The 116942-nt window shown below is 42.4% G+C and overlaps 4 protein-coding genes across 6 annotated transcripts; 2 read left to right on the plus strand and 2 right to left on the minus strand.

Moving 5' to 3' along the window:
* Window positions 1–1229: 1229 nt before the first annotated feature.
* slc15a4 (solute carrier family 15 member 4) lies at window positions 1230–22879 on the minus strand. Its single transcript, XM_070904703.1, has 8 exons — window positions 22301–22879; window positions 19740–20032; window positions 18877–19018; window positions 18615–18683; window positions 16469–16649; window positions 12675–12833; window positions 8452–8610; window positions 1230–1733 (listed from the first exon to the last, which is right to left on the minus strand). The coding sequence occupies exons 1-8, from the start codon at window positions 22877–22879 to the stop codon at window positions 1582–1584; spliced, it is 1734 nt and encodes a 577-aa protein (XP_070760804.1). The 3' UTR covers window positions 1230–1581.
* Window positions 22880–23707: 828 nt separating this feature from the next.
* On the plus strand, window positions 23708–38943 carry glt1d1 (glycosyltransferase 1 domain containing 1). Of its 3 annotated transcripts, none has more exons than XM_070904473.1 (13): window positions 23708–23904; window positions 24248–24399; window positions 24546–24651; window positions 25764–25815; window positions 26737–26773; window positions 28010–28066; window positions 32564–32662; window positions 33349–33409; window positions 34042–34048; window positions 35392–35435; window positions 35915–36035; window positions 36653–36751; window positions 38418–38943. In XM_070904473.1, the coding sequence occupies exons 1-13, from the start codon at window positions 23837–23839 to the stop codon at window positions 38562–38564; spliced, it is 1050 nt and encodes a 349-aa protein (XP_070760574.1). In that variant the 5' UTR covers window positions 23708–23836; the 3' UTR covers window positions 38565–38943. The 3 variants fall into 3 exon arrangements, with proteins under 3 accessions (XP_070760574.1, XP_070760572.1, XP_070760573.1); XM_070904471.1 differs by lacking the exon at window positions 34042–34048 and adding an exon at window positions 34487–34549 and having other exon boundaries at window positions 33349–33398; window positions 35852–36035; XM_070904472.1 differs by lacking the exon at window positions 34042–34048 and having other exon boundaries at window positions 33349–33398.
* A 1072-nt stretch (window positions 38944–40015) lies between these two features.
* Window positions 40016–68611, minus strand: LOC139284120 (transmembrane protein 132D). The gene is made up of 9 exons (XM_070904295.1): window positions 68515–68611; window positions 61063–61939; window positions 53539–53676; window positions 47931–48123; window positions 45606–45749; window positions 42385–42590; window positions 41853–42117; window positions 41427–41618; window positions 40016–41332 (listed from the first exon to the last, which is right to left on the minus strand). Exons 1-9 carry the CDS (start codon window positions 68585–68587, stop codon window positions 40016–40018), a joined length of 3405 nt encoding a protein of 1134 aa, XP_070760396.1. The 5' UTR covers window positions 68588–68611.
* Window positions 68612–100557: 31946 nt separating this feature from the next.
* fzd10 (frizzled class receptor 10) lies at window positions 100558–102327 on the plus strand. Its single transcript, XM_070904048.1, has one exon. The coding sequence runs from the start codon at window positions 100576–100578 to the stop codon at window positions 102325–102327; it is 1752 nt and encodes a 583-aa protein (XP_070760149.1). The 5' UTR covers window positions 100558–100575.
* The last annotated feature ends 14615 nt before the right edge of the window (window positions 102328–116942 follow it).

Here is a 116942-nt window from a genome sequence, read left to right on the forward strand (position 1 = left end):
TAACAGGCGTCACATGCTGTCAGTGCGGTTACACTGGCTGTGTGCTGTTACAAAGGTAACTTTATTTACACCACAGGGTAAACACTGTTCTGAGCTCCCAAAGGCAGTTTTACATTTCCTGGAGAGTTATGTCACTCGACACTACCCTGAGAGTTTTCTTGTTTTAATATAGTTCAGTAACTTGTGCTATATCTATTCTGTGAATTGAAGAAACACACACACACACACACACACACACACACACACACACACACACACACACACACACACACACACACACACACACACACACACACACACACACACACACACACACACAGAAGCATATTTCTTAGCAATATAAAGCTAAAAACAAATGCATCACAGTCAAATAAATACAACAACAGAAGCTTCTTTTTCATGATTTTCTGGCAAAGCTGCAAAGCCATGATAACACTGTAAAAAGTTCCTGACAACAACTACTGTCAAAGTTGTGACTTATTTTGTACTGAAATTCTAAATATAAATATGATGTCAATGTGAATGGGTTACATTTTTAATTTATAGCATTAAGTCCAGTGCGCCTTTCATCATGATCCAAGCGTTAATGGAGTGGATATTTTCAGAGCTACACTCAAGGTTGCCTGTTAAGCTTAAGGTTAGTTTCTCATTAGTTGTTTGTCATGCGGACATGTCGTTTTGCAGCTTGACCAGAAAATAAAAACTGCTGTGAAGCTTCATAAGGGTCATTTTAAAATGAGGAGTTATCATTATTCACGTATGGTGCTGTTGGAGGATCTATAGTGGATTTACAGTGTGTCATCACAGGCAGTGGAAACCGATAATAAACTAGATTAGTTTATTTAGTTTATTTGAAATCTCCTCAAACAAAAGCCCTATTCTGTCTCAACATTAACTGCAATTATTTCTGGGAATCTGCGGCAACATTTAAACATGAAATCACTCATTAAAACAAATTTCCCATTCATTGTCACCACAACTATGTGGTAACAGGGGTAATTGTAATCAAGACAATTCAAGTACATTTAATGCTCAGATAGCCCAATTTCAGATTGCGGTTGTAAGTCTAACACTGATGTGCCACACCAGGGTCAGTAGAAGGGTTAGTCCAAAAATAAACCTTTGTTTGAAAACAGAAAGTAAAAATCTAACTATAAAAACAACTGAGCATCCTTCATGATTAGAAAATATCTCAATATTGGATTTGTTTGTTTTTATGGCACCACTCCTCAAGTCAAGTGCAAATGATCAAAGAAAGGCAACAAGAGTAAAACACACAGGAGTGAGGGAGCACAGGAGAAACGATTCAAACATGGCTCCTGCATTAACCTCTATACTTTCAGTGGTATCTGTGCATTCATCCAGTGATGTAAAAGCATTATTGTTATAAAAAAGGATAAAGAGTCCCCACTTGAAAGCTAAAATAAACATAAATACGAAACATATATTGACTGATAGAGGTAAACCTAACTTTTGTAGGATTTGATTAGTAAGTACCTATTGGACAGGGTCTTTGGGCACTGAGCGATATGACTGGAAAAGGCAGGTATGGTGAAGGGGGTACGGGGATGTGTGTGGGGGTCAAGAGGAGATGTGTCTCTGCCTTTGGCTTCCTGCTCTGCCCCTCTGCTTGTCATACTTGACAGAGACAATAAGGAAGACCAGCAAGGTGACGCCCTGGATCCCTGCCAGGAGGAAGAAGTAGTAGTGCAGAGAGCAGTCGTTGATATTGCCTGGAAAGAGAGAAAAAACAAGGACATTATTAGAATGTAAGAGTATGACACACCTTGGCTGAGCCTCCAAACAGCTGAGAAGCAAGACTGGCGTTCAGATAACGCTTAAAAACTGTGAGCCGCACGGCAAAATGACAAATATGGAAATTTGGAGAACAAAAGAGTCCATTGTGACATATTCAGGGGCGGCAGCAGGAGGGGTTCTTTCATCACAAAATACTACTCCATGTTAAAAGAATGCCAAAGGCAAAGGTAAACGGCCACAAGCTCGCAAGTGTGGCAGGTTGCTGTGTTTTTACTAGACATAAAAGGCAGGCTTGAAGTGAGCATGGCAGAGGAACATGATTCTGTCAGGAATTAGGATTCAGCGCAGGGGCTTGTTACTTCTCATCGCACCACCGTGTGAAAACCTTCTGAAAGTGAAGACGGTTGACCCCGCTCTTCGGCGCTGATGCGGAGAGGCGGTACTGATGATGTGGGAAGTATCAGAAATAACAGAGCAATACGGGCCCTCGGCTGTGATACGAGCCGGGGAGTCTTTCATCGGTATTAAAGGACCGTTTGTTTCCTCATGGGAATGGGATGCAAAAAAAAAAGAAAGAAACTGATGCTTCCCCTGTGATTCGCTGTGTGACTTGTGTACAGGAGGGAGGGGAAGACAAACAGGACGTGCCGAGACTGACAGAACCAAGAACGTACACTAAATTTCAAGCATTAAAAAAAATGGAGTAATGATATTTGTTGATATTCCCCACCCGTTTGTTCCTGCTGGGTCCGGAGAATTCAACCAGCAGCCTTTAAACTCGACATTTGCTGCACTGTTGATTGAAGTGGTCGTCCTCGAGAGGAAAGCTCTAAACAAATCCTGTTTTCCCCTTGTAAGGGTTTTACATGAAGGGCAAAGCTGACGACAGTACAATTGTCTCCACTGTTCAAGTATGGAGACAATTGGATTGGCATTAGAGCAGCTTTTGTCCTCTTGACCATGTCAGGCAGACCAATTGACATTGTAGCCAACAGCGTGAGATGAGGCTGTTTACTACTTTGCTGGACAAGGGGACATTTCGGGAAGAGCTGGTTGTTGAAGGGTGCGTTGTACTGAGCAAAGTACAACGCACCCCCCACTCCCACCCCCCAGCTACAGCATATTTAAAAAACATGTCTTTGGTTTATGTAACAGGCACCATGAAAGACACAGTTTCACCAGTGGAGAGATATACCTATAGCTTACATCCTACATTATCGTCAAATGAATAAATGTGAAGCCCCGGAGCAATCTGCCGTCTTCCTCAGAAAGCGCCTATTAGCTTCTCCATGTGGAGCTGTCACACCAAATAAAGAGCCAGAGAAAGAGAAGCAGGCGTGATTTTAATTAGATATGGGGGCATTTGTCAATTCAAGTTCTGCCTATTCACATGGCAGGGAGTGCAGTCTCGTCACACCTGTCAATTTAAAGTTAACAGCCCCCTGGGCCAAGATGGTGCTCGTAGACTAAAACAGGATTCCTAAAGATTTTTTCATTCATTTCACACTTTACTTTTGGGCTATTTTATAGAATCATTTTGGAATGTGTTCAATGTGACACAGATATACAAGCACAGCCAAAACAAAACACTCTTTAAACTAGACTGTATAATGGAAACAGCTGTAATGAAAACATGCCAGTGTTTCACACCAAAGGCCTGTATAACATCCACCTCGCTGCATTAGAGGCAGCTGCGTCCCAACGGATCCTCAGCTAATACAGAAACCTTCATGTTCTTGTACATGATTTAACAGGGCGTCCTTTGCTACCGATCAAAGGGCAGGATTAACTAATTTGAAACAAGTGATCCCCGTGCTTTGCATGATCACTTGCGATCAGTAGAGCAGATCACACTCTGTAATGTCACCACCGTGCATATAAATAATTCTTTTTCCAGCCTCTCTTTTGTGTGCGTGCTCTTGTGGATAATTAGAAATCGAGGGGAATAAAGAAACACCGTGACGATAGGATGCATCACACGGGAGTGATTCTCTGTCAATGCTCTATGCACCATCTTTACAGCTCGAAACCTTTGATCTAGCAACAGAGAGCTGACTGATCACTGTGAAGTTCTGCCAGAGCATTAATGAAAAGGGGAAGACCTGACACTTTGACCCCTGTCTCAGTTTCAACTTATTTTATTGTCATCGGAATCTGGTCAAAAGTTTAAATCGTGAGAAATATATAAAAAAACAAAAAACAAAGCAGTGTTTGAATAATTCATGAAGTGCAAAACAATGTGCTTGACAGGAGAGCACGGGAGGAAAAAGGGAAGTGCATTTGCAGCAGGGTCGCTTGTATTTTCAATCGATAATTCACCTTAAGAATCCGGATCAGCAGTCTTAATTAACAGAGCAGGATCGCTGACAAAAAGCAAGGAATATAGCATACAAATTATGTTGAGGGAAGACATTTGTATACTGGCCCAAAAACAGCAATATGTAAGAGTATTTAGAAAAAAAGGATCCATTTAAAGTGTGGACAGCATGAAAAAAGCGCAGGATTTACAGCAACATATTCAACACTCTGAGTTTGCTCCGAAGCAGGCTCTGAATGTCAGCACGAGACATGTAACAAATCCGGATTCTAGGACATTTTTACTCCTTTGCTTGCTCTTTTACCGCTGCCTTAAGATTATTCTGACAGATGACTGGATCTCAACCTTTGTTCCAGATTTTCAAAACGTCTCTCCTAACTAGGACCTTAGGAGTGAAAAGGCAAAAAAAAAACAAACATCTACTTTTTTGGAACAGTCCTGAAAATAAATTGTGCAAGGTTTCAGTTTTGTAATGGTTCTTGCTCTAATTTCATTACACATTAAGTTGGGCTCTGCCTCCTCCTTTCAGCCTCTGCCCCCCAGGGCCCACTTGGCTGCAAAGCATTTTCAAAAATATGGAAGGCTAATTACAGCAGCAAAAGACTAAACAAGGACTTGCTGTAAAACACATTAATGAAGCCCATAAATATTTGACAGTTATTTTAAAGGCAAATTCTTAGCGAGGGAGGGAATACTGCAAACCAGTCGGAGTGGAGTATTTTGGAACAAGCTTTGTTATCTCTTGAGACATCCAAGTGCTCAGATGAACTGTTTTACACCTCTGACTTAGTAAATGACAAGCTTGTGATTACACTGAATGCCCTGACAGAAGGGGTCAGCAGTCTCATATCTGAGTGATATCAACATGTGGGACGACTCACCTGCCAGTGGCTTTGAGCAGATGAAACGGGTCAATATCAATTTAACGTGTGAAAATGGATCAATTGATCCAGACCTTCAGTGCAATGACCCAACATTTCAATGCTTCAGTGCGTTCAACGCCATCCTCTGCCTCAGAGTGAAATCAGAGAGGGAATCAATGCATGTTTGTTTCAGCTATAAATATAGTTATTTTCTGCAGCTCTCCTCTTCTCTTCTCATAAAAACTTTATGATTGATGCTGGAGTTTTGTAAATGGCCACAACATGCTAACTATTTGTATGTGCCCTCTGTTGCCTCTGACACGTCTAATACACGCAGCAAAAATTACATTTTCAAATGGAGCCCTTTCATACAGAATAAAAGTTCATGTTAAATTTGCCAGATGTGACATTAAAGGCTTCCATTAAAACACTGACATTTCACTGAGTGTGATCCAACACTTCATGAGGAGGATGTGCGAATGTCAGCTCACTCTGAATGTCTGAACACGTCCCAGACATCTGATATAAGATCAGTCAGGGCTCGGAACACTGGCCAAAGAAAAAGGCCATTTCCTGTCATGTGACCATAGAGGTCCACAAAGGGAATGATGCTCCCACAAAGGCAGAACAATTAAATGCAGCAATAGACATTTTCTAGAAACACAAACCTCCTTGTGTGTAAAGAATAATGCTGGTGAAGAAAGTAAAGGCCGATCTTTGATTGACTTGGCTTACGAGGTTAAAACGGCTCGACCAATGCGGTCTATGACGGGAAAGGATGAGATAGTGATATACCGGGCCTGTAAAAATACCAAATAAAATAGTGATGGATGACTACTCGACCAGATGTAACCACAGGGGGAAACGATGTACTGCGGGAGTCGAAGGATCAATAATTTCAACACATAAGCTCACTCTGTTTTAAGTTTGAGAACAGATGTGGATGAAATACTGTAAAATCATTTTCATCACAGCGTTGCAGACTGATGCCACAGGCTTCCACCTTCCACACATGTGGTCATTCACTTATGGAGACTCGAAACTCCAAGGACAAGAGGGCTGGCATGAGAGGACTTTAAAGAAGCAACTTGTTGTTAATGTTCTTACTATGAGTTTGTGAAACACATACACACAAATTTATACCTGACACAACTGGGATTACGCTACGTTTGTACACTTTTCATTGTTGTTTTTTTTAACAGATGTTTTCATATTGTTGTTATAATGTTGGCCCATTTGGAACCTCAGTTGTCTGTTGATGAATGCCTGTAATAGGGCTGCAAATATAAGATGAATTAATCTGTTTTATTGGTTAATCAATTAATCATCGTGTCCATAAAATGGCAATCACCATTTCCCAAAGCTCGGGACATAAACATATTGCTTGTTTTGTCCAACCACTAAAACCCACAGATAATTAGTTTAATATCACCGACAACTAATTAAAGCAGCAGGTTTTCACATTTGAGAAGCTGAAACCAGTGAAACCATCGTGTCTCATTATGTCCAAATTGATGACACATAATAGTTGAGCAAATAGGCTACCACATAACTGCAATGGGACTGGACAGTTTCCTTCTTATTAGGACCACTGCCCCCTTACCCCTTTGTCTTTCCTCCATTAGTTGCCATGTTTAACTGAGAGAGGGACAAATTAATGTTTGTATGCTTTTGCCTGTGCAATATACCGCTTTCCAGAATTTATTTTCACATGGGGTATCAGTTGCAGGCATTACCACGATCTTTCCTGCTGTCTCTACCAAACTTTTAAGACTTTCAAAATTTAAGACTTGAAGTTCTGGTTCTTTCCAAACCAGCTGGTCGTACCGTAATGAAAGACAGACTCCACGGACTCACCATGCAACACTTTACCTATGCTGACTAAAATTAGTTTGTACAAAGCAGGGAGAGATGGAGCTACAGCACGACAGGAGAGCTGAGCATCCACCAGTGTGATGCCAGACTAGCAGTGCCATCCCCATGTAACGCTCCAGGGACAGCTTTACTTAAGAGAAGCAGGGCTATGTAATCAGACCCCCAGCCTGTGATTAATGTTGCTCATCTGTCTTCAGGCCCGCACAGCTCAGTACAACTTAGCACAGCTCACCCAAGATGCTGTTTACTGCACACCCATTTTGCCCGCAGCCATGGAAATAAGTTGACTCCATTCCACCTAGAGAGCCATGAGATGTGGAAGAAGCCAGCATCCAACAAACTGCATGATTCCTGACTGTACTTAATGCCTAAGCTTTGTGCCATGTGTCTTTTATCAAGGGCCAGGAGGATGTTTTGTTCCATTTCTGCAGCTCACCTTTTAAATGACTTGTTTTGGAAAGCAAAAAGAAGTCTTACAGGCAATCCGGCTCCAGTTTAACTGCCCCTCAAGTGAAGCAAGACTGAGCGAAGGATGGATTTATGATGTATGCCAAGTATCTTCCAGTGCTAACATCATCAAAAGTACCCCCCTACCTGTCGGCACACTATATTAATGAGCTATTAGGCGTTTGTGGGTAAACAATTTACAACGTTGGCTTATTTACCGCATGCTCAGGGAAAAGTGCATCTGTGTTGGGAGCCTCCTCTCGCCAGGGAGCCCATCCATCTGCTGCCACCACCACACTATTCATTCTGCCGCTTGGACAGATTTACACAAACCTTTTGTCGTTAGTCTGACATGTCTATTTATTATGGGAAACTCTTAAAACAAGAGAACCACCCCCCCCATCTAATCTACAAACTCTTTAAGTGGGTTTTAAATCAGCACAAGCTATGAAAGTTCTTAAGGTGTGTCCCTGGAAAATAAATTTCTGTATTCTGAATCGATACCAACAATTCCATTTCTACGAGTCCATACATACAGTCGATGTGCTAAGTCAATAGTGCACTGGGCACCTAACAGCAGGCTTGACAACTGTAATGCTCAATTCAGGAGGATTATGGACAGCCCGAAGAAAACTGTGTGGGTAAAGATCAATCACCTCTGTGCTGAAGATATTTTGAGGAGAGCAGCATCATTCTTTAAGTTCACATACAGACAAAGTCATCTCATGAGGAAGTCTGGAGTATGTATGTATGTCAAATGGCTACTGAGTCACACACACGCACGCACACACACACACACACACACACACAGGAATCTCTCAACAATTAGGTCAATTGCTTGTTTCTGCACAACGTCAGGACTCTTATTGTGTGGAGCTTGATGAACAACTGCACATCTTCATTAATACTTATTCAAAGCTCCTTATTCAGGATAAAGTCAGTATTATAATACTATACTATGTTCATCAGTTAGTCGCTAGCCTTGTCTGTTTGGCGCTGAGCATGTAGTGGGTTTTTAGAGCTTTTTCGCTGAAAACAGCAGAGGCCGAAAATGGCGCTATGAGAGCAGTGAGACTGAACCAAAACAGGTGAGCAGACAGGAACTGCAGAGGCAGGTGGTAATTCTCTGCGATGGCGATGGTTTGCAACAATGAGTGCACATGTTATATTATAAGCTACTGTATCTCTTACCAAAGTCTTTGTGGGATGACATCCAGCCAATCTCCTTGAGAGAGACAATAGCCAATAAGCCAGAGCCCACGAAGGAGCCAATCCCAGAGAAGAAGAAGAAGAGCCCCATGATGGCACTCTGCATGGACTTGGGGGCTGCAGAATAGGCAAACTCCAGACCTGCGACAAAGAGAGTAAAAGACAGATATTTGTTGAATAGGTAGGATATAAAACATTGAAAATAGGTTATATGCCGTGACCTGTGGCAAATTAAAGAGAAGGCCTCACATGCTAGGTCATGTCTGTGACAATGGCGCAACCACGGTAACACTATATACTTGGGTATAACATTTGCCGTTATGCATCCGTGTAACATGATGGGTTTTGTTAACAGTGACTGTTTTCATTTTAGTATATTGTACTTGAGACCAAAAGGCTTCCTCAGCAGCTGCTTGACAGCTAATTTTCCAAGGTGGCACTGGTCTGTGGTGCCATTGTGCCATCTACTCTGCTTGGTACTGGTCTCCAAAAAAAACAGTTATTTCTGGAAAACACATCACTCAGTATTTACTGTGTCTTGAAAGAAATAAAAGGACTGAGAAAGAGAGTTGAGGAGAGGAAAAAAAGCATCGAATATGTGTCTTTTTTTGCCCAGAGATCTTTCTGCCTGCAAGCTGACATTGATAATTTCATGGCACCTCAAACATGTGATTTTTCAAATGAGCCCCTATAGCTACATCTGTCGGGTGAGATTAGGGAGCTGCGGTTAAATACGTTTGCCGTTTAAGACCTTCCTTGGAGGGGGACATTGCACAAATTAATCTGACGAACAGTTTCCTTACAGATACCTGCGTTAGTCGTGCAAAAAAAAAAAAAAAGCTTCATAAGAAAAGGAATGAGATAAGAGCATGGCAAACATTAGGTTATTACTCAGCGGAAAACGGAATGACCTTTCCAGAAGTTCACAACGATACGTTTGTTTATATCCTAAGCTAACCTTTTGATAGCAACAAAGACTAGTCAATAGCTGTGCCTATCACAGGGGATTGCAGTGGTTGATGAAGATTCTCAGATACAGCTCTGCACAGTCAAGGGAACAATACAGACAAACATTGCAACATTATATTCAATCCAGCTCTTGTCTGTGACGACAATACTTCAAGAAACAATCAAGGTGATGCCCATGGCTTTCACCACACACACAAAAACAGCTTGACCTTTCTCGACCAAAAGGCAGAATTACTTGAGAAACATTTTTTAAAAAAGAAAGGGATGGAATTTAAACTGAACATAGATTTTTTTTTTTGTAGGGGTGATTTTTCTTTCTTAATAACATTAGCCTTTAACATTTTTATAAAGTGCAACCCGTAATTAAAAATACTGTAGGGAATCGTTTTAGTTTTGTATATTCTTATTGCCTGAAAGCAGACGTGTGGTGTACGAACAAAGAATTACCCATCGTCCTACAAGACTGGGGATAGCAGTGAGGAAGTTTGATGGCACCGGAGGTTTTAAACAGATTTATTCAAACCGAAGAAGACTAAGGGGAAATATTCCTCTTAACTAGACATATGTCACAATTCTGTCAGCCAATTTTCCTTGAGGTAAGCCCTGTGGGATGGTATGGAGGGAGAGAAGAGAATATGTTTATTTTAAGGATCCCTATAGCTTTGTTATGTCTGGATTTTACTTCATAGGGACCCTGATAGTTTTGTGGGAATTCCAGTGTTTTATAGAAGCCTTATGGAGTTCTGTTCAAGGGCTTTATAATACCTAAGCTTATTAAACAAAGTTCAGTATCCATGGATTTTAAACTTAAAGATGACGAATGTGAATGTTCACTCCTACAAAAACCCTGCTGTGACTGCGTCGGCTAGATAATCCCTCCACTGTGGTGAGAAAAAAAAAAAAAGTCTTAAATATTAATGATTCAATCTTCACTCTTGATATAGAAATAAAGTGAGTGCTATATGGTAGAGCCTACAACGGCACGACAACCGTAGTAATAGGAGAATGACTCAATCATGGCTATAGGCCTTCACAAACTCAAATCACTAAGATAATTGAGGCCTGAAGCCATGATCATGACCGCAGAGAAAAAGACCAAATACTACAGACAGATAAAAAGATACACAACAGACACATAAACACAATACAAGGCAGATTTCTGTTGTGCATTGCAGAGTATGGTGTAGGATAATGGGCCACAGCCATTTTCTATATCACATTCAGTGCATTTCTCACAAACTCCCCTCTTTTAATAAAAGGAGAATATTGTTGCTGTTGTTTCCATTCTAGTCTCAGATTTTTGCAGCAGCAATTTGATAACATTAGAGCAATTTCTCACTTTGTCACATTATTGTATTACTGGGGCAATGTGACCTTACTTTCATAGCTTTTAATGAAAAGACATTTCCTGTTTAGGTCGGGGCTCAAAAAGAAAAAAAAGAAGAAGAAAAACCCGGCTTGCGGAGCAGTTTTCAGCCGATACCCTGAAAGTATCAAAAAGAAGTTTGCAGCTGTCAGTTCCAGCATGAACTATTCTGACCTGCTTTGATTTAACGCTTTTCTTTTTAATCAGTCCCCAGAAAGAAAATAGGGAATCTATTTCTCCGGGGTAAGCAAACATTTCTAAATTTCCAGTGAAGGATTATGGGTGGGCCCATACTGATGAGCATGTGTCTTGTCTTGAATTGTCTGAACAACAACGGTAATACAACTTTGAAATCAAATCAGGCCTGGGGCCATATTCACAAGCCTCCTAGTGTGAAAAGTTGGTCCAAGTGCTGCAATTCTAAAACACAGAGTTGTGATGTTTTCATAGAAACTCATCTTTTTCTGTTAGCAGAAAGAGGATTCAAAGTTATTCACACAAGATCTCAGCCATTAAGACAGCTTCTAAGGTGACAATATAGTGAAAAGGGAGGACTTTCAGGAAGAGTTAATTAACCTAAGTCACACTCCAGGTGGTATCTAGTCATGCAGATAGTTTTGGTTTATTGTGCCAAAGTTTTGAGATATCTGCCTTTGGAACTATGGCTGCCAAACCTTTAATACCCCGCTGGAGATTAATCAAATTTTGTTTGTGCTCTACGGTGAGAGATTTGTCAACCTGCAGAAATTTTTAATACCCTTTACACCATGGAAGCAATATCTCTGCTTGTATTATGCCATAGTGGGCAATGTTGCAAACCAATGAGCCAGACCCTGTAACACACTGCTTTACAGTAAGCCAAGGACATCTCTTTTGTTCCTGCAGTCATTAGAGTCTACAGTATAATGCCTCTAAAAGTGGGAGATGATGCGTAGCGTTCTTATAAGGATGTTTAAGACTCATTCTCTGCCTCTTTGGTCTACTCACAAATATAACTGCCAGCAGTGCTGGACTGATAATTAAACATACCATCATTTTCTGTGTAGTCAAGTGGCATATGTCCCTATGAACAGCATGTCAGCTGGGGAAGCATGCTAATTGGATAATTAAGAGTTGAACTTGAAATACAGTGTCAGTATTATCTCTCGAGTGTGATTGTGTGTGGTGGAGGGGGCAGGGCGTACACTGTGATTACTATTTCATATGCTGGTATATCTTTAAGTTAATTTTGGTAAACGGCAACACAACAGGTGACTGAACATGGAGGTGAAAAGTTTGATGAAGTTATGATGGTGATCTGCCACTGAGACTATGCCCTTAGGGATACATGGTACAGTATAAAATATCATATCATATCTGTGTATTAATCCATCTTATTATCTACTGTATCTGTTTGGACAACAAGCAAAGGAACAGCGCTAATATGAGGCGGGTCACTGGCTGGGGCGAAGGCACAGCTTTCATCATCATTTCAGTTTTAAAAGGTTACTTTCCACACTTAATGTATAAAATCCCATTACCGAACATTGTCTTGTAGTGGTGTGAGAAAATCAGGTTAATCAATTATCAATCCACTTCATGGGCTATTTACTCTTGGCTATAACCCGCAGTCACATTAAGCTGGTGCAGTTTGGCAATGAATCAAACAAACTGTTCAAAAAGGGTTTACACATTAGTCTTCATTGCATTCTGCTTAGGAGGATGGACACAATGGTTTTCAGCTCACAATCCATTCGGAGTGGCTCAGTGTGAAGGTGAATCAGACCAGCTCAAACCATGAGGCTCATCACTGGGGGATGCTGTGTTTTACTGTTAGTCTGAACCATCACACACTGCTAAATGAGACACAGGAGATGTCAAACAACTGTACCTGCAATGCTGGCAAAGATTTCGCTGATTCCTATCAGCACATATTGAGGCACTTGCCACCATATGGGTAAATCTGCCGCGTAGTAGATAACGTTGCCAAGCACCTGGTCAATGGTACCGTTTGATTTGATGATCTCCAAGCGTTTTGTCTCCAAAATACCTGAGTGGAAAAACAGAAAACATGTACATCAGCCCAGTTAGCTGAAGGTAAATGTAAGGCAAAAAGGACAAAGCATTCTTCTAAAACATTACACAAGCTGTAATTCTGCAACATACACACTAAACTAAAGAAAAAATACAAACAGGGCATTGGGTGAATCTAAAAACTTGTATATTGCAGTCAGGATGAAGAAGCACTCGTTTAAGTATCACCCTGAAGTCCATGACACCAACAAATAGTCAAACACTGCAGTTAGAGGATTCAGTGACAGTCCATTAAGCATTTAGCTAGTTTTAAGGCTACCCTTCCACTTAATTAAGATCACATCTGCACGCTTCTATACTATGGCAGTTAGTAATGGATCAGTGCAGACGGTTCAATAATCAGAGCCAAGCAGTCGCCATCAACCGCTGCCGTCTCCTAAAGCTTTATTCGATAGCTATTATCATGTAACCAGCGGCTATTTCCAGATAACTCCCAGAGACAGCCTCCTATCATAACTACACTTAATGCTGTATTTGAGACGAGTTGTAGCCTTGTAATCCGGCTATCCTATAATACCAGCCGTCCATCTCAGGCAGTGTGGCCACATGGCTGCCCAAGTCCCACACTACAAAACACACATCCCTGCCCCCCCCACCCTTACTAAACATCACGCATCAGATGACCCAGTGTGATCCCTGGCAACTCTGCTCCAGCTTTTATTTTTAAAAAAGAGATGCTTTTGGACACCTAAAAGCCATTGAGCTTTAACCAAAGCAGATTAGTACATAAAGTTAAGAGAATGTGATAAAACATGCAAGTGTCTTCAAAAGCAATGTCAGCACAGCTTTTCTGAGCCGGCCCCAGTATGTGGTTGAAGTCTGGGTCTGTTGTACACAAATGAAAAGGGGATCAGAAACAGCCCACAGTCCGCTTGACAGCATGTCTTCAGCTGTCCCTTTGCACTGCATGGGAGGTCCAGCTGTCCTTGAGCCAATGCGTGTCAGTGAGCACGATGAAACCCTGTGAAATACCGCTGCACCAATGTCATCATGACAAAGTCCTGCACATTTCTTGCACATGGTGATGAAAGTGATTCTAACTCTGAACAGCAGTGGTGTGGCCAATGTTGTGGACACAGAGTGGCAGGCTGACAACGCAATGTGTTGGACTGGCTATTCTCTGGGCATGAGATGCCACATTTGGTCATTCACAACTATCCATCTGTCAGTCTCTGAACACAACATGATTTCAGCTAGTGGACAGATGCAGATAAGCACCGAGGACACACAGAAAGCCAGCTGTGGGGAATGCAGTTCAAAATGTAACAACAGCGTAAGGCAGTTCCCAGGAGTCAGTGTGTGTCACTGAATTAATGTGAAGCAAGGCAATGTTGGGGATAAACAGCACGGGCTCAGCAAATTATGCTCGGATGAATGACTGTTAAACTACAGATACAATACCATTAATACTGTGTCTCATTAACTCATTTCACAAAGTACAATACTGTGCAGATTTGATCCAGACATCTGATATGACTCCTAAAATCCAGGTCAGAACTGCATAGCACACTAGTTGTGTATTCACCTACTGTTCTGTGACCAATGGCCACACCACTGCACCATCGTAAACCCTTTCTCTCCACTGCCAGGACTCAAAATTGCTTTCTGCAATATTCAGAATTTATTTAGCTTGAATTCAAATGCAAGGATTGCACTTTCTTTCAAGAAGCCAAATGGAAAAGTAAATACCTGAATTGCTTTTGAGCATCAGAAATGAACATGTGAGAGCACCTTCCCCTCTAGGAATTCTCATATCCTCTGAAAAGGAAATATTACTTTTCCGAACACATTAGACATATTAGATTTGGTTAATAGACCTTTTACCACATCTCGCTGATTGAAAAGGATGTTTTTGATGGGCTAAGCCAGGCTTGAATAACTCTCAGGCTAGAACATCCGAAGACTCTCCCTCATCAAACTTTCTCAATTCTTCTTCACCGTGTCCATATAAAGTAAGGCACAAAGATGAGAGATGAAAACACACACAGACACCACACAGATGTTTAGATGGGTACTATTCCCTTTAATCTGTGGATCACATGTTCAGTCTGTAGATCACCACTAGTAATATGTGAACCTGGACTCGAACTGATTAAAAAAAGGCTCTCAATGTGATTGAGTTTTTATCATATATGGAAAAATGGAATGCTCATTTTTAGATTGATATTGAACCACATTTAAATCCTGTGTTTTATATGCATTGGTCTGTTGATCATGTGACATTTTACACATTCTGCAGTCAGATCACTTTAAAGAGACAAGAATGAATAACGCTATTATGCAGATAAGGATTAAGATAATTACCAGTGTGAATATGACCTGACACATACAGTAATGATCTTATTTGACGGCTCCAGTAGTCTTGTTGCGAAGTGCATTCATGGGGCTGCTCATGCAGCATACACATACAAAAGTGCTATTTGGCGACAGGTAAATTATATGTGATATTGTTGTTGTGCTCGAATGGCATCTATGGAAATATTTGTTGGAACTTTTTGATGACTACTACCAACTCATTTGAAACAATGAAAAGGGATGCCCAGACCTGTAATAGGTACTTTAAGAGTTAAATCTAATAATGAAAAGGTTTATATTAGATTATATTATTTGTTGTATTTAATATGTTGAAACTCTGTAGATTTGTTAATCCCTAATTTATCTTCATCTTTATTTGTATGAACAAAATGTTTAATGAACTCTCAGAAAATATAATTATCCCTCACAATTGTTGTCAAATTTGATTCAGTGCTTATTTAACAGTCAATTGGCAATCTGGCTGGAGCACACCAGTCAATATCTAAAAGGTCACAAATGACAGAATATGTTCATATTCTACGTGGCGGATGTATTGTGCATCTGAGAAAGGAGAAAGGGCAGTGGTTCTGAAAAATATAATGTGTAGTGATTCTCAGGAGTGTTAGTGATTTGCTTTCTTCTTGCCTCCAGGCTTGTCTCTCAAAACATTTGAGCCTGAATGTATCAATGCAGCAGCACCCGCTGACAGGCCTGGCTAAGACTTTATTTCCAAAATAATCCACAGGCTGGAAGTGAATAGGACTGAGCAGCACTGACGCATGCGGGTGCAGTCACTCAGGTCCAAAAAGTGAGATGCCACAGCTCCCCCTGTGTTCTACAGGGCAAGGATAAAAAGGCAAAACTCTGGGCTGTATTTGCCTTTGCCAGGTGGAAAGTGATGTTTTGATTCAGGGACAATTAATACACCTGTGACAGACCATCTGCTAAGTCCCATAAAAAGCAACACAGTAAAGGCAACCATTTGTTAAAAAAAATACTCAAATCATACTTGGAGGAGATCAAAAGCTGCCTCAGCAACAACATTCTGCATTGAGCATGCCACATTTATGAGGAACTAACATATTAGAACCATGTTTCAAAAGTCCTCCAAAAAAAGTATTTAGAGTTCAAATTAATAAATGATGTAAATGATGCACTACAGCTGCAGTGCTCGTTGCCTTGGAGGAGCTGATTGCATGTGGCATTTACCAGAAGCGCTAACTTTGTTGTTTCATTAGTGTTTGTCTGGCCTACTTATGTGACAGCATACAGAGACACGTCTGTTAGTGCACTCACCCGCCGCTACGGCCGACCACATAACAAAGAACATCCCTACTGCAATCCTCTTCAGAGAGGAAGGCAGCAGGCCGCGGCGTTTCAGGATGGGGTCCACCACTTTGTCCTTAAGGGGAATCAGCATAAGGATGAGCACTGCATCGAACATGGTGAGCCAGGCGGTCGGGAAGCGGAACATCATCTGCAGGATTCAGAGGAGGAAGATGAGGTAAAACTGTGCAAAAAGCAACTCAGCATGCACACCACAGAGAAAGTCAGTGCATTCCAACACAGTTCAGCAAGTGTTTGTGTGCGTATGAGTGTGCAGGCGTGTGTGATAGTGCGTGTACTTGGGGCTTGATATTGCTTTGGCACCCCCAGGTGGCCAAAACCAAACATAATGAAATATTTATTAAATTTGACAGTAAAGAAAGCACATAGTGAAATCAACACATTATTAGTAAGTCAATTGTAGGATTAGTATCATTATATTATTGTTGTTTTTATTATTATTAGCATAAGTAGTAGTATTGTTATTTTATACATACTTTTCTATTAAATGTGTAAGTGTCATGCAAGACAATGTGTACTTGACTGAATTCATAATAAAAGTTTTCAGCATGAATCTAAATCTTTTACCATAACATGTAATATATGAAAGGAATAATTACACCGTGCAAACAGACTGGATGACATATCAATCAGAGAGAAAATCCATTGTGAGCACACAAAGTATCTACAAGTTAAGGCAATATCTCACTGAGTGAGCAATGAAAGACTGCAAACTGCAGGAGATGTTTTTTGCAATTCAAATTCCAAGTGCCATCTGAGCTCCTGATGTGTCTCTGGCTTAACACTTCTGATAGCATCATTTATTCTCAAATTGAATTTCCATTTCTTGGAGTAACTGCTGGCAATCTATAAGCAGCTCCTTAGAGAGTGTTTTCCTCCCTTGTTTGCGCATTATCATATTCAAAATGATAGGAAGTGCTAAGTGAGACTTTTCCTTCGCCAAGGCATGAATGACAGAGGTGTCACAGCAGGCCCAGGTCTGTGGTGGGCATGACGTTCTGCTTTTTCTGCATCCCCAAATAGACAACATGCACACAGTATGTACTGTCACAAGCCAAAAAGGCTGGCAACCACTTCTCTAAACGGATCACAGGGTACCATATCAGATACATTAAAAGAAAGCTCTCCGTTTAAAAAGTCAAGTAAAAGTACAAATACCCTACACAATGTAATTCAAACCACTACTAATGCAAATAGTCAAAAAAGCATTTACAACCAATTACAACACACTCCCTCATGCCTCCCATTCTCCCAGTTAATATTATTAGTATGGGCTCAGTTTCCTTGAAAAGACAGTATTTGTTCAGCTTGGCCACTGAAATGTGTCAGGTGAGGTGAGGGAGCAAATCACAGAGGCATCTAATCTCACTTCCCTTTTGATGTTGAGAAGTGTCAAAGCTGGTAGCAGAAAAAGGCTTAGTTCCGTTTCTTTAAGATACCAGATAAATAGTATGTGAAGGGAAGAAAAAAAAAACTCCAATGTAGTTCTTAAACACAGTTTAACACAGTGGAATATGAGTAAATACAACTATGTCACACAGTTTCACGGCGTCACAAGACTTGTGTCATGTGAAATGTAAGCATATACAGTACATATGTCATTTATACAACACTAGGTTAGACTGTGTGGTTTACAGGCAAGTGTTTCACTTCACATTTCCATGGAGTCAGTGCACTTCACTATCACCAAGCGCGCCCGTTGAAGAAAAGGCAGAGATGCGGAGTAACTGGGGGGAGTTCATTCATCAAAGCCCTCCAAAACATAACATACAATCAGTCAGAGGGAGGCACAGGGACACCAGCACCAGTCAGGAAGAATCAGTTGGAGGTGATGTTGTGGAGAGATACAATCACAGCCAGGTTGCTAATCTGTGAGGTATTAGTCCGTGAAGTAAAGTTATGACTTAATCCCCAAGGCATTACCAGCCTTTGCTGCTGCCTCCAGCTGTTGCCTACCATTGTGTGTCAGTGACCTACTGACTCCTTTAGTTTCAGCAGTGAACAATCTAGTTAAAACCTACTTATGTCAAGCCACACTGATACATTTTTTTAAATTAAACAAGAAGCAGGTACTTGGATTGACAGTTTGGGTTACCTGGTCAGCAGTGCTGTTCGAGGCAGGAATCCTCAGATGGAGGCTCTGCAGGACGTACGTTGTCTGCATCTGCAACACAATAAGGAGATTAGAGTCTCAGCATGAAGTAATTCTCCACTTTATGATCACCAGGATGTCTGGTGCAAAACCATTCTTCTCCTATATTGAAAGGGAGAATAATCTTCCCTGATGTTAACATTTTTCATTTTATGTGGAACATGGCTCATACTTTTTGATTCAACTTAAAATTGGTTTATCTTACCTGGAAGTACACAGTCCAGTATGGGATAAGGGCGAAGAAAACCGGGAGGATTTTCACCAGAGCTTTCACTTCCTCTACTTTCTCTTCTGGAAATCTTCCCCCATAGGTCACTTTGGCACTGTCAAGTAGTGTTGGTTTGTTGCTTCATGGGAATAACAAAAAGAAAAATAACCTTTAAAATACAATTTAAAACTACAGGGTGATTGATGAAATATACACATAAATAAATATAGAATGGACTAGAATTATTCTAAACTCTTGAAGTGTGAGACTTAAGCAGCCTTTTTTGTGAACATCTTACCCTTAAATAACAGCACATCTAGACATGGGAAAAAAAAAAACTTTATTCTAAAGCCTATAATCCCCATCTCTGGAGAAAATGTCTTAATAAGAAATTCTTGAAAGGCTGCAGGATTGGCCAACTTAAAATATTCAATGTCAAGTTTTTGAACCAATTGTGCTACTTTGGTTCAAAGTCAAGTAAGAGCACTTCAGAATAACTTTTCACCACAGGGAATGAAGACGAATGCCTGGACCAAGCAGGAAAAAAAATTATACAGGGGGATCACAGGAGGCTTTAACATAAAGGTCTACCAACAACACCTAGCTGTATTATTCCCTTGGATCAGAGTCACCATCTGACTAAACTTTGCCATGAACAAAATACTTGCTTCACTGTTGGAAAGAGCCTTCCCATTGAGATTGATGAATGCTTTGCTACACCACAGTTATTGTGAGCGTGCTGTTTGTCATTGAGGGAATGAATTTACCACTTTTATTGCCTGACAATACAGTTTTATGGAAGCTTCTTTTTTTTTCCCCATCACTGCATAAAATGCTCGAAAACAACATGCAGCTCTCACCGGAGCAGGTTGGGCTCCTTTGGTTTCTGGGAACAGCAGGCGAAGCACAGGATCTTGAACATGTCTGTGAAGGCGCTGCCATCAGCAGGCTTGGTGATGAAGACAGTACGTCCCAGGAGAAAGACCAGGAAGGAGACCCCGAGGCACACAGTGGGAATGATGTAGCCGAGCTCAAAGCTGAAGTTTTGCTGGATGTAGGCCACACCTCCCAGAGACAGGATGGCTCCTAAGTTGATGCACCAGTAGAACCAGTTGAAGAATCTGCGCGTTGCTTCTGGTCCTCTGTCTTTGACCTAAGATCACACATGGTGCAGGATGACAGCAACCAGTCATGTCAATGTAAGTCACACAAACAGGGAGGATGTCAAACATGTCTCATAGAAAAAAAAAACCTTGAACTGTGAACATTGCTACAGCTGTGTGTCATGCCAGTTTGATTGTCAACTAGCAGCAGTTGTCAGCTATAAAAGAAGTGAGTTCACCAGCACTTGCAAGTTTACAAAGCCAAATGAGGAAAACAACTCCAGAAAAAAATAAATCTTGTGCATTTAAACAGCAGCTGCAGTGGTCAACAACACGACAAAATGTATTATGTAGACCAGCAAAATGACATGACAGAAAAGACAAACTGCACTAACAAAGAGGAACAGTGGTCACAAACTGAAACTGACAGGGGGCATCATATCTCATTCCACACACAAAATGGTAAAAATGTCATTAATAGTGGAACCTTTTCGCAGCTCTATGATTGCATGGAACGTCTATAGCCACATGAAATCGGTAGACAGATTTGTTTTTTCTTTACGTAGGGGAGGGATAACCATACAAAACAGCCACTTTCGTTTTATTCTTTATCTGCTTACTGTGGCTTTGAGCATTCTTACAGAATTTGCTATGATAGCCTACACCTTTAGCTTACCAAAACTCAGGTAAATGTTGTTGCAAGCAAATATAATTATTTGCATAATGGCACTGATTATTCTACATGCAGTTATACCTGTGATGAAGTGGATATGTCTTTTGTATATGAGCACAAAAGATGCAGCAGTACAACTACAATTAACTACTGGGGAGATAATGTCACGGCATTCACAAGCCGCTGTTGAGCATAAATCTTTCTGGGGTCCCTCTCTGCAGTTGTGCAGTGTAGTTACAAAATGAATCAAGCTCAAACTGACCACCTGATTGCCATGTGTTCCCAAGAACTGTATTATAACACACTATAACACAAATAATACATACATAGAACGGGGTACTTTTGTAGCTCCTACTGTACATTTTGTTTTGACACAAGATCAATCAGAGTAAGTCATTGTGTTCCCTCCAGCCTTTAGTCACGTCAGGAGACAAAAAACATTTCATTTACTATCTTGTTTCAGCGTTGACCCTCCTTATAATACAGAATATGATCAGTAAATATTACAACAATGTATCTGCAGTAACTCATAAAAGGACTAAAATACAGATTCCTTCCTTGTTTCCTGTCTACACAGACACATTAGCAGCCCCAGTAAAACTGTACCTTTGAGATTACTAAACTCAACTTGCATAGTAATAAAAAAATAAAAAAGAAACTCACATTGACTACGGCAATTTTCACGCTGCAATAGGGTGCAATTATTTCTTAAGACAGAATACAAGCCCTATGTAACAGGAAATATTCAGTTTTACTCAAACCGATCAAATTTTAAGTATTAACATATCCCTCTGCCACTTAATTAGAACTTTCAGCTGGAGGAAAATTAGAGGGAAAATTGTAGTTCATATTACATCTTCAGTGCTCATAAAAAAATAACATGTTTTGTCAAGTTTTATAATGATTTTTTCATTCGCTAGCTGATTTATTCCACATATTGCTGTTTTTTTCCTGTTGTGTGCTGCTCTAGGATGTACCCGTTACTGTGTTTCTCTTTTGTTTCCCTCAGATGTATGTATTTAGCTTGATGTTGTGTATTATGTGTGTTTGAACATGATGAAAAGGAGCATTGACAGAAATGTGAAAGTGCTGTAATGAGTGTCGTGGGCTCAAGTATTAATCATATTCTCCCCACTAGTCCCCTTTGAAAAGGTTTTACCCACTCCTGGTTAGATTATTTTGAAAAACAATGACCCCATTGATGAACTTTTCCATTTCTATGACTGCTTCTTGTAGAGGGTCTTCTGGATAATCTGACATAACTCACAGATGTGTTTCACTTCCTATTATTCAAGGCATTGCTCTTGGGTGTTTGTGTATTAATGTGAGTGAGAGAAAGACAGAGGGTGTGTCCCTGAATCTACATTATGCACCAAAGTGTCAACTTTATAATGGACATACTTATAAGTGACCATGATGATCAAGGGCATGCATGTCTGAGTGAAATGTTATGGTGCAACAGAAATCCCATCACATGTCTGACCTCCATAATGTTACACTGCATACCCAATCTTACACAGGCCTAGGCCAGAAAACAAATCGTATTCAAAGACCTTCTATCCCATAATTAACTCTGTGTCTCCTTTCAGCATTCTTTAATTTTTACAGACTTTGAGATCTGAAAGTAATATTGTTCATACTCTACCTGATCTGCTCCAAAGGGAGTGATGTTGGACTTCACAGTACCCACACCTAATGCAATTAAAAAAAGTCCACTGTAGACTACAGGGCCACAATATGGGGCACGAATGGGGCAGGTCACATTGCTTGGAGGGGTACTGTTTGTGCTCAGACACTCCGCAGGTTGCACAGGAAATGCCACCTCTTCTCCACACAGGTGTATCCTGGTGTCTTCATTTGAAATGAAAGGGAAAAATAGCATGCCAATAATATAAAGGATCAAACTTGAAGCAATTGTCCAGAATTTCCCAAGGTATGCATCTGCCAGCCAGCCTCCAAATGGTGAAATCAGGTAAGTAACTCCCATGAACATGAGAGGTGCCTGGCTTGCCTGAGTGCCCTCCCAATAAAAGGGGCTGCCATTGAGAAAAAGGACAAGATTGGATGTGATGCCATAGAATGCAATCCTTTCTAATGATTCAGCCAGCAGGATGGCAGCACATGCCAGTCTTCTTCCCTGGAAAACTGATGGTGGTAAAGGTCTGCTCCCAGAACCTGAGTCCAAAAGAGGGGTGCTCTCACTGGCATCCTTGTTGTTAGCCATTCTCAACAAACTTAATGGCTTAGGTTCTTCTTGATTGAGTTCAGACCTGCAAAGAAAATAAGAGAGGAGGTTGAACAGGTTAGTGAAACGTTGTCATCACTGTTTACACAGAAAAAAAACAGCTAACATTAGCTGTGCCGAATTGAATTGTCCAAGGAGAGCCCCCTTCCTCATCATATGTAGCACAGCCACTTAGTACAAACCTTAAGTAAGCTAGCTTTAGCATAACGTTAGTTTGGTAAGAGTTTGGTTTTTACATTACCTTTATTGAAACACGTCCCAGTGGTCTTCAATTATCCCCATTAACCTAGATAATATTTACCGCTCAAATGTTTGCGTTGTTTCGTCTTAAATCCCACTTTGTCAAAAGAGAACTGGAAGTCAACAAAAAACACTGTCACAGTACTATCGCGTGACACACAGCTCCGTCAACAAACTGTCGCACTTGCGTTGCTCCGGAGACGATCGTAAAGTGAAACGTACCCGACGTGCTGTTTAAAGCAAGCGAGCGACAACCTATCCATGTGATTTGGAAGTTTGTTCCGTTTACGCAGACGTTGTACCATCGAGAGAAGGAAGTGGTCGTGCGGTATTTTGTTGATGCTGACTCTGGCATTGACAAACACGTCAGAAGAGGAGGAATATGCTCTGAGTCGGTGTTTTTTTTTTTTTATGACAAAAATTGTGGGAAACTTTGAAATGTGCTAATAGTGTCTATACAGTACGTGCTATCGTCATGTGTGTGTTTCCAGGGGATCATATTGGAGACGGACTTGTAAACATGTTAAGCGTGGGTGCTCTGCCAAGTAATGAGCTAGCAGGCATGGGTTCAGGAAATGTGATAGGAGTCCTGTTAAGCGAGGCTACTAAAACAGTACATAGAGGCCCTGCGTGTGTGTCTGGGTTCCACCAATGTTTACATGTTAACTAGTTAGCTCTTCAGCCTTTAGTGAAGATATGAAATTACTCTTTCTTGCCTGCCTCAGCCCAAAAACTGGGAACCACACTACAGCTGAGAGAATAAGGTAATTTACGTTGTTGCTAAGTGTATTAGCTACAACAGCTGTTGCTAATTATTATTTACCTGGTGAGGCTTCATTAGGTAATAGTAGTGTGGCTAGTTAACTGTTCAGCGGAGCTACCTCAAAATAAAGCTGTTGTTGTGAAACCGCCTACCTAACTGTTCAATGACTGTATTAAATAAGTTATAAGTTGATTTAGGAAGATGAAGCAGGAAGCAGTGTAGAGTAGAACAAAAGGCGTTTGAGATAAAGTTGGTTTTAAGGTTTGTAACTTGGCTTAACTACCCTGTCCTCCTACTCGCCATCCATATTCTATATATTATTCAACCACATTCTTTTACTTTAGGTCCCACATTGAATCAGCAGGACACACTTGTGAGCTCAGAGATGCAGCAGAATTTCAGTCTCCTGCTGAGGTGGCAAACGTGGTATCTGGAAATCCTCCATTTGAGGGTGCACTGGCCATTCATCTGTTCAGAGCAGGCAGACTGTTCTTAGGTAAACAACCTTGCTGTTATGTGATCTAATTACTTATCTCCGTACCATCAGTCATTTGTTTTGTCAACATAATAGTAGACCTACAAGTATACTGCTACCTGTCAAATGTCAGGACCTTTCTGTTTTATGTCTAACCTTTACACCAGACATCCAAGTACCCTTTGGCGTTATCTTTGGCGGTACAGACATAAATGAAGATGTGAAAGTTGAGCAGAAGCGTGTGGTTATGGAGCAGGTGCTACTGAAAGCCAGGTGATGTTGCTGCAAACTACTATTTTTACCCATTTAATTCCAAATAGCTCAGAATTGAGTACATCATTTTTACTCCTTGATTCAACACATCACACGAGACGGTACGCCTTTTCTAAAACGTCTTTGAAAAAGTTTGTGAAAATATGTGCTGTGTTCTTCGCGACTGTCGTTATAATTTAGTCACAATTTGTATTTGCAAATCTTTTATAGTTTTACAAACTCAGAACGAAACTGTTTGGGACCCGTGGGAATAAATGGGATATTACCATAAATTACTGCATAGTTGGCCCATTTAAATGTACTGTAGGGATAGTATCCATCCTTTTGGTGTTGTTACATGACAATTCAAAATATTAAATTGTTGCAAAGCATTTGACTCGGGTATCAATTATTTTATGAGAAAAAAAAAAAGGACTGGATCCCTTCAAGAGCTTCCATGCAGAGTACTGGCGTGAAAGAATAAGGCTGAGCACATGCAAGTCCAGGTTGTGTGTTCCCTCCTCCCCTAGTTTAACGTTGAAAAGTTAAGGTGCACACAGGCTTATCAATATCTTGTCCCATGCCCTGATGCTTGGCCCTGGTGACTCTGTTATCATTATGATGAAAATAGATGGCAGTGCATCCATCAAGTAAATCTAAGGAGATTATTGCCTGCTGGGAGAACTGGGGAGATCCAGGTCTCATGACTTCAGATATCTGAATCCATGCACCTCCCGCTGTTAGTGCCTTCTTTCACAGACCTTGATCCTGAAATTCAGTCACCACTCTGAGCCTGTTGGCCCATTTAATAATGCACGCTCACACACACGCAAATTAATATCTCCCCACTGTTTTTTGCGCTACATTCCCTTTGTTTTCCTCTTTTGTATTCGTGGTGTATTCATCCTTAAATCCTTTGCCTTCAAACCACAAGTGTTTTTTCTGCTCTCACGTACTCAGTCTCAGCCAGGAGACTTTTGTGTTTTACTGTTGTTACCACTGCTTTTTCCAATATTGTTGTCAGAATTGTCATTGCATGTAAAAGGCTAAAACTTACTGTCAGCAATGAAAATTCTTGTTTTACTGAAATGGCGTTCACAGGACTGATAATGAAGTGGTTTCTTTTTTATCAGGTTCGCAGTTGCATTTACTGACAAACTGAAAGAAGAGGCAGAGTTATTTTTGGTATGATTGTATTCTTTTGTATTTGAATAAACCAACTGCAGTAGTTTATATCAAATAAGAATGGATGCTTGATGGTTGCATGTGCAAGTCTGTGTCCAATGTGCCATATGTTTTCTACCAGTCCTACTCTACATTTAAGTTTTGCTAGAAAATATCTGCATGAGTCTAATTGCTGGTTAGTCAGTATGCTTATGACTGCCTGCTAGGCTACACCCCCCACATTAGCAACTAACAAGACTGTGATAAGTGATAAACAAAATATTGGCCCATGTATTACACAACTACCATGAAAAATCAAGTAGTGAGAGCAAAAGTTTTGTGTTTGCATTTTATGGCACATCAACAGACAGCAGGAGCCTGACAGCTTCAATAAATAGAACACAAGGGCTTTTACTATACAAACACAATATCCTGCCCTGTCCCGTAATAGTTTGGCATTAAAACAATATTACCGTGTTTTATTTTCAGATTAGATTCCAGCCGTAGAGCCGTAGATTGAGGCGAGTGGCATGCTTTATCTCTGCCATTTAGTGCTGACAGCAGGCAGACAGGACAGGCACTGAGAGGCATCACCACGCTTTTTATTGTGACAGAAAACACACATAGGGGATGGATCTTGTGTGATAACATCCAGTCAATTTCCTTTCTATTCCCTCTGATTTATTTTGTAGCACCCCATTATCTTAGGAACTGCTTTTCTGACTCTCTTTTAAAGTTTGGATTTTGATTAAATGTGTTTGGAGCACAAAGAGTGTTAATTGGCTGTTTCTATTGTCTGATATAAAGAGAAAGAAGAAGTTAGTAATCAAATATAATTTGTATAAACAAACACTACCGATAATTACTGATTGATTTAAAACACTTTTCTTTGTGTTTTGGTACTTGTTTTAACCAGAATTCTCCAATGTCTTTTCTCTGAAGCTGTCCCAGAGCAGTAAAATCTATGTCCAGCCTCAAGGTAAGGTTGAGTTGAGGATGAGTATCCTCGCCTGATGATGTGCATCCCTGACTCGCCATTGAAGTGTTGCATTAATCAGCTTTGACATTTTTCCCTCCATTATCATGCTGTCTGCAGTACAGAGTTGTATTTGCTCTTGCCATTGGCCAGCGTGCCATGTAGGACAGCCTAAATCACTCTTCCATGTTGCTTCCCACCAGTGGTCTTGTTTGGCAAATAGTGTCCCTTCATAGATTAGAGGAGAGCCCTGGGCCAGCTGCATGGCTGAGCCCAGACCAGTGAAAGCTTATTTTTCATGCTTGTCATCAGATAGTGATCACACTGAAGTGCCTTTTACATGGACCACACAAAATAATGCCTTTAAATTATATAAAATCTATTTTGTTTATTTTACATACAGTTGTATACAGCTTCATACATCTCTGACCTCCTTCACTGTTACGAACCTGCCAGACCCCTCAGGTCTTCAGGTGCTGGTCTACTTACTGTTCCCAGGGTCAGAACAAAGCATGGAGAAGCAACCTTTTGTGTTTGCCAGAGCTTCCTAAAAAAAATCCAGGGCAGCACCAATCTGCACTGTAATACTTTATATTTATATCTCTTTACGTTTTCTTAACATGAATGTATTTTAATGTACTTAACACTTTTCTAATCCTTCTGTGCTGTCTTTTTTTCTTTTTATCTTATCATCCTGTGTGTTTTAATTATAAATTGTTCTACCTTATTGTATTTTTTTATCCTGAAAAACACTTTGATTTACCTCAGTGTATGAAATGTGGTATACAAATAATGTTGCCTTGCCTTACATATGAAGGGTTAATTTCCAAAAACAGATATCAATGTTTTATTTATTTTCCTAAATCATGTTTTTTTTTGTGCACTCCAGGGAATATCAATCAAACTGCTGTCGGGAGGTTCTGATATGATGTCTCCACATTATTTACTTTTCATTAATCATTTATTTTATTGTGCACTCAAGGGAATATCAATCAAACTGGTTTTGGTTTATTCATTTTAAGAATGGCATTTATCTGTTTTTGTAAATACACTCTTCATATATTTTTTTTTTTGATACAAACACTAATCTAGTTCAAGATCAGGAAAGCAATTCTGAATTTACTCATGTATCTATCTAACTAAAAAAAAACTGGTTAAATAGTTTTTGCATAATGGATGATAGCGTTGATGTACAGTATAAGCTTTACCAACAACACTGTGCCTGTGTTTGTTTTAAAGGTATCCAGACAGAAGTGAGTGAGAAATTCTGCTGGACGGAATTCTTGAGGAGCTCAGGTAGTGTTACCGCTTCAGTTCATTCCAGCTATTGTCTAATGTGGGACTTTTTCAGGTTTGTTTATTTATTTCTTTATTTAATTGCCTTCAGTAGAAAATATTTCCCAACAAAAGCTGTTCTGAGGGGGGTCTGTGGATCATCCAGAGTAAACAAATAGAAGTTAGTATTATTATTGCGGTTGGTGTACTGGCCCTTTCATAGCAGGACTGAATCGTACATTTTGCCTTATAGTATTTATCATACTTTGGACATGCTGTGTTTTGGCTTGATATTTTGTGCTCTTTAACTACAACTTTTTTATTGGCAAGTAATTTATGGTCAGGCACTGAGTCAGTCTAAGCATTTAAACTCAGCTGACAGCTTGTGTCTCATTTAATTATTAAGGCTATATCTCAAGCTATAGCAGGGACAGTTGTGTGCACATCCACAAAACCTTAGTGGGACGGGAGCTGGATACAGTGTTGGATGCAATAAAACAGAGAGGTACCTGCACACTGAGACCTAAGCTCCCTTGTAAAATAGGTTTTATTGGTGTAGTTTTGACCAGCTTCACACAGGTGTGTCACATATTTGTAACTGCGATATTGTACATAAAAGCCATATTCTAGCCTACATCCTTCTCTCCTCGCCTCCACTATTAGTCGGAGACAGTGCAGAGCAGGGTGGTGGAGCACCACTGGGAGTATGACGGGGAACACATTCATACACCCCCAACCTGAAAAGTACCAATCAGAAAGCATAAATTTACTCTGTGCTACGTTAGATGCATCAATAAACCATAAACAGCCTGGAGACTTTAAATTGGACTTTGCAAGATGACGTCCATCCCAGGTACATTAGTGCTCATAGAGAGCACGGCTGAGTACAGAGAGGGACAATTGATTAATAGCTCTCCAGCCCAGGGTCATTTGTCACCACGCTTCACAACCGGTGCAAGTAATACTAATTGCCCACAGTCACTTCTCCATTTGTTATACTTGAAATAGGAGTCACTACTATTATGCCTTTGCTCAGGTGTCATGAAAGCACTGTAACCTGACTCACAGATGTTTTTAGAGCTGTAAACATTGTTCCACTTTCTGTATATGTACTGTCTGATTGTTTTAATTTGTCATTTTTCATGGATGCGGGTCAGATGTGTTTAATATCAGTAAGAGAACATTTGCATTTTTCTTGCCACAGCGTTCCCACCACAGTGAGAACAAGGTAACACGTGCTCTGGATTGTGTTTGCATGTAATAAGGACGAGTGAATGCGACCCCAAGGCAGGGAGCTACATTCAAATAGAGTGATAACTGATTCTGCAGTCTATACTCGATTGTTTTGAATGTGCTTTTGTGGGGATAACTGTGCTGAAGTTGTCATAAAGCTGAAAAAGTGTTGTTTAGTTGTCATTTTGTGGTCTTAGCTTTCTATTATCTAAAAGATCAGATGTCCCATGTTGTGTTTTAGTTTTCCTCAACCATAACAACGCAGTCTGACAGAAGTGACTCCTGCTGCAACCTGAATTCTGGTGTGACATTAATTAAGCCTTACTAAACGGCGAACTCTAGGGTTAGAGTTTATTGTATATAGGCTAGCTTAATGAAGGTGTGTGAAGGTTTAGGTGTTGGGAATAAATATATTCTGTGTGGCCCAGTGTTGCAGTGGCACGCTGTAAAAAGACCCCCATAACATAAAAAAGGCAAAGCAACCCACCGCCTACCTGACTGAAGATACACGACTCTACTGTATGTCTGTCTGTGTTATCCTTTAGGTGTCATGTACCTTCCAAAGGCACAGACTTCAGCACTGCGATCCAGAAGCTGTCAGCCCATGAAAGCCACTCTGCGTGTTGTTGTTGGTGGCCCCTGCTGTGTGCCTTGTAGAGGTGGCGTTAAGGGGATACATGAAGGAACAGCACTGTAGAGTGAGCAGCGATGCTTCGAATCACTGAAGGAAGAGGGGAAAACAAGCGTGGGGTCTGTTGTTACCTTGTCCAGTTACTTGGTCCTTGGGGAATAGCATAATTATTAAATACATTACACAGGAAGCTTTCAGTGAAGTCTGTATATGAATTGGTAAATAAAAGCTAAAGGATGAGGCAAGGGTTAGATGTCAGGTCATCTTATAGTGTGGCAACATGATCAAGGAACAGTGTTTGTGCCATAGGGTGGCATGTCATGCTTGAAAATGGCCTCATGTTCCTTGGTGATTATATTACAATGATGAGTTTTCAGACTGTTTGATAAATTTATGGACATTAAAAATAGATCACTGGCATATCTTCTGCTCATGCAAAAACAATGCAATGTGTTTTTCCGGCTGAAGATATTTCAAACGCACATTTCTGAATGCTTGGCTTGCCCCAAAGTGTTAGGTCACAGGCACGATTACTCATGCTCCGCAGTCAACTGTTCTTGTGATCTGTATTGGTTGTTTGTGCCTGTTATTTAAAGAAGGCAAATGTCAAGCCCCCTGTTTCAACGTTTTATGTAATGTATAATTCATTCAGTGGTTTTGATATCTGACGGTCCCGATGTGGACAGAAGGAAACCGACCAAACTTCTTCTGACTTCTCAGATTTGTGACAAGCACCTGCAATTTGGGCACAAACAATTGTTCTCTCTGGAACTCACAAGCTGCTTTAAAACCTGACATATACCTAGAATACACGTAGAATGGTTGATTGTCAAACCTCTTTCAAACTGAGACATAATGCTAATTGGCTTATTATATCTCCCCCGTGTAGCTTTGTTAGTATATGTGATTTTCTGCGTTCTTTTTTTTCGATGGGGTTGTCATGACTGTGTCCACTGTTCCCTGTGTCACCCTGTGCCACTCAGGAGATTAACGGGAGCTGTTCAGATGGATGTGTGCTCCCACACACACACACACACACACACACACACACACACTCTGATTAAAGCATTAGGGGATTGTTCAGAATGCCCTTCTGAAATCAAAGGCAAACGAACAAAAATGAGTTTTGCATAGAACTCACAGAACTGCAAAGAGAGAGAGAGAGAGAGAGAAAAGATTACAGCTGGCACAACAGATGATTTGTACAATTTGTTTTTCTCCCCCCAAGGAAAGATGATTTCTTTTCTTTTTTTTTATTATTTCTTTGAATTTCTTGCTCATTTTGACAGGTCTGTGCTCTGGTATGATTCCAGCTCTCCTCCATTATTTCCCTGCATCTTGTTCTGAGGTAGTGACATGTTTGTTTCCCTTAGCTGATGTGCTTTCTCACCCTAAGAATCAACGCGAGGAAGTTCGATGAAAAGCTTTTTTGACAATCGGCTCCAAGGATCAGGGTCAATGCCCAGACTCCACGCTGTCATTTTAAGATGCTCTTTAATAGCATTAAAAGAGCTGCCTCAGCCTCCTGATCTGGACTTATCTGGCAGCAGGGGATTTCACTCGACTGTCACTGTGCTTTAAGCACGTGCTTGTTTATGTCTGTGGTATTATTTTCCAAATGGTTTGTTTCTCGGTTTGTCACGGACACTTTCAAAACACATTTTGTTATGGGCTTATTTTGTACTTTTGTAATTTTGGTCCTGCACAGCAAACCATTGCTAACAGTACAATCTCAACATTTATAATTTATCCTTTTGGGTCATCGTCAAACATAAACAGTCAGGGATTCGAAATGTATTTTGACACTTCGGTAACTCAAATCTCCTCGTACATGTGCTTGTTTTGGTATAAATGAATGTTCTTCTATTTAGCCAGCAGACATCGACCTTGGAAGTGTTGCCGTCACACCAACCTCACTTTAACTGCCTTCTCAGACGTTGTAAACAACTGGGCATTATGGCTTGGAAGGGAAAGTTCTCCCCAAAATCAAGAACCCATAGATTTCCTCTTATGTGCAGTGCTGTTTATCCATCTAGATTGTTTTGGTGTGAGTTGCCCAGTTTTGGAGATGTCTGCCTTCTCTCGAATATAATGGAACAAAATGGCACTCGGCTTGTGTTGCTCAGAGCGCTGAAAAACTCAACAGCAATGTCTCTTCCCCGAAATCATGACCAGATTACTCAAGATAATGTTAGTAGGTAGTGTTAATAAAAGATCCTTGATTATATTTTTTGAGTTTCTGACTAATCTCTGGATTGATTGCGAAAGTTGGATGATCTGGAAAAAGAGACGATGTAGTGGCTCTGCCTCTCAATCAAAGCAAGGTCAAAATGTTGTTAGGATGATGTTGGTTTAGCTAATTTTAATCTAGGGCTATTGAGTGAGCATCCAAAATCTCTGGCGCTGTAGGTGTGATGCCATATTACACACTGATTAGGCTGCAACCTTCCAATGGTTTCAGCAGACTATTTCCCTGCTGAGTGTTACAACTCTGATCAGAGAATTGTGCGAGCACATTAGTCACTGCTGTCTTATTTTCCTCATGACCTTGGGTGATGTATTGCTTTCATTATCTGCCGATGTACTTGGGATGTTCATTATGCAGTGTTTTGATATTGTGGTGCTGTCTCTCTGTGTGTCTGGCCTCTCTCCAGGTGTAAGCAGCGAGCATGTGGATGAGCTGCGTGTCTTCCTGTTGGTTTGTGGCCTCAGAAGAGTCAAGGACCCCCTCTATCTGGTGGAGGTTTTTTCAGGTATACCATGTAATTTATTATGTTTATACATGTTTTATATATTTACTGCTAATAAAAAAACATAGCCAAGTAACATAGCAAGTAGGCCAGCTGAAAGAGGGGAGGGTGTTTCTTGTTGGCACGTTTTCAGCCTGTTCAACTAAACTTACAAAGCCTTTCTGACTGTATTTCTGTGCAGCCTATAGTAAAGGCAGAGTGCTCATCAATTAGGAATGAGGTTAGATCTCTGCTGTTGAGTTCTAGCCAATTGAAAATTTATGTGAAAGTGCAATGAGATTCTTCTGGCAGCTCAAGTTGGCCCCACAAAGACACTTGTTATCTTGTCGAGTCTTGCCTTTTTATGGTGTTTATTTTTAAGATGGCTATCTTATGTGTCTTCTATGTGTCTAATATGTTCTGTGAGAATTCCCACTGATCAGCAACGTCTTCTTTTTTTGAATCCTCTTTCATAGCACACAGTTATGGTAATAAGACGGCACTAGAGGGCGTCAAATTGTATATTAATGTTTCATCCAGATAGGAGAACTACATGTGTGGCTTTTCACATGACACTTCTTGGGATTGCATTGTACTATCCACATGCTTAAAATTACAAGCATATGGTGCGCTCAGCGATCGCAGCAAGAATGCAAAAAACATGCTGCTGTTGTTTATTCCCCCAAACTGTTTTGTTTTGTGTCTTTCAGAGTGGCATTGTGAGAATCCACTGAATGTGTTGGTCATTATTGGGCCAAAGGTAAGTACACAGTCATTTTACAGTCATACCTGCCATGTGTCTCCCTCTGTACCATGACTCGGTGTACTTTTGAAATCACCTAGAAACCTTCCCTGGAAATTCAGGCATCCTCTAATTGGATGTGGCAGAGATACTGGATTTAGCTGGAATTAACACTGGGAGGAAATGGCAATCTTCTGCAAACAGTGCAAGGGTCAGCAGCGGCAGTCGTGGTCCTGTTTTCTTTTTTGTGACTAGCTGGCTGATATACAGATGCATTGCCTACCCCACATTAGCTCTTTGCCTTTCACTGGTGACCCGTATAGAGCTACCTCATATTAATACATAGGGATGGGCATATATCTGGACATGTGCTGCTATAAATTACAGCCATGGAGGCTATGTGACTTAATGTCAAGCCAGTCAAATAATATAGCCTGCCATGATTTATGATGTTAATTTATCAGCCAGTAAGCCAGAAATCAGAGGAGAGAAACACATTTATGTTAGAATTTCTTTCTGCTTAGTATTGCAGATAGACGTCATATCAACAGCAGCAGCCTCAGTGCTCTTACAACTGTTTCCTCACTCATTGATTTCTCTGCATGTGTGTGTCTTCATCTTCTCTTCCCCCTGACTTCCTTGATATGACTTCAATGCACAGTGTTTTAGTTTGTGCTCTTTCTTTGAAACAGTGGTGTCAGGCAAAAGGTATGTTCTGCTTTAGTTTGCTTAAAAACAACTCAATTAGACATGGCCAGGGGCTTATACACAGTCTTACTGCCGCTTCTTGCTCCGCTATGCTTTGTTGTTGTTTGATGAAATGGTTCAGTGGAAGCAGAGACGTGTGATTCATCTCGACACCCCTGAATCACAGTGGAAGCACGCACGTTTGCTTCTTTTGTTTGTCTGAGAAATGAAAAGCCATGTATTATTTTGATCAACATGTATTTGTATGACCACCAGATCTTTCCCTTGAGAGTTACAGGATTACACTTTTGATTAAGCATAAACATTATTGAACAGATTCAATTAGGTAAACATACAAAACATAAGTTAGAGTGAGACATGCTTTGCTCAGACTGTCATGACGTACTACAAATCCACAGCTACTTCATTCAAGTAATAAGCGCTCTGGCTGCACAGCATCTGTCATCAAGAGGAAAATTCAGGTCAGTTTGTCAGCAGTGACACATCTCACTCCTCCGTAACTTGGCTTAATCAAGCACCACGTTGTGTAGCATATTCTGTGTTATTATTAAATTAAATAAATCTTAAGATTATTCTAAAAACATAATAATAACAGGTGATCTTGGGAAGTTAGCAGGCTTAATATTTGTTATTTAAAAAAAAAAAAAGAGAGAATATGTGGCAAAGGTCAAGACAGCACTGCCATTATGACAAAACAGGAAAGGTATGACAGATGCACTTAGAAGAACGAAAACATTGATATAGTCTTCCGCTGCTGACTGGTCACATCCTTCCCCACCATGGAGCAGCACAGAGTCAGTACAGTGCTTAAATCATTTGTGTTTGTTAATACAGCCTTTATCGTGATCTATCCCCTGCTGGTTTCACAATGTCTGCTAAATCCCAGATTACACCCGGATACAAAAATGTTCTCCGTTTAGATTCTTTGATTTGAATGCACACGTGCTTTACAGCAGACTCCATTTAGAAATTCCATGAGCTATAACATGAAAAAGAAAAAAAAGTAGCAGCTTGCTTGGCAGCATCTTTGACCTAAATTGCTATGCTTTGACTTTTCTGTGGGCAGGCTAATGCACGCAAATCCCACATTGCAATTAATCAGATTGGCCACCCACCCCACCCTGACCCTAATCTCTAAAAATACAGGATTTTCAGAGAATGATTTGCTGAAGATAGAAATTATTAATTTTGCCATTGTTTATTTCATCCTCCCGATTAAGTCATTGCTGGCATCCTTAATGAAAACAGAGGTTTTTCAGATAAAGGGTTTCACTTGTCTTTGTAATGTTTCTGTCTCTCTTAGATTGATCCTGTACTTACTGTTGAAGTGGTAGATGTTGTTGAAAGGTAAGCCTTCTTTTTTGTTCTCTCTTCTTTAGCAGTTTCACATCTCATCAAAGAATTCTGACAGTCTAATTGCCAAGACTTTGCTACTGTGAGAAACTTGAAGTCTGCTTATCCTTCTATTAATCCCATGTGGCACAAGAAACTATCTAGGCAAATGTATTTTACATTTATCTTGACATAATGTGAACAGAATGAAAATCTGAGGGGAGCGCCAAGATCCTCTCTGTTTTTTTAATCTGTCCTCCCACTCTCAAGTCGTGGCTGATCTCTCAGTTTTTCGCCAACGGCCTTCACCACAACAAAGGCTTTTGCAGCAGGAAGCTGCCCTCTCTGGTTAGGACTTTACCTGGACTCTGTGTGCATGTCACACATAGCGCAGTTGTGTTTCCTGCCCTGAGCTTGTCACTGCCCTTTAGCGTCATTCACGCCTCTGTGAGCCCTGAGTCACGCAGAACTGAGCTTTGCCACTGCTTCTGCAGAACAACAGGGGTCTTCTTGGCCCAGGAGAAGAGCCAACAGGAGCTTCATGCTGCCATGAAAAGGTGCTTCGCCGTGGTCAACAGCTCCGTCTCAGAGGGCATGTCAGCAGCCATCTTGGAGGTAAACATCTTCAGGGCTTGTGGATAACTGGACTATAGCATGTCCTGGCTTCAGCAATTCAGCTGCTAAACAAAATTTTATCTTTGTATAGCTCATGCAGTGTGGTGCAGAATCATGTTGTGCTAATGAGAATTTGATTTATCAGAGTATATCCTGAGAATTCGCCACCCAAAGCCCTTGAAAAATTTAAACGATGTGAATATTTACAGGAATCCTTATCTCGATGTTTCTTGCTCAGCTACAATGTTATCTGGCCACTTCAGGGACAAATACCCAAATTAATTGCTTGACTCCAATCTTCCCATTCCCGAGTTAGCAAAACCTGCAAATCCACTTAATCTCCTTTAAACACAGTCGATTAAGACAATCCACAGTAGGCTTAAAGTCTGATTAGTGTGCTAGCATGTTTCACTCAGCAACCTGCTGAAGGTATTAGCTGATACAGATTGTTAATTCTGTAAGTGAACTAAGGCACTGAAGAGCAGAATAACCGAGCTGTACAATTTCCAAGGTGCTTTAGTGCTTGATAGAATGAGTGAGTCTATGGGTGCTTAACGTTTGTCTGTGACATTGTAAATCTCAGCGACTTTCGAGTGTTTAATCTCTCTGCTCCACAGGCCATGGATCTCGGGGTACCCGTGTTGGCCAGGGACATTCCAGGAAATGCAGCCGTAGTGCAGCATGAGTTTAATGGCCTGCTGTACTCGTCTCCTCAGGTATATAATGACAAACACTGATAAACACAGGTCACCACATGTGATTGTGTTGATGGGCTACAGAGAGGATATATTGCATACACACCAAGTGTACATACTGCTAATATGTAGCATTAAAGCACTGTTTCAGGATGGCTGAAGATGTGTATGTCCCCTTCCTGGCAGAGATTTATCTGTAAAAGTCTCATCATTTAAAGTAGGAAAACTTTACATCATTTTGCAAAAACTTTGTACTTTAAATTCTTATCGTTAGTCCAATTTAAGCAGGTAAAATATAATAGAAGGAGTTGACGTATCCTCAGCTGCTTAGATTAGAATCAAAAAGTGCAGCCTTCAGGGACAGAGAAAAGATACCACATTACCACACAGTGATGCAACACAGAGCAGCACGCAGGAAAGTGCAAAGTGGGGAGCTCCCATGAGAACCATTCAGTCTGATATTTAATGAGGTTTGATGCAAAAGGAGAATAACATAGGTTAAGGCCAATTGGCAGAGGGCTTGGTGCTGTCAAGACACCATGCTCTAGCGTGATGTTGTTGTAACGGAGGAGATAAGTCCTCTGCAGTGGGAGCCGGGCGGTATGTCACGTGTGCTCAGCTGAGCTGCCAGGAGGAAGCTCTCACAGATGGTTGCATCGACTTGGGCTGGATAAACCATGACCTCAGCCAGGACTGATGGGCAGCGAGTGCTAGTCTTTCAGCCAAAACTTTTCCTTGCCGTGGATCACACTCAAGACTTGTTTTGCTTGCTTTAAAATCCTCTCTCATTTTTGATTGACTGTGTTTCTGGTTCTTTAAGCCTTCAAAGTAATTACATGAGGAGTATAGGTATCAAGAAATGTGTCAAAAGAAACAAACACACAAGCACTTGAAAGCTTTAAAGGGAAAAATGGCACTTCCTGCCTGGCTCTGTAATTTGCACTAACAGTGAAGTGATTATAAGCACGCTGCTCATAAGTTGAGCTTTAATCCTGTTGCTGAGGATTTATAGCTCTCATATGGTCATACAGAAGAGCTGTTTCCTACCAAGAGCCTCTCCAGACATAATCACATCACTCCAGTGAAGTGAAGTATAGTGAATTGGCCTGCTGACTGGCAGTGGCTAAAACTTTGTGCGCCCGTTGGCTCTTTGCTGCAGTAAATGTTGGCTGCCATGTTGCAGGAACACTTTTAGGCACTTTCACTTCATTTTGTTGGAGAATTTCCTCAGTCTGCTGGGCCAACAGATGAGCAACGAGGATTCAGGATGCTGTGTGGATACAACGCATCTCAGTCAAAGCTCAGCCATGGCACCATCATTTTATATCCTCATCTTCCTCTCCCCATGTCCCTGTGACAGCCGGTGTAGCATCTAGCTGTAGCCGGCACTTTGTTTTTCCTTTTCTTCGTAAGCAAATGAGAGGTGGCAGCTATTAGGATAGACTGAAAAGGTCTATTAGACAGCCTATTTGGATCTGGAGCCACAAATATCTCCATCCTTTGGCAATGTACAGACATTTTCGAAGTATTTACTAATCAGTGCACAGGCTTTTATCTGAGTTCTGTTCTGGTGCCTTGGATTATCTTTTATGTTTTAAAAAAAAACATATCTTCAGGCAACTTCAATGGCAAGCTTTAAGTGGCAGTTGGCAGTAAATGAGACTTGTTTTGCCTTTATCCTTGCCAGGAATTTGTGCATCAATCTCAGAGGCTGTCGTCAGATCATGGGCTGAGAGAGAGAGTGGCAAGGAATGGAAAACTCTACGTGGAAGAGCATCACGGCCTGAAACAGGAGAGAGAAACCTACCAGCGGCTGGTGGACACTCTGCTCTGAGCACAAGGTCACAGCATTCAGCCCCACTCTGAATACTTTCTCAGGAACTTCAGCGACAGAGAACAAGGCATTACACTGGTGTATTTACCTTGCATAGATATAATTATCACAGGTGTCTTTATTCACAGTCTTTTAAGAAATCAGGCTACAAAGATGTCTGTACAAAATAATTCCATTTTATCTGCACTGCCAGATGGAAATTATGCTGCAGAGCACTTTGAACCAAAGATCTAGAGTAGAAATTGTTGTTTGTCTTGGTTGATATATTTTATGAATTTGCAATGGATGATGGACTGTTATTTATGGTTTAGTATAAATATAGAAAAACATGGGTTCTCTGTTTATTCATTCTACTTAATAAAAGAGATGAACAGCTCCACTGTTTGTTTTTGACTGGTTGGTGATCTGAAAATGTATGATGGTTGTAAAATTCTAATTCCCTCTATTAAGACAAAAATAGCTGTTTGTCATACTTAACACAATTTTGAAAATGCCATTACATCTTGATTTTCCCTCACAGCAGTGCAGGATCAGCTTATCTACTCTCTAAAAAACTGTTCCAATATTTCTTTTCTTTCCAGTGTGTATGCTACCACATCCATTTTTAATAAAGTGCAATGGTTGGGTTGCACACATTCAAGGGCCCAGCAAAAAGTCAATTTGTTTAAAGGGCAGAGGGGCACAAAAGGTTCTTGTAATTTGCTGTTACAAAGGTTGATTTTGGCAACACATTGGGGCATGGGCTGGTTAGAAAAATGTGAATGTTCTCTCAAGTTTTTGATGCAACTGTAAATCTAGACAAACAGTAGCTGACCTGCATACTGTTACCAGAGTTCATTTGCCTCTTAAAAAAATAAATGGTAGGTTCTTAACATAGAAAATCAGGTGAAAGGTAATATTCAAGATCATAGTGTTTTAATGAAAATAAAATTCAAATGAAAATTAGATCAACTCAAATTAACAAACAAATAGGTCTTGGATATTGCATAATACAAAACACCCATTTAGTTAGTATTATGTTTAATCAAAGCCACATTTTTGGTGAAACCCATATCTGTCAGACTGAGTTCTGTATTATAACTGGTAATCAATATATTGTATTTGTTATTTGGGATACTGTTTCAGTGTGACTTTGTACTGTATATACCAGCATGTGAGTGAAAAAATTTAGAGAAGTAGATATTCACATGCAGCATTAACATTTGGTGGCTTTAAACATTGTGTAAGAGTCCATCTGGTCAATCGCCTGAAACATTACCATACGCATCCACACTTCCATATTAACAATAATATACAGTACATGTACATGTAAAAGGCCTTGATAGGTAATGAAATGTAGGGGAGGGTAATTCCAAAATCACATATTCTAGACAGTTATTGAAGTTTAACAAAGGCATTGAGGTGATCAAAGCCACATCTACTGTACATGTGAGGTCTGATCAGGTTCTGTATTATAACTGGTCCCCAGGCTCTGTAATGGCCACTGGTTCCTCCTCACAACTGTCCTGCTTCCCAACCCAGTGGATGCCATGGCCGTTCTCCCTGGGCGGGAGATGTGGCGAATGCTGGCGCTCCAGAGTGGAGAAGGTGGTGAACTGGACTCTCTTTCTCTTGCTGGTGGGCGAGTGGAGGGACTCGGTGTGCATAGGTTTGCTCCTGAGGGAGCCCACGCAGCTGAGGGGAGAGTTTGTAACAGAGGCCAGGCAACTGGGCCTTCTGGACAGAGAGGCAGTCTTATCAGGCCCAATGTCTATGACGGTGGTTGTAGTCTGGGAGTCTTGTTGGACAGGACTGCCTGGCACGCTCATCACCAGCTCAGCATCTGTGCCGAGCCATACCCAGTCATGCCTGTGCCCTGTTGGCTCCTGGCCATGAGAGGGAGGCTTCTTGTGCCTGAATTTAACAACATATGAGATACAATTGACCAAAAAGACCAGGATAGCCAGGCAAAAGACACCCAACAGAGCATACATGCCAATCTCCAAGTCTGTGAGAGGCCTGTTGACCAACATTTCTTCACCACCATTTTCTACCTCCACTGTCTCCTGCCCAGGTACCTTCACCTTGGTGGGGAAGTTGTTATAGTTTACCAGGTTCCCAGGGGCCTTCACAGTGCTAGTAAAGCTAACACTGCTCATATCCTCCACTATCATATTGTCTGAGCCATATGCTTTGCTGCTGTCACTGGGGCTGCTCATCATGCTGATATTGATCACGCTGGTAGGACTGCTGGGGTTTCCTGAATTGCTGGTCTTACCCACTCCTCCAAGGCTGCCGCTGGTCATGAAGGTTCGCTCTGTAGATTTGATTGCGGTTGTGACCTTCTGTATGGCACTGTCCTCTCTATCTGAGGTTGAGCTGCGTGGTGGAAGATCCTGGGACTGCTTCCTCTCGCTGTCTACCTCTTCCCCGTCGTTCCCGTAGTCACTGCTGTTGTCCTTGCTGCCAACAGTGCTGCTATCGATGCTGCTGGTATTGCCGTCTGGGCGCCGGCTGTTCACCTGAAACTTAACCTTGAGGCTGCCGTTGCCCACAGCCACAGTGCTTTTGCGTTTGGACTTCTGGCAGGCCTCACAGATGGACATCTCTACTCTGACCAGAACTCCCTCGCCCTCACCTTCTGCTACCACAGTCGGAGGCGTGCCCTGCACTGACACCACCCCCTGATCCAGAGATGTCACTGTCAACCGGTAGTAAGCAGGATCATAAATGTCGAGAGGCGTCTGGTTGCCATCACTGAATTGCACCCAGGCACTGATCAAAGATTTCTGAAAGAACAGAAAATAGAGAGAAATTGTATCAGTGTTTTTATTCTACAATTCATAGTAGACTCATAGCTCATAGCAAAATCACAGCTGTTACCTGTTTGGGGCTCTGCAGAACCTCCTGCGTGGTTGTGGTAGCCAGGATGGCCCTATTGCTTCCAGGACTGAGCTGTAAAGTCATGGAGAGGCCTGTAACCAGCTGGATTCCCAAATCTGTGATGGTCACTTTGTCATCCACGACTTTGATAGTTGTCTTAGCCAAGATTGCGTCAGACAGTGGAGAAAACACCTGTCACAGAACAATATCAGATGCAGTCAATTTTTTAGGGTGCCTCAGACTGTCTCTCAGTTCAGTTCAGCAGGTTTAAAGTAAAGCTTGTGCACTCATAAAACTTCAATCCAACTTTTGTCTACTCAAAGAGTGAACTACCCCATCCAGGGTATGACTAGCTGCTTCTTGTTGTGCCGTTGGTCACCGGCTGTGCGGGCCAAGGTTAATCCAAGCAGTAGTTAAGGGTATTACCTGGATGTTGGTGGTCCCGAGGTCTCGCCCTGACAGCACCCTTCCTGCCTGCAGCCTTGCAACTCGAGGGTCCTCCACCTTCATGAAGTATCGAACAAGCCTTGTGACATCCACTTGCCAATCAGAGCCCAGGAAATAGGCCTTCGGATCCCGAGGATCCGCCTGCTCTGCCACAAAGTGAGTTAGCACCCGCACCAGGGCGTGCTGAAACTGCAGCATGCAGCCCTTCCCCTTCCTGTCGTCTTCTTCACTGTTCCAGCCAGCTCTGGGACATGAGCACAAAAACACACGTGCAGGTCACACCTGTCACACGGCAAATGCTTTGACCTGCTACACTTCAATCACTCAACCCTGTCTCTTTGCTTGATTGGATCACATTGAGATATTGCAGTACATTATGTAATGGAATCAAACCCTAAACCCTTGGAGAGATATGATTTGGATTTCTATGGTCCAAAGGATGCTTCTAGAAATCCCATCTGGAATTCAAATAAGGGGCTAAACAAAGGTTTGTTTTATTTGTGTGTCCCACCTTTTTGAGGTTAGTATGGGTACCCTCCAGCTTTTGATCTGGCTCAGCTCTGTGTCTGACACCTCGATCTGGAGGGGGAGTCGGGGCATCCACACGTTCAGCTCGAGCTGAGCGCTTAGGTAGCTGTAGGTGAAGTTCACCATCATCTTCACTTTGCCCTTCGTCTCTTTGCCGTTCACGAAAACATAGTCGCACCTGTCCGACACCTGGATTGGAGGAAACAATATATAAAAGGGGACAATCCATCAGAACATTAATATCTTATCATTTTAATTTCCCTGATAATATCAAAGAGTCTGTAAGTGCGCTTGTGTAAACAATCTATATCAAACTCAGAGTGAGACTGTTGTCACTGAAGGAGATGTTAGTCATCTAACCAATGACAAAAAATAATCAAATATTCTCATAAAAGTCACTATTTTAACAAATAGGCAATTCCTACAACAACAAATGGCCTTGTGGCAGTTTTGCACTGCATGTGTTACCATAGTAATGTCAGCTGGCTGTAATAAACTACTGCGATGATCACCGGTCCGAAGCGTTGGGAAGAGGCAGCATTGCAATTTTATGTAAATCAAAATATCATGTGGTGCAGTGCTGAACATCAGTCCTTCACAGCCAAGTGCATTCATTACACCGTAATTTCAAAGGTGACCTTGGCAAGTTTGGGCGACTGCTCAAAGATCTCATGGACATTCTGAGGCACGAGTCAGGAGGTTTTCCTTGGTCCTCTCAACAGCCACTGCTTTAAACAAATTGGATAATTAACGCAGCATTGAAATTCAGTCACCAGCCCCTGGAAGTGCGCAGGGGAATGGAGGGGGGGTTTAGTGACTTTGACAGATAGCCTAAGGAGGAATACAAATAGCTGATAGATTCCCGCTCTCATTCGCGTCAACCCAACAGTTAGCGAGAGGATCCCTGTGATCCCTGCTGTCACAGGGACTCGCTATTTTTGAGAGGCTCTTGTGTCGTCACTGCATCTGAGCGTCAGTCATGACCAGAGCTTAAGCTTTAGAATGACAACATCACTAAGTCTCATCCTAGCTGCAAACCGAGATGCTCTGAGATGCTGTGACCTCTCTCTGGCAATGATCATAAGCTTGATTTGTGTCCAAACAGCCGATTTAAAATATCTGGCACTGAAGCCCTTGAACAGTTGTTAGGTAACATTCCTAATGCAAGTATGGAACAATAGACGAGGCCTGATTTAGTTCCAGTGAAGTCGTTTAGAGTTCTCATGTTTTTAATTCGGCATGGAGGCAGTCAACCAGTCATCCATGATCTAAGACACTTTGTTCATTTTGTCTTTTTCAGAGAAGCGTCTTCCAAGAGCTCCGCTGAACTTCCATGAGCCGCGTTCAAATAATATTCCGAAGCATCGGTTAAAAGGGAATGCCATTTTAATGTGTCATCCGCCCACTCATCCTCGTCACAATCTCATTCTGCAGCCAAGAATATCCCTCAGTGTTTTTTGGTGTCAAAATAGATATTTATTTAAAATGGGATTTGACTTCCACCACTGCGTACAGTATTAAAGACAGGCAGAAATTTAAAAAAAAGTGCTGAAATGCACGCTTCACTGACACAACTGTGACTGTAGTTTCCGTGTGCACATAAAATAAGTTAAATAAGTTTTAATAAGTATGCAGAAAGAATATATCTATTGCAAAGGGTCAAATTAAGTTCAGGCCTTACGCTGAGTTCAGGCTTGACGTGAATCAGTTAGTCAAATTGCTATGCCACGCCATAAAATGGCCTGATTAATCAACTAAATAGACATCTATGCACAATATGTCCCTGCTTAAAATGTTCAAGTGTCATTCAATCCTCAACTGACAAAGGGAACGCCTGTTCACATTTTAAGTCTTTCCGTCAGTCATGCACATTTGAAAAACCTTTCCATCACGGCAGATTAGACTTTGTTTTGCTTTTGTTTTGTCACACGAGCTATCCATCCTAGATAAATCCTTCCCCATCTATCACTAGCAGATTTGATACTCTTCAGGCACACCAGAAGAGAAAAGATATCTGAGTCAAGCTGTTCGACTAAGAAGATTAAAGGGAATATTTGTAACTGAAGCTGCTCTCTGGTCAGCGAATACACTGAGAGCTACAGTAAGCTTTGAACAACAGTAAAGACGGCTCCATTACAGGGTTGAAAAGAATGATTTTGGCCACATCCAGCCTCTTGACATCCTCACATAATCCTGCTTTTCTTATAACTGACACCCATTTACACTTAATACATGAGCACTTACTGTATATGCCGTACTGTGATCTCCTCATGGAGCAGCACAGAATACTACTTTTATTTATTAGTCTAGAAAGGTGTTGCTTGCTAAACCTGCTTTGGGACATATTTTACCAGCAAAGAAAACTATTAGAGGACTGGAATCCACTGCATGTCTTTATTCTTTGTTTACAATGGCACTTTACCCTTGAGTAAATACATCCACAGCCTCTGACCTCAGGGGCCAGTGGCCTGACTTTCAATTTCATCAGTAAACAAAGCTGGCTTTTGGCAGTCAGCCGTGCTCAGGTCCACAGGATAAAAGGGACAAGTCACGGGATGGGAGCACAGTGGCAGACTGAGGTCATTTGTGGTGAGAGATTTAGCTCGGCGGCCGTTCATTGTCGCGGTGATTGATGGGCCATGTTGTCGGAGCCCAGCGAATAGTTTGTTTTACCATGTGGAAAAGAGACAGAGAGCAGAGGTGACTTTGGTACAACTTATTTGTCCGCATCTGTCCTTACCATCACACATGAAACCAACCTTGCCTCTATGGAGCGTTGTCTTAACAGCCACTCCAAATTGCCCTCCTGCCCCTTAGCGTCAGGGCCGGCAGACAAAACACAAACATCTCACATTCTTCCATTAGTTGCTGCTGAACACACTTTTGCTCTCAGGTGACTATTTACCAGTAGTGCTTGAACATTTTTTTTTTTTACACAATAAGTCTGCAGCGAAAATGATTATTCAATAAAAAGGTGTAAAAACAGTAATTGAAAAAAATTCAGAGCAATTTCACCTCTTGTGATTGTCAGTGTGTCCCCATTATGAAATAGCCTTAAGATTTATTTACGCTACAGTAAAACCATTTCACTTGGAATGTGTGAAACCAAAGAAACAAAAAATGATGTTACATTGATGTGGAGGTTGTTGTTGCCTCGACTGTATGTGGAGGTATGTAACAAGGAGCAGGAGGAGTAAATCCTACCTTGAGTGCATCTTCATCACTGGAGGTACAGTCAGTGTAGTCAGACACGTCAGTGATTATTCCATCTTCTTCCACAGCTACGGTCCTCACAGGCATCACCACCTTCTTTCCAGTCAGAACAGCTGTATTCAGGATCTCTGTGTCCTGCAGAGAGGCCAGGAAAATCAGCCAAAGTCAATATATATATTGCTTACTTCCATGGAATGACAAATCAGATACAATGATTTGATCTGATTTTCATTTGACATTTTAGATATCTAGCTGATGTTTTCATGTGGTGCCAAAGAGGGATGAACGCTGTGGGATGAAAGTAAAGGAGGAAGGTAGGAGAGACAGGGGTGATGAAGTGTGAGTTGGTGACTCAGCAGTCCTGATGAGGTAAGACGGCTGGTCCCCCTTTGGGAATCGGGGGGGGGGGGGGGGGGGGGGGGGGGGCAGAGTTAAGGCTGGGTGATGGCCAGGTCACCACATGGAAGGAAGAGCTAATTTTGGACTTTTCTGCACAGGCATGTCCCTCAGAGCGATGTCATATCAGTTCAAACATGATTAAATAAGTAGAGCCATGGACGTGGACTAAGAATAATCTCTACATATATACAGTATATATATATATATATATAGTATATACAGTACAGCTTGCTCTTTAATGCTTTATGTATTATTTAATAGGGCAGCTAGAGTCCACTAATCACAGGATTGGTTGTTCAATCCCTCAGTCCCCTGTCCACCTGACGGAAGACACAGAGCCCCAATTGCTCAGGATGGTGAGGCCAGCAACTTGTATGGTAGGTGACTTCCATCAGACTGTGAGTGTGTGTGTGTGTGTGTGTGTGTATGTGAACGGGTGAATGAGAAGCGAGTTATAAAGCGTTTTTGGATAAAAATGCTATATAAATGCAGTCCACTCACCATTCCATAAAGGGTTTTCCTGTTTCTAGGCACATGTACGAATGTAATGGTGAGTTGTTTTGTTAAAATGAATTGATATGAATATAATTATTAGTAGTAGTCGCAGCAGTAGGTGCCTCTCTGACTTGCTCTGTGTGTGTTTGTACAGACATGCATTTGAATGCATGCATGGATAATCAAAACATGAAACTGAAGCAGATGGATATGTGTCCTCCTCTGTGAACACACGCTGTTTTAAATGAAGCTGAAGTAATCGCACATTGTGTGTGTACGTGTGTGTAAATGAGTATGAGAGCAGTGGAGCGCTGCCCGGTCAAGTTCTGTGAATGGTCAGTTGAATCAAATTTAAAGAGGCACTTGGCCACTCAGAGTATGAAAATGAAGCAGATGGATACGAGCCCCTCGACTGTAAAAACGGGTTTCAATGAAGCCGAAATAACTGAACATCATTTTTTTTTAATTGTCATTTCAATAAAGTTAAAAAATACAGATCTGAAGCCTGGGTCAGTGAGGCTTTCGCCATTATCTAGAAGTATTGAGCAGCAGCAGCACTTGCTGGAGTTCATAGAGCAAGGCTAAGAGTGATCAGTCAGTGCTAATGTCCCCTCGAGCCAACCATCAAATCTCCTCATGTTTGGCCCTCTGCCTGAGGTCAGCTTCTAATCCACAGGAGAGATGAACCATGTCAAATTCACAAATCAGGACAGTGTAGCATATCCTCATAACTTCAAGCACTCTGTCACCGTTATGATGGAAATGCAGCAGACAGCACTGTGAAATATGAGTAACCTACTGCCAAAAAGTAAAACATAAAGTATAGCCCAGTAATTCTTAACTTTTAATTGTATAAGTTGCATATTTCATCCATAGTATGTGGAAAAAGTGTATTATGTGACATTGTCATTGTTATGTGTCATCCCTGCAAACAATGGAGTACTAAGAAGTCACTGACCCAGGTGACAGAACTCAACTTCAACGTTGTAATTCAAAGTGGTGTAAGCGCTTGTGTAATGTTCCGTATTTAGTAGTGGGTATTATATCATGGATTAATTATAGAGGTAGCATGATAAAGAGGCCTGCGGCACCAAAATAGAAGCACATGAAGCAGCTGTTGGGAGGAGAGGATGACCACATATTGCACGCCAGAACAGAGCAGAACAACACAGGAGAGAGACATCAGCTAGCTGACAGTCAACAACACAAGGTCACTCTCTGCCCAAAATAGAACCCATTTACTAAACAATGCAAACCAGACAGGAATGGATCAGAGCAAAGTGCATTTTATGATATTTTCATGCGCCAACGCTCAAAGGACGCAGTCCAAGTGTTGGCATTATTGGAAACGCTGCTGTCAGTAACGTCGATGCCCGTTTCAACAATGATTAGGTGTGACACGGAAGCTGTCAGCTAACTCACCATCACAAGAGGGGCCAGGCCAACAAAGTCTCTCTGAGTAGTATAGATCCACATGGCTCCTTCAGTCTTGGCTACATTTTTGGACGCGGACGGTAGTTCCAGCTTCCATATGATCACCTGACTGTCGAGAGGACTGCTCAGCTCCTCCACCTCAAAATCCATCTGCAGCACCTCCAGCAGACTGCTCTCAAGCCTGAATGGGAAGCAGAATTGGTTAGAAAGACATGCATGCCATGCCTGTCTATAATTCCAACACAACAACAACATATATTTAAAAATAATATAGAAATGTAAATCATCAAAACACTGTAAAATAGATGTTACTGCAGCTTCTCATTGTCATATTATGTTATTATCATGTGGTGCTACGTTTGTGTTTGACAAGTTGTGAGGGATCTAATTCTTTCAACGTCTTTATAATGCAAATTAGCACCAGAAATGCAGAACCTTTCCATCACAGCCACTGATACTTAATATAATTATTTCGCCATTGGGTTCTGCAGCTCTCTCTCCACACATTAAATTCCTGTAGAGATAATCATGTCTGAGTAAAGGTGCAGTGATTATACCGCAGTGTATCCTGCACTTCAGCCTGTGGCTCATTGTTCTTAGCACAGGACAAGTCAGTGTAAATCCCAATCCACGAGTGGCTGAGCCCAAAGGAAAGTACATCACATGGGCTTTTATTCTATTGTGTCTTTTGTCTGATGAGGACACTCTTTGCATTAGCATGTCAGACATTTCATATTTGATAAATAGCATTAAAGCTCTGTAAGGCTCTGTAAGGCTGACCGTAACAGCATTGCTTACGGCTGAATGCTGACACCAGCCTGCTAACATGCCTCTCGCATGGAAACTCAAACTGTGCTCCAGTTTCCTTTAGGCTCATCATCTCTTTGATGCACACAAAATGTACCACTGGCTAAAAAATTTACAAACAAATGTATTTGATCATATGTGAAATAATCGATAACTGAATGGAAACGTTATCATCCTGTATGACAACTTCACTTCATGACAAACTTTAATGAAGCTCACAGTTTTGAGCAGAACCACTTTAACCACTAACCAGAGGTACAGAAATATGACGCGCTGACATTGCTGCTGTGACATATTGACAGCTCAGAATGCATCAATAAGACCTCATTTACTGCATGATGCAAAGGCAATATGTATTATATAGGTTGCAATGATCAGTCGACCAGACATCCCTAATGTATGGATTCAGTCAAACTCTGAATCTGCAATTATTTTGTATCAAGAAAGCTGTTGGTGTTGTTGAAAGACAAGTAGAGAGTAAAGGCTGAGAGTGGACTTTTGGAGATATCCAGCTCACAAATCATAGTGAGATGTTATGGATAGAAAGTGTAGGGATTTTTAGGGGAGGGATGTGATCCTAGTAGTTGCGACAAGACCCAATCCCCTTTTTTTTTTTTTTTGCTTTGTAGAGGGCTTTGCATCTCCAGGCATTTTCACAAACTAAACCAAAAAAAGAATAGAGCTGAATCTCTCTGTGCTGGCCTTACTCTTGAGTTGCCGGTACTGTTAAATGTGAACGGAATAAAAGGTGGTCCAAGGACAGCAGCATCCTGCATACAACAAAGTATAAGCCTTTGTAACTTATAATGGCCTCTCTGTGATGCCAGCTAGAACAGAGTGTCCTAGCCATGGATTCAATTTTCTCCTATTGCCCAAGTTAGAATCCTGGGTTTTATTTCTTGGCACTGTATCGAACTACAGAAAAGATATATTGGTGGACAAAAACACAATAAGCATGCACATACCCACATGGACACTATCGGACCCACTGCATCTGTGTGTACATGTTATAAATATCTGTGTCAGAGCTGCGCAGACTCACAGTAAGTCCTGTTTATGGCATGAAAATGACCTCTAAAGGGGCTGCATGCTAACCTCCTTTCTGCATTAAAACAACAATTGCAAAAACTGCAAATCATATTTTGTTAATCGTCCATTAAGTTCCAAACTCAACAACAAAGCACACAAAGGGCCTTCTCTGTATTCCCAGTGCTCCATTATATCTTCCCTTATTAAGGGCAAGACAGAGATTTAGTGTAATTGAATAATCTTAGCATATTGCTCTGAGACCTGAGATTAAAAGATAATAATGGCATTCTGGTCAAATATCAAAATAAGTATGCTTGACTCACATAAGCATGCCTATATCCCCTTAAGTATGCATTAACACAGATATCCATAAGATAGGGGATGCTGCTGCACTATTTACGCCCTCAGTCAGTCTTGTGAAGCTTGCAGGGGAATGATGCTTCAACAACTTGTTTACGGCCAGCAGTCTGCCTGTGAGTAACAGCGCTTTAATATTAAGATCCAAACCGAGCTGCTGCGACAGAGGATAAAAAAAGCTTTAACGTACAAATACAGCAAATACTTTTAGTGCTCACTAAAGCCAGTAAGACAAAAAGTCAGCGAAATCCCCACAGTGGTGTGACAGTAGACACCCTCTGCAGGGGTTCTGTTAGTTGCATGACATTTTAGAGAGGATTAGCCAAAATGACTGAGTGAAAGAATGTGTTAACCCATAAAGAAGTTGTGATAAACAATGTCATAATCCATGCCAAATGGGGAAAACAACTTAATGAGGTCAAACCAATAACAACAAGCACAGATAAGGTCAGTGTTCTGTTTAAAGCAAGTTGTGTTACTGTGGACTGTTGACTGAATGACTTCTGATGAGTCCGTGTCAGACAAACCCACGTTCAGCTCCAGGAAGTTTAAATTTATCTCTGCACTGGAGTAAGTTCATCTTTTTTTTTATTTTAGATTTAAGTTCACTGAGAAATGTTATTTTATGTCTACTTTTATTAGTGGGTTTTTTTTTTCCCCTTCCATCCTGGGAAAGTTGGCTGCATACACTTGCTCTTTTCCAGCTATGCCAACCATTCACACACAGATTAGAGCTTTAGTTTTACAAGCATTTCTTGGAGCTGCTCTAGAGGCAGAATTAATCTTACTGTTCGAGTTAAATCTCAATGGACCAGTTTTTGGGAGCATTGGCAAGCTTGAATGAGGGGGAAAAAAAATAATTAAAATCAAGTGCACAACAGCTACATAAATAGTATTCCCCTGAATGCACATTACACTTAAGACAGTTGGATCGTCAGCTAGAACAATTAGCTCACTTTGATGACTAATCTTTGTCTATTGGTCCTCAACTTAGATCCATATGTATCTATATATATATACGGGCGGCATGACGGGGCGGCATGACGGGGTTCGATCCCCGGCTGCCCCCGTCATGTCGAAGTGTCCTTGAGCAAGAACCCTAAGTTGCTCCCAATGGAGACCAGCACCTTGCATGGCAGCATGGTTGCCATTGGTGTGTGAATGTGTGAGTGAATGGGTGAATGAGACTTAGCTGTAAAGCACTTTGGGAACCGTGAAGGTTGAAAGGCGCTATATAAGTGAGATCACTTACCATTTATCATTTATATCGATCTATGTCTTTTAATGGTTCCCAGAGGATGTATCCTAATGACTTTGAATGTTTAAAAAAACACATTACTTTAAAAAAAAAAAGCCCACTTGTTTACAGGTCACACATGAATCAAATAAATAAAACACTGTTCATGGGACAGTGCAAGGAATGTCAGCTTTGGTTTTAAACTAGAGTCCAGGCAGGATTACCCAGTTAGCCAGGTAACTTCTAAAATAGCATGGAACAACTTCTCTGAACATTTGTCAATTAATAGCAATAATCAACACTTCTGACTACTTGACACCTAATATATTCAAGTTCAGTTTTATAAATCACAGGTGAGCTGACAATCCACATTCCTGGAATAACCCTGAGACCTAAACCTGTCCTAAACAAAACGATCCCATGTGGGCTTCTCACAAGGACAAAACTGCAAGAAATTGTATTTATTTTTTTTTGTTGTTGTATACAAATCTGGACTTTGTATTATCTTGCTGCAACTGAATCAGTGAGCAAAAACGTTGCATCTTTTTGGACCGTTTGACTGACTTGAGGACTGGTCTAAAAATAATGGCCCCGTTGTCTGACTTGTCAGTTTTGTACACTATTCATAGTATTAGATTGACTGCAGACTTGACTTCAGTCTTTCGGCAAACACAGGTTGATTGTAATCAAATGATAGGTGATTATCATGAAAGATATTGTCTGGGCAGCAAAACACATCATGAGAATGGGTCAGCTATTGTTAGCTGTTGTTTGATTTATATCATTTTTGTCAGGCGAACTCACGCTGAAGACTTTATTTAATTAGACTAACGTGAATGTTCACTGAGTTGAATTATTTGCCTGTATATAACATTACAATGTGGTTAAAACTTATTTAAACTTTCTAAATTGGCTAGCAAAGTCAATGTTAATACATTCCAATTCGTGCGTGTTCTTAAATTTGTGTTTGAAGTCTTTGCAGTAGAGAGTGTATTTACTCTCGACTTGCATGGCTCTCAAGTAGGTGGAGCTAGTCAGTGTCATGTATTTGGTCAAGTATGGCCGTGGTGATTCTTCCTCAGGCTGAGATTCGGGAGGTTTATCCGCAATGGCGCTGTCTCTGTGTGAACACTGAGCAGTGCCCGACCTTTCTGCACGTGTGCTACACAAAGGTCAAGTGTGTGGGTTTTGGCTGTCTGACGAGTGCATTGCCTGGACATGACTTCACAGGGGTCAGGAGGGGGTCGGGGCTGGTCAAAGGGGGCTCAACTCCAGTAGAGAAGCAATGGTAAAATAAAAAAAAATACAAATATTCCTTTACTTTTATGGCCCAAAATTGTACATCGTACATTGTATTATCACATGTAGTTCACGACTCCCCGACACAGAATCTCAGGAGGCATTGGCGACGCTGACATGACTAAACTCAACTCACCTCAGTGACAGAAAGCTGCACTCAGCTGAACTTGAAAGGACATCTAACATAAGCTGCTTGTTGGGGAAAGGTTGTAGCCCTGTTTAATGAGTCCAGGGGTAAGTTAAGTACTTCTTAAAAGGCCAAAAAGTTCAGTTTGGTCGGATCGACCTGCAGGGGTTGTAAATAATTTTAGCGTTATGTTTGAAAATGGCCCCCTACCGTTTTGCTATAACTACTAACTGCTTGCAGCTTTTAAGTCATAGGCTAAAATATGTTTTACTGCTTACTAGGAATGCATGGATGTGCACGGCTGGTAAATGTTTAGAAGTGATTAAAGCACAGGGGAGAAGTGGACAATAAAAGGGGGTAAAAAGCAATAGTTGTTTACAAGGGGCGGCTTTACAGGAGCACCTGCAGCCAGCCTGTGCTTAGAGAGCATAAGAGATGTCCTCCCAGGACACAGCACAGTATGCTTCTGCAGTAAGCCGTTGTTAGACTCCTACACTGCAGATGGTTTGTCTTTTACTCCACAGGTGCAGAGACAAATACTGGTATGCTTTGCAGGACATACATCATTACAACAGTGCGACATTAAAAATTGCCTTTGGACCTTTGGAGTGTTACTTGTCCTTTCAAACAATAGCAATTTCAGCCCATAAATATGTGATAAACCTCCCAGTGACAACAAAATAGATGCACATAGATAGCACGCACCGGCAAATGGAGTAATGTGAAGAGAACAGACTTGCCTTTTCCCAGGTATGGGGGCCTTCCGCTGACAAACAACAGCGATGGCTCCGTCTACACCCATATCCAGAGTGATGTCCCACAGCAGAGAGTTACTGGGTGTCGCTGTTCGAAAGGTCACACCTTTCTTTACTGTCGCTCTGCGAAAAGTCAAAAACAAAAAGGTCAAGAATGTGGTAAATGTGAAACGTCCCATATTAACAACCAATGGAATTTGAGGCAATGAATTGTTATTTTCCCAAAGTTTAATTGGTAAATAATGTGAACAATTAACCAAACATATTTAAAACATTTACTTTTTTCATACCTTTTGGAAGTCCAGTGTGTGGTAGATTTGAACTTCCACATAAAAATGTCCTCATACAGAATATGTCTGATTTATTCATTTAAAGCAGGTTGTCACAATAAATCCAGGATTTCAGTAACAAGAAGGCAGCATTATAATGTTGATGAAACTGAATATGTGTTAGACTTGGAGGAGCAGTCAATCAAATAAAAACAAAAAGTGGAGGAAATTATAAAAGAAAATGCCAAAAAGAAAATCTGTGATTCACTGCCATCCAACACCCTTCCATTTGAAACAGCAAAGAAAACGTTCTGTTCATCCTAATGTGCACTCATTATTTAAACTGTACTAATGGATCATTCGTTTTCTTGGCCTATAATTTGTAAATGGTAAGCATTGTGCGGCTGAACATGTAGACGTTCCCGGTGGGCTTCCCCAGCATAAGCAGCTCTTGCAGTAGGTCAAATGTTAATGAGATATTCCTCTGCAAGAATTGAGATCAAGTAAGGCCAGGGGAGGCGCGCACGTAAAAACGCAAAAACAGCTGCAACAATAATAATAATCCATATAGTCAACTACTCTCACTAAGTATTGCTCCTTTTATACACTGAAAGCTCTGAACACTCAGTCGCAGCTCAGACGAGTCGTCTCAAATAGTTCAGGACAACATCCTCGTGTAATTCTTTGCTTTTCATCTGCACGCAAAGCTGTGTGGTTTATCTCTGAATCTTTGAGATAAACACAAAGTGCTGAGCGAATTAGGAGTGTCTGAGGAGGTGTAATCTATGATAGGAGCAGCAATCTGAGCACTTCTCCTGCTTTGGGGGTTTTGACTCCAAAAAAGAAACAGGCAAAAGCAGAGGGGACATTATTTCCTGTTCAGCGCAACAAAACAGTCCACCAACATGCATTATCTCCCATCTCGTAATGGATTTGTGGACATTTTTCACATTTGTGCATGCATTTATGTGTGAACGCTTGTTTGTGCCAACATCTGCGCATCTAAAGTATAATCTGGGAGACAGGTGTCCAATGGCCTCTGGTCTTGGCGTGGAAGTTTCTGCTGTAGAGCCACACTGTCTGACATGACCCAGTGAAACAGGCAAAGAGCTCACAGGTTAAATTTGAAAGGGATGACTGAGCAATGTCTTTTTCAGTAGTGGTTTCAATCCAGTGACACCGTGACCCCACAGACTGCCAGTTTCCATTCCAGCTGCAGACAACAGCAGCTGTTTATCTAATTCACACGGGTTCAACCAGGGAGCAGGGGGCTAAAAGGTGAAATCATCTGGGGCCGTGACTGGCTGGAAAATATGAACTTGCAAGTCTTTTGGTCATGATTGCATATAGTTGAATGCAACTGTTTTAGAGTCAGTGGACATGTAATGGCCATATTATTTACCATAACGTAGGCAGTTAAGTGTCGAAGCCTCTGAACTCTCGCTCTCTGTCGCAACAGCCGATGTGTCTCAGGAAACGTACAAATTGAGAACTCCTGCTTATTAAACCACTGCTTCCTCAGTCTATCGTCAAATAAAGCACAAAAAGAAAATACTGCAGGTGTTGCATGGTCTCTGTGTCAGTATAGTAAATGACACTAGCTTCTGTGTGTACTGTGCATTAGAGTGAACAACAGCAGCGAACAGAGAGGGGCAGCCAGTCCATTGTTATCAGTCAGAGGGTTCCCAGGACGCGCCAGAGCCACCGACACAGGGGACAAACACTAAATGGACGAAATCATCAAAAGAGAAATAAATGCGGTTTTGATGTAAAGACGCTACAACTTTCTGGGGTTAGGAACATTAAGAGATGAGATGAGAACGAGAAGGAAGGTGGCAGCACCCTGTTACCCGTGTTAATTGGAGAACAATGGAGGTAACAGGACGGCATTAATTATTTCTCTTTCCACACTTTTAAAATCACGCTACCACACAATATGCAGTCTGAGATGAGATATTCAGCTTATGATTGTGACTATTACAATTGCATACTTTTTTTTTTCAGGGTATTCATGTCTTTATCCCATCTTCCAAATGCATAGTCTCTCCTTTTCTCCACCTTCACACAGTTTGTTTAAATCTTGTGCAGAAAAAAAAAACAAGACTAAGAGTCTACAGCAATGGTTTCCAAACGTTTTATACCACAGCAACCCTTCAAAGGAAAGTCAGAGGGAAAGCCAAAAGGTTCTCTGCAGATTTACAGATAAATATTTAAAGATAAGATTAAAATACAATTAAATACACTAATATGTTACAATTATTTCTTTGATTTACCTTAGAATTAAAATGAGCCAATATTTAAGGTGTGCAAGGACAAACAAACAAAACAAAGTTACGGGCAGTTTAATCCACAGACAGACGGTTTCTTGTCTTGTTTTCCCGTGTTTCAGGGACGAGAGATATGATGTTGGGAACGCACAGTGCCACAGTCAATGTGCTACTGGACAATGATGGATGTCCATCATCCGCAAGCAGTCAAAACCTGCCCGTTATGCCGTTAGCTGAGTACTGTTGAGTCTGATTTTAGTTTTGTTGGAGGGCTTAGATTCGGCCCTGTCAGACTGTGCTGAGGGCTGAGATGCAGCCTTTCTTTGAGGTCTGTTTACCGTGTCAAATCGTTCCATCACTTGCTCTGACTGTCACTATTTTTCTGACTGCTGAGCTCCGGAAAAACTCCCAAGGAAAAAGCGTTTTGTGTTATTATGAAAACAGACGACTGTGAGTTGTCACGTCATTAGTTGCATATTAGTACAGAGTTTTTAATACAGTAAAAGCGCATAATAAATGAAAAGTGATACGATGAATCTTGCGGCACCCTTGGCCCGTCCTCAAGACGCCCACTGGTGAACTACTGGTCTACAGCTATGCTAGCAGTGCTTTGAGCTAAATGCCAACATCAGCATGCTAACATGCCGTATATAGACATTGTATGTTGTTGGTCATTGTTGCTCTTAATATATATTTGTAAATACACCGCTTGTATATTTATAATTGTTCTATGTTTATTTTTATCTAGCTTTCTTCACCTTTGTTTTTAGACTTGCGTCTATTTCTATCTGCCTGTAAATTGTTATTGGAGCTGTGTGTAAGTTCATGGAGAGCAACTTAAAACTTCATATTCCATGTACGTAACTTTTTTTGGCGCTGGATGGAACGTTAAGGGAAGTTATTACAATTCATCCTGAGGAGAAAGGGAACGTTTGAACAAAATTTCATTGCAATCCAATAGTTGTTGAGATGTTTCAGACTGGACGAAAGTGGTGGACCGGCTAAAGAAAAGAATATAAAACATAATTCCCTTGTAAAGCATTATACATTGCACTGGCAAAATGTATCCATGCAAAATGCGATATGATTTATTTCAACATGGTGCTGCCTTCCCCAACGTCCATTTCCTATTTGTGTATATAATTGCATTACTGATGCTGACTGTAGAGAATGGTAAGTGCAATGTGATCATTTGCTTTCGATGGGAAAAAAAACCTTAATCCGGCACAATCAATGAGATAAGGAGGAAGGCATGCTCAGTGTATTAATGAGAAAACCTTGGAGGACCGTTCATCTAGTAATGACTTCTGAATAACATAACATGCCCTGCTGTGATGAAACACCACCGTGCATTGAGCTGAGTGGAGCAGAGTTTAACTAATAAAAAGTGACAGTAACAAGGAGACTTATCTGAAGCCCTTTTTTTTCTCCCTCAGCCCCCCTTGAGTAAAAAAAAAAAAAAAAGAAAAAGAAAGAAAATCCCCTGCGATTGGAAGAGGCGTTTTTTTCTTCTGAGTGGATTGGAGCGGGGACCAGTGTCCATGGCTTTGGTTAGCAGGCCCTGAGGAGGCAGCGGGCAGGGGGAGGCACCAGGGCAGAGAAGATGGATGGCTGTGGAGACTGAAGCTGACAGTGTGTGAGAAAAGCAGCTCTCAGGTGCTGCACCCGCCATCCATCTCACTCCTGACCAGGCAAGGCATGAGTGGCACTATTGTCTCACCTTTTACATACTTTTCATTCGCTTGCACACACATGCATGCGGGTAACAATGCTGCCACAAACGCGCAAACTGTTATACATATTGTCAAATGCACTCAAAGTAGACCTTGTTGGCCCTTGGCCTTCTTCACTCAGTTCCCTTCCCTTGCTTACTGTGGAGTGCTGTTTTCTTTAAACTTATTTGAAAGATCACAGAGCCACGGCCAACAGAAGAAAGTAAAACAATAAGACAGAGACAGAGTCTGATCAAAGAGCTACAGGATAGATTGTGTCCTCTGCGTGAGCTACACAGCCGGGCCCATATGCATTTCATCACCAAGGCTGCGATTGAGATGCCACATAGGGTTTGTAATTGCTTCCCTGATATAATTTGTGTTCCCATCTTTGGCTTTGTGAATGCATCACTGTGGGGCCACTGTACGACCGGTGAACCCTAGTGCAATCGGAAACAGATGCAATCGTTAATTATGCAGGCAAATGTCCACCGTTTAGCCAGTCTGATGGCCAGCCATCGGCAACGTGCTTATCGTACTTATGGAGCAGTTTAGGGAGTTGGGGAGACCAACGTGCCAACACTCCTGCCAGATGGCAGGAAAGGCAGCACTAAAAACGGATGTATAAGTCCTATTTGTCACACAGATGAATGATTAGACTCCCTGGTTGAAGAACTCACTGACACAGTGTCCTATTGATACAGAAGCTCAAGTTTATTTGTTGCCACGATGCCGCCTTTAAATAAAACCAGTAGAGCAAGTCAAAGTATTGTGCTTCGCCAACGACTTTTAATAGCGACGAAGAGGAAAACAAAAAGAAAAACTGTAAGCTCATACATACTTCTTGCCGCTTGACCTCCTGAGCATACACTAAGAGGATGACCTAATTACCCTTCACGTGGATGTGTGATGATGGCGTTACAATACCTTATCTGTGACCTTTATCAAACTCTCACTGAGAATGACAGGTTCATTTTGCTGGAACGGACAGGTGTGGCTTGTCTTTTTCTCAATCGACCTCAAATTTGTGTGTCCCTTGACTCCATCTATAGCCATCAATAACAGGTTTATCATGCTGATGAGAGAGTATTAAGCAAAGCTTAATGGGACATTCAGACAGTGATAAAGCACACAGACAGCTGTTGAGGACCGGATGCACGGGGCTTGTTAATGTGCTGATAAGCCGGGGGAGGCTGGCACTGTGTCACTGACTATGTGTGTTAGAGGAACAGTGAGTGTGTTTTGTCATGTTTATGGGATGCAAAAAATGTCATTCTAAAAACAAAAGTACACACCACTGTATATAGATGCAATTGCCCATCACGTAAGTTTAATGCTTACAAAGATTAACACTCTTCCGACCAAGTGATAGCTGTGAGGAGAGCGAAGGTGAGGAGAGGGGAGGAGACGAGAGAAAAAGAAAGGAAGGGAAAGGAGGAGAGGAGATAAGAGAAAAAGAAAAGAAAGGAAAGGGAAAGAATGGAGAGGAGGGGCAACATTTCTGCTATCTGCCTTTTGTTCGGGAACATGTGTGACTGAGGAAATGAATTAAAGCAGCGATGATTAAAAGGGACAGACTGAAGAGGGGGAGTTAGGATTTCTTTTTTTTTTTTGGCTCCATTGCTTCAGCAAAAATCAAGAGACGGAGAGAAAAGGAAACCAGCTAATTAATTCAAATAGTCTAACCCTTTAAAATACACGAACTGCTGAGAGACTGCCGCACACTCAACTCTGAAACCCGGGGAGGAGGACTCATCCATGCACAGCTGTCCGCTCAATCAATATTTACTTGTTCCAGCTTTCACAATTGATCTGAGTAAGTGACTGTCTAAGTGAACGAATGCAGGAGCAGGTGAATGAGGAATTAATAATCCATGACCTGTTCACCTCCGCTGAAGCATGTATGAGCAAGTCAAGGCGGAAGTTACTTAAAATGATTTCTTTTTCAGGAAGTATTGATTATACACCGCAAGCCTCAAGGTACGAGGACAGACTGTCACTATCGTCCAGGTGCTAAGACACTTTTGGATAAGCTGCCTTCAAGGGACTTCCTTGTTAAGCCAGTTCTTAAGTTACATGATGTGAACTAAAACCACATATGAAGGAAGGATTGGGCGACACACTTTAATCATGATCCGAATCGACACACAAACCAAATGAATGACTGAGACATGTAAGGACAACGCATCTCCCGCCCCCTGACAGTCCATTATTCACAGACTCATAGTAAAGCAGATACTGTCTGGAATAATGATCAAAAAAATCAGCCTCTAATCAAGTTAGCGTAAATCTCTACTTGTCTGCTCTGACAGCTAACCTCGACAAATCTAGTCATGCTCCAACGCGGTTCACTTTGATCTCCGTCTGGATGATGATAATAAAAGGTATTAGACTGCGGATGGCCGTGAAAACCATCAATGAAACGGTGAGAGCTTTTAATTCAAATCCCGTTTTGAGGTAGCAATCTCCCATGTTGCATCACTTCACCTTGAAGAGGGGAGTAACAAACTGACGTGTTGAGAGAAAGCCATGAGAACAGAACTTGTTTTTCTTTCTTTTGTTCGTTTTGTATTTTCCTCTTCCTCCGGAGGAAGTGCATTTTTTTTATATCTGTCCAAAATTAACCTCTGTTACCTTCTAGACCTCTAATGCTTTCAGATGGTACTGTGAATGCTCTCCGGTCAAACGGGAACATTTTGCATTGCAAAATGGGAACAGAGCCTTCAATTAAATTGAGCTGTGCTGGTAATCCTCGTGATCTTCGCACATTCAATAGCAGTGCATTGATATAACACGGATCCCGAGCACACCCTTTAAAGACGAGCAATAATGAGTCATAAGCTACACGTGATTCGATTTGATCCACGTCAACCTTGATGACTAGCGCTCTTGAAACAGCCCTTTATAATGTCATCAGGCTGCGCTCCCTCAAACATGTGTTTTTCAAATTCAAGTCAAATAATCTACCACAGTTCCCGGAAAGACAGTTAACCTCTATCATATTTTCAGAGAAACGCCATAATCCATGCTAAATCTCATTTCCACCAATATTCTCTTGTTTTTGATTGCACGGGATTTGTGCAAGAATTTAAAGAAGAGGACTAATACTATTAGCGGACAATGCTCCAGGTTGAGTTCTTTTTTTTTTACCAATTAATTAAAGTCTTTGAAGTGATGGCAGTATTTCTCCTCAGCGTATTGTAATGCATCTTTACAATATAGCCTCTACCGACAGCGAGGCAACAGAAAACACAGTCTTACCTGAGAGTGAAGTTTGTCAGCTGAGCAGAGCTGGCCATGAGTATGTAGAAAGTGGCGATGTCGGTCTTCTTCAGCGGTTTGGAGGATGTCCGTATGACAATGGCATTGCCAAGCTTGAGCCGAGAAAGTGTTGCCATTCCTTTAGGCACCTGCAGAAGGCGTACGCTGCCAATCCTCTGCATGGGAGTGACGCGAACATACTCTGCCTGCTGCTCTGAGCCTCCCCAACGACTTCCATCCACAGAATTACACTTCCCTTTGACTTTGGGCCGTGCCTGGTAGTACAGCTCCACGGGGTTCCCAGCAGACGGGTCCTGCCTCTCCCTGCTGGTGCCCTCTGACCCCGGAGCAAACCAACCAAGTGCAGGAGCCAGCTCTGCCATGCAGGTTCCCCTCTCTCCTCCCATGGCACAGGAACCCCTCACCTCCTGTGTCTGCCAGAAAGCATACACTGTCACACACGGTAGCTCATCCACAGTTCCTTCTCCCCTGCCCCAGTCCCTCCCCGCAACATAGAAGAGCACCCGCACTTTGGGCTTGGAGGAGAAAACCCGAGGTGTCAGCACATAGGCCTGGATTTTCCAGTTAAAGGTAAAGACCTCTGGAGCGTTGAAAAGCTGCACAGACTGCACCAGATCTGGAGACACAAGCTGCTCTGCGGACATAGAGCCGTAGCTGGCGTTGACAGCAGGCTGGCGGCTGGCTCTTAAGATAACAAAGGGCTGCGTGTGACTCTGCATGCTGGAGTTCCTCATGAAGTCCTGCCCAGCCTCCTTTAAGAAGAGGTAGTCAGCATCTCGCACCTCGTAGTTGACCGGCAAGAAGGCAGGGGAAGGCACTGGGCTCTTACTGTCGGCCAGCTCTTTACTGCTCAAATCTGGAAGGCAAAAATAAAAGATTACGCTATGATTTGCATATATCATAGTGCCATTTCATTTATAAGCAACTACAATTCTATTTGACCAAAAAAAAAACACAACTAAGGAATTCAGTTCTCCGCCAACGTACATACAATACTCGGAAAAATACCAGCAGCCTTCCCGGGAACTAACAGTTGAGCACAAAAGTCAGCCAAGGCCAACTGATCAACTGAGTGGGGGCACCAAAGTATTACACTAAAAGGCCCCTGAGCTTAACTTTAAAATTCCTGAAACCGAGCACATAGGTGAAATAATATAAATTATAAAAGAGAAGCTTAAGAGTGTTTCTGAGGCAACAGCAACAGATGGGGCAGAGCAGCAGTTGAACTCTTTGTGGCTTTGCTAAGGGACTGTACAGAAGTGATGGGTGTTGTGAGGAAGGAGCTGAACCTTCACTTTGTAAAATAGGAATGCCCTCCCCAAGGTTATTAATATTTTCTTTGAGCCCTCCTCTTGACTAAGAAAAAAAACTGCAACACCCTCCCCACAACATGTCAAAATAACAGTGTTAAATTGGTAACACTCGTTTAATCGTGGACCCAAATCTAAATCTTAATATCTGGAATGGAACTTCTAATGTGTATCACGAATCTACACATTAAAGGTCCCATATTATGCTCATTTCAAATCCATATTTTTATTCTGGGACTCCACCGGAGTAGCTTTGCATGATTCACAGTTCAGAAAAGTCCTTATTTATCTTCTGCTGGCCCTTTCTGCAGCCCCTCAGTTCCCCCCTCTGTCTGAAACAAGCCGTTTTAGACAAACTGAACAACCTCCAAAAAATTGAAGAGTGGCCCTGAGCAGAGCGCTCCAATAACTTAGACAGACTGAGCAGGTGAATGAGCGTCCCTGCACTTGGTGGGCGTTGCTGTGCCTGGAGCAGAAGATCTGCTGGGGGCGTGGCTGAGTGCAGTGACTGTATAGTTGTGATATCACAACCTTATGGTGGCATTTCTCTGTGGACTGAGCGTTTTGATATTTTCACAGTATTTATATAGCACCTAGACCTGCTTTATAATCAAACAAGACAAGGAAATCTTACTTTCTACAACATGGGACCTTTAATAAAACCCTGATACAGAGACAGTTGTCCTCTGCATATGGCAAAGTGCACCTTAATGAACATGGTGCAAGTTAAGGTTATCTTTTGGTTCTATCTATTTACCTAACTGTTAACTACATTTGCAAAATATAAATTTAGGACATGACATTTTTTTTTTAAAGAAAATCAAAATGCCAAATGTTCTTTAAAGATATTGCCTGTCATGTTATAATGTTACATTTCCATGTTTCCCTTCCACTGACCCAGTTTCACCTCTCTCTCATGGATGATCTGCTCTCTATATAGAAAGGAAAGGTGGGATCTGATACATCTGGCGCAAGGTTGAAATCAGCCATCAAAAAGTAGGATTAAAATGGCTTTTCAGATTGTCAGCAGGCTGCGAATACCCAGCAGATCCCCCATGAAAGAAACACGAATAGTGGAGCATCACCATGTAAAAAGTAAAAGGCGATGACACCAGATTCTAATGGAAAATATTAGGCGAGCTAAAACAGAAATATATCTGAAAGATTGTATGTTATTCAGCAAGATGAGTATTTATGCATCAGTTGCTTTGTGTTGGACAGTATACCAGTACAATGATTACAAGGATTACTGGCTGACTGTTAAATACTGATCACAAGTGCATAGAATTTATGTGAGTGAGTAAATACAAATCAACTGCATAAATATTCTCTGATCTGGTTTAAAAGCTTAATGGTGAGTGTTTTCCTCAGTGGAAGTAAGCAGAGGTCACCCGGCCATCGTGTGTCCTCATTAAACGTCCATTTTGATAGAATTATAAAGGTTATTGCAGCTGACCTGAGTGTGCACTGTTTCTCTGGTGGCTAATTGCCAGGCTTGACAAGGTGAATTAAGGACAAAAAACACTGGTGATTACTCTGCAGATTATAACAAAATGGTAGAAGCTGCATTAGCATGGTATTGCATAGTGAAAAACAGAGTTAGCAGCATCTCGGGCGTAAACAAACCATCCCACTATACCAAAACTAGTGATGTGCGGATCGATCCTGAAATATCGATACCTCCGATACCGGATCTTTATGCTCTAAAATCGATTCTCAAATCAAAATATCGATACTTTTGATACTTAAGTCATTTGAGGTAAGGCATATCCTTAACAGGAACGCGTTGAAAAGTAACTAAACTATTGAGATGTTGTCTAAGTGACACGCGGTTGGTGGGACTACTTTTTCTTCCGCATGAGTAAGTGTGTTATGCGTAAGTGCCTGAGCAAACTGGCAGTGAGATACCTGGGAATTACTGCCACTTCTGTACCAGTAAATATGCTATTGTTCCTTAACAAAAACCTGTGAATGAGGGAACAATAGTGTCAATGTTGGATGCTGTTATTTACATGTTCAGTATTTTCATCTTTATAGTAGTTCTTAATAATTAAGCAAGAATTTATTTTAATGTTCGAAACACCATTTTCACATATTTTGTATGATTGTGTCCTCTGGTTTTTCTATTGTTGTATTAGTGCGACTATATTGTAAATGAGGCTGCTACCTCAATATACTTCAGAGTTTAAAATAAATAAATAAATAAATAAATTACTCTGCCTTGTATTCTTAAGGAAGCTATGATTTGAAATACACTACTTTTTTTAGATTTAAAAGACATATTAGGTGTAGTTGTATAAAATAAAATTATTATTAATAAAATTTTACTCAGTATTGGATCGGAAAGGAAATCAGTGGTATCGAACATCACTAACCAAAACTAACAATGTCTTGCAGAAGAGATAATATCTCTAATATTTCTACAGACCTGTGTAAGAGGCATTTGTGAAATTACAACACAAGATGCCACAGATAGAGTGTCGTCTGTCATTTAATTATTAATTGTTATTTATCCATGGAGGAAGGCTTCAGCTTTTCTATGTCAGTATCAGTCATCATGTCCCTCATGGTTGCTGCCAGCTGACAGGTCCGTTTTCATCGTCACTCATCCGTCATGATGGTCTGACAGTTCACACAGCAATAACTATACTGCATGTGTCACAATCATGTCAACCCAGCAGCCCTCGTAGGAAGACAAGAGCATCTTTTTCTTTTTCTTTTTTTTTTTTTTGCCTCCTCCACACACACGGACACGCGCGTCAGTCATGTTCGCTGAGTGGGCGACACTCACTGCTTGAGAGACTGGAGCTAGGAAAGGGGCTGTCCTGGCTTAGCTTACCAGTGGCCACAGTGACAGATGTGCTGTTTAATACCAGAGCTGGCAGCGGCTCCGGCTGGATTGAATATAAACTGGCTCACTGTCTCCAGGAGGGAGAATGCACCGCCAATGTAGCAACAAAGTACTTCACATGCAAGCTCATCCCTTTACAGTTGGGTTTGATGGGTCAGCTGTGCTCTTCTTGTTGCTGCACGTGCTTTGCAATTCGTAAAACCCAAAGGAGACCATTTAAATGAAGCATACATAGCACGCAGTCTATTTGCGAGTATGGTAGCAGACTTTGTAGGCACTGTTTGTTCATGATTCATGGCAGGCTAAGAGATGCATCCTTCTCCTTTGCCAATATTTCGGATATTTAACAAGTAGCAAAACTCTACTTCTATGGTTCTCTCATCACTATGAGAGTCCTGCCCTCCACTGATAAACATGAGAGCAAATCCGCTGCACCAGCTGTTCCAGCCTCTCAAATCACTCATTTTGAAGACCGAGCTTCACTTCCTCCTTGGCTGATTCAGAAAGCATCGGCGTTGCCATGCAGATGCTACAACTGCCGCTAAAAGCCACCTCTCCAAGACTGCTCTCCTGCAGACTGAACACGTTCAGAGCTATGCGCTGTTGCTCTATTTTGTTTTTTCTCTACAGTATCTAGGTTAAGTGCTTTCTATGAGGAAATAACACATGAAGATTCCATTTATGCCGGGGTTTGAATGATATGTTGTTAATTAAACCTTTGTTCATCCCTCTCTGTGTCCAAATGAAAATGCTCCCTGTATGAAATTAGATTCAAGACACTGACACCTTTGAGTGATAGCAGATTCGAACTTCAGGTGCATGTGTGACTTTTTGAAATAGAGCTTTTCATGTGTGCAATATCACAATATCCCTCAGTTGTGCTATGTTTTTAATTTGGCCACTTGTATGAAGCAAATACAGTCCAATAAGTAGCTTTACTGTTATGCATGAAATGGAAATGGAAAGCAATCATGGTACTTAAGCTTGAGAAGTGTGTAGAGTAACTGATTTGTTCTGTGGTGTATCTAAGTAACTGCAAAGTTTACTCACAGACTCATTTCAAAATAATGTTCCTCGTCACCACTTTTAATAAAAACACTGTTGTATCTAATGAGCTACATTGTGCCCTGGAGTTTGTCTTAAGGCTCTATATTTAAATCTCTTCATGGGCACGTCAGCTAACTTATTTTCTGTGTGCTTGTCTTTCAGCATTATTTCTCCAACTGTAATCAATCTTTATATTATTCCATTAAAATTCACAAAGCCCCAGCCACCACTCTGAATTCTAATGTGCAGTAATGACTTTTACCATATGTGCAAAACAGCTTGTAGAAGTGAGTCGACTCCCAGTAGCATCACAATGGATGTCTGCAATGCAATCAGTAATTGAGAGATTAAAAGAGCTTTTTTTTTTTCTTCTCTACCTGTTAAAGCTTTTTGAACAAATGTTAATGTTAGAGTCACATGTCTAGAAATACAGTATCTATACTTACAATATAAATAGTTTGAAATAAGGAAGTGTTGGCAAAGGGCCCAGATGCTAATAACACTAATTAAGCACCTGTAGCAGACTCTTACCACTGATGTTAGCACTGTGTGTTTTTATCTTTTGACTGGCTGACCTTTCCATACATCCACCTTTAATAAAGCACCAAAAAGGCTCATTAGGATCTGACAGCTTGCTGATAAATAGGTCCTTAAATAAAAAGACGAGTCTTTTATGGGACACTTAGACACTACAACAGAGGAAAGACAAGCTGTTAGTACTACCAGGGTTTTTTTTTTTTTAAGTTGCAAAAAGTATCTTTCAGCATTGTGGCTAATTATCAAAGGGCATCTGGAAAGTAGGAAAAAAAAACTGTGATCCAAACAGGTCTGGAAGACATATTACAGAAACATAAGCTATTGCTACAACGTGGTGTCTCCTACAGGCACCTAATTGGAGTATTGTGGTCCCAATTAAATGAAAAGTCACCCAGTTCACTTATACCTATTCAGAAGTCATGCTCTCAAATTTTAGGGTCGCTACAATCAGCACAATGTATTCAATTGAAAACGTTTCATTGGTTGCATGTTTATGTTCTGTGGTCAAGACTCTTGCTGAAGTGTTGTTGTGCCGTTTCCTTTGACATGACAAGAAATGATGTGCTGATAACAGTAAGGCTGCAAAACAGGCCTGGCCATCTGCACGTTCCAGCATAAAAGTTAGACTACAACACTTCTTATCGGTCATACCACATGGTCTAGTCAAAGTGCCCTTGACGGCTTTATATTCTCATGTTACGTGCTTTATGAAGTGCTTTCTACAAACATACGTCTTTGTATGATTTACTGATCATATCGCATGTAATGCTCTGAGGGCCTGGGTAGTGAGAGGGTGGAGAAAATAAGGAGAGAGAGAGAGAGAGAGAGAGAGAGAGGCTTAAGCTTGTGCAGTGATTGGTAGGGATTGCTATGCCCAATGAGACTCTTAAAGCTGCTTTAAAAAATCTGCTTTATCACAATTTCCCCATTTTTGTCATCTTTTTATCCACATAAATCAGCCAGCCTGCATTCCCTGGAAATAGCCATCCACGAGGTACATATAGGCTCTACAGTAAATGCCTTTGTGATGTGCTTTTTTTTTTTCCCCCTCCTTCTTTTTCATCATCAAAGTTGGGATTTTAGATTGTCTGCTTCTTGTTTTTGCCTTACTGTGAGTGAAAATTGGGTTTTCCAGCAGACACGAGGAAGGAAAGGCAATAGGTCCCAAAGAGAAGCAAAGCACAAAGCATTAAGGCATGGGGCATCGAGTTGTAATATAAACCCAGAGTCTTTTACCCCTCACCAATTTCATCCTAAATGTTTTATATCCCACTCGCTGCTGCGTTGCCCATTTGCCACAAGTAAGACACATATGCTCATGTCAGGCTCACTGGAACGCTGTATCACTGTGGAGTTAGATTTAAGTTTGTGGCACAAATGAGAACAGTTATATATTATTTAGACTCGTAGAGAAGGCTGTTTTACTCTCTGCTGACAGAAGGCCCACCACCCCATCAGTAACATGTGCTCAAGATGGACTGGCTCTGTCTAGCTCATTGGCTTTCAGCTGTTTTCATTAAATACAGTGTAGACACAGTGTGAATGCTTAAACAGTGACAGTCCCAGGAGGCTTCAGGTTAATTCACTGCCCTTTGGCATGAGCTGGTCTTGTACTCGTCCCTAATGGGCAGTTTAAATTTTTCATTTAGCACAACACCTGCACCCAGTCACTCCCAGGTCACTTACCTTGTGTGAGAACTGCCGTAATTGTTGCAAAGAATATCTGTAAGATCCTCCAGCTGTAGTAGTAAAGGCTCATTTTGGCACCCGGTGCGGCTCGCTGTTCCAGGGAAGTTCCCAGTGTCCGTGGTTCGGTCTCGTTTTCAGCGGAGCATGGAGCGGATCGTTTCATCCATTTCGGCAGTTCGCACACTTGACATTGTTACACCTGTGGGAGTATAAATTGTAGCGTGGTCCGTGCTGCGGGTAACACGGACAGCGCATCGAGATCTGTTCATCGGCAGGTCCCCGGTTGTGCGTAAAAGTCGCGCGTAACGATCCTGGAGACGTCTCTCCTGAAGACTTCGTTGTCGGGTCAGAGGATGTGGGAGTCTTGAGCTGAAACTGTGTGACCGGGAGTGTTCCGTTTCGATCAATGTTACTACACAAATGATCTCAACAAGTCCTCCAGATTGAGTCGGTTTCCCGGTCTGCCCGCCGCGGCTGGGGCTCTGCGGTGTTAAACGGCTGTTTGCAGATCACTGACTGTCTTGTGCGCAATCCTCAGGGCACTAAACTCATCATCTGTCACTGTTCATCCGCTCAGGAAAGCCACGTCCAGTGCGGAGCTGGTAGGATTAACCCTGCGTTTGAATGTCATGTCAGAAGAAAACGATCAAACGTGATGTCTCTGCTGGTATTTGATCACTGAATTCGTTCATGTGGGACTTCACTGTGTGTTGACCCAGAGAGTCAACCTATAGTCTAGAGCCATTATGGAGGGTTACATGTTCAGATCTGCAGACATGGATGTAGTGGAAGTGACTTTACCCCAACCTCTCAGTTTTATCTCATGTCTTTATGGTGTGAAAGTAGGAGGAAATAAGGGCAAATATCATGAGCATAAAGTATTTTCAGGGGTAAAAAAAATATATATATACTATATACTATGCTTTCCTGAAAGTACAGGCTCTAATTTACTTTTTGTTTCACCATGATGTTCTCTCATGATGGAGGTCATTGTCTGCATCGCCAAACCGTTTTTGAAAAAGCAACTTTAGCTTCCCCTGAATTTCCGTACAGCACAATTTCGCTCAGTCTTCCGCCTGTATAAGTCACCCAAACTTGATGATGATTATTTTCCACACAGAGAGCCAATGAATTGCAACCTTGTCAGACCATGGCTGGTTGAGTGCGTGTAATGATCACACTTTAAATTCAACCAGGGCAAATCAGGCTAATTAGGACAGGATTGCATCACACTTATCTCATCTTTACTGATCATTAAAAATTTAGAGATTGGTTAAAGAGAAGTCTTCTTCTTACATTAGAAACACCACCACACTTGAAGACTTTTACAGTTTTTATACATATTGCTCCCCCCCCCCCCCCCCCCCCCCCCACCAGAAAAAAAAGGGTTGGGGAACAAAACACACCAGCTTTTACATTCTAATGGTCTCTGAGTGGTTTTTAGTGCCCTCTCATGGCTAAGAGGAGTGTCCATGTCAGTAAAGCAAAGGTGAGTAACTGGCTATTGCTTGCAGCCCAGTTGCATCAGAAATTATTAGGTTTTCAACACATTTTAGCTCATTTTGTTAACAGAGAACCTGATGAGTAGAATTTATATTCATGCATGTACCTGCATAATATTTTCATGTGCAGGTGCTGGGTGAAAGTGACACTCACACTTGCGCAACACACCGTTGTTTTTTTGGCATGTTTCGGGAACAGGGAGCAGATCTCAGCAGGATGAAATACAACCACCCATCATCCGTCAGAAACAGAACACTGTGTATTAATATTTACAATCCAGTGGTATTTGGTGCACATACTGACTTCTTTCACTCCAACAAAAGTTACTTGTTTGCAGACTGGTAGTGGCGAATGTAATGGGGTTTTATTGACTAATTGATTAACCAACATATCAACGCACAGAGTGTTTGACCAAACCTCACAGCATCTGGAGACAGGAGGAAGTTGCCACAAGCTACTGCTGTGAGCTTATTTGAGCTCCTCCCTAACACTGCAGCACTGTGATAAGCAGCAACAGCAGCAGCAGCAGCAGCAGCAGCATCTCTGTGTTGGGGTTGCTCCAGTATGCTGTAGTGCTGCCGTAGGATCATTTAGATCCGTTCCTATTAACCTGCTCCTCACACGCGGAGAAACAGAACTACACTGTGTATTAGGAAAGGCTGAGGAGATTTACCCTCCAAAACCAGTGCTGAAGTTGTTGTAGCGGGACAGATACACCCTCAGTGTTGCCTGCACATTCACACTCACAAACGCAGAAGAGGCTGTACGAAGAGGACATGAATCCTTGTCATACACACATACAAATATTTCATGAGATTCAGCAGGCCTTAATAGCTGAAAGTAAACATCTCTCTGCTATGTAAATTCAGGTTTTGACTCGAGGAAGGGTTAGGCAGCTGAATGGTTGAGTAATCTCCCAACCGAATCTTCATGCAAGGAACAGCCTTTGTAGATGTAGCACATCTAGATGTAGCAATCACTTGTCAGAAGTGTCACACGTTTACCCATCATTTAACATGACATTAAGTGTGCAAGAATCTGAATTTTGTGACCTTCCTCTAGCGACGCCCCTCCATAAGAGGCATCCACCATAGCTCGCAGGTGCAGAGACAACACACGGTGAAACCTGTCAAGAATATGTTATGAACACTTAAAGGACAGAGGAACAACACAGGCCTCCGGATATGCAAGTTAGGACGCTGACATAGATGGATGTCGCAGCAGAGATGTGCTAGAGTGGGAAGAGTGGCCATAAACGGGTGATAGATGTGAGTGCCATGAGGAAGGGAATGTGTTTTCAATGTACATCATCCTTCTGTTTGACAGATAGAGGTAGCTTCTGCCGAGGTGCATTTAGCCACGCACGACGCTCTAATGTTCCCATTCTCATTTTCATTGTAAACTCATGCAGAGTGAGTGCACTAAAATTTACATATCTGTACAATAACATTGTTACCAACCAATGAAGGCTGAATGTATAGAGTCCTAGGTAGAGTATTTATGAGTGCGTATATGTGTGACTGATCTGCATACTCCTCTATATGTCTTTTACTAGGCCTCTCCGCTGGTCCTATGTGAGTTCTTGTTGTTCTACCATGAGTTAGCTTAGCTTAGCTTAGCTTAGCTTAGCATGAAGACTGGACACAGGGGAAAACCTAGCTAGCCTTGCTCTGTAAACAAACAGTACACAAACCCAAGTGTAAAAATGGTTGCTGGTTGCTTTACACAACTGGTCCCTGCTTTAGAGGTGCTCGTAGTCAGCTTTTACTGTACAAACTTGAGAGTGGTATCAATCTTCTCATCCAACTCTCTACAACAAAGCGAATAAGCTAATTTTCCCCAATATCAAAAAAAAAAAAAAAAAGGACTGTGGTCCAGAGGCTCTGCAGCACTTTTGCAGAAGGTACAGTTAAACCGTTTTTAGTTTTTCTCAGGAATCAAAAAAGTAAGATAAAAAGACAAAGCAGAGAATGAAAACAGCAAAAAAAAGCAAATAGTTTATTCAGCAACTGGTTTGACTCACAGGATGTTGGGATATATTTGCCAGTAGCCTATTTCAGGTGGAATTCTCCTCCCCGCTATCTGCGTGTTACCGTTTTTCAAGGGCACCATCGCTGCATCCAGGGCTTAGCGCCGCCCAAGACGATTGTGATTGGTTTAAAGAAATACAAACAAGCCAGAGTGTTTTTTTTTTCCCCATACCAGAATGATAATGGGGTCAGTCAGACCTTTCTCTGAAGTGTGGAGAAAAGCCTGGCTATGCAACACTAATCAGCCAGTAATACAGCCATCAGTTACATTGTAAACACTTCATTAGAAAGGGCCTCGTAGCGAAGTTGTACCACTTTTTAATGTTTCTCTGTAATTGAGAGACTTTAGCACGCCTGAAAACAAATTCCTCCCATGGTAGACTAACTCGTAATTCAATTCTGAGGAGCCAGTGTTTGCTGTGCGGTGGGGATTGTGTCTGACTTGTGTCTCAAACTTAAATCATGAATCTTGGCCGTAAAAAAATGCCTGAGCGTTGTGCTCACAGCAAGTTTCACGGCGTTGATAAGTTTTGCCTTATTTGAATTGACAGTTATTTTAAGTTAACAAGTGTTCTCACTGGATAAATCAACACCTCTGCAAATGTGGCTCACTATTCAAACCTGCTAAAGGTGTTTAATTAACTCATTAAAATCCCGGCATCGTGTTGAGTTTTCACACTCATTATTTTTCCAAATGGAAGACGACTAGGAGTTTTGTACTACTCTGCAGGCAACTGTTCAGAATAAACAGGACTTTAGCAGTGTCTGTAACACACAAGTGACAAGAGCTGTGTAGTAACAAAGGATCTATACTGTACTGTCTATACAGGGGAAGGCATGTTGTTTGGAGAAGAGCTTATGCATTTCGCATAAAAATGTGATATAATAATAAGTATAAAATATGACAAGTCTAAGTACACCCACAAAAGCTTCAGATCAAACAGAGGCTTCTTAAAACCATGTCAATCATGCAATTACAGTCAGGGATGCACCCACCTGCAGTAGGCTCTATCTGTACTTTCTCACCCAATAAACCTTCAAAGAGTGTACGTTGTTCAAACTGCAACGAATAACAAGCCCTCTACTTATAGTACAAAGCACACTTTTCCATTATATCCTACAGTGGATAAAACAGCAATAGACAAATCTTTGATATGCTGGAAGCTTCTTCCTATTAAATAACAAAGAAATGGCTTCTGTGTCCTTAATAGGAGGGAGGCGGCTGGAGGCTTTTTCATATTACATGCTCGTACAGCATCCGCTGCACTCCCACGCAAGCTGCTCTCCAAACATTAATAGCAAGTCTGTAAAACTTGAAAGGTACAAAGCAGAGACCTGAGCAAACACGAGCTCAGATGGCTCAAATACACCCGGGAGCCTCATCTCTCTATTCCCCAGGGTCCTAGAGGCATACAGGTCAGCCCTGCGCCAATGTCAGCAAGAGATGGTCGCAAACATGCATTAAGCTTGACTGTACAGGTGATTGTGATAATAACCTGTCTGTGTTAGATACCTCAGTCTGTAGAGGTACAGAATGTGCATTGGTATTATTTCATGTGGTGATAGAAGAGATGAAAGTCCTGCCAACGCTCTTGAGTGCAAGAGCAAACTTACTTATTAGTTCACCCCTTTATTTCAATAGCACACCAATAGTTGCCAAACTCTTGTGCAGAGAAATTCTGTCTGCTGCTTCCTAATCCAGCCCAAACCGGGCCATGAGAGACAGCTCTCCATGTTCGGGTTGAATACCCCCAGGCAGCCGAAGAAGAGTTTGTTCAGCCTAATCTCCACTGTGTGATGTGTGACTTCTTCCCCTGCCGTCGTACTCATGTAATCTGCTGTTTGCGCCACTTTAAGTACGGGGAGTAGCGAGGGGTTGAAGCGGGAGACTACATGATGGGAACTGTCATCTCCGTCCCATCGATGGGTGCTGCCAGTATCCTGCTAATCCCCGAAGTAATCCCACCACCACAACGGAGAAATCAAACACACCAAGACAGGCGGGACAGGGCTCTGCAGCCCTCTGCACAGCCAACACACACTGTAGTGTACACACACACACACACACACACAAGCTCATGCACACAGCGTTAACGCAGCGACAACAGCCACTTTACATGAAAATTGGCTCTCACGCTTGATTGACGACTGAATTGATGTCTCGACAAATAATAAAACTGCGTGAAGCAACTGAGGATTGTCTGCATTCCGAGTGAAATTGAGTCACTTCTCGGGTGAAAAAAAAGAGACATGCATCCAATCTGGGATGTGAGTGATTGCGATTTGTGGCATATGCCTGTGGTGCCATGTTTTTTCATGACCTCTTAAGCAATCCAACGTAACTACCAATCCAGTCCATAAATGACTCCTCCAACTTAAAGAATAAGGAGAAATGTTCTCGCTAGAGAAATCATCAAGCTGTCAGAATAATAAGATTCATTGAGCTGGGGCAAAATTTCGAAAGACAAAAGCAACCTGATGTCACCTCCCTGAGTAGTCTCTGTCGGAACAAGCAGAAAGCAGATGGAACCTGACTAGGTGAAAACCAGATGTTTGGTTGCTGTGTAAAAGCTGCTTCTCACTCTCCGATACAAACATTTCTCCCCTCTCATATTTTCCTTTTTGCCTAATGAGGAACCTTTGATGTCTCTGAGAGACAAATATTTCTTACTGGAGGCTGCCGTCTTGACAATTATCCAAGAAATATGTTAACAATGGTGACATAAAACAATAATAAGATCTTAACATCTAAAGATTTGTTTCCTTTTAAAGCCAAATGAAGAAAGGAATACATGTCAGGCAATCATCAAACAGTTAGTTTGTCTCCTACAATAATCATTTGTTGCACACAGAATCCTCATGTTTTCATAATCGTCTCATTAATTCCCAGTTTAGTTATCTTAAGGAGGCTGTGGAGGAAATGAAATCGGTGATGCAGTATTCAGGCCACAATTAAGCATAAATATCTCCTAGAGGACTCATTAGGATCCCCTCATCTATCTCATGCATTTATTTATTTTTTTTTCTAGATTGAAGCCATGTTAGCAGCACAGCTGTGTGGATGGAAATGTCAGTCAGTCGGTCAGTCCACCACTTTGGTCCAGACTGAAATATTTCAACAACTATGAGATGGATTGCCGTTCAATTTTGTACAGACATTCACAGACTCCGGTGGATGAGTCCTAATGACTCTGATGAGGAATGATCCTCTCAACACCGTGCACCACCATGACATTGACATGAGGTTGTGGTTTGTGAATTGTAATCCCTTTGGTGATCCCCTGACTTTCCATCCAGCAGCATCATCAGGTCAAATTCTTAATTTGTCCAGAACTTGCTAGACTAAAGCCACTCCCATCAGCCTCAGCTTTACTTCGTGTTTAGCTCTAAGTAGCAAATGTTAGCATGCTAACACACTAAACTAAGTTGGTAAACATCAGCATGTGAGATTGTCATTGTGAGCATGCTGACATTAGCATTTAGCTCTGCTGTGCCGAAAGTACAGCTTTACATAATCACTAGCACTTCTTAGTCTTATTAGACAGAAATACCTAAAAAAAAAAAAGTTTCCCATCTTGGGGTTGTCAAGGAATATCTCTAAGAATAACCTCCTCCTTTCCTCTGTATTCGCTCTTTTGTAGAAACTGTGTAGAGGTTAAGTGGTAAAATGGATAATAGAGTTGGGTTTGTTTGTTTTTTTTATGGCAGCATCACTGGCTCCATGACAGCTATAGTGGATTAAATCTCTACTACAATACAGTTTGGGTGACAGCTTTAGAGGTCAGACAAGGAGACTCGACAGACTCTTATTTCAGTTGCTGGCAAGCTGAGAGGCCCTGACCCGAATTTGATATGTTTGCCAAAAGGACATGTACATACTCAGTATGAGGAGGTTGTTGGCTGCGCACCTTAACAGTGAAAGAGAACCAAGAATAGATGATAAAGTGATGTCTAGCCTTGTCTGTAATCGTCAAGTGAACTAAAGGGCAAAGATGACAGGTTATTTAAGTGCAAGGACAGTTAAGTACAATGCAGGCAGGCAGCAAAGATATTAATCCACTTTGAGAGTAGCCCATAAATGCTACCCAAAGGACCGATGAGGCTGATGAGGTTGATGGAGGGGTCAGTGTGAGTGAATTGCAACACCCCATTGGTTGAACATTAAGGTCATGAGGTAGACCTTGGTAGAATCAGATTGTCAAGGATGAGAGGTGCCGGGGGCAACGTTCAATAAAACATGAGAGCAATCTTCTCACCAGGAGTAAAAGTGCTCGGCAGTTCAACTCCAGGCAGCCCAAACAGATTTCCCCTGTGAGCCAAAAGCTCTGCAGCTGCTCATTCACCACGGCTGGCAATCCAAGCTGCCATCAAATCGACAGCCGTTGCCAGAAATAGTGCTGAAAATTGGTCAAACTATCACACAGTATCTGACCTCTGACAAAGCTTATCTTGCACAAGAAAATGTATGGAGGTGGAATGATAGTGTCTGTCTGCTCTGGCTCCTCTTTCTGCCTCATTAGTTGCTGATATTGGATAGGTTATCTCAGCTTACAGCACATTTTAAGGTTGTAGCCAGCTCACCTTATCCTGAAAACGCTGCAGCGGAAAGGTTACATTTTTTTTTTTGTGAGAATATCACACCTGAAACTCCTTTTGAATATGATGATTAAATATGTGCCCGCTACTTCCCCTATATGTCTCCTGTGTAGCAATGAAGGTGTGTCAATGATGTCTACATCCTGAGTTTGTTCCAGCGCTGAAGACTGCCTGCTACAGGGCATGAAATGAGGAGACAGATGATAAGCTTTTCCCTCACGCTCTGGGAAACACAGTCGGCCATGATGGAATGAATCATGACGGGGAGGAATCTCAGAATCAGATAAGTACGTATACACCCACGCCGCAAGATGCATTCACAAACACAACATGGACAGCCCATGCATGGTCTCCATTCGAATGTGGCCACTGGATTCTTGGAGTCCTAGATGCAAATATACAAAGTGTATGCGTTTCAGTTCTGAGTAAATTCCTGGGCATGAACAGAAACAGCAGCCAAAGCGGTAAAGCAGTCAGTAGTAACAGACTGTAAACATCAAACTCACAAGTCTTCCCCCTCAGCTTTCTCAAAGACACTCTGCAACACCAGAGGGGCTCCACATCTTAAGCCCAATTTCCCTTTCACTGATAGAGTGCCAAGTTCCAGGAATTACCTGGCGAACTGCGATCAGGTCCAGAGGATTAACAGCAATATTCTCTTCCAAAAGTCAGACTTTTTTTTTTTTTTTCTTTTTTTTTTTCACATCCAGAGGGTGGTTTAGGAAAAGGCCAATGAGTTGATGTCAGAGCTCAACTTTAATTTATGTATATTTCTTTTCGTGCAAGCTCACAACAGCATGACATGCAGGCTGAGCAGTTAGTCAGCCATGTTATTAGATTTTTTTTTTTCTTACTGGGGAGGATGGTAAGCACATGAGAAGTTTTAGGGCAGGCAACATGTCAATCTAACTGCAGGTGAATGGACAGATGTGACATTGAATGCAATCATGTTATGTCAAACAAATGCTCAAGTGAAATGTGTGAATGTCTAAATATTCAATCAGGAAAGAGGTGCAGCTGTGCTGCCATCTAGTGCTACAAGGCTGCACCTCACTGCTTGTTGAGTTTGCAGTGGGATGTAAAATGAATTCAGTTCTGGACTGCATTCATTTTCTTTTCATTTATCTCCTGTGACGCCTGTGTGTGTGTGTGTGTGTGTGTGTGTGTGTGTGTGTGTGTGTGTGTGTGTGGGTGGGTGTGTGTGTATCACTGGGGACTGCGCCTCAACACACTTTTATTCAGAGCATCTTACAGTGCCAGGAGTGCAGCATGTCTTTAGTCAGGGTGATCCCAGAGGGAATCAAAGCCACAGTCATGGCAGTGTTATTGCCATGCTCCATCCATTTAACATCACAGTGTGTATCTGTAGCTTAGGAACTACTTTCTTCTGCAGAAATAGTCCCTATGAAAACTGCAATCCATAGTTTGTTCTGTGGATTGTCAGTAACAAGGATATTTTCTGGATGGACAAGCTATGAATTTCTTTGTAGTATGTAGTTTGTAGTTTCAAATGTAACTTTTCTATGCTTTGAGAATTCACTTTACCTCCATTGTATTGTGGTGGTGAAAGAAATCTCAGAAATCTCAGGACCTGGGGAAACCTGTGAGAAACTACGACTTTTTCTATTTTGGGTTAACCAACCCTTTAAAGAAATACACTCTGCATTGATTAGTGTGCTGTTTCAACCCCATAGATCTCTTAGTCCATGCTTATATGTTAGCATACCATATGTAGCCTGCAAGCAAAAGCAGTCTGAAAAGTAATCCAGTAATAGTAATTTGCCAAGTCTGTCAGTTTTGTGGAAATATAGTGAGATGCAGCGGTAAATTGGAACCAGTACAGACTACCTTCTCTGCTGCTGTAGGCTATCAACGTGGGCTGCAGCAGACTGCATATAACAACAATCATCATTAGCTCCGCCATTAGTGTTAATGGTAGCCAGTTCCCATAATTCAGCTGTGTGTATTCTTAAGTGCTTGACATAACCCATAAATTGAATCTCTAGATGTCACTTGACGAACAGAACTGCGAGCGAGCTGCGGGTCACTAATAGTTATAGAGGCAAAAGCAGAAAGAGCACAGCTAGTCCTTTATTAGACCTACAGTGGGAAACTCTGTTGTCACGTCCGGTGATACAGATGTCACCTCGAGTTTTGTTATTGCTGCGCTGTCCTCCACAGGCTGCTGTTGTACTTCTGGCTCTGCCCCGTGATGGACTGTGTGCGCAGCGTGGATGAGCCACACCAGGACAGAGCCACTTATCACTCGGGGATGCAACTGATGACCCGGGAACAGAGATGCAGCCTGGACAGCGCACTGTGTCATCTGTCAGCCGGCCGCGTAGGTGAACCGGAGGATGAGAGGAGATGAGCAGAACTGAGATTTAGAGCCCGGCCCTCCTCACATTATCTCCCCTCATGCCATTGCTCATGTTGTGAAACTTCCTGGAGCTAGCAGCCAGTGAAACAGACCTTGCAACGGGGGGAAATAAAGGGGCAGCTGAATGATGAGGCATGCAGCCCCATCGAGTGCAACATTGTTGTGGTTGTATTTCTAATGAGAGTTAGGCTCCAAATCGTCGTCTTCATCAAGTCCATTGAGTGTCAGGGAATTTGTCTTGTCAGCACTGATGCAAGGACATATCGACAACTCTGCACCAGTGCCAGCTTGACAAATCTCATGTATTCTAATTCAAGGGGTGGATTTTGCAGTTTGATTGCTAAACTTCAACGTCACACTCACACTTAACCTCTTCTGTTGTGCTGCACTGGCTGAAGAGGCGACGGATCATCCAAGGGGATTGAAGAATACGTTGTACAATAAAAATAATTCCTTTATCTCACATCTGCATCAAAATCAATATACACATGATAACTGACCCAGCCAAAGCCCATTATACATACATTATACAAAAAAAGCACTTTCCATAGTTGTGTGCGTGTACAGTTCAGTCAACTGTTCAATCTGCTGCAAACCACGCAGACATGCACATCTCTCCATCCGGGGAGAGCGGCGGGACGGGCGGTGCATTCAGTGGATCTGACAGGTACCTACCTCTGATCCGAAGTGATTTATTTTCACACAGAGCTTGGACGTGGCCAGTGCATCGGCAGGTCAATTTGGTTTGGGTAGAAGAAGACTTGTCTGATTGATAGAGTGGGGGGGGGGGGGGCAGCTATGTTCTCTACGCTCGGCTCCCCCCCTCCATCAAGGCCCCTGCTATGGCCGATTAATCCTCTGCACACAGAGCAGAGGCTCTGGCGGGGATTTTGTGTGTGTGTGTGTGTGTGTGTGTGTGTGTTTGGGCAAGCCGGCATCTCTGACCTAAGACTGCCTCCTCCTGGAAGCAAGCTGTCGTCTGGTTCATTTTGGCATGAGTGCATCTTGTTAGTTTGGATATTTTTTATAATATAAAGCCAACAGAGTTATCTGGAATCCTCAGTTTCTGTCCTGTTGCTATACAACAAGGACCTGCAGAAATGATAATGAATCAAATACACACTCACCACTAGATGGCAATATCAGTTAAAATAAATTTGGTCGTTTTTTAAATTACAGTAGAACTGATTAGTTGAACAAGTTTAAAGATCTATGTATGTGCACAATTCAGAAAAAACTAATATTAGACCTTTGTTTCTGTTGTCTCAGGGGGCTTACACGTACAAGTGTTTCTCAGCCTTTCTTTTCAGACATACACCCACAGCTCTGTCAGGCGAACTCACCCCCTGCATGAAATCTGCTACTTTGCAAGCATTTTAAGTAAGAAATTATTCAAGAATCAAGAATATGAAAGTGGGTGTTGGAATATTTTTTCATACATTTGTACAATTTCAACATTTTATTCATTACAATCAGCTATTTCAAGCATTTATCCATTAAATTCAGCAATCTGTTTATCCACTCATCCATTATTTTTTGGCTATTAGCTATATTTTTCACACACTCTTAGTCACAGCACAGATGTTATAGCTGACTTAATATGTGGACATATTTCTTGATCAAATTGTGATTTCAGTTTTATCATATTATTTAAGCTACACCACAATCTTTCCAGGTAAACCCTGGCAACTGCGGAGGTGCTCCCCGGGGTGCAAGTAGCCCTGGTTGGAAATCACTGACCTACCTGTCAGCCTCACTGTGGTTTTCGAATAAGCGATCAACAAGACGGTATTATTCCCCTGCTTCAAAAAGCAGGCAAATGAAGGAGAGCAAAGATGCTGACTCGCTGCTTTATCAGTCTCAACTGCGTAGCGCTCCCTGTAGTTCACTTCAATCCCACTCTCCTGGTGCTTTCTCTCAGTGCTCACCCTGAGCCTGGCTGTTTTGGATGAGACTTAACAGACCCTCGGCCCCTCACATCTTCAAGGCTCGGCGTGGTCAAAGCGCTGCCTGATGTCCCACTGACCCAGCCCACCTCTGAGTATCTGTCCAAGGCCTCCGCCTTTTCGCCCGGAAACCCCCCAAAGGCTTTTTATCCCTTTATCCTGGCTTGAGATCAGAATTCCAGATCAGGGTAAGGGTCAGTGTCTGGATCAGTTGTATCAGATATCTATTGAAGCATATCTTTCCATCTCTCTTTCTCCTCTCTGTCTTTGTTGGTCCACCAGAAGACCTTTTATCTTGTGTTCTCCTTCTCCTCTCTCCTGGAGATGAGTGACACATCAGAGATAGCCTTCAACTAATTCTATCCTTTATGCTCTGTGAAAGTAAGTTGCGAGCCTGTAGCCCTTTCGCACTTTATTTGTTGTCGTTTTAAATCATACTTAATGTCGTGCTCGACATCAGATGGGAGCTCGGTGCCTTTGTAAATTTCACTCAGTCAGTGATGTGCCTCTCCGAAACAGAAGAAAGTTACACATCAAAGCATGACAAGAATTCTTCCAGTCAAGCTATTGGTTATTGTTGGAGTTGCTCCAGGAAATAGTTGATGAATGCATTGGCAACGTGCCTTTCATGCCAGCATTGTTTTGGGTTGGTGAGTTTTGAAAGCTCCTCACACTGCTGTCATTATACAACACTGGACTCCCGACAGCAGAGCATGACGTATGATATACATTTTCTCCTGCATTTATCTCTGAAGCATCCACAAGAACCCCTTCGCCGATCGATCCGACTGATAATACACTACTTAGCTGAAATTGCTGTCACCTTGTGCACTTATCAGTTGTGTTGTGCTAATATGTCCAGCAGGTGGTGCTGGAGAGCTGGTGTTGCCGCAGAAAGACACCTGAATGAGGTCGGGGATGGTGTGTATGTGGGAGGCGGACCTATCCCCAGAGCTTTACCTGACCTCCCATTCCCCTCTGCTGCACACACCTTGTCAGCAGGTTGGGCCTTATCTCTCTGCGACTGAACTGAGCCATTGAGCACACACTTGACCTTGTCATTATCTTGTACCTGGCTTTGTTTCCACTCTCCTTTCTCCCTTTTGTGTGTTTCCTGACTTTCCCTTTCCACATTATTTGAACAAAGATAAGACCAGAGTCTATTTCCAGCCCCACCCCCCACCCCCATCACACACACACACGCCCTCTCTTCTCTCGCCTTTGTTTATGAAAGAAGCCTTGTGTTTATTACAAAGTGAGGCCCTGACCATGACCTTCCATGGTGTTTTGAGGTGTACTAGTCAACACCACTTAGTCTTCTTTATCTCATTTGCAATATAGAGGAAGGACACGGGATCATACTTTTTTATCCTGAGTACAAAGCATATTTAATGTTGTATACGGACGCTTCCTGTTAAACATTGTAAGCAGACTACATACAATGAAAGGCAGGAAGAGGAGGAACACTTACATTAATCTCACCAATTATGTGCAACATAAAGCCCAAATAAAGAGAGCAAAGTCACGTGAAGAGCACCGTGTAGCACACCTGGGAGTGATGAAAAAAAACAGAGTGTGATCACAGCCAGGTAGATATTGACAGGTGTAACTGTGAATAATGTGTTCAATACTTCCATCAAAGGAATAGTTATACATTTTGGGAAATTCGCTTTATTCGCTCACTTGCCAAGAGTCAGGTGAGAATATTAATTCCACTCTCATCTAAGAAGCTCTAGCGAGCCTGGCTCTGTGCGGCGGTACGGGCTAGCTGGTTCCAACTTCATATTGACCAAACAGATGTGAGAGTGATGTCGGCCTTCTCGTCAAACTCTCGGCAAGAAAGCTAATAAGCGCATTTCCCAAAATGTACAACTATTCCTTTATTAGTTGATATATGGCGTTACTGTAGTAGGAATGCTCGGTAATGATTTGAGAAACTAACCTGAACTGACTGAGCTGCTTATGAAAACAAGAACGGTAGGCCGGGGTTCATATACAATATATTTCTTTATAATGTGTGTAGGCTTAACTTCCAGCGTATCTAGAGGGAAATGTACTCCCGCGAGAGTACTGATAATTACAGAGGTTAAAATAACACGTCTGGATAATACTCCAGCAAGGAACTGGTGCATTGTATTCCACAGTCTTGTAGTAAAGTGAGCAGTTTCCGTTGTGTACCAGTTTGATATACCGGGCAGCCGACATTGTTCTAATTTTCGTCCTGTTACATTTTTAACAGTATTCTTCTGACATGAAATGCACGAAGTAAAACTGTGATGGTGGTTTAGGAGCTCGTTCTCATTGTAACTGAGGGATGTGGTTCGAGTTTCAAAGTCGCTTTCGGAATTACAATACGCATATGCTTCCCATGAAGCGAGCCTCAATATATCTGTCCATCAAAAGGTTCACTGACAGCATGAGGAGAGATTTTGCCTCGCCTTTGATTCTAATGCTAAGAGCATAATTTATGTAAGATGTTTGAATGGCTTTTTGAGTAAGAATAGATTAAAGGAAGTTTCATGCTTGAGGAGCCAAAAAAGTGCCTGCAAAGCACTGTTTTTAAAACTCCTGGGGCTGCAGGAGGGTTGATGAACAGGGCGGGTGCAAATGGTGATTAGCTCAAGCCATTTATTGCGCTAACAAAACAGCGTGCCAATCACGGCCATCCCTTGAGTTTTCCTCTCTTTTCTGTAAATATGAAAGACCTTGTCCCGACAGTGACTTCAAACATGGCAGCGGCAGGCCCCATACCAGGCCATGGCGTCTCCCTGAGCCCTTCCCCTTCACACATCAAAACCCAGCTGACAAAAGCAGCTCTAGGTGGCATAATGAGACGCACAGCTCCTTTCAACTATGTGTGAAGTGTGACATTCTCTGTCTTCTCGTGTCATGTGTTGACACCGCGGCCTGCGTGTGAGGAGTTGACCGGACGGTCCAGACAGCCCCCCCGCTCCTTGGACACTAGCCACTGAGGGCAGCATCAAAGCCCTGCCAGTTCCTTAGGTCAACAGTCAGGGCCGTGTACACACACAGCTGACTCAAAGGGAGACGATAGCTGTTTTGGTGCAGCAAACCCCACCCCCAACCCCCCACCCCCTTTGTAGCTTCCTCAAGATTGTTTCTTGTGTGTCCAAAGGAAGGCCTGCAGACCAAAACATCAACTGATAACTCAATTTTCATGAATCCGTCTTGGGAGGCTGTGCCGGTTAACTGCAAAGCAGTCTTAGGCCTATGTTTCCTGCTCGTGTGCACCCGATCAGATAGGAGATACTGGAAGGCATGCTCCTGCCTTGTGACTGACTCTCTGGTATTTTTGGAGGTAATGAAGAACATTATCAGTGGATTAACAGAAACTAAGATGGTGGGGGCTCACGGTGTTGGAACATACTGCCCTAATTCTCCCTCGCCTGTATCCCATGTATTACCCTTGTCCACTGGCCAGCAGATAAGATCCCTTGGAGAGACGGAAGCTATGCAACCACTCACCGCACCTCTCATATGACCATGATGCCAGAGCCAAAAGTAAAAGGCGAGTTCAGTAAGCTGCGTGGAGCCCAGCCATGCTCCAATCCACAGACAGCTTTTCGGTAAAATAGAGGAAACCCGGGCTCTGAATCCTCCGGAGGCACATAAAGTAGCATTCAACATGTCACAACACAGCCAAAAAAACAAAGACTGGTTTCTGCTCCCTGGAAGCACACACACACAACAGCTGCATTCATATTCTCCCACCATTCGTCCCGATTCATGGCATAATACAATTGGACAGGTGGATTGATAATCTAATATGGCTTAGTTTTTTTATCCTATTCCTCTCACTTTTCAAATAGTTTACTTGGAGCCCGAGGGTGTGAGCCATCCTGTTTTCTATGGCCGCCGAATTACCTCAGAGCACGCAGTGCCTAGCTCGCTGCCAGAGAGGGAGGCGAGTATTGTTTTCATGACAGAGATCAATGGGTGGGTGAATGTGCTTTAATTCTGCAGGAGCTCCTCTCCCAGGCTAATAAATGCAAGCCTCCCTGCTGACTGGGCTGTCGTGCTGAGCCCAGCGGGGGTCAGCCTTTTTGTGTTCCTGTGCCCAAATTATGGAACCATCAATACGCTCCCTGGAACCAGTCAATAGAAGCCCGCTTTGTGGCCGAGGGGAGACCAACTTCAAGGCTGATCAAAAAAAAAAAAAAAAAAAAAAAAAAAGCAACCCCTAAGCTCTGACACATTTACCAAATAAGATCAGGATCAGAACGTAGAGATGTATTATACATTCAGAAATTCAGAATCGCTTATATTACTTGTGCAACAGATATTGGGTGTGTCTCACCAAAGAGCTTGCATCCAGCCAAACCTGTTTTTGTCACTTTGTTGATAATTATTTCCATGTTGCAAATTCTTCTGCAGTGTGAGGCAGGCGGCTCATGGTGTCAGTGAACTATAATTGTGCTTTGAACATAAAGCTGCAGCCACTTAGCAATCATTTTAGTTGTTTTCTGAAAGTCTATCGGGAGATAAAGTGGAGGTAATAATTATGCCATGGCTGAAATATTATCAAAAAAATGAAGCTTGAATTTCGTAAGCGCAATTAATGAAATCCAGTTTTGAACATGGGTTTGCTTTTGAGGATCCCTGAAATACCACTTTTCAACATTTCTGTTGCCTGAACCAGGGGGTTGCGACACACTTTCTTTTGACAACGCATAGGCGATGAAAAACTGTTGCCATGCATGAGTGTGTTTCCATACTGCCTTACTGCTGCTTGTAGCATCAGGTGAATTATTGAGTATCCAGCTTCAAAAAGCTTGTAAAACTCTGTCCTCCTCAAAATCTCTAACTTTTTACTTCCCCTATTCCTTTTTCTCTCTCTCTTTTATTTTTGTTGGCTTCTCAAACATCAAGTTGTCTCCGGATTTTCAAACGGGTTGGAAAATAAGAGTTTCCCCAGCTTGCAAGCGCATTCAAAGGGCGCATTCTTCAGATGTGCCACCTTGCAGCGTGGTGGTGGCTGTGCAGGAACAGGATCATTCAGATATGCTAATGGATCAGCAGGGTAGCTCCAAGCGCGGCTTACCCCGCTTTAAAAGACAGCTGCCGTCTCCCTTTCTTTTCATGCCCTACTCTCAGCCTGCCTCTCTCTTTCCCACTCTACATTGATAGCAGGTTGAAATTTAATAACCATTACATTTCTACTAATTAGACAGATAGAGCAATTAGCCGGGTGCATGTAAATCCAGGTTGTGAAATATGTTGGACAAAGAGAGTTCAGAGGATGAGTTTGGGCAGTCGTTGAACGCAGCTGAGGTTAGAGTCGGCACAGTGTAATGATATCATGCTCAATGCGGAGAGCTGCAGATAATAGAGCCAGTGCCCACTGGCCCTCCCCTTGGTAAAGTGGCCCTCTGTGTCAGTGCCTGTGTATGAGCCGTTGGCTGTGCCGCCGAAGCCCCGGTCCCACACTCTCCTGGGCTATCTATTCTCTCCAGCCAGAGTCATGCTGCGCAGGAATCCTGGGTGATTGGGTTTCTTTCAGGGGCCTTATAGTCAGTCATAAATCGGAGGGGATCCTGCCCGGCCCCTCGCTCTCGCCCCTAACCCTGGCTCCAGCTGGCAGGGGACGATTGTTGGAGAGCCGAGGTCATTGCAGGGTCGCTCTCTGTGGCGCTTCTTAACTCCCCTTGCCTATTTTTTTTCTACCCCTCCTCTCCACAACCCCCCCCCTTTTCTCTGTCTCCCGGCTGAGGTTGCTAGGGCTTGGTATTTGCTTTTTAAGACCATGTTGTAATTACAGCTCTACTCCCCTTGCCGCCTCTGGCTCCCTCTCCTCCTTTTTATCACTGCTGATTGGTGGTAAGAAGCTATACTGGGGCCATCTCACCCCCCACAACAGGCTTTTGTGCTTCCTCTTCCCTGGGCACACACAGACCTGATTCATTCACATCTCATAACCTTTACAGACGCAGAAGAAGACCAGGGTGGCCTCTTCACACCAATCGGACAGCAACCAGAGGAGTGGAGGTGGGAGTCACCTACAGAGAGGAAATGGGAAACAACTAGTCCCTGCAAAACAAACTGTAGTTGTCAGTAGCACTGTAGCTGTAGCGTAACTACAGTGGTTGACGTGCTGTTTTTTGGATACAAATCTACTATCTCAGAATCAGAGTGGAAAATTGTAATTGTAAAAGTAATAAAACTTAACTTGGTCAACAAAACAGGTTGCCACAGGCTCAGGCCACATTTCATTCCTGCACAGGCCTATGGCTGCTTGGGGTTTTTTTGGGAGGAAGAGTCTGTGTTTGCTGTTTTAGCAGAACTACACCACAGAGATCTTTTCTGCTGGATTGCACCCCTCTGCCAACATCTGGGACCATAAACCAAGATCAAAAAGTGGCAGTGAAAACAATACAGCAATGACAACAAACAATCATGCCATTGGACAATATGTGGAGGAGGAGTCCCCTTAAACCACAGTTTGGCCAGGGGGTGGGGGGGGGGTCCTCACAAAGAGGAGAGAGCAGTCGCTAAACTATCCAGCTGCTCCAGTGTCGACTCTTTTGTGTGTCTTTAATTTAATCTCATTCGTAATATAATAAAAACAGGCTGTAGGAGCAAACTGCAAAACGAGGTTGGGATAAGAACTCAAGTCACATAGCGCAACATTTACTGCAGCTGCTGCTCAAACTACCCTGGGCCTAGGAGACAGAGGCCCGAGATGCATAAAATCATAAATATATATACTGTACGTATAACCATTAAAACACAGTCTGGAACTAAATGATTATATTCGCACCACAAATCCTTCAGAGTGAGCGAAGCATTTGATGCTAGGCAGAGGCTTGTCTTTCCCCTAACACACTTCAAAGCGAACGGAACCAAAATATCACAAAAATGCGTACAGTGTATAGCTATAGAAGCACGGCTGGTCTTTCATGTGTATGGAAAAGTACCCCAAACTAAGCATTGTTTCCTATGAAATAGGATACAGGCCTGGAAGAGCCATTGTTCTATTTCAGTTTGCTTGAATCTCTTCTGTTGCATGCTGGCTCGCTGCTTCACCGTTCTGACTTCTGACAAACAGCATCTGCACCAGGGACGCCACTTCCTCCCACGAGGCAGATGGGAACAAACCCAGTATAATCACTTCAAATAAACAGGATGCCATTAATTGTTTGCCCCATCAATTGAAGTGTGTCCCTTGGTATTCAATGAGAACTTGATTCATCATTTTAACGGTTTGACTTATTGGATGCCAGTGAGGAGAGATAAATTGTCTGGCAAAGAATGAATCGCTGGTTGAAGCCCACATTACTCTGCAGAGGCCAGGCGTATTCATAACTATAGACGGTTAATCCATTTATACTGTGGCTCAGCCATAACCACATGTGACTGTAGAGTCAGACCAGAACTTCCAGGTCCTGTTCAAGTCTAATATTTCATCTAATATCGTTGTTTCTTCAATATTTCTGTTTTTCTTTAGTGGACTTTAATGAACATCATCCCATAAACCCTAGACCATCGCAGATTAAACACTAGCAGCTTGACAAAATAGTCAAGTCCATGAGCAAGTCGCAGTGGCCGCAATGTCTGCAATAATAATTTTACATAGCAGCTAAAAAGTTCGAAAAATGACATAAAGGAGAGCGTGAGTGGATATCAAAAGCCAGGTTTCCATCCAAATGCAGTGCAAGTGTTAATCGAATTTTTCTCGGATTTTCTGTGTTTCCACTCAATTGTTATGTCCAAGCAAGTGAAGTGAAGTAGAAGATACTGATTTATCTTGGAATATGGAAAGTAAAGCCCAGGAAATACGATTGACGTCTTTCAGAAAAAACACTAAAAGAAATACTGAATGAGAGATTGAATTTATCTACAGAGGCTGGTTTGAACAGACACTAGCCCAGATGTGATGTCAGGACTTCAGCTCTATGTACTCTGTGCGAACATGCCTGCAAAGTGAAATGATACAATGAAATATGTCTAAGGATGCCAACTAGAAATGCTGTCTTCGTATTTCGGAGCTAAAACAACAGAGTCAAACATTACACCTGACAATGGCGTGTTCTGCGCTCAGGAATGACATTCGTACATGACAGTCTTCGCTAACACATACCCGGCGTCAACACTGAGCCAAATGTCAACAGACGTAAACAAACACCTCCAGACAGCAGAGCAAACAATTATTAGAGAGGGAGCAAACAGAAGGAGTCTTTGCTGAACTGAGGACGGTGTTCGACGTCATCTCAGCGGCAGGTCGACAGCCCGGCCGTGGTCGGATCACAAGGGCCGCGACGGCTGGATGAAAGGGCTTCACCAAAAGGTGCTAATGGAAGCGTCCTGAACCTGAAACACCAGCCTCTCTGTCAAAACCACAGAGGGAGAGGAGGTGAGAGGGTGAGGAAGAAACTGAAACTGAAACGCGGAGAGGCTGCAGTTGTTTGTCCAGACAGAGAGGGTCACGGTGGTGACAGCACGTCCTGTTCTTTGAGCTGATAGCCAGAGGATAGGGGACAAGGGTGTCAGTCGTCACAAGGGAGAGGAGCTGGGGTTTGGAGGGGGGCACCAACAACACTGTGTCGACTCCCAGAGGACAGGGGACCAGCTGAACCGGTGTTGTCTTTCACTCCTGCTGACCTGTTTGAACTACACTGGGCCGTCCGCTGTCACCCTGTTTAGACAGCTAACAGTCTGCTCGCTCTGAAGCCAGACTGTCAACAGCACTTGACGCTCAAGATGGCACTTGAGACACAGAAGTTTTGTTTACCCTCCCTTTGGTCTTTCTCTCAGGTGAATGAAGGCATCGTCTTCTCCACTGTAGTGATGATGAAACGGAATCATAATTGGACCCCTGCAGATGGAAGTTGCAACATGCACAGACAGACACAAACGGATCTCAATTGTGAAATATTGTCCATTACGTAACAACATGAAGACCAATTAAAAGACATCAACCTTGCAGGTGTGTGAAGTTCCTCTTCGGTTTGGTCTTAAGTGAAGCGAATTTTTAGAGGCAGTGCGATTGTGCAAACTGGATCTGGGCGGCACAAACTGAAGCAAAGAGACGTCCGTTGGAAATGTTTCAACTTCATGGAAATCTATAAGCTATTTCAGAGTCATGACTCATTAATATACAGAGATAACAGAAAAAAAAAATGGAATTCCTGGTACATTTTCAGATCTGTCAGACACAATGACAGGCCAGTCAGACCAAATAATAAATACCAGCAGCGTCAAACACGTCGGATTAACAGACTGAATTTGCTTCATGTTCGGTCTGAATATACTGCAGTCAAGAAAATGAAGCAATAAAGGGTTCTGTATGTTTCAAACAAACTAGTTTGTACAAAGCGTGGCATGAAGCAAACGACCGCCAAGGTTGGCAGCTAGCTACTGCTTAAAGGAATAGTTGGACATTTTGGGGAAACATGCTCATTTACTTTCTTGCCGCGGGTTAGATGAGAACATACCTCTCTCAAGTCTGTACAGTAAATATATGGCTACGGCTAGGAGCAGGTTAGCTTAGCATAGCATAAAGACTGGAAACAGCTAGCCTGGCTCTGTCCAAAGGAAAAAATCTGCCAGCCAGCACATCTAAAGCTTATATTTCATTAACATATTATATCTTGTTGTCTTGTTTGCAGTTATGCGCCAGACTCTGCCTTGGCTGGGCGCACTGACTTCCTGAAGTCTTATCACCGTGAGGGTGCCAGGTAACCAGCGGAAACCTTCTTAATGGCATATTCCGTTAACTAGTGAGCTTTGAGGTGCTAGTAGGTGGAAAATAAGTTTGCTTTTTAGCTCAGCTAACCGGCTGCTGGCTGCAGCCTTATATTTACTGGACCGATACGAGAAAGGTGTCCATCTTCTCATTTAAGTCTCATAGAGAAAGCAAATAAGCGTATTTCCCCAGAATTTTGAGCAATTGCTTTAATTCTTTACAGTAACAGAAAATGTATGGACTGTTTGGACATTTTAGTGAACAATCCAGTCAAATCTGTGCAAATCACGTGAAGCGAAATTTGAAGCTTCAGTCTGAACACACCTTTAGTCAGAAAACTAATTCTTCTTTACTGGGTTACCATGATTGTTTGTAATGAGAAACTCTGTTTTAAGTCAAATAATAATGACTTTAAAAGGCAGACAAAGAACTGCTCTAAGCTTTGGACCATGAATGCTTTTAATAACGAGCTTAAGAGCTGAAACCTGGCCTGTGTCTGTCACACCCAATCTGCACCCGTCTCTTGTGCATCGTAACAACAGCCATCTTTAAACATTCAGTGAGCGCTTTGATTAAGTCACTGGCTTCTTATCAGAGCCAGCCCCAATGAAACTGCTTTCAAATCCCCTACCAAAGCCTCTACATCAACATCCTTCCCCATGACAAGAGGCAGCAACGATCTCGTCTGCAGGAGCTATGAGGCAGAAAAAGGAATGAGTGTGTTCGCGTGCATGTGTGGTAGATATGCACATTGTTTCATGTGTTGTTTAATCGTAGGAAAAACAGCCCTTCCCCAAAGATACCATCCCGCATGCTTTGGAGATAAAACTGAAGCGTATCAAACGGGATGCATGAAACTTGCATGTCAAACAGCTTCGAACAGGGCGGCTTTTGACTGACTGTCGTGGTGGCTTCTTCTCTTGACAGTGTTGGATATGTCACAGGTTCCCCCGTTCGATCACTCAGGAGGCACTGATGTGAAATGGGAATCACTTAAGTTTGATATCAATGTCTGGGACACCTCTTGAGCACCAAACGCATAGAAGTCAAACAGCCATTGCACTTGCTCAGAGTGTAAGGGGGGGGGGGGGGGGGGGCACATTCCATAACTGGGTTACCAGCAGCTGTCTCTCTGACAAGGGCTGGAATTTGTGAAAACAAGATATTTTTGCTGTTACTATAATTTATTGTATTTCTAAGGCATTTTACTGCATTCCAGACTGTAGATATAAAGTTTACTTGATGACAACTCTTTTTTTTTTTTTTTTTTCCCAGGTCACTGCTCAACTTTCGGAAATTGTTACACTATCTATAAATTACCCTACTATGGTATAACCTTTAAACTATAGAGCTTAAATCATTGTAGGATAAGTTCTCCTTCAGAAATGGACCACAAGCTTGATCACGCAGCAACATCTATGTTCTGGGGAGGGAGAATGACAGGTTATTTAGTGCTGTTTTGATATTTGAGCCCGAGGAATGCCTGCAGATACACTGATCCCTCTGTCTGAGGCGGAAGCTTCGTAGATGAGGTAAGACTGCTTACAGCTATGAAACAATATCTGAAACAGATTAAAAGACATTTTCCTCAGCTTTTATTCGTGCCTCTTTCAGCTCGCCCAGGTGTTACACCTCGCAACAGAAAGGTGGAGAGAGCATAAAAGATGTGCAAATACGCTCTTGCATGTGTTTGGGAGAGGCAGAAAACAAAGAGAGTTCATTTCTGTCGAATGAACGGCTATTTGGATTTCTTATCAGCGACATCTTTGCGACATTGTTTTACTGCAGACAAAGATTGATGTGCAAGACTGTTGTAAAGATTCAACATGAGGAGAATTACATCAGGAAGAGAGAAACACTCTGTGGGTGTCTGCAGACACTGATTGTTCCAGCTTGTCTTCATACCTGCTCAGGTTTCACTGCAAGGCTTGTCAATCCCTCCCAGGACTTCAAACGCAGCACTGAATCCTTCACCTGCACCTTCACTCATCCCTTCACACCTTGCCGACAACCTGCAGCGCAAGTACAGCGATGGTAAATTACCCATAATTACCTACCTAGATTTGAGCTCAACATAACAAAGGCACTTTGTTTGCTGTTGTGTTATTATTGGAACATCACATTCTGGCTAGCTCTCTCTAATTAAAGTTGACATCTTTCCAATGTGCAGCTATCTGCTGTGCAGCACTGAGAAAACTTCATCTGTGCCTGATTCTTTGTGCAAGCGCCGAACATGAAAGCAAATAAAAGCGGCCAGAGAAATGTCTGTGAAAGACACTCTTCAGCATTCTTGCAAATCTAAATAAACTTCAGAGAGATAGACTCCACATGTGGTTCCTTAATAAAAAAAAAAAAAAAGGAGATCCATGCACCGGATGAGAAGACAATGGCAAAACTTGGCTCTGCACACTCACTTCTATCCAGAGAATCACAGCTAATAACAGAACAAGACAATGCCGTTCCCATGCTCGCTCTTCATGCCACTCTCATGCTTGCCATTAGATGTTCTCATTATTCTTCCCTGTGTCTTAATGCAAAGTGAAAACAGATTTGGAAGGCAGTGAAAAGTTACCCAATCACTTAGATCTCAAGCAACCCTGTGAAATCCATTTATCCCTGATCATTATGACAGTGTTTTTCTGTCTGTATCGATAGTCATTTCCTTTCTCCCTGCAGCAGCCTTAGAGTCTCCGACGCTGGCGCTGAGCACAGCACAGCCAGCACACAGTCCCACAGAGTGCAAGCAAAGGAGGAAATCAATAGAGAAAATATTGCTGCAGGCTCACACATTTTTATCTTGCTTTGAACGAGTCAGCTTTAATTTTGCTTTGATCTCAATTTGCTGCTTTTGGGATGGCTTGGCTGCACATTCAACCAGGAGGAATATGCTTCCACCGGGGCTTTCTTACAAAAGACCCTTTCAACTGAGGCCTTTATTTTGCCTATATGCATCAGTGTCCATTACTGGTTTACAAGGAATAAAGACACAAGGAAGCAAAACAACTAATACTAGGGGACTCGGACACACTGGTGCACATCTCATGCAGACAGTCAGCCAACTGCACTTTATCTATTCTAGTCAGGGAGGATTTACGGCCAAGCAGAGCAAATGTTGGACAATGTTAGTGAGGGGGCCACAATAAAGAGATCCTTAGTGCTGCTGTCAGGAACGGCTCAGTGTTGTTGTGGGGTAACAGGTTGACAAGATGCACAGCTGGCGTTGTTCTCATTGCTCTGCCAGCCACACTGCCACGCCACTCTTCTCCCCCACACATCATTAGAGCTGACACACCAAAGGGATGGCGATATTATAGCATCACCCAAGGTCTGCTAAAGATGTCTGCCCTTCCCTCATCATTTTCCAAACCAGTGCATTCTTAGGAGGGGAGTTGTTTGGGAATTTGTTTCTCTTTTATAAAGCAGAGACAAAAGGGTAGGATAAATGACCGGGCAGAGAAAAGACCAGCGCCTTGCTGGGGAGAAAGGGAAGGGTCTAATCTAATTTGGTTGGAGGAGGACATGTGTATGGGTGCGTGCACATGTGTGTGTGTGTGCACATGCATGGCTGCAATGCACAGTGTGAGGGGACTGTGGGAATGGGACAGGAGGGCTGCGCTATTGAATGGAGCCTCCAGAGCCAGAAGCAGTGGGGAGTCTCCCCAGACGCCTGATTCCAGGCCGGCCACTCAAAGAGGGATTAGACCAGAGAAGGCCTTCCTGATTAGAAATTCACACTCAAGTGCCCCCACGAGGACCCCGGTAATAATATTGCCATTAGTGTCCTTCACTGATGCGGGCAATAACATATTTACCCCCTTTTTGACTTTTTTCCCCTCCTCCTTCATCTATAACGTCTACTAATCGCTCTCATGTTTTTAAGAACTTTGCAGGAAAGTCAACCAGCTCTTGCCCACATCTCCACTCGGTCTGATGTGACTTTCTAAAACAAAATGCGTTTTGCAAGCAGTTGACTGTAACTGTTTTGGTTCATTGCTTCGTCTCAAGCTGCTGAACTCCCCCCTCCTCGTCTCCCTCCTCCTCCTCCTCCTCCTCCACCCTTCCTCTTCTCTTTGCTGTTAAACGGCCACCACATGAAAGAGTATGATGTAAGAACACTAAGCTAATATTGCTGTTTCAAAGCAGCCTCAACCCAGATGCTATTGGGCTTCATAACAAACAAAATTCATTACAACACTGTTTATTGCAGATTGGCTGACAGCTTCCCAAGTCATATAAAGGTCTACCATCCTTATAATTATACTAATCTACTCTATAAACACTTGAAAGGTTACAATAACGCAGTGACTTCCTCTTATCAGCCACTATACACAATGAATGAGGTCAGAGGGTTAACCTTCAACTTATGGGACTCTGCCGTAATAACAGCAGTGAAACAAAGCAGATTTTAATGGAGCAAAGTGAAAAGACGAGCGAAACAAATTAGTCCTCATTAATAAGTTAGTTTATTGAACTATTTAAACCATACGAGCAAAGAATACTGCAGGCTTTGATGTTGACAGGGCTCTTCAATAATTAATTGCTTGATTCATATGCGTTTCCTCAAAACGTCTGACCCTTTACTAAAACTGGTGCTCTTATTAAAGCTCCAGCATTTCAAACGGGACAGAAAAATACCATGTATAATATTAAACTGAATTATCTTTGCCAGCAGTTGCAAAACAACCTTTTAAACTGGGATGGGACCGACTTTTGCTTTAATATTCAAGCATTTTTTTTTACTACTAGCTTCCTTACTGTCCATGTTCAGATGCATTCCCATCATTTCTTTTTTCGGCCCGGGGGGAGGGGGGGGGGGGGGGGTTGGCACCAACCTCTTCACAAATTGTGGAGTGGCAATAAGAGAGAAAATAACAGATTATGTTGATAAATAGGATCATCCTGAGCTAAACGCTGAATGCATGCGATCAGGAGGGAGAACAGGATCCTTGGACAATGTGCAGGGCATGTGGACAAATAGTCTCACCTCCAACTGAGTGTGTTGTTTCTTCTCATTGTGCCCTCTGAAAGAGAAGAGGAGGGCCTTGGTTAAGAAGATTATAGCCCTACCCCACCCGTACGTTTAATCAACATGCCCTTTCAACGCCGACAACAATGCCAAACATGTCTAAAACGTCCCCCATCTCTCCCATAGCATACCTCACATGTTGGAACAGCATGCCAGTCATCTAACCACAGCAATTAAGAGAAATGCCATGATTACTCTTACTGATGCAGAGTTGTTGTAAACAGATCATGGTTCCCCATCAAAGAACCGACGGCATCAATTCCAGAAATGTCACCATCGTGGTGCCGTGTTTGATTCCCATCTAATTTCAGGCTACGCAAACAAAAATGTATTAGCTTCAACTCATTTTTACTGATCAAAATTCCCAGAAGAACCCAAGGAGCTTTGCTTCCTCACCCTTCATTTCTTTCATCCATGGTTAAATATGTAAATAAAATGTCTAAAGTCATTCTTCAAAGGGGAACAAAAGAAAAAAGGGGGCTGAGGGAAAAGACAGCCATAAAATTCCTCCGATTCTCCATAACATTAGCCAGAGGGGGGCCAGCTTCCAGCCAGAGCCTAGCAGCAGGGGAGCGAGCTCGCTCCATAGAATCACACATTGCAAATCCCACACACAAAAAAATAAAATATCTTTTCAGCTTCAGCCATCAAAGCCCCCCCCCCCCCCCCCCCTTTCACTTTATTAGTTACAGAATTATCTCACAGTTGCTGATTTCTCAGAGATGGAGCTGCGCTGCTTTTCTTCGTCGCACTGTTAGGGTTGCAAAGATGAGATAAAGTTGCTGTGTTTGCCAGTGTGTGTGTGTGTGTGTGTGTGTGTTATGCACATTGTATGAGTAGGAATGGGCTATAGGGGGAGGTTGTATATAAAACGGGGGAGAAAAATATCATAAAAGAGACAGTAGTAGCTGCAGAGGCTACAGATGTTAAAGACTGAACAGGCCGGATTCCTCCTTTTTTCTCTTCTCATTTTCAAAGAGATATCATCATGACCGGCGAAACAATCATGAAAAAGAGGGAGGCAGGGGGAAAGACAGGAGCGAGAACAGAACAAAGGCGATGAATTACAACAAACCAGTAGACTGTGTCTCCTTATTAGACTGTGTGACAGTATTATCTTGTCAGCTTCATTACACCAAAGGCAGCGATAATAAAGGGCAGATATTTGCTTTAAAATATGCCAGACAGGGCTTCCTGAAAGCCGTATGATCAGTAAATGGAGAGCAGAACTGGCCCTGGCCCTGGGAATGCATTGATGTTACGTTATTCTTCTTCACATTAAAGCTGCCATATCTTTTTGTTCTACTCCTACACATCAGCTCCATAATAAAAGTCTAGTGGAGAGGGAGGGACAGAGCAGGCATGTCAGCTGTTGTCCTTGTCTATGTGAAGGGTCAGAATATATAAAAGTGCATGCTGCTACTGCATCTGGGCTTTTGTGACAAAGGAAAATGGTTTGCATGTCATCGGGAGTTTCCCACCAAAATGATTTTTAACACAACACAAAACACTGCCGGTCAGGAAATCAAACTAGCGTGGCGGCTAAAGGCGTTGCTTACAGACTGGGAACACATTAGCAGCTGAAATAGTCCTTCTATGACTTTTTGGAAATAAAATGATGAACACGAGATGTTCTCTCCTCAAGTTCGCACCGAACCTCTTCAAACAGCTGGATACGTGAAAACTGAGAGGCACATGTGCTGCATAGGAGGAGGGTATTGTGTTTATAAGTGTATTCATACCCTATATTTATGCTCCTGCTCCGCACACTGAACGCTAACAGCTGAAATGCCACCACTGAGATATGCTGCGCTTAAACCATTTAGGCACGCTGGTGCCAGGTTTCTCATCTTGCCCGGACACATTTCTGAAATACTTTTTAAAAGCACTTTAGTGACTCTTGTAAAAATGGACTAAAAGCACTCCTGTTTACTTGTGATCAGCATTTCACTCTTGATGAAGACCATGGCCAGGCTAGAGTATAAATCTTACCCCCACAAACGTTTTCTTCTACAAGGTAATGTGAGTGAGGTCTGGAGGATCTCACACACATAAAAAAAAAAAAAAGGCAGAGGGCCCCGTAACCTGTTCTTCTCTCAGCCTGTCAGGCCATCGAGCTCCTCCATGAGCAGACTGACACAATATGAAACCAAGATGGAGTTCTTACTCACTGTAACAACAATGCCATCATAAGGGTTTACTTATGCCGTTTATTGCAGCAGTCCATGCGTTGATGTGTTGTATTCGGTTTATTTTATGACACTCTGTGACTTTGGTACTGACTTATTTGGGCCGGCTCTCTACAGGAATTGTTTCGCTTTAACAGGCTACTAAAAGGCCATCCATTCATTTTGTAAACCACTTATCCTGTTCAGGGTCACAAGGGGCTGGAGCCTATCCCATGCAAGAGACAGGATATACACTGGACAGAGCTAGCACATACACAGAGAGTGTGACACATCCATGCTCATGGGGAGATGGTCATTTCACCTGTCAGAGGAAAGCCTACACTTTATCAGTCACCACTGATTCAATGTGCAATCACGACAAACTATTTCAGAAGAATAAAGTTGTCTCTAGAGCAAACTGAAGTGAATCAACTCTATTCAACCAACAGTGGCGGCTTGTTACTGCCTTTTTTGTTCAGTAGCACACAGTGCTTTTATTTCATAGTTCATTTACGCAGCAAAATGGTGAAAATACTGAAATAGTCCCGATCTAATGAGAATACAGATGTCAGTGTGAGAAAGCAGTAGCTGATTAGATGCAAGCCCCACTGAACTTGACAATAGAACAATGCCGACACATTTTTAAACCTTCATATTTGTTTACTGGATTACTTCCTTCATTGAAAAAGACAGGAAATGGCTGCAAGGTGTCCCAAGAATATTGGCCAGAACACACTGATCCCAGCAAAACTAAATTCTAAACAGGTCCTAAAAATTGTTTCATACAGTTTAGATACAGACTGACAAGCACTCTCTTTGGCAAGAATATAGTCATTGTTTTAAACTTTTTTACTTCCATTGACTTGTTGTTGTTGTTGTTGTTGTTGTGTGTGTGTGTGTGTGAATATTGTTTGCAAACTGGCCTTGCCAACTGAGGAACGAATAAAGTGTATTCAGTTGAACTGAAGTGAGTTATAAGAAGTGTTAAACCTACATGCTTCTATTCAAAATCAGGAGGTCTCATTTACATATGTGCGTAAACATATTATATTTAAAGTTTATGCTACTTTCTACTTGAACTCCACTACATTTCATTTTTATTTCACCAGCTGTTACAAGTTACTTTGCAGGTTCGGATTTTACACACAAAACATATACAATCTGAGTAAACTATAAAAGCAGCACATGAAGTAGTTGCACATATGAAATCTGCTCCACCTGCTGCTTACATGTTCATGCAAGAATATGAATTCCACTAATACAGTAATAATAGTATATACTACTCTGAAGGCAGCCACTCTGCATAATGAGCGTACTGCTTTTGATAGTTTAAGTGTATTTTGCTATCAATACTACTGTACTTTTACATTCTGTGTAAAGTAAAGTGTTTTTTTTTGGTTTTTTTTACCTGTAATACAGTATTTTAACATTGTGCTACACAGGTTAATAAGTGCTTATTCCACCAGTGCTGAATGTCTCTGGAGAACAGCAGCATCTCTCTTTTTTTTTAGACCTGTTCAGTCATGTGTTACTGTGCAGTCTGAAATTACTTTTCATATGGACATATCCTCAGTTTAAGTAAAACATATATAAAATCTGATTTCACAAGGCAGGGCAATAAGTTGCCCTGCAGTCACAGAATGTGCAGAGAGTTAAGAAGAAGCAGTTGGAACCAAAGCCCTGGTTGTGGTGCGGCTGTGGACCGGTGCGCCGTGTTGCGCAACATTTAGTGGGAAACCCTCATAAAACGTGTCTCCGTCCCGCTGTGGTCGAAGTTTGTGAGCTGAGCGCAAACAAACAAGCGAGAGGGAGTTCGCTGCGAGCCTTTGAAACCGCTGCAATGAACGAGCTGTTCCGCACGATTTGAAAATAATCCGCGTGTCAGTGTCATCTTTCTTATGCAAAGTAGCCCGTCTTTGAAGGCGGATCTTTTGGCAGGTTAGACCGGGACGGAGGCTCCGACCGGCTCAGACGAGCGCCGCCACCAAACGCATCAACTGGCCGCGCAGGGAGGAGCGTAAACCCCTTGCGTTTCTGTGGGACACATTCGTTATTAGCACGGAGGATATTTATTCGACTTCTATTGCTGACGGACTAATTGTTGTTGTTGCGAGCAGCCACACGCGCTGCTTTAAAGGACCGGAGGAGCACTATTTTTTTTTTGTTGTTGTTTGTTTTTTTTCCAAGTTGTCGCGTGAGGACTGAGACCGCGCCGCTGCACCGACGGATACCCGGGAAAAGTGACATGAAACGCGGCGACGGACGAGTGAGTCCTTTGGAAACAAGTGGGGAGCAAACCGGAGCACATACCTGCTGTGTTTCGCTCTCAGTAGACTGATACGCGCGGTGCCAGAGGCTGAACAAGTAGCTCCCGACACTTCGGGCCAGACACCGAGCGTTGGAAAGCATGGACCTGAACGCACGCTACTCCCAGCGAGACAGCACTTTCTGACCAGTGCGGGATTTTCTGTTTTTATTTCTGTTTTTAATTCAACATCAAATCAAGCCTAAAATGAGGAGGCGGTGGTCTTGGAACAGATAGTTCTGTAAGTTTTTCCACCTTTATCTGACGCACGAACACCAGAGGTTTCACCTCTGACTTTTTAATGAAAGGAACTCGTGTGTTAGTGGTGTAGTGGTGAACATTTGGCCTGATTTTTTTTTTTTTTTTTTTTTTTTTTTCTTTCTTTAACTCAAGAGGGGAGAATGCCTTCGACTGTTAACTTGAGCCTCATCTGTGTTCTGCTGGTCCTGTGGAGCGGTGGGGGTTCGGCCATTAGCTCGATAGACCCCGACTGGTCAGGAGAGGGGAGATGTCAGCAGATCAACATCCCCCAGTGTAAAGACATTGGCTACAACATGACTCGCATGCCAAATCTTATGGGACACGATGACCAAAAAGAGGCGGCAATAAAGCTGCAGGAGTTTGCAACGCTGATACAGTTTGGGTGCCACAGTCATCTCAAATTCTTCCTGTGTTCGCTGTATGCTCCCATGTGCACAGAGCAGGTGTCCAACCCCATCCCGGCATGCAGAGTTATGTGTGAGCAGGTCAAGCTGAAATGCTCACCCATCCTGGAACAGTTTAACTTCCCCTGGCCCGACTCCCTGGACTGCTCCCGGCTGCCAACCAAAAACGACCCAAACAACCTCTGCATGGAGGCGCCCAACAACGGCTCAGACGAGCCTCCCAAAGTCTCCCACACCCAGCCTCCAGATTTTCGGCCACAGCGGCCTCTGAGCGGGCAGGACCTTCACATTAAGGACAGCGGCAGCAAGCAGACGTGCAGCAATCCTGGCAAGTTCCACTTTGTGGAGAAAAGCGAGTCCTGTGCCCCCAAATGCTACCCCAAGGTGGATGTGTACTGGAGTCAGGGAGACAAGCAGTTCTCCCTAGTGTGGATGGCCATCTGGTCCATCCTTTGCTTTGTCTCCAGCGCCTTCACTGTGCTCACTTTCCTCATAGACCCGCAGCGATTCAAATATCCCGAGAGGCCGATCATCTTCCTCTCCATGTCCTACTGTGTTTACTCTGTGGGCTACCTCATCCGACTTTTTGTGGGAGCTGACAGAATAGCCTGTGACAGAGACAATGGGGTCCAGTATATTATCCAGGAGGGTCTGGAGAGCACCGGCTGCACTATTGTGTTCCTCATCCTGTATTATTTTGGCATGGCCAGCTCCCTCTGGTGGGTTATCCTGACCCTCACATGGTTTCTGGCTGCAGGGAAGAAGTGGGGTCACGAGGCCATCGAGGCCAACAGCAGCTACTTCCACCTGGCGGCGTGGGCCATCCCGGCCGTGAAGACCATCATGATTCTGGTGATGAGGAAGGTGGCGGGGGATGAGCTGACGGGCGTCTGCTACGTGGGCAGCATGGATGTCAAAGCTCTCACAGGCTTTGTGCTTATTCCTCTGTCCTGCTACCTCATTATCGGCACGTCGTTCCTGCTGTCTGGCTTCGTGGCCCTCTTCCACATTCGTAAGATAATGAAAACAGAGGGAGAGAACACGGACAAGCTTGAGAAGTTGATGGTTCGCATCGGGGTCTTCTCCGTGCTCTACACTGTCCCGGCCACCTGCGTCATCGCCTGCTATTTCTACGAGAGGCTCAACATGGACTACTGGCGCATCCTGGCAGGGGAGCAGAAGTGTGTGGACAGCAGCGGGCCGGAATCGGACGAGTGTGTCATGAAGGCCTCCATCCCCGCTGTCGAGATCTTCATGGTTAAGATTTTCATGCTGTTGGTGGTGGGCATCACTAGCGGCATGTGGATCTGGACCTCAAAGACGCTGCAGTCGTGGCAGAATGTGTTCAGCAGGAAGCTAAAGAAGAGGACGAGGAGGAAGGCTGCCAGTGTGTTCACCAGCAGCAGGCCTTACATCAAACCTCACCCATCTCTCAAAGGGCACAGTACTAAGTATGAGCCCACACGGCCCCCTCCAACATGTGTATGAGCTGGCTCTCTTTGTGTGAACCCAAAAATACTTGTAAAGCCCTTACCTAAACGAGACTTTGTAATCAGAGTGCCATGAGAAGAATCAAGGTTTATGTTTTATTTATGCAAACTGCATTGAAGATCATGCAATGTGGGTTTTTTTCTATCTTGAGCCATCTCATGCAACAAGAGCTGCCTTTGTTTGAGAAAAAAAATCTGCTACTCCTGGATTCACTTATCCTTCTGAGGAACTTGGTAGAGAGAAAAAAAAAAATCGTATTGTTCCCCCGGACAAAAAGAGTGGAATAAACCATTTGGATGTGCCATGGGGTTACTTGAATAATGTGCAATAGATGTTTTCCTTACAGGCAAAAAAAAGACACTTGTACTGTTAGTGACAGATTACAGAAAATGAAAGGACCCCACAGACAATGGAGGCAAATGGTCAGAGAGATGAGTGTTGTGTTTGGAGGCTTTTTTAATGGAAATCGAGGCAGTGTCATATATGTTTGAACTGGAGTGAGAGCAGCTGTTGAAAAGCGCTCAGGACCTTACGAACCGCCCATTGTGAGGCAGATCCGCGCCATAAATTAATCAAGCACTCGTTATTGAAAAGTTATTTGTACACACAATTGAGTTTTCCATTTTTTTTGTTGTCTTTGCTGTTTTATAGCACAATGGAACGTTTGTATATATTTTTAAAAACTTCAGATTTTATAGAAAAATTAATAAAACGTTCTAGTTTTAAATGTTTGTAATGCCGGTGTTGTGTGTCTTAAGTGTGTTGTTCTTCCCTCTGTTGGAGTGAGTCTCATACAGTCGCATAAAGCTTGTTTTTTTTTCATTGTCGCAGCACTTGTGCTTCTCACCCTCGCTGTTAATCTACAGACGGCTCGTAGCAGTCATTTTAATACAGCATAAAAATCCAAATCATTAACCTTAATTTGTGAATATGATGGTGTGTCAGAGCTGGGTTTGAACAATATGTTGGGCATTCACGATAGCTTTAAAATAATTGACAACATTGTTGAAAAAAAAAAAAAAAAAGAGACACTTACGTCACAACTGGCCAGTTCAGAGCAGCTCGTAAATTAAATCTTACATATAAAAGAAGGATATTAGCATGCCTGACATGCTGGTGCTTAAGTCAACAGAAACAGGAAGCATAACTAGCGGCATCTCTGTCTATCTCTATTGCTATCTTGGTTTTAAATGTTCAGAAGGAAACAACGGGGACATTTATGTCCCCATGTAGCAAAAAACCCCAATATGATGCAAAAGGAGTGTCTAGGCCTTCCAGCTGTTTATATGCAGTACAATAAGGCAACAACATCACTTGTGCATATAGTTGTATTTTTAGGGAGTGGATTTTCAATGTAAAATCAAATGTTAAGTCTTTGATTTTTATTATCTTTACTTCTAAGAAATGATCAACATTTTGTTTCTCAGGTTTGATGTAGTAGCTTTAATTTGTGCAATTAGAATACACTATTTGATCAGGCAGTGTGCACAATTACTCCTGTTAGTCAACATTTCAGTCAATATTCATGAAGATGAAAAGTGAACGTGGTGGTGTCATCAAAAGGACACATTAGCATCTTGACGGTTGTGTTTATTTGGCCCAAAATGTCCAGTGTTATAGTTGTGGTTTACATCAGTTTTGATAACCTGTTAATTCTTTTATATATATATTCCTTACTGCCTTTATGCTGGATGCTTATATAACCCTTGATATAGTTTTTCACCTCAGCTGAAGTGGATATACAACTTTATTTTAGTCCACTCTCTTCCTCCTTCCTCTCTCCCCTCTCTCTCTCTCTCCCTCGCTGTGTTGCATATGTCGGTGCGTATCAATGAAGGGGTTATACAATAATCCAGCTCTCATTCAGGACAGGATTAGACTGTTTGAAGGGTTTGACTTTGAAAAGCGGATCGCTGCAAACCAAAAATACAGAAAATCTGTCATCTCTTCTCTTCTTATCGGCAAGGCGTAGTGGCATTTCTAAAGACACATCTGGCCTGGATTTGAAGTAGTTACATATTGACTGAAGCGGCATACTGAATACATTGTGTGGTATCCTGAGATGTTTGGTGTTAAACAAGCCTTACACTGTCAACAGTTTTAAGGTACACGTTCTGAGAGCCACAAGTCTAGTCCTGAATCGAAGCAACGGCAATTGACTATTGTCTTTACAGCGCTGTCAGAGCAACAGGAAAACACAGACACTTAAAAGTCACTGACTGCATGTACAAGTATGTCAACCATTTATCACATGCCGGCACAATAAGCATGAAGTTGTCTTTTTTAATAATTGAAAAAAAAGATGCAATTTTGGAGTCCAAGATCTTTTCTGCCTTTTATCTGCCTCACTTTCAAATCTTTTTTTGAGAGTTTCAAACCTATGGTAGACAGTCCTCTCTGGTCTAATAAAGTTTCAGAAGTGTAGTAATGCTTTATCCCTGAGGGCATTCAAGTTCCAGCGTCAACCCAACCCGTTTTAATAGTCAAAAGCACATGACTCACAACCTTTATGTGGCTGAATCAAAGTCAGCCAGTGTCTATTGATACTCTGAGCTGCGAAAAAGGTGCGAGTGCTTCTGAGAGCTTCAACAGAGGCCACCTGGATAACAGCCCCCGAGGTGTCTGGGAAGGCTGTAAATATAAATGACAGTTACCACCCCCCTCCAGGGCTTCTTCAGCCAAGCAGGCTTCACTTCTTCTCTTCTCTTCAAAGGGAATAATCCAGCTCAGAGCAAGGGCAAAGTATTGCTGGCAAGAAAGTTTTTTTTTTTTTGGGGGGGGGGGGGGGATCACACTCAACTGTATGTATCGCCGGATTTAGGCTTTTAAACGTATAGATCTTATGTCTATGTTTCACTCTGCTGAGTGTCTCTCAGCAGAGTGAAACATCTTCCGTCTGGTGTTGCAGATTATTAAATGCTGTTCCTTGTGATGACACATTTTACTTGACAAAGCGGGGAACCCCGCCACAACCGTGTGACTCAGGCTGATGAATCTCAGACCCACACATCTCCACCGGGACGAATGCCGTCTCCCCACACTCATCCACTTCCTGCCTCTCCTTCTATCCGCTGTGCCATGCAGGAGACAGCGGTGTCGGCGTTGGCTTATGATGTGTTGACAAAAAGGAGCCTCTGCTTGTGATCAGTGTTGTTGAAACGGCATCAAACCATTGATAATTCCTTGATTTAATTTAATCTGACTGGTTTCGCCAGCGAGCCAGGATTTTCAGCTTTTCACACTCTGTAATTGAGCTGATGTTAAGTGTCTTTGTGGAAGCGCGCAGTATGACAAACACAAAGTTGAAATGACAGAACAATTAAGCCTCCTCTGCAAGTCAAAGGCTGATTCGGGTTCAGAGGAAAGTGGCAAGGAAACCACTCAAAACTTTAAAACTATGCTTCTACGTCAATAAATGAATGGCTGTGGAGGAACCCGTGTACCTTTACTTTTGTCTTCTGCTTATGCAAGCAGTCATAAAGTTCTCTGACACAGTGACATAAATCAAGTTGTTGGGATGACTGGCGGGTGAGGCGGCTTCTCTTTGATCAGGCTTTGTGGAGACGCCCCATGTCTTCATCCTCAGCTGCTCCAGCAGCACCTGTTTACGAGTTCAGGCCTGTCTGTTTGGAAAGCAGTGCTTAGCCCCTCAATGTCACAGACTCATACATGACGCACACACAACATACACACAAAGGAATTTGGCTGGTGCTTGGGGGTGGGTGGGTTTCTTCCAACATGTATGCTCTAATGTGCTTAGACCCATACTGATTCTTGGCACTCGTTTCTCTTATTAGACAGCTGCTCTAAATGTAAAACTGTCTTCTTCTGCAGAGTTCTGCCTCCTTTTCGTTGCACCAGAGAAGAAAAATAGTCGATGCATCATTACAAATGAAGCGGCTTTGTTTTCCTGCTGAAGAAGTAACTAGGAATAAGAGGGTTACTGAAGAAAAAAAAACTTTCCAGAGAGAGCTGCAACTTTCATAGACCAAAGTGTTATCAGAGAATGCAACGAAAGCACCTTTTCATCCCTCAAGTTCTTCTGGTGGATAAATCCAGAGTTCTGAGGATTATGGTTGAAGGAGGTGTGGGTGGGCTTCATGTTCAGAATTTATCTATACAGCAAAGAATCTAGGGCAACGTAAGAGTACAGTATACATGCCCAATCTACAATAACAAGCCATGCTAACAACTCACAAACACACACACACACACACACACACACACACACACACACACACACCTTAGTCTGCTGTGGAGGCAGTTGTTCCCAGCCACCACTGAAGGTGAGAGTAATTACATAAAAACCTGGCAACAATGAGTTCTCTGCCTACAAGGCGGGGGCAGGGCACTTTTTCAAATGCATAATGAACTGCCTTGCAGGCCCTCTGCTGATCAAACGAGTGTTTGATAGTAGCTTTGGTTTGAAAGAGGACTGAATATGTTTATTTGCATGTGGAGAAGTGAGTGACTTTGAGGTGGAGATCAGGCAGATTAGTGTTAACTGACAGAGACCTGTGCAAACAGACACTCCCCCTGCATACAAGCAGGGCAGCAGCGCACTTCCTCTGAGGACTAGTTAGGCTGAATACAACATCAGAAGGACCAGAGCGTGGCAACTCCTGCTACTTTTCAGACATTGTTCTCTTTATGTCAGCCTCCTCCCTTAAGCCTGACTCTCGTTTTTTTTTCATAGATTTTTGGCTTGTTTGGTTTGGTGCATGTGAAAGCATGCACAGTGATAGCTGGCAAACTGTATGAGAGTAACTGGCGGCTATTCATCAAAGATATTTTCTCAGAATTAATTTAGAAAAATTCCTTCAAAACCACACACAACACCCTGACCCGCAGTGCATGCTGTGAAACATATGGAAATGGGAGCAACGTATCAGACCACAAAAAAGATTCAACCTTAGTTCAGGCAGCGCCATGGCCTCACTCACTGTAAACTTACTTGTAATGCTTTTTTGTTCTATTACCAGACAAAACTCTGTCGCAGAGAGTTAGACGACAAGATTGACACCACTCTCATGTCTGTACGCTAAATATGAAGCTACATCCAACAGCTGGCTAGCTTAGCTTAGCATAAGGGGGAAAAGCTAGCCTGGCTCCGTGCAAAAGTAACAAAACCGGCCAACCAGTACAGCTAAAGTTAGAACGTTGTTAATTTTGAACATTGCCAGGCTAGCTGTTTTGACACAAATACATGTAGGAATATTGCTAAGCTAAGCTAACCGGCTGCTGGCAATAGCCTTAAATGTAATGGACAGATCCGAGAGTGGCATAAATCCTCTCATCCAACTCTCTGCAAGAAAGGGAATAAGCACATTTCCCAAAATGTCAAACTATTAACTCAACAACGGCAAGTAGAACATGGTGCACACGTTCTCTACCATCACAATGACGGATATGCAACATTCAACACAACACTGTCAGATGTAAGGAAGAAGTAGAGTAGCGTTGGCACCCATGCGCTGCAACGTGACTGAGAAGGCAAGAGATTGTGTGGTTAGAGGGAGGTGTATAGTCTGGTGTCAGCTGGAAGCAAGGTTATTCGCCATGGTGATTTAGCAGCTGACTCTGATCTGCCACCTTCCTAATCCACACTGCAAAGAGCTCTGATCATTTTAAAACACAGCAGAATTACGGGAGTGGGGGACGGCTTTCCTTTGCCGGCGGACATTCTCATACAGACACCCCCACACAAACAAAACAATTTGTTTTGTATCGACGTCTTAGAAATTCAGACGCAATGATTTGCTTCCGAAAATTTAAGACGCCATAAATTGCATCACATGCAAACACATACATTTATTTAACTGCATGAGTGCGTGAGTGCATGTGTACGTGTGTGTGTGTGTGTGTGTGTGTGTGTGTGTGTGTGTGTGTAACCATGATCCTGTTTGTCATATGTAAGTGGCGTCTTTGAGAGGCGTGACAAAGGCAGCGACGGGATTGATGGCGGAGCGGAGAGAGCAAGCACGTCAGGAGACCTTCTACATGTGTATATATATTTTGGCGTGCGTGAGTTTACAGACAGTATAGAAGCTATAGAGGGGTAGACGGAGGAAGAGGGATGATGATGGATCTGGCAGGGCTCATGAACACCGCTGGGAGAAAATGCCTGTGGTTCAAAGACACTCTCAGCAAACTTAACAAAGAAAGATGGCACAGAGGGGGAGAACATGAAAGGAAACTACACAATCATCTCTCACATAAACTTGGAGAAAGCATCTTGGTCCTGCTGGCGGAATATACTGTAAGCAGACAGTTGACTATTTTTGCATAAACTCAGCGCAATGGACAGCAAGATGCACAATAGCAATGCTGCTAATCCTACCTTTTTAACAGTGACTCACTAACATCACTTCAGATACGACTGCAAACTCCCAACAACCTGTCTTTTTTTCCACACCCAAAACACTACAAAGACATCAATTGTGCGCACACAACTGGGAGACCAGAAACATTTCTATGCATTATAACCATTTATTATTGATTAATTATTTATTATCCAATAAAAAAAAAAAAAGGTCATACATCATTAATAACTACTTATAGGCTATTCAATTCATATACTTTATTGTTTTGCATGTAATACTCAACTTCAGTGTCTTGCTTGAGGAAACATTAGCCGTCTAAGTTACAGCTGATGTGATGATTTGAAACCCAGATTGTTTCTTGACCACATCCTGCTGATGGACATTTGCACAAGTGGCAGAGGAATGATCCAGATCCTTCGCTTAAGTAGTCGACACTGAAATAGTAATACCACGGGGTTGTGGATTCAAAATCTTATACAAGTAAAGTATCATCATCAAAATGTACTCACAGTATCAAATATAAAAGCCCTCATTATGCAGAAAAATTACCCTTGTGAGTTGTATATTATTATATATTATATTTTGACATTAGTATTACTGATATGTTAATGTGTAAGTATTACGTTACTGTTGTAGCTGGTTGAGGTTGAGTTCATTTTAACTCCTTTAAATACAGTCGGGTAGTTTAATCTAGTTTAAAGGAATCATTTTGGGAAATATGCTCTCTTGCCGAGAGTTAGATGAGAAGATCAATACTCCATATACTGTATGTAGCAGTACCCTGCAGCTGGTTAGCTTAGCATAAAGACTGGAAAGCAGGGGGGAGCAGTGAAAAGAGGTGCTGGTAGGTGTATTTTGTTGCCTTTGGACAGAGCCAGGCTAGCTGCTGGCCCCTGTTTCCAGTCACATATTAACCGCTCTGCAGATTTACTGTACAGACATGTACACTGGTATCAATGCTCTCATTTAACTCTCGGCGCGAAATTGAACGAAAGCATGTTTCTCAAAATGTCCAATTTTTACTTTAAAAGAAGTAAATCAGAAGTAATAGACGTCGTCTATACCAAAACACTCAAGTAAAGTATGTCAAAAGTACTCTACGTTGGTAAATGTACTTTGTTCCACAAAATGCACACAAGAGAAGCTGATCTCCAATCCATGAACACATGATGACAGCAGAAAGGAGCAAAGAAAAAATCGTACAGTGTCCTTTTGCATCTGGCTTGCACATAGTCAGCTGTGGTGTTCAGTTATTTGATATCTGTACTATCAGTATTTAAAAGTCTTATTTTTATATAGTAATGAAATACAAGGCAATACAACTGTACTGTTTGTCAGCTTGCCTGTGTTTTTACTGCTCAGGTTTTGGCCACAGTCAGAGTTTTCCTTTTTTTTTTTCCTTGGGGCATCAAGTTAATATGAAGAGGCACGCACAACACATAACATGTGTTGGTCTACAGCGGTCCAAGACAATGTCCCATTTTGCTCCCAGCTTGCTTCATGCAGTGACAGGACTGGAAGCAATTTGGGATAAGTATCGAGGAACAGTTGAGGAGATGATAAATGACTTTATTGTTGGGTTTTGCGACTGTATCTGATACCAGTGCATGTGTTCCTTTGACTAATCAAGCTATAGCATGGCAAAAGAATCTCGGTTTCCTCGACACTGGTCGGACCAGATTGTCTGGTCCTGATAATATTAATGGGGATGATGGCAGCAGCAGCTAATCTACACAGAGAAGGGGTCAGGACCCACTTATCTGGCCTTAGTGGAAAATAACCAGTCCACTTAAAGGGCCAATGTGTGATTGCAGTATGACAACCCAATTGAAACACAGTTGCCCTACTGCTGTCTTTGTTTACCCAGTGACACACTGGCTTTGAGACATTTTTCCACACTGAAATTTATTTCCTGAGCTTTTGATGTGAGACTTGAGGCTTGCCCGAGGTTTGTTTATATTCGTAAACTTGTCAACACTTGAATAAAATGCGCTTTTATTTATAGTTGCGATGGGTTAGGAAAGTTTCCAAAAGATTTACTTCATTCGACATGTCAAAGTCTTCAAGAACAGATGTGAGCAAAGCCAGGATTTACATGGCCAAATAAAAAAAAACAACTAATTGTAGTCCATAAAACAGCTGTCATAAGTACAAGAGAGGCCTTCATCAAAGGCATGCCATCGCACTCTGTGGCGAAGTGTGTTCCACAAAAGCATGCAAACTATGTGTCCACATATTTACTGCACAACACCTGCACAATATGCTTATGAATGTTCACAATACAGTGCATCATGAGGCCGTGGAAATGAAGAACTAAATATGGCTCTCTGTTTGATCAATGCCTCGGGTCACGGACAACATGGCTAGATTCACAAAACAACATAAAGACAGGCCTCTGTTCTGCTCTTCAAAGGAGAGAAAGGAGCACTGCTTCAGACAACAAAATGCTCTATTAAGCAGGAAGCACATGACTTGATGGGAACTGAGCTGATGGGTGGCGCTGCCGTAGGAATGCTGCTCTGGTTTGTTTGCTTGTGCGCCTGAGAAGTGTGTTTTGTTTGTCTGCTATCAAAAGGATCTCCTGCACAGTGGTTTCCAACCTTTTTTAATTCGGTGTGTACCCCCTCATCCCAATCAGATGCATCCCTATCAAATACGCCTTCGCCAACCCCACCCGCCATGTTCCAAATGTGTTCGTTTCAGTTCATTTTAAAGCGTCTATTGGCTACAGTATTGTTTTCTGTTTAGATTGGGTTGGTTTACCCAATATTATCCATTACTTTCAGCCAATTAGTTTAACCGTTTAGCTCTAACATGTTGTATTGTTTATCCTCTCTTAGCTAACTAGTTCAACCATTTGTCCATTACTTTAATTATTTTGACATTTCTTTTTTATGCATTCTGTATGGCAACACGTGGCTTTAATGTGTTACAACCTACTCCGGTCAGTATGAAGTGCGTCCTGTGCTATTATAGCTAGCTTACTGGTTATTACTGTGACAATAAATATACTTAAGATCAGCATCACAACAATTCATAATCCATAATCCTCATTTTTCCCCTAAACACAAATATGTGAATTTGTTTCTTTGATTAAAACATTATTATTATTTTTTTTTTTAATTAGCTGAGCTACTCCACAATCTTTCCACGTACCCGCAGGCGGCCGCGGAGGTATCCCCCGGGGTACAAGTGCCTCTGGTTGGGAATCACTGCTCCAGCAGACAAGACATTAACTGAGTCGACTTTAAACTGGAAGCAGGAATGCATGTGCGCTCATTAAGTGTTGTTTAACCCTGTGGAGTCAGTCTCTCTGGTCTGAATGCAGCAAGAGGCTGGAAGCAGGTCAGGAGAGGTCAGAAAGGACAGCGAGAGCTTCTTATGTGAGTCGGACACTTCTGAGGACCACTGCGAAGGGGCGCTGAGTCAGTTCATTGATATTCAAGGATTTGACCCACTGACAACAGGGATGTCACTGAGGTTAAGACAGCCGTGCCTCTCCGTATTATGCCGGGCCGAAAAGCCAGGGGGTCCCCCGTCCCCCCGCCCCCCCGCCCCCCCGCCCCCCCCCCCTCTGCGCGGTTGTCATGGTGAGCAAATCAGTCCGGCAGCACTATGTCACACTCATGTGGGCACATTCTCTCTTTCTTCCTCTCTTTCTTTTCTTCCTCTGACTTTCTATCGTGCTGCTTCACCGACGGGGGCTGCCAAAGAGAGCTTTCTGTCCGCTGACAATGCCTGGTGTGTCATGGACATCCCCATACATATACAGTGCAAAGAAGAGCAGGCTCTGAAAAACCCGAGGGCTTCCCTTCCCAAAAAACGCATGGCAACAGACATACTACCTCTCTGTTGTGGGATCTGAGTGGGTGTTTTGTATCCAAGGACATGTCAGGTCAGGTGGTGAATGGTCACCAAGTCCAAATCACCACCCATCGTATTTCATCCCACAGCTGGAGTGGAGGACTGTTGCACCAGTTATGCCTCGTGCCAAGTGAGCTGGTGTCGTGTGCATTATAATGTTGAGCTACTACTGTGTCCTTAAAGGGCAAAGATCAATCAACAGAAATTCATTTGATTCACTCGCAGAGCATGCGGTCTTCATAACCTTACTGTGTCTTCTAATGGAAAACAATTGACTGATGTCTGGCGCTGCGCTGTCTTGTTGTCACACAAATATGTTCCTAGAGCCAGTGTCAAGGAGATTAGGCTGAAGGGAAAATTGCAGCTGTATTTAGCAGTAGAGCTCTTGGTCTCAGGTGATGGGGCATGTCTGTGCTTCACCCTATCTGAACCTGACGGCTGCTGCGGTTGGCACTCTAATTACAGAGGTTAGGCATAAATCACAGAGCAAGAGGTTGGAGAGAGGGGGAGAGAGAGAGGCAGAGTGAGCGGTAGGGGGGGGGGGGCGCACAGAGAAAGTAAAGAGAGAGAGACTAGTATAGCCTCAGGGCCACAGGAGGCCCTGACACTCAGAAACATACTGTTCCCTCCTAAATGCTCTCCCCCTCAGTCCCTTCTTTGACTTTCTTTCTTTCTTTCTTCTTTCTCTCGGCGCTCCCACACAGTCAAACACAAACACACACTTGCAGTCTGTCTCTCAGGGTTCACATCTTTCCTGTGGCTATGGCAGACGGAGTATAGCGGGTCCTTTACTGGTCCTGTGGGTTCCCGATTACACCACACTCCTTCATCCAGTACACATTAAAGCAGTAAGCACCAGAACACAGGAATTAATGGTTGCTACCGCTGATGTGTGCCACTCTCCTTCTTTCCACATCCCTCTGAGCGGACATTTTAGATTCTCTGCAAAACGTGTCACAACCAGCGTCATAGCAACCAGACCAGATTTACCCACATTTTATTTGGGGAATATGGAGAGAAATGGTACATGGTATGCTGTATACCACTGTAGCTTTATAAGTGGTAAGTGTAATTATAAAACTTTTTAGTGGTCAGCATGGTAATTTAATGGTGAAATAAACTGATGCTATGTCATAAAATTTAGCCCTACTGAGTGCCACTCTCTACCCTGCTTTATATATAATTCCCGCATTTAGCTGCAATACCACATCAGTTATATTTTTTCCTTTTTTTTTGAAGCTGGACAGTAGTGAGGTGACAAGGAATGAGGCAAAAGAGAGGGAGGAAGGACATGCATCAAACATCCCAGACAGAATCAAGGAACTCGTAAGAGACAGATTAGAGCAATGTGATAGCATGTTTCATTCGACCGTGACACCATCATACATGTGGTCCAAGCGTTTTCTGACCTGGTGCCCCAATCTGCGGGACGACATTGCCATTTCAAAAATGAAACTGTGCTGCTCACCAAAACACATTGTGTGTATCCTTGAGGTCTAACAAATATGTTGAATGCATTTCCTTCCTCATACAAACATTTGCTAAGCCAGTTTTTTAAGCATTAAATCAAGCATTGCTAATATTTATGTTTACTTACTAGCAGCCTTTGCATTGTAGCATATCTTGGTGTGTTACCGCGACCTGTTGATCGGGGGAACAGCGTGAAACCATTGGAAGAACTGTGTATCAGGTCACCCGCAATACTAAAGCTCCAAAACTCAGCAGGGAACCTTTAAGGATTGGTTAGGTTTAGGCACACGAGTCAGGAAACATCTGGGTTTCTGGCTATAATTACTATTTTGTAAATGTTACGGGACCATTGTCGCTGGAGAAAGGTTTGGCTGAACCCATTAACAATCTGGCATAGGTGGAAATACGCTCTGGAGCGTTTGTATTTCTTTAAACTAATCACAATCGTCTTGGGCGGCGCTAAGCAGCGGCGATGCCCTTGCAAAACTGTACCAAAAAGCCTACATCCGGTGAGTCAGACTACGGTTACATAAATAACCAAGTGGTCAGGGTTAGAGAACAGCTGCCGTTAGACGGTTAAAAGAAACCCACTTTGACTGCCATTAGGAAAGGAAACAACGTTTATTGACCCAAAACATCCACCTGGACTTCCTCCCTCTGGACTTTGTCACTCAGTAACAACGTGACACTCCTTTGCTCCTGGTGGACAAGAGTCATAATTTGGAATAATTTTGAAATGACTGATGCTCTCATTTGTGACAGAGGACAGCGTGCCTCGTGACAAGTAAACTGAACTTCATGTGTAAAATCAGTGGAGCGCCCCTTAAAACAAAACAAAGCAAAAAAAGAGGAAATGTTTCACATATTATAATCACCAGGGGGAAAAAAATCACTTTCATTCATGTAAGTGTAATAAAGATAACTGGCATATGAGCCGCATCGTATTCACAATGGAAAAGACCTCTTCTGAATACATCCCATGAAAGCAGCAAAAATGCTCGATCAGTCAAATACAGTGCATTAAAAATAATGTCTCGAGGAAGTCTTTGATCTTGATCTCTTCATGCCCTCCATGGGGAAAAAGACTTTTCAAGATCTTTAAAAAAAGAATCTCCTTACAAGCTAAATGTGATGGTGTTATAGAAGCACACTGTAGGTCACAAACAATTACCGAGCCATTTCAGTGAAGGGCTGCTTCACCACTTCTTTTCTGATTGGCAGTCAGCTGAACATTTCCTCATCATCATCATCATCATCACATCTGGCATTACCCTTCTGTTCAACACGCAATATCTTATGCTGGAGGGAAAATCTATAGACTGCCACTCCAAAATCCACTGAGTCTGAATCATTTCATCCTTTGAGCCGTGAAATAGAGTGAAATGGGGAGTTTGCAGCCAGCCGAATTAGGACATATGGAAATGAACATATCTCCGCCGCAGCTGCCATGTGCTGCATCCATATCAGACAAAGACGTAGACGCGGCCCTCACGGCCAGCGCTTCTCATGTAAAGATTACGTAGCTAAGAAGACAATCAACACTTCTCATTGCGTTTTGGAGGCAAAGACCATAATGTGGCTTCCACTGATCCATAAAATCATCAACAAGAAGCTTTTAACAGGTTCCAAGGACCACGGCTTACTTTTTGAATAAAATATAAACAAGGGAAAATATCAAACCCATTAATCTTTCATTAAGCTCGCCGGATAAAAAAGAATCGCTTAAAGTATCATTCGTTACCATCACTGCGAGAGCAAAAGCCCCCTGCTAACATCAAAGGCTTCTCAAAGAAACAGAGCGGGAGAGACTCAGTTAGCTGAATTTGGCTGAGAACCAGCTTGTGGTTGGGTTTTAATTTCAACTGACTCATAATGGCACTGAGGAGGAAATGGGTCTATAATGGGTTTTTTTGTGGCATCGAGGCCTTTTTTTTTTTTTCTTTTTGAGCATAAACACTGGCATAAACAATGCACGGCTGTTATTGAAAGAGCCGCGGATTCAGACTGGATGTTGACAAAGGTTGAGAGCTCATCCTCGTCTTGCGCAAGTCTTTGTGTCACTGGAAGATCAGAGGCTTCTCATGGCCAGAGAATGGGGAGACTCCATTTCAAATACATATACAGCACACACACACACACACACACACACACACACACACACTGGTGCAGCAGGAGGAGGACTGGTTGGCATGTTTGTGCGGCCGATGTATCAGCACTCTTTAGGAGCAGACTTCTCCTGCTTTGTATGTTCGGGGCGGGGCATCTATTTTGCAACTCTTCACTGGATGATCATAAAACAATTGGAAAATTCATGTTGGAATTTCTTCATGAAACCATTTCATAGATGCTCCCACCATTCAACATATATGTACTTTGGAACTGGCCATTGAAAGACTGACGGGCCACTGTTTACCTTGCGAGAAACACAACGATGCTCTTGCTGAAAACCCTAAAACGGCCTGTCAGTAATGCCATGTAGGTCAATAACATACAGTGGATTAAGGTGATAGTATAGCTCTGCACTGCTGCTGTACTGAAGAACTGATTCACCAGGGAATAAAATAAACCTTTCCCGACGTATTCCCCTGACCTGCATCCTCGTGCTGAGGTACATCGCCATCCAAATAAAGTGAAACATCCATCTCTGTCTACAGTACACAAAGCAAGCCTTCAGTTGACTTCAGAGGCCCAGTATATTACATGAGTTAGTCATGGCTCATACTGAATTAAACATGGGAAGAAGAGTTTCTTTTTATCTACAGCCAAAGTGCTAAATCTGACCACTGCAACCGATACTCGCCCACTTCAAATCCTCCCTTTGATAGTGAAAAGCGTAGGAGCTTCAAATGTATCAGTTTGTCCTCATTTTTTAATGGGTTTTTAGTCGCAAGCACCGGTTGAGGTTTGCAGCCGAAAACAAAATTATACAAAGCACTCTTTTCTGCCTCGCTCCCC

This window comes from Enoplosus armatus, chromosome 4 (genome assembly GCF_043641665.1).
Source record: "Enoplosus armatus isolate fEnoArm2 chromosome 4, fEnoArm2.hap1, whole genome shotgun sequence".
Taxonomy (NCBI): domain Eukaryota; kingdom Metazoa; phylum Chordata; class Actinopteri; order Centrarchiformes; family Enoplosidae; genus Enoplosus; species Enoplosus armatus.

Coding starts and splice junctions, on each gene's coding strand:
- LOC139284120 (XM_070904295.1), bottom strand. CDS start 68,587: ATGAGCCTTTACTACTACAGCTGGAGGATCTTACAGATATTCTTTGCA. Junction 61,940..68,514: donor TACGGCAGTTCTCACACAAG/GTAAGTGACCTG, acceptor TTTGCCTTCCAG/ATTTGAGCAGTAAAGAGCTG. Junction 41,619..41,852: donor TCGGGACCACCAACATCCAG/GTAATACCCTTA, acceptor GTTCTGTGACAG/GTGTTTTCTCCACTGTCTGA.
- fzd10 (XM_070904048.1), top strand. CDS start 100,576: ATGCCTTCGACTGTTAACTTGAGCCTCATCTGTGTTCTGCTGGTCCTG.
- slc15a4 (XM_070904703.1), bottom strand. CDS start 22,879: ATGGCTAACAACAAGGATGCCAGTGAGAGCACCCCTCTTTTGGACTCA. Junction 19,019..19,739: donor AAGGAGCCCAACCTGCTCCG/GTGAGAGCTGCA, acceptor ATTCCCATGAAG/CAACAAACCAACACTACTTG. Junction 18,684..18,876: donor ACTGGACTGTGTACTTCCAG/GTAAGATAAACC, acceptor ATTGTGTTGCAG/ATGCAGACAACGTACGTCCT.
- glt1d1 (XM_070904471.1), top strand. CDS start 23,837: ATGAAATTACTCTTTCTTGCCTGCCTCAGCCCAAAAACTGGGAACCAC. Junction 24,652..25,763: donor CAGGTGCTACTGAAAGCCAG/GTGATGTTGCTG, acceptor CTTTTTTATCAG/GTTCGCAGTTGCATTTACTG. Junction 32,663..33,348: donor TCTGGTGGAGGTTTTTTCAG/GTATACCATGTA, acceptor TGTGTCTTTCAG/AGTGGCATTGTGAGAATCCA.